The sequence below is a fragment of the Amblyomma mixtum genome, chromosome 2 (genome assembly GCF_055824585.1).
Source record: "Amblyomma mixtum isolate Tamu chromosome 2, ASM5582458v1, whole genome shotgun sequence".
NCBI classification, from domain to species: domain Eukaryota; kingdom Metazoa; phylum Arthropoda; class Arachnida; order Ixodida; family Ixodidae; genus Amblyomma; species Amblyomma mixtum.
Genome location: NC_143013.1, coordinates 237,417,674 through 237,539,569, shown reverse-complemented (window position 1 = coordinate 237,539,569; position 121,896 = coordinate 237,417,674). Strand labels below are relative to the sequence as shown.

The 121,896-nt window shown below is 47.9% G+C and overlaps 4 protein-coding genes across 9 annotated transcripts; 2 read left to right on the top strand and 2 right to left on the bottom strand.

The window, feature by feature from the left end:
* Nucleotides 1-14,804: 14,804 nt before the first annotated feature.
* LOC149363052 (TAR DNA-binding protein 43-like) lies at nucleotides 14,805-29,359 on the bottom strand. 4 transcript variants are annotated; one of them, XM_089573344.1, is made up of 4 exons: nucleotides 29,030-29,359; nucleotides 20,512-20,702; nucleotides 18,524-18,676; nucleotides 14,805-18,172 (listed from the first exon to the last, which is right to left on the bottom strand). In XM_089573344.1, exons 1-4 carry the CDS (start codon nucleotides 29,265-29,267, stop codon nucleotides 17,276-17,278), a joined length of 1,479 nt encoding a protein of 492 aa, XP_089429470.1. In that variant the 5' UTR covers nucleotides 29,268-29,359; the 3' UTR covers nucleotides 14,805-17,275. The 4 variants fall into 4 exon arrangements, with proteins under 4 accessions (XP_089429470.1, XP_089429472.1, XP_089429469.1 ...); XM_089573346.1 differs by having other exon boundaries at nucleotides 18,536-18,676; XM_089573343.1 differs by having other exon boundaries at nucleotides 14,805-18,181; nucleotides 29,030-29,358.
* A 155-nt stretch (nucleotides 29,360-29,514) lies between these two features.
* On the top strand, nucleotides 29,515-34,172 carry LOC149363051 (uncharacterized). Its single transcript, XM_089573342.1, has 2 exons — nucleotides 29,515-32,073; nucleotides 33,737-34,172. The coding sequence occupies exons 1-2, from the start codon at nucleotides 29,641-29,643 to the stop codon at nucleotides 34,151-34,153; spliced, it is 2,850 nt and encodes a 949-aa protein (XP_089429468.1). The 5' UTR covers nucleotides 29,515-29,640; the 3' UTR covers nucleotides 34,154-34,172.
* Nucleotides 34,173-45,028: 10,856 nt separating this feature from the next.
* Nucleotides 45,029-74,586, bottom strand: LOC149363050 (kelch-like protein 20). 2 transcript variants are annotated; one of them, XM_089573340.1, is made up of 11 exons: nucleotides 74,086-74,586; nucleotides 73,089-73,200; nucleotides 67,318-67,556; nucleotides 65,228-65,349; nucleotides 60,558-60,779; nucleotides 58,712-58,828; nucleotides 56,612-56,825; nucleotides 53,130-53,274; nucleotides 51,256-51,512; nucleotides 47,681-47,936; nucleotides 45,029-46,917 (listed from the first exon to the last, which is right to left on the bottom strand). In XM_089573340.1, the coding sequence occupies exons 2-11, from the start codon at nucleotides 73,196-73,198 to the stop codon at nucleotides 46,680-46,682; spliced, it is 1,920 nt and encodes a 639-aa protein (XP_089429466.1). In that variant the 5' UTR covers nucleotides 73,199-73,200; nucleotides 74,086-74,586; the 3' UTR covers nucleotides 45,029-46,679. The 2 variants fall into 2 exon arrangements, with proteins under 2 accessions (XP_089429466.1, XP_089429465.1); XM_089573339.1 differs by lacking the exon at nucleotides 74,086-74,586 and having other exon boundaries at nucleotides 73,089-74,015.
* A 736-nt stretch (nucleotides 74,587-75,322) lies between these two features.
* Nucleotides 75,323-86,637, top strand: mRpL47 (mitochondrial ribosomal protein L47). Of its 2 annotated transcripts, XM_089573338.1 has the most exons (7): nucleotides 75,323-75,346; nucleotides 76,214-76,324; nucleotides 76,470-76,579; nucleotides 78,801-78,861; nucleotides 80,053-80,149; nucleotides 81,332-81,462; nucleotides 86,282-86,637. In XM_089573338.1, exons 2-7 carry the CDS (start codon nucleotides 76,230-76,232, stop codon nucleotides 86,571-86,573), a joined length of 786 nt encoding a protein of 261 aa, XP_089429464.1. In that variant the 5' UTR covers nucleotides 75,323-75,346; nucleotides 76,214-76,229; the 3' UTR covers nucleotides 86,574-86,637. The 2 variants fall into 2 exon arrangements, with proteins under 2 accessions (XP_089429464.1, XP_089429463.1); XM_089573337.1 differs by lacking the exon at nucleotides 75,323-75,346 and having other exon boundaries at nucleotides 76,211-76,324.
* Nucleotides 86,638-121,896: the final 35,259 nt, after the last annotated feature.

Here is a 121,896-nt window from a genome sequence, read left to right as displayed (position 1 = left end):
CGAATGGCAGTTTACGAATATCCCTCAAGACAAAAGTATACAACAGCAGTGTCCTACGGGTACTCGCCTATGGGGCAGAAACGTGGTGGCTAACAAAGACGGTTGAGCTTAAGGACAACGCAGCGAGCTATGGGTGTCAAGTTAAGAGACCAGAAGCGGGTTAATGACATCCTAGTCGAAATCAAGAAGAAATTGGCTTGGTCAGGGCATATAATGCGAAGGCAAGATAACCGCTGTTCCTTAAGGGTAACGGAGTGGATTCGAAGAGAAGGCAAGCGTAGCAAGGGGCGGCAGAAAGTTAGGTGGGCGGATGAGATTAAGAAGTTTGCGGGGACACGGTGGCCGCAGCTGGCAAAGGTTAGGGTTAATTGGAGAGACATAGGAGAGGCCTTTGTCCAACAGTGAACGTAGCCAGGCTGATGATGATAATGATGTCTGTGGCGCCATCTCAGGAGAGCAATGCATACCGTATTGGTGCCGCCATCAGCGAGCAGACGACAGCACGCATAGGCTGCCGCCGTTGCTGTATGTTGCACTAAAGAGGAAACCAATACCTTTAATAGCATCACAGACAATCAGAAAAAGAACAAAAGGATCTATCCTCCTCCGGATAGATCTCTTAGCTCGGCTGAGGCCTATGACTGGAGAAGACTCCAAGCTAGAAACTTCGCATCCCCGCTCTGGAGGAGCTGGACAGGAGGTGACACGAGGGAGGATGCGGAGGTGTGCGAGTTCTGCGGGCATACCGCTACACTCGAACGCATACTACGGAGATGCCCCAGTGCCCCAGGATATGGCAGAATTAATAATGCAGAGGAATGGGAGACCATACTCAGAAGTGCCGACCTTAGCATACAACGATACGCTACCCGCCTGGCAGCAGAAGCTGCGCGACTATATCGTTGCTAGTCTTCCAGCTGCGACGCTGCCCCTCCCCGGACGCCTGCGTGCGGATCCGGAGGGGCACGGGCCTTCTTCTGGCGGAAATAAAGTTTCTTCATCATCTATGCGCCGTTGCTTCTCCGCTTGCCTTCTCGCGCTCTCTCCGCAATCGCAGTCTTTCGTCCTCCGCTGAACCCTGCGTTCACTCTCCTGCGCTCCGATGCACTCTTCCGCCCGGTTACGCCGAGGCACGCCGCTCAGCGCAGGAACGGGCGCCGAAGATCTGCGCTCTAAAATGCTACATACGCACATAAACAGCTCGGTGGTTAGTGTCAGTGGCGAGCTCGGAGCCACGGACAAGACGAAGCTATATAAGTTTTGAAACTAAAAGTAGGTCATTCTGTGAAACCCTGCACCGCTAGGAAAATGTGTGCCTTTCAGCCCAAAACCGAAACTGATCGCATGAAGCACGTAGAAAGTGCAGTTAGGGTGCAGTTAGGGAAAGTGCCAAACCAAATAGGTGCGCAGCTTCCGTAGAGTGAGGCACAACAGCTGAACAGGCTAACCGGAGATGCCTTGGCAGAACGTTCAAGCGTAATATGCTAAACCAGGCTTACAAAGTAAAACAGTAGGTGCACAGCTTCCGTTGTAGGCAAGAGCAACAGCTGGACAAGCTAATTGGAGGTGGTCTGGCCGAGCATTCAAGCGTAATAAATCAGCCCTGCCAAGCAAATAGGTGCACAGCTTCTGTAGAGGGAGGTGCAATAGCTGAACAAGCTAATCGGAGATGTTCTGGCAGAGCGTTCAAGCATAATATGCTAAACTAGGCCTGCCAATCAAAATAGTAGGCGTACAGCTTCCGTTGAAGGAGTCGCAACATCTGAACAAGGTAATCGGAGATGTTCTGGCGGAGCATTTAAGCGGTGTATACTAAACAAGGCCTGCCAAGCAAAATAGTGGGTGTGTAGCATCAGTTGAAGGAGCAAAAGCTAAACAAGCTGATTGGAGACGTTCTAGCGGAGCGTTCAACCATAGTATACTAAAACATCCCTGCCAAACCAAATAGGTGCACAGCTTCCGTTGAAGGAGTCGCAACAGCTGAACTAGCTAATCGGATATGTTCTAGCGGAGCGGTCAAATGCATTAAACTAAGGCCATAACCGGGACCACCTTCCAAGACCCTATCTCCAAGAGGTCCAACAAAGGTTACGTCAAAATGTTATGGCTAAGGGACTGGCTCAAAGGGCTCAATGTGAGCAGTATGATGTGTACCCAGTGACATTAGTGTACCGGAGGGCAATGCATAGCATGAAGTAGAGAGTTCATTGTGTGTGTGATTTCGACAGCTAGTTTAATAAACAGACGCATTATCGCATATCAGGTTAGATACTTGCTTACGTGAGAAAAAAAAATATCAGCCGAGCAATGGGATTGATGCGGAGATTTATTCATTAGGATTACGATTTCTGTTGTGTGACCAATTTGTGTTCAACTGGGGCCGAATTACGGGACGATCGTAATCTAAGAAATGGACGCAAAGCCCCGCTCCAGTTATTCGACACGCACTGGCAGACATCCGTTTGTGATTTATCGTCCCGTAATCCGGCCCCTCAATTCACTCACGGCTGTTGTGAAGGGGCTGCGAGAGATGTCGGGGCGGAGCCGTCGAGCGGCAACTAGTGCACTGCACGGGCTCGGGCCGGCCCGAAAGCCCGGGGCCGGCCCGGCCCGCGGGCTGGGCCGGGCCGGGATATGATTTGTTTTGCCGGGCCTGGGCCGGGCCTGAAGTTGCGGGCCCGGGCCGGGCTCGGGCTTTAAGCGGCGGACCCGAGTCGGGCTTGGGTTCGTACAGAAACGGCTGGTGTCCGTCTATTCATTCACTATTGTAGAGTGAAGTACACAACTGCGGCATTGGAGCAGCGACACGGATGAGCCATGGGTTATAGTACGCGCTGAGAAAAAAAAACTAAGCTTTACTACTTGACTTGTTTATTTCCTTATTTCCACGCCGCTGTGGCTTAGTGGTCAAGGCGCTTGATTAATGAGCCGGGGAACCAGGGTTTGCTCCTAGCCTCGGCGGCCGCCTTTCTCTCTAGGCGGCCAGCATGACAGCCACGCCCTTTGCAGTATCACTACTCGTTGAAAAAACCCATGTGGTCGAAATGATCGGGAGCTCTCTGCTTCGGTTTCTCTCACAGCCTGACTCCCGTTGGGCCCTTAAGCCCCCAAAACATAGCGTTTATGTTATAGCTATATTTTTATCGTGTGAGAAAATTCACAAAGTAAAGCGCGTTTGGTTTTCATTTTGATCAGCTGACCTGAACGTCTCGTAGATGAAATAGCCACAAAAGCTCGCGACAGTTTGTAAATCTCATCTCATAACCACATCTATCCCTCCTCGCTTCTTCAGCCTGGTTGTCATGACTAGTGTTTTGCCCTGTAAGTTATCACGTCGTTCACGTCGTTCGCGCGTTATCTTCTGCTCCACCAGTAAGAGTAAAATTCAGCCGGTCTTAATTACACAGTGATCGTTCGTCACCCCAAAACATACCTATACACTATTAGAAATGCATTCGGGAAGAACATATTAGTTTACGACGCTTATAGTCTTCAAAACACACACCGTGAAATACTCAAGCCTTTTAGCATTTCGTTTGTGCTGGAAGGCGACCAGTTCGGCTATGAGTTCAACCTGTGAGATCGCGTTCACTAAAATTGTCATCCCACTGCTTGCTAGGCAGCTTTAATGTTTATACTTCCGGGCGGAAAAATATAACTGATTAAAATCATGGGGGAATGCAAAGTAATCTGTTACGTGCGTATGCAGCCCTTATTATTTGGCTCTCGGAACTTCCTAGTTTATCTTAGCGCACCAACACGAGATCACTGTCCAAAAGACGGGCATGGCGAGCACTACTCTTAATCACTTCCTTCTGGGTTAAAAAGAACCAACTTTCTGCAACTTAAACTGTTTTCAGAACCTTTGTCGGCCAGTTTCTTATCGGTCTCGTAGCAGTCTACTTGCTCAGAGTGAGCAGTATATCTCAAGCGTAACTGTGAAACGGGCCGGGCCGGGCTTGCTAGAGCGACAATTTAGCGGGCCTGGGCCGGGCCCGGGCTTCTGGTCTCGGGCCCGGGCCGGGCCTCAGATTGAGGCCCGTGCAGTGCTCTAGCGGCAACAACGCCGCGTCAAACGGGGGACGGCGTTGCGTGGAGTGCAGGACAGCCGTTTATCAAACGCGCACCAGTAAGAGCTGGCTTTATGCAAAGCACTTGCCGATGGCTAGGCGTCGAACATGCGGCAAGAGATCACGCTATTCTCATGCGGTAATGCTACCGGTTACGAGTCATCGGCGACCTTCACGGAACCTATTCACCTGAATACTCTCACTCACTTGTCGGCGGAGTCACTGTCCTCTCTGCATTGCGTATTTCCCCTCCACCACCCCGCTCTGTGTGCACTTCCTCCTCACTACTGTTATTGACGTTGTCGGTGAGATTTTGCGAAGATGAAAGTAGTAATGCTAACGCATTGGTTGGTGACGACTTTATTGAACCCACTTCAGTGGATTAGGTGAGGGTGGATGAAGGGGGAGGGGTATGTAATTCGTGAAAGACATGAGAGCGCAAAACGGGGACACGGACGAGGAAGGGAACAGGACGAGCGCTGCACTTTCAACAATATGCACCAACAAGCCCAGCTTCAAGTACTCCTTAGGGGTATGTAAACCCACCCTTTGCTGCTCCAAGAAGTGTGCAGGGAGAGCGTGGTAGCCACAGCGGTATGACGCAGGTCGGAATCATTGGAGGTGTTGTGGAGACTCGGTCACTTGTGCAGGCGTTTACCGGCACACTTCTACGTCAATGGTGGTGGTGGAAAACACTTTATTTAGCAGCCCATAACAGGAAGCCAGTTAGGGTGGGGATAGTTATCAGAGAGAGGTGGGCCCCGCGGTCGCGCTATGGAGCCAGGAGCCCGTGGCCCCTGGCGACCTATGGGCTCCAAATCGCCACCTGAAGCTGAACCTCCTGCTGTGACATCCTTCTTAGGCATCGAGCAGTAGAACCTGTCCCAAAAGTTCGGCTCTCCCAAGCGGAGGTAATTCGCCGCCCGCATGTAGAGGCGGTAGGTCTTCGTCTAGCTTAGCAGCACGGCCTCCCACCCCTCCTGGTCGTCGAATCTCGGAAAAGGAGTTGATTAGGGCAAGCCCTGAGTATGCGATAGACGTCCGCCTTGGGTGTTGCCATAATTTACAGGCCGTATGACAGTGCCCCGGGCGCGTGAGGGAACACTGAAGGGTTCGGGAAAGTGCCTGTGTGAATCCGTCGCCAAACGACTTGCTTGGCCTCTAAGTGATTTATCGAGAGGGAAGTAAACTAGTCTGGAACCTCGGTAATGAAGCGTAAGTTCGTGGTGTGTCATTATGAATTCCGTGGCACTCCGGTACGAGTGGAGGCCGTCCACCGCCCGGCCGACGAGTCCTCGGGCGTGATTGTGTGCGGCCGTATTCCTCGGATGTCCGCAGGAACCTAGATGAGTGTAATGAGCCGATTCGGTGGTGCAGCACTGTTCAGAACACGATGTGCTGGTGTGTGAATCCGTTGTTGGGCGAAATTTCGAATGGCTGATTTAAAATCGATATGCATTCTGCATTGTTTGAGTATTGTCCAGAGCTATAGCTGCTGCTTCAGCTTCGACAGGATGTAAAGCTAAGGGGGATTATGAACTTGGTTGCACGCCATGGTGGCGTAGGTCGAGGGGGTAGAATCTTCCGAATCATCGGCGTGCGATTGCTGTATGACTAGCGTAGGGTTGGTTGAGCTGTTCGACGACCTTTTTTGCTCAGGGCGGGTGTTTTTGGCCAGAGGTGAAATACAGATTTTTTTGCAAGGTCTAGAGAAATGTTATGTTGATCCGAAATTGGGTTGTCGAAGACGATTTTGAGTCTCTTCAGGAGATTCTGTCCGATAGGTGTTTGCGATAGGCGACTGTACTGCCCCGTGAGGTGGGCTTAGTTTGGGGAACGTGCTGGTGGGGGTTGAATCCGGGAGGTGACCTGATCTTGGCAGACTCGAAACATTCTTCTGTGATGGGCATTTGATGTTGAAAATAAGCTATCGTTGGTTTTATGAGCTTTTTTTTTTTTTTGACACGTACGACACCAATTGGGCACGAACACCGCCGAATAGCTGCTGGATTAAATGTTTTAAATCGCGAACATCCGAAGGAAAGAAAGGAAGAGGTACGCGTAAGCCAAATATTAAGCACAGTGTTACCGTCTTAGTGTGCGGAAGCTTGCTGAAAATTCTCCGAAAGTTATGGAGTGTTGATTAGAGCACTGTACGGGTTCGGGACGAAAAATGCGCTGTTTCGGCGGGCCTGAGCCGGGTACAGGCTTGAAGTTGCGGGCCGGGCTCAGGCCCGTACATGGAGGACTTTTTAAGTTTTCGATTTATTATTGCATAGTTAAGTACTGAGAGGACATAGTAGTAGCGCTAAAAAAACAGGGGCAACAGGTTAGAACAAGACCCCACAGGCGCTAGTGAAGAAGACAACACTAGTGCCTGTGGTCTTCTATCTTGTCGTCCCTGTTTTAGCGCTACTACTATGTCCTCTCAATCTAAACACCAACTAGCCCAGCTTTCTTTCTGCCTTAAATAGTTAAGTACACTTGTGACATTGTGACAAAATGCCCGGTGAGTGATTCCTTTTTTCTGCGTATAAGAGGAATCACTCTAGATCACAACTTGCACTTGTTCCGAAGATTTGAGATGACTATACAAAAATATTTTTTTTTGTGTAGCATGCTAGAAATAGTTGGGCATTTAGCGACTGAATACTGAGTGGTAATTCTCAAACACCGTATGTACAGTTCTTGGCCGCCAAATCATCAACAGCCAAACGTTCGGGAACGCCAGTGGCAACACGCCCTTCAGAATGAACATGGAGAGTAAAAAAGAAACGACCAGAAATAGTTGGTGTCTCGGGTGAAGGCTCATCCGCAGACAACACAGCCCTGTGAAAATGAACAAAAGCGTAGATGTCGTTGGTGTTCCACGACGGGAAAAGTAGTGCGAACAAATTCAACAGCAAGCAAACAAGTGTGAACAAGTTCAAGAAGTGGTAAGAAGAAAGTAAGGAAACCCGTGTAGGTCAATGGGACATATACGTCCTATTTTCTTTATCACCATTTCGTGCCAGCGGGACAAACATATCCCACTTTTTTCCACTTACCTATTTGTACTAAGATTATGAAATTTGTTGAGAACCGTTTTTGTACACCTCATCTGCTAGTGGAATCAAAAGTTTTCATAAATTTGCAAATGAACACAGCTGTCCTTCGAAGGGTTACGGGTTAGACGGGATAGCATAATTGGTTAGTTCCCATACATGCAGAAGGTCATTCTCTACATTCCTTGATCCCTGGGGGTACTAATACCACCCCTGGCGCAGTGGTGCAGCGGTTAAGCGATGCGCCACTGCCATGAGATGGCAGGTGGGCCTTGTTTGTCGCAGGTTGCTTTTCCCGGACGACCAATCATTTATTTAATTGCCTGTTGACACGTTGAGCAGTTCGCTCACTACTCGGTGGCCAGGTTGCGATGACGTCGCAAGGTCACGTGACCTAGGTGGCCCATCTGCCTCCTAGGTTGCTCTCTAGGGACCACCGCCAGAGCCGTGCTCGTGATTTGCCGCTCCTAACGGGGCCTTTACGGCTATCACGTTAAAATCCATGCGGCCGGATTTTTTAAAGCGCTTTCACAATCAATGTGCTATATCATTATAATCATTATTAATATTGGCGATTTCAGAGATGTACCGACAATGCAGTATCGGATATCTGTATCGGAAGCTAATTTTGGTTCTTGAGTATCGGAAATACAATTATGGATAGCTTCGGGTATGGGTGTCGAGGATCCCTTTTGAAGTAACGTGCCCAGCTCTGAGTGTACAAGGCCTGGGCTGCAGGAAAAGGCATGCGGTGTCCTCTAAATGCCAACCACTGCGAAGATTCCCATTAAAAGTGATTTCTCTCAAGCTGTCGAGATTGGCGGTAGTGTGGAAACACATCCAGAATCTTCGCCCTTCCCCTGGGGTGTCCTGGGGCCTCTACTCTCCCTCCCGTTTTGGCTGGTGCACCGGGGCCGGGAGAGATGCGGCCACGTGGCACGTGCGCCATGGGCTTACACGCACCGCCAAGGACATACGGTTTTCGTGAGGCGCGCGAGACAGCCAAAATTTTTTGAGCCACAGCGCGAAGGGTAACGGAGTTTTCGAAATTCCAATAACTGATATGGCCGTCAGTTAGATTTCTTTGTGAAAGAAAAAGGATAGCGACAAACAGCACAGGCAGTTCGGACTGGGCGTTGTAGGGAGTGCAACAAGTCACCAAGAGGCGTTGTGTTTGCACTGCACTTTGAGTGCCTTGATGTCCGTATTGGCAGGGTTGGTTTAGCAAACTACTTGTGAATGCTCTGCCAGAACATCTCCAATTAGCTTGTTCAGCTGTTGCGCAGCCTTAAATGGAAGCTGTGCACCTACTGTTTTGCTTGGCAGGCCTGGTTTAGTATATCAGACTTGAATGTTCTGCCAGAACATCTCCGATTAGCCTGTTCATCTGTTGTGCCTCCCTCTACGGAAGCTTTGCATCTATTTGGCTTGGCAGGCCTGGTTTAGCATATTGCGCTTAAACGCTCCACTACATTTCCAATTACTTGTTCAGCTGTTGTGCCTTTCTCTACAGAAGCTAAGCAGTGTTGGTCAAATGTTTAGGGGAATCCCCCAAGGTGGAGTAGATTTGTAATAAGGGAGTAATTACTCATTGGCATCCACCCGAGCGCAGCGAGGTTAGCTCAGTTGGTAGAGCGACTGCTCCGGTGTAGCGGTGGTCCCGGGTTCGAACCCCGGACCAGGACGAATTTTTCTTTAACTACGAAGTTTCTGAGAAAGCTGTATAGCTTTGCTTTGTAGCCGTATGGCTGCGCTCGGGTGGATGCCAATGAGTAATTACTCCCTTATTACAAATCTACTCCACCTTGGGGGATTCCCCTAAACATTTGACCAACACTGTTCCCACTTCGAGTTATTGATCAATTCGCTCTCGCCCTACCATAAGCATGCCGTCCCGGTTAGCTCAATTGGTAGAGCGACTGCTCCGGTGTAGCGGTGGTCCCGGGTTCGCACCTCGGACCAGGACGAATTTTTCTTTAACTACGAAGTTTCTGAGAAAGCTGTATAGCTTTCCTTTGTAGCCGTATGGCTACGCTCAGGTGGATGCCAATGAGTAATTACTCCCTTATTAGAAGCTAAGCAGCTACTACTTTGCTTGGCAGAGCTGGTTTAGTATATTACGCTTAAACGCCCTGCCAGAACATCTCCGATTATCTTGTTCCTCTATGGACTATCTCCTTCCTCCAAGGAAGCTGTGACCTACTATTTGGCTTGGCAGTTCCATAATGTTCCCAGTGCATTTGTGACGTTTGGAGTCTACTTCCAAGTGTGTGGCAATGTTCACAAGATATCGTACGTTGGCTTATTTCTAAGTGGTCTACAACTACTCATTTGCTCTGTGCTGCTCTTCATTGCCCTTCATAGATTTACCGAAATCCAGGCTCCTTGTTCAATCAATTCGTTTTCTTTTTTAATCTGGCATTTGCAAGTTTGCATTACCATCAACGAACCACTTGAGAACTCGAGAAGCATTTTTCCTGTGTGGTCTGTGGTCCCCAAGCATGGCAGTGCCTCTCCCACTAGCAAGATCTCAGGCACTTACCTTGCTCCTTATTTTTGATATTTGTTCCTTAGTCGCATGTGCACCACCCTCAGCGCAACCAGAGTACAACCTACGCATTCCGTGAAGGATACGTGTTCAGCACAAGCCGTTTTCACCCTTTCCCACTGGGTTTTTGAACTTTCTTAAGGCATCTACACTTTCCACGTCTGCCAGTTTTAACGCAACATTGCTAAGGGTTCAGCAGCACCCCCGGCATTGGCGTGTCCAGAGAAGCAGGTGACCCACCTGCCACCTAGGTCATGTGACCGTGCTACATCCATCACAACCTGCCCACCACTAGCAGGTGATGGCAGTTCAATTGATGACCGGTTGTGAGAGGTTATCCGGGAAGAGCAGCCCGGATCTCACAAGAATTGCCAGTGGCTGTATTTGAAACAGCCACTTCCTGGGAGGTGGCGCATTGCATAACTGCTGCACCATAAGTGGTACGAGGATCCCCTGCGATCTATGACTGTAAAGCAGAGAATGACCTCTCCCGCATATATGGACACGTAGCCTTCCCGCTAAAATGGTCATGCAAGGGAGTACTTGCGCGGCAAGGCTCTCCCAATGCTATCGCATTGTACTTTTAACGGTAGGTCAAGCATAAAATGGTGAAAGAGAGACCAGAGCTCGTGTCTGCAAGGTTATACACAGAGGACCCCAGGTCGCTGAAGCAACCCATTAACGCTACTGCGTCACACCTTTGAGGCCAAGTTTCTGTCTCCTCAAGTTTTCATAGATCCTTGCCTCCCAAACTGTAGCGCCCATTTGTTGACGGCAACTTGATTTTCCCTCAAACGAGATGTTGTCAGTGTCTGGGCCCGAGGATTTTTCACGGCGGCCCAGCCACCGCCACTGCATCCATTATGGCAGGGTACCACGGACCGTGCTTGACCGATTGGCAACTGGCAAAATTGCCGGAAAGCTTTCAACCATTTTTAAACTCCTTCACAGGCTGCGTCAGCACCCGCTGCTCAGTGCACAAAAAGCTAGAGTGCGAGACACCCTCATTACATTCTTCGAAAAGGAGAGGCACCCATTTATCTGCGTGAACGGCAGTTACCACATTCTTCAGAGACCGCAAGTAAAGGGCAGCAGCCGAAAGGGTATAATGGCGCTATCCTCTCACCTGCATCTCTCTCTACCGTACCACCAATTAAAAAAAAAAAGCGCAAACAAGACAAGGGCTATTTTGCATGGGCTTCTAAGAGACTGAAATGGAAGGTGACTCACTCCTCGAGCTCACCCCCTTTTGTTTGTAGGGCAGGGTGGAAATGCAGTCTTTGAACTAGTTTTTATGGGAGGGGGGGGGGGGGGGGGGGGGGAATAAAATCTTACTGTAAGTTAGCTTTCCCACAGAACCACCAGAATGCGAAAAGTGCTGCAATGCTCCCTCAGTTGGTCCACCAGATTTAGGGGGCCACTTTTATGCGAGTGGTGTTATACTGCACTGCATATGCCACCAGGAACAATGACCAATGAGAGAGGACCAAATGATACAAAAATGAAAAGTTACCAAACAGCGCCCCAGTGTTTGGATGCTTCCAGCGTATGCCCTGACTCACCTTGGTACAAAGGTCTCGTACCACCACCACGTTGAGCTCACTCAGTGCCGTTTTCACGTAGGTATAAAAGTACCTAAAAGAGACCCTCCCACGACTGCTCAACAAGGGCCACTACTTTACGCACTTGTTTTTTTTTTTTTTTTTTTTCAGTACCCCTTGGAACCTCTTTTTGCGGTGCAACCGATTCCTCCACATGAGAAAACTCGCGAAAAAATTCACACAACAGACCAAACCACCGGTTTCGACACAATGTGCTAGTGTCGTAACGTCCCGCAACGCTTAGTACGTGGACACAACCAGCGGTTCGGTCCACCAAGGTAAACCACCACAGGTGCGGTGATGGGAGGAGGGCAGCTGTCACCTCGTTCTGAAGTCGGCCAAACGGCTTCAACAGAAACGTCCGCCGGGTGTTGCAATCCTTCACGAGAACACAAGATATGCAGCGTCTCACCTCAGCGTCACTAGCGCTTAGAGTGACCCTCACCCTAAGGCCACACCCTTCTCGCAGCGCTAACGACACATCCGCTCCGCACACCTCACGCACACAGCGCACACACACACATGCAAAACAGGGCTGTCCGATATAGAAACGGCTTTTATTCGTTTCCTGCTCGCCGCAACACACATCATACACAACATGCACCACGCACGCACTCCACCCACAGCAACGACCAACTAAATGTAATACACGTCTTATTTTTTTTTTTTCTTTTGTGAAGTGCACACTCACTTTACACCAAGACCACCAAGCAAGAAGAGGAAAAAAAAGAAAATAATACACGCGCACACTCTCTCTACTACGAAGAGAAAAAGGCTGCTCGCTGCTGCTCATTATTCCATGTTCTTTTGGGGCAAGTATGCGCACTGTGTACAGGCTGGTCCTGGATGTTGGGGCATCCGAGCACCACTAAGACGACACTAGGCCTTGTAGCGGAGAGCCATTAAAAAAACGAAAACCGAAAGAGCACCTGAGATGGGTGCGAACAACAAGCTCAAAAGTGAACCTGCATCAACCCTTGTTCAAGAGCGTGGTCAACATGCCATGTACAATTTCGCGGAGCCGTTCCAGAAAAAAAGAGACTGGCGTCCACAAAACAAGGTCCTGCTCCTCAGCCTACATTTCAAACAAAACCGATGGTGTCCAATTGTCTTTTGAATGTTTTTGACAAGTGTCAGGCTTCGGCTTGCAACATGGCAGGTACAAGGAAAAAAGCGTGTTCACAAAGAGTCCACACACACTTTCACACAACTAATCGGCAACAGAACTGCCATAGTTAACAAATCTAAGGAAGAAAAAGAAAGAAAAAAAAAACAGCAGAGAACAGCAAACATTCCTCCCTTCCTGGCCATGTGACTGGAAATCTCCCAAGCTTGCTCTTCACAACAAAGCGTCCAGTTTTACACTCATCTGCAGTTCTGAGACCACAAGTACCCAAAGTCCAGCATTTGGACCAAGCGATTAAATACTTCCCACTCATACTCCGAAAGCAATTTTCGTTGGACCAATATAACGCAAAAAAACAAAAGTTGCACAAACTGCAAGGGGTTTGACAGTACAGAAAGGCCAATTCTAAAGACTAATTAAAAAGAAAGTGATTTTGAATGAATCAAGCATCCCATCCCAATACACCAACTGCCTGCTGAATTTGTCCCTCCAAATAACAAACACGCACCGCTGGCATTCCAGCAACATTTCAGACTTGCATACACATCGGACACTTGTGTATCTTCAATCAATGTCAGCAAGACGCAGTAGCCTTGGGAAATTGCCAGTTTACATGCCAGCCTGCACAGCATCAAACTTGCCGCAAAGACATTTCGTACTAAAAGCGCCACAGCTCACAAAAAGTGTTAATCATCAAACAAATCATGCACACACACACACACAAGATGCTTAAAAGAACCCGAGAAAGAAGGATACAACAGTATAAACAGCGTTGTCACCTTTAAAGGGGTTTTCTCTGGCCACACAGCATACGCTCGAGTCTGGTGACTTCACTCTGCGAATAGCGCTACTATTTCATTGCGAGTGCCTGTGCACTGCCAGACAACTGGTGTCATGCACACCACAGCTCAGAGGTATGAGGATGACAAAAACGTTACAGTTGCCTCACTATGTACACATCCACAAATGGTACATCACTTGCGCAGGGGGAAAAAAAAAACGAGAGATAAAGCACACAATCAAGATGGAAAACCTCAACGAACATCAAACCCCGCTAAAATCAAAGAAGACCCCGAGTAACAATGATCAACTGAGGTGTGCACAAGACCGCACTGATGGTTGCTGGGCACAAGGCTTGCTTATGCCAGCCAAACTGCGTGCGGTCCAGTCCAACTGAAGCATATGTTTGGCCATTAAAGTCCGAATGCTGGCTTTGAAAAGTGTCTGCGCTCGCCTAACTGTCAGTGAAGATTTTAACCTCGAGGCAAAATGATGTCCGCGATGCTATTGTACCTCGGCTAGGCACATGGGTGGGCAACCCCAGGGTATGACATCACACCTCGCACAGGTCCTGATTCGTGGTGAAATCCGATGCTCTTATGTCCCCAGCCCCTTTGCTCCGGTTCATGCTGCCCTGACAAATTGCTACATGTCAAACTGTTCACACCAAACGCATTTTTTTTTTTTGCCAATAGGATTGCCTTGGTTGCCCCGCATGTGTAGAGCAGCTGGTACAAGCAACAAACTTAATCCCACCACACATGCCCCCCACTTTCTTGCATAAAAAGAATGGCATAATGGTAGCAGATGGCGGAGTCGGCGTCAGCAGCAGCAGCAGCAGTTTTCTCCCTTGCGCAAGCTAGGCTAGCTCCAGCTATCCCAAAGATATCGCCGACCACACACAGGTACCTCGTATGTACAAACACCACGTGCAGCAATGTCGACCAAAGAATGAGACGAGCCTGCCACCCAAACCACAGCAGTGTTGCCCACCGGAGGCAGCGATTTTTTCCACTCACTACCACACACCTAGCTCGCTGGTGACAGCACGCAAACCGCCCTGAGATGGCTCACTCTCTCTCTCTCTCTCTCGTGAGTGTGATGAGATGTCACATTATGTGTGTCAGCGTCACTTCCACAACATGATCATGACTTCTCAGAATGGGACTGAACCATACGTGACTTTCAGGCAAGACAATATTTGGCAAAAGGCCTAATGCTGAAAAAGCTGCCCACCACACTTTGACCACAAACCTGAGAGGAGCAACGACAATGCTAGAACACGAGGCCCTGAGCGTGCACCTCGGGAAAGAAAAACTCCGGGGGGGCGAACATCTCCGCACTGCAAACGAATGGTAACTGAACTGCTCCGGTCAAATAATTTTGTCCTGCACTACTCTCTCCTAGTATTCCTACGAAGCAAAAAGGAAGGGGGAGGGGGGGCTAATGATATAAGGCAGCTAACTTTGGCCTCACAATGAACACTGTCGCTATAACCACGAGAGTCTAGATGAAGAGAAGCACGCCTGGCACTACAGCTTTCGAAAATGGGAGAGTGCGCCCGTGCGAGGCTGACGTCGGCCTCCAGCAACCGAGACTGGCGACACGCTGGGGGATGGTGAAATTTCGGGGGGGTTTTCCCAAAGAGGCGGTGGACCGACCCGCAAATACCTCGGCTGCAGAACCACTGCGGAACATGTACAGGTACTTTGTATCCAAGGGGATGGTGCGATATAGTAATCATAACAGAAGGCCCGAGCACGCATCCGCCATCCCTTCCTCAGGTGCAAAACACTCGTGCCACACCAGGGAGCCGCAACATAGCCTCCTCCTCTCCCCCCAAGACGAGTACAAGGCCCGTGCAAGATCCAGCAAGCACGAACTCCTCACAACTGGGATGCAAACAAATGCTGGAGAAAGGGAGGGGGGCTATGCCGGGAGCAAAGTCTCTTTTCCGCACACCACAACCAATCAGTAGCACACAGTCATGAAGAACACCTGCCAACGAAAGGGATAAGCCAGACATTCGTTTCCCGCTTGGGGAAAATGTCTAAACTACCTACCATACAAAGCTGCACAAATTCACGCGCGCATGACTACTGCCCTAACCAGTGAAGGCATTTCATCTCCTGGCCAATGCAGCCAGATTACCAGCGGACCCTGAGAAGGGCGTGGCTAGAAAAAAAAAACAAGAGAAAAACAAAGAAGGCAGCGAAACCACTCGCTTCTCGTCCATGCAACAAAGATGCGCGGCAAATGGATTTACAATGAAGTGCGCCTGCCTTTCACCTGTATCGAAAGCACACATCCAGATACAAAATGCACTTGCAGCATCTCTCCATCTGCCTCTCTAATCGTGACCCAAAAACGGCAAAAAAAAAAAAACGCCTGCAGTAAGTTGGCAACAACAGCGCGCACCATTTTCCTCGTCTCAGCTTGCCAAAATTTCAGCAGTAAGTGCCAAGGTGTGAACTGAGGTACAAGCCAACGCAGTGAGAGCGTGAAGAGTGCAAGAGCAGTTGCGTCCAGATTAGTTTGAAGCAGCGCTCGCTTGCTGAGGTAAGTCCGACGGAGACGAGCATGAAGCCACAAATGCCGGTCTACTCCTTGATCTGGACTCCCGCCGACTGGCATTCGAAGGTGCGCGCCGCGACAACAAAGGACCGCAACCACAGCCGAGGCAGTTCCATCTCCAAACAGGAAGACGACAGCGGCTGGCTCAGAGAAGCAAGTCAGCAATGAGTTAAGACCAATCTCTTACAAATCCCACTCACCACCAGGAGTTAGCTAGCTAGTGCGCAGCAACTTGTCACATGCAGAAAGGCACGCCTGCTGCAACCCATGGGCAGGCGTGCAACGGAGGAAAACCCAGAGAAGGAAGCTGCCACGAACACTCACCACATGCACTAGACTCGCGCCAAACCACAGCTATGCCTCACTGCACGTCTTGGTTCAGCAGATGGCAACGCTTCACAAAAGAATGGGTAGCAGTGGTCACCTAGTGTCGCCGCGAGGCATTTCAAGTGCAGTATGCAACCAAGTCTTCCCACGAGCAACCTGTTGTCGCACTGTCCAAGGCCACCGCAATCACCCACGGCCATTCAGACATTTGTTAACCAGCACCAGCTATGGGGACGCACCTGACAGGCATGTTAAGTGGCTCAAGAATGCAATGCAATGATCATATACCTTCTGCACTAGTCAATGTTAGAAGCCCAATGCTCACGGTGCCTGCAGGCAAGGCAAGACACTACCCCAGAACTTCTGGCCAGAACACCAATCTGAGTGAACCGGCTTCGTTCCTCTCGTGAAATTGACATGGAAAACTTCAGTAAGGAGAGCACTAACAAACCTGATGAATCAATGCAGACACCGTGAGCATTGTCAAATCAAGATGGCCTTCGGAGACTAGCACAGACAGAGAGAGAGTCTCACCTCGCGTACGCTGAGAAGCAACTTGTGCCAGAAATGATACATGTTATATGTACAGCAGAAAAAGAGAGGGGGGGGGAAAGAAAGAAAGAGGAGCAGTGTGGCAAGAGAGAGAGACTCCTCCAGACACGCACCATGCACGCCTTAAATACACGTGACATTCGCACGGGCTTTGTCCTTGCAGGCCCCACACACCACCCAGGAGGAGGGAGGCCGGCAGAGGCCCACGCGAACCACCAGGCACACCCACACGCACAGGCCAGACACACCACACGACACCCGGACGGAGCTGCTGGCGGCCGCGCCACCTCCCTCCTCCCAACCCGCACCCAACCAGCCGATTCCCCCGCCAGTACGAGCCAGTGCATTCTCTCTGTCCACCTTCCTGGGGCGGCTGCACAGGTGCACTCGGGTGGCTGGGGAGAGACAACACGCAACGAGCCAGTCTTTGATCGCAACAATTACGCCGATGCATTCACTCAGCCCCGGGGTGCGGCTGACAAGGTCCGCCCACGGCCATGGACTGTCGCTCCAATTTTTTCCAACAAAGAGACTGCACCAGTGCCACACCAGTACCAACTGTGCTCTGCGGTGGCCTCCCGCGTCCACCCAGTGCACCAGTGCCACCAGAGAGCGGGCAGACCAAACGGCCCCCAGGAGCGTCGTGCCGCCGCTCAGGGGGAGACGGACATGCCGAAGCCCTGCTTGCCCTCGCGCTGGGGCCAGGGCCCGCCTTGGCCCGCCCCGCCGTCCCCGGAGCCGCCCGCCTGCCCGGCCCCTCCCTGGCCCATCCAGCCCAGGAAGGAACCCGACCCGCCGGCGCCCGAGTTGGGCGGCGGGGGCCCCCCCGGGCCCTGGTCCGCTGCGCCCCCCTGGAACGACCCCCCAAACAGACCGAAACCAGCCGCCTGCCCCAGTGCTGCCACCACGGCCGAGCTGAGTGGCAAGGTGGCCGCGCCCAGGTTCAGCGCGCCCATGCCCAGCGTGGGCGGAGTCGTGTTGACCCCCTGCGGGGGAGTGGCTTGTGCCTGCGCCGCGCCCAGGGGCCCCATGCCAAGGCTGCCGCCCAGGAGGTTGGGCAGGTCAGCCCCGCGGTGCGCTCCGCCGGCCGCCTGGTGGCCCCAGCCGCCGTGGGGCGCCAGGTGATGAGCACCCGGGTAGGGCCCCGGGGCTGCATACGCTGCCCCCTGGCCGGCAGGCCGGCCCACGTCGAGAGGGCCCCCCCGATGGGCGGGGCCGGCGCCCGGACCCCTACCCCCGGCACCGCCCCCCGCGCCTCCTCCTGCGCCGGCGAGCGGCCCCAGTGCATGGTGGTGGGCCGCGGGTGCCGCTTCGCTCTTGGGCACCGCGTTGCTGACATGAATGCTTGTGCCGCGAATTATGTGGTCCTCGCCACACAGCGACTGCGCCACGTCCGGGTCGACGAATGTGACAAAGGCGAACGCGCGGAATGGCTTGGGGATGAACACGTCCGTCACCTCGCCGAACTTGGAGAAGTAGTCACGCAGGTCGTCCGAGCTCAGGTCCTCTGTGCAGCGGCCCACAAACACCTTGCGGCTCAGCTCCGACGCCTGGCCATCCTGCGTGCCAACGCAGGACCTCATGCCTCCATTTGCCACAGGTCAACAACAGCACAGAGCACTGTCCACAAGGTTTGCGGAGGTGAACCCTACACAAATGCAAGGCCAAGGCAACCCACCCAGGTCCTCTCCACTGAAGGGCCATTCACTCATGCTGCCACGATGATATTACAGAAGATGAATTACAGAATTTCCCTTGGCAATGAACGCAGCGCTACATGTGTGGGAAGCCGGGCTCAGCCGAAGGTTCAGCCCCTTCTGGTGGCAACACATGGGGTGCCCCAGGTGCTGAGTGCACACGAACAAAGGAAGAGGAATAATGACAGCGAAGGGTGGCCTTACTTGAGCACTCACTTTGGAGTTGGGGATCTTGACGTCACACCAGCGGCCATCGATGAGATGCCGCTTTGACAGAGCCCTCACCTGGGACTCGTAGCTGGAGAAGCGGATGAAGCCAAAGCCCTTCGACTGGCCCGTCTTGGGGTCCTTCTTCACCTGGTCATGGGACAACCGAAGAAGGCAACAGTGGTGAGTGGGGCGCTACATCTGGGCATGCGCTCACATTTCAGACCCACTGCTGGCTTACTAACAACACACATTTCCATCATAAAGCAGACTCCGCTGCTGCGATGTCGGGGGTAGCCAGAAGTTGACACTTGAAGACTTCCAGACAGAAGGAGCTACTTCAGCAGCGACAATGCTCTACCCCCGCCATTGCTGCAGTGTTCACAGTGGTTCTGCCATACTCCCTTGAATGAGCGTGATGTGGCTCATTCTTAACTCGATGTGCTGTGTCAAACAATCTTCAAAGGCACCAGAGAGAAAGAAGCCATGGTTGATTCAAGAGTAGAGTTCAGTGAATGCAATTACTTGAAACCAATGGTGCTACTACTTTAGCCATTTTGCTCACGAGCAAAATGGCACAGAAAGGAAGAAAATTATTTTGCGTATAAAGGGTGCAAGCTGTTGGCAATATTTAAAAATAAGTTCTTGAGAGAAAAAAAGCCTTTTCCTCGGCACAGTACCATTAGTGTGGCAGACACCAGAAAAGAGCCAAGATGTATTAGTGTGCAAGCTGGTGAAGTAAACTCTAGAACTTCTTAGCAATCTGAGCCACACCCTTCTAAACCCAGATTCTTCCTCATCATCATCATCATCAGCCTGACTACGCCCACTGCAGGGCAAAGGCCTCTCCCATGTCTCTCCAATTAACCCTGTCTGTCCTTCGCCAGTTGCGGCCACCACATTCCCGCAAATTTCTTAATCTCATCTGCCCACCTAACTTTCTGCTGCCCCCTGCTACGCTTGCCTTCTCTTGAAATCCACTCCGTTACCCTCAAGGACCAGCGGTTATCTTGCCTTCGCATTACATGCCCTACCAAGCCCACTCCTTCCTCTTGATTTCAACTAGGATGTCATAACCCGCGTTAAGTTCCCTCACCCACTCCACCCGCTTCCGATCTCTTTAACGTTACACCTACCATTTTTCTTTCCATGGCTCGCTGCGTTGTCCTTAACTTAAGCTGAACCCTCTTTGTTAGCCTCCACGTTTCTGCCCCATAGGTGAGTAGCGGTAAGTTACAGCTGTTGTAGACTTTTCTCTAGAGGGATATTGGTAAAATGCCATTCATGATCTGAGAGAACCTGCCATATGTGCTCCACCCCATTCTTATTCTTCTAGTTATTTCCCTCTCATGATTCGGATCAGTGGTCACGACCTGCCCTAGGTAGACATATTCTCTTACTACTTCCAGCACCTCGCTACCGACTGCAAACTGCTGTTCCCTTGCTAGACTGTTGAACATTATCCTCCACTGACTCTTAACCCCAACTGTTCTCATTTCAGGCCTCGAAATCTGATGAAACCATCGAACGGCAAGTATGAGCACTCGCCTAGCGCCAGGAATCTGACTAATGAGGTGAACGTGCCACTAGACACTGTGGATGCTTCAACCACGATTAGTTATATGTCCCTAAAGCTGATTGTCGGCAGCAAGGGTCTCAGCGAGGAGAACAGCAAGGGTCTCAGCGAGGAGAACATGGCCACGCAAGAGAGCCTGGAAAAAGCAGCGGTAGGGTTAGCTTCGAACAAGTAGGCGCGCATAACATAGATTGTTGAGAAAGAAACGCCACTTTTGACGGGTGTAATATTTTTGGCTGCTATACGAAGAGTCCACTTACTACGAACTTCGAATATTACGAACGGAATCCGCAAGACTGCTTCGCTATAAGTGGGCTCGACAGTAATAGTGTGATGATTATCCAGTCAGAAAGCATTACCTGACAGTGTGAAGTTGCTCACGCATCAGAGACAACAGTGGATCCCTCACCTGGGCCATGAGGACCTCCCCGAAGGACTCGAAGTACTGGCGCAGGTCCTGCTCCGAGGTCTTCCAGGGCAGGCCCAGCACTATCAGGTCCGAGCACTTCTGCCGGTTCTCCAGCCGCTTGGTCTTGGCCGTGCTGTTCTCCAGCTGCTCGTCGCTCTTGCGCTTGTTCTCAGAGTTGTGCAGGCACGCATCTGCATTGCAAAAGGGGGGTGCTGTTACACTCTGTGTGCTTCGGAAATGGACCTCAGTTGGCGTACCGCATGTGCCAACGCAGTCTGCGCGTTGTATTTAGCTTTGCCACACCACGCCGACGCTCAGCGGACGTCTGTGTCGAGCAGCATTCCCACTAAAGTAGTTTCACAATCGCTCCCACTGGTTTTGTGTTATGTGCACACTCGCAGCATGTTGTGGCCAAAAGAGAGAGGGCCCCACCATGCTCTAGCTGCATCCTTATGGTAGCAGCCTTCAAAGATGGTATGGAAACAATTGTATACACAGCGCACTTACAGCCTTTTCTGGGTGTGCCGCGCATAGCATAGATCTCTCCGTTTCAGCATTAATGCAAAGCAACTAAACAAGTACGGTAATATAATACAAGTGGTGTTGTTATGTAATCTAATATTAAAGTTCACCAAGAATTGCTCTTTAAAACAGTCAACTCCGTATCACGTGCTTCATTACAACCGCAAGAGCCACTTTTGCCAGTTCATCCCAGACCCCTTGAACCTAAAGGAAAATAAACAAAAAAGTCAAGTGACTGTACAATCCCAACGCTGCCTGTCTGACAAATCCCGATTGGCCGAAACGAAGCTGAATTTTTATGCCACCACAACTTGTATCTGGTCACAAGTGAGCACAAAGTACCTTGGTGGAGCAAAATAACATGCTCCTTGTCATTCAGCACATCAGGTCACACAAAGCCAAGTGGAGCTGCATTTGTGAATGAAAACTGACATTTCAGCTGGAAAAAATTTTCACAGTGCATATTTTCGCAAGGACAGGACAAATAGCATGATGGGAAAGTACGCCAGCCAGCCAGCATTCAGACATTGCTGAATAAGACTGTGACACCGGAACCAGCTTTCGAGATGTGAATCAAGAAAAGCGAACAAAGCAAAGCTATTGGAGAAGACTCAGCTGTACGTATTGGCATGCGTAATTTTTCAGGGGAAAAAAAAAAAAAGCCCTTTTCTACGATTCCACTTACACAGCATTCAAGGAAGAATTAGAACCAACTGCAGCTAGATAGAACTCCTTAAAGATTGCTCAGACTTCTCAACGTGCCTCTCTGAGTATCTACATGTTTGCGTGCATGCTACCAAGGTTAAGAAGAAGTGCCACTGTTCAAAGCATGCTGCCCTGAACAAGCTTGCCAAACACAAAAACTTTTTCCCCCCCTAACACTCCGTAAGCTTCCAGTGTCGGTACGTTCGCGTGTGCCAGGCCCACGTAATTAAGAGAGAAATGCGATGAAGAATAAAAACCCAGACGAAAAATAAATTCTGCACCCCGCCAGACGCCCTTCATAAATGCAGCTGGCAACAACATCACAAACGACACTGCGGAATTCCACATCTGGCAGTGTCTCGTGTTTTTGCGCCGTCAATTTGACGGGCACTTTCCTTTTACTGCTGCTGCTGCAGCCTTGTCTGGCAGGGAACATGCACACTGCCGGCTTATTCATTGCTGTAACTTCCTAAAAGCAAGGGCTCATCAGGGTTTCTATATTGAGAGCTGTTAAACTGGGGGGCTGTCGTGCAGCCTCAGCGAGCGATGCAAGAGCGTTGCCACAAAGCAACCAGGCAGCGTCGAAGAGATGTGGACACGACAATCAAAGCACTTCTTTTTAGAATGCCTGCCTACACATCGACAAAAGGGAACAAGTCCCTGTACGACCGACTATTAAGTGGGAAAACAGATACGGTTAACGCACCTGCACTAAACTTTTCCACGGTGTTACCTTCAGCTGCACCGGAATCCAACACACTGAACAGATTTAGTTTGGTTTGGTTTATGGCGTTTAACGTCCCAAAGCGACTCAGGCTATGAGAGACGCCGGGCTCCGGAAATTTCGACCACCTGGTGTTCTTTAACGTGCACTGACATCGCGCAGTACACGGGCCTCTAGAATTTCGCCTCCATCGAAATTAGGCAGCCGCGGCCGGGATCGAACCCGCGTCTTTCGGGTCAGCAGCCGAGCACCATAACCACTGAGCCACCGCAGCGGCTCTGAACAGATTTGAATCAACTTGGAAAGCCCTGTCACTTGCGATTTTCTCGCAGACTTTGTGCCATGAGTGCTGAATGTGTCGGCCCACAGTAAGCAGCACACAAAAGTAGGGAGTGCAGTCACGTCCAATTCTCTTTCCAAGGCTGAAAGCTCAATGGAAACCAACCTACCGCAGAAGTTATCATCTGGTTAGTTGGCAAGAAAATTCCACCAACGAACATCATGCTCCAGGCTTCCGGGAAACATGCAGATTGCCCTCCTCTGTGTAATCCAGTTTGTAGATAAAGCACCCACACTTTGCACATTTAGCCACAACTAACCCAGAACCCCTATAACCAATGGAAAAAAAGGAAACTAAAAAACTATGAAAAAATGTGCATACCAAAAACAAAGCACGCTTTAATAGTTCGAGAGTGGTCTCAAAATGCTGAATTGGGTGGTGCCAAAGAGGCAAATTTTTTTGGACAAAGGGCACAGAGACACACAGGACGAGCAAAAAAAAGAAAGCATAAGCAGGCAAAAGAAGTGAAGCCTTTTCCGTGGCGACCACGCAAAAAGATCGATACGTGAGCAGCCCATCTACTGCATTCACCTGGAAGGAACTCTCCTTCCTCAAAACAAACAGCCAAGGAACCATCCCCATCAGTCCACCCAAGTCATTGTTGGAAAGAAATGTCGGTGTGTGTGTGCCCTCCCCCTTCTCCTACAAAGCACCTTTACCAGCTTGAAAAATAAACAACTGCAAGTAAACGCTAGACCTGTGTGGTTCTCTGTCCTTTGTCCAAAAAAAATTATGCTCTTTAGCACTGCCCCCCCTCCCCCCCCCCCCCCTCTCAAAAAGTGATCTTTAGCACTGTCCAATTCAACACGTCGTAACAACTCACCCCAATCGTCGGCATTTTCATCTCAAATGTTTGGTACTGAATAGAAAGACGCCCAGCATGCTGGGTTCCACTGACTAAGCACTGAGTAGCAAGCTTAGCTTAGCACCACTAACTAGCAGGTCACTATCATCTCACGCCATATTCATAACCTGTTATTCATAACCTTTTGCCATTTGTGTGCTACAAAGGTGCACCAGTTCGAGGAAAATGCGAAGAACTCGTCAATAATGTGATTAAATACTCTTGTGCAGCTCAATAAAGATGGACTTAATTAAGGCTCTAAACCTTGTACACTTGAAAGTGACACCAAAGCCAATTCGGAAAGAATACAAATCTATCCGTTGCGGATGCTGCTGTGGTGACAAAAGTCATCACCTCGGTCTGGTCACACAGGCTTATTAGTAGGAAACAGAACGAGCTGCCATCTAGTATGCATACTAAATCCAATGTGAGCAAAACTGACATGCAAGACGCTATTACATCACGTGCAGTAGTTTATGTGAGCTCTGGCATATCGCAGAGTTGCTGGTACCCTCCTCCATTTTTACTTTCACTCTGGTGAAGAACGTGTGATACTGTTCAGAGACTGCTTTGGCGTCCCCCCTTTAGCGACATTTCCCTCGGCCAGCGCAGCATGGCCTCTCGACAAACTAGTAAGGTTCACTGCAGCAAATCTGTGCACATGGCATTCATGAAATATGGCTGACCAACCACTCCCCGAGAAGTAGTCACATTTAACAACTTGCTACAGAGTGTGGCAGTCACAGTGGAAGCAACTGCAAAGTCACTATTAAGTAACAAAGGGAAGTCCACAATCAACAGTGCAAACTGAACACCGTTCTGAAACAATGAAGGCTGTTCGTTCCAAAAGAGCAGCGAGAAGTGGACACTGCAGTCACCTTGAAACTTCTTCAAGGGTTGAGCCACGTTTGTGAAATTTTGCAGCTCTCAATAACTGAGCAATGACCGAAGTAGCATTTTACCCTCAGAGCTGATGACTTATGAGAAGTGCTTCTACATACCCAGTGGCCTTAAAAGCAGTTTTGTACAGTTTGCTGTTGAGGTTGGGATACCAGTGACAAACCATGCCTACATGGCAAGATGGGCCATTCAAACATTGCTCACTAAGTGTCACACAACTAGCATGCCTTGCTTGAAGTATTATGGTAGGATAGAGTGACTTGCAACTAACCGGTACCTTCCAGTTCCACACACGTGCACGTACCTCTAACCTGCCAAGTGTCTGGACCTCACATACCTGTACTGCCAAACACTGCGTATGCGTCACACAGTATGGGGAAGAAGTACCACGATAACATGCAACCGTGCCACTATAGTGTGTTCATATCCTCATCCTCGGAGGAATCTCCTTTCTTTCCCATCCGCCAGCAGTGACATAAAAACAGTCGCTTACTGCACTATGCAAGTATGCAAGATGTTGCCGCCTTTACTCCCATAGTTCCTTGTTGCCTCCTGTTACAACAGTTACTGGTATTGTTTCTCAAGAGTTCCCAGGGCTCTCACCTGGGCCCTGCAATGCACACTTTGGCTGACCATGAGACACGGCCCACTCACAACAACTAACTTTTCGCGGCTTCAAACTCCCCTAAACTCACATCCATTCCCCTACACCGACATCCACTCACAGTAAGTGTGCTCTGCACGTTTTCGTCCTGCCAGTGTCCTTTTAGAGATTTTTTTGTATGTCTACTAAGCTTTGCTGACAGGAGAGAACACGAGAGGAGAGATTTTATGTCACGGCTGACTGCACTCACAAGTAAGGTAGCTTTTGAGCTGGATTCCCTTCCCTACTGTAGCCTTGTGTGTGCGCACATCGCGTGCAGATGTGGTAGTAAGCCAGTCGAGGCTGTGTCGGGCTCTTTGGGCAATTTTTACAGTACCATGGCTCCATGGAGGAAGAGATTTCTCAAGACTTCAGCCCATTCTGGTTTATGGTTTATGGGGTTTAACGTCCCAAAGCGACTCAGGCTATGAGAGACGTAGTGGAGGGCTCCGGAAATTTCGACCACCTGGGGTTCTTTAATGTGCACTGACATCGCACAGTACACGGGCCTCTAGAATTTCTCCTGCAAAGAAATTCTAGCCGCCGCGGCCGGGATCGAACCCGCGTCTTTCGGGTCAGGCACCGAGCACCATAACCACTGAGCCACCGCGGCGGCACTTCAGCCCATTCTACGAAAGCGTGCCCCATGCTTGTTATAGGTAATAGCGTGCCCATGTCTATAGGGAGCAGCGGGAGCTTTGGACACTCGGTTTTAAAGCTGATGCTTGTAGTGTTCTGTGCGAGACAGACTTGCAACCGCAGGAGATGGCGACTTACATGCCTACACTACATGCCTCAGGGACGAAGTGTCCATGGGTCTGCATGAACATGGTGGACACACGTGGAGACTAAATATTATGGTGTGCATCAGAAAGCACGTGTGTGTGTACGGTCGAGTGCATGTCACTATGGAAAAGGAAATGGCGGACTCCAAAAGTGGTGAGAAGAAATCATAGTTCCGGTAGGGAGGAAAGGTTTTACCAAGTTTCACGTCATTACCGACTGGCCGAATTCTAATCTGGAGGAGCTACTGGAACTGATGTTACTCGCTGCACTGAAGGAAGGGACATCGAGATTAAGACCCAAGTGGTTTTGGTGGGAACTAGGACTGATTTGTGTGCGAGTCAGAAACTTGTACATGGCTTTCACCTTACTTGTTTCTTTACCTGTTGCACATAAACAGTTACATGATTTAGCAGCTACAAATTTGCATGCCAAGCGTCACAGCCTTGTACCGTCAATATATGTTTCCTCAACATCATTTAGCAGAAAGCACTCTCACTCATATCCTCGCACACAGACCCGCTCTCTCATCTAGAGACGCGAGTATGAGTGAGAAAAAGGAAAAATTAATACCCTAGTGAGCGAGAGTGCCAGCCTATGAGTGCTGCTTATAAGGGGCACCCACAGAAGCCACAATGGCTACCATTTTGTCATACACGGAGCACAGTAAAAGGCCATGTGCGTCTAATTGGCTAGTCGTCACCTGCTCCGGTCTACACCAGTGAAGCCGCCTGCTGTACAACAAAATGGTGCCTATGGCATCGCCTGAACATCTCCACAGTTCACACCGACAACACATCAGCCACCACTTTTGGGTTCAAAAAGCACACTGAAAGCCTGGACGTTTCCCTAAGCTGCTTATTGGCTCCAGCGTAAACTGTAGAAGCCGGCCTGTTTGCCCAAAAATGGTGCCCGTAACGTTACGTGCTGTCTACCTACATAGCGTCCCCATTGGTCTAAGGATCCAGAGGATGAGAATGCCTCTTTTCATCCCTTCAGAGCTTTGTGCTGCCATAGGCGCCGCCAGACCTCTGCAACCTGGTCTGAAAAACCTGCCCGGGAGAAAACCCAATGGTCTGGAGACAAAAAAGGAGAGTACAGTGGTGAGCAGCCTTGTCTAGAGCACTCGGGCGGTGCACTTCCTTGCAAACAAATCCAGATTTTGTGGCAGCCGCTAGGGTCCAGCTGCAACGCTTGCACGGAAGTAGCGCCAGATAGCCTCGTAAACAAAGCAGGCACGAAAACTTTGCCCTGTAATGAGGGGCTGCTCTCTAATTTCGGTGTTTGTTACCAAGTGCGCACTGCTCAAGCGCTCTAGACAAGACTGCTCACCACTGTACGTCCAGCCAAAACTCCCCCCAACCTATACTACTTAAGTCTCTGCGGCGTCAAGAGCATGCATTCACAGTCATCTCATTCAGTATGAGAAAAAGGCGACGGCGCGCGGCAGTACGCGAGATCATCGGCGAAATCGAACGTATACACCGACCAATCAACCTACGGGAGACAGTGCAAACGGCCGATTAGCGTAATGAGCGGTCGCCGCGCCACCGTTCCGGCTCAGACAACGCGGGAAGGAGGGTTGAACGAACGCCAGTCCGAAACTGTGTCAAGAGGGAGGAAAGAGAATCGGGGAGAAAAGAAAAAGACCCGAGAGGAGGAGCGCGCAGCATCGGAGCGACAATTGTGTGCTCTGGCTGGGCCGCGCGAACTGGGCCTCCGAAGACTCTCGAACGCGGACAGCGCGGTGCCGAGCTCAGATAAGAGAAGGGCGCGAAGAGACGCGCGGTTAGGAGGGAAAACCGAGACATCTCGGACCATCCGAGCATGCTGTCGTAACCTCAGGTTACGTCGTAAGCAAGCAGAAACGCGAGGGTCGCGAGTTCCCGGAAGGCAATGAATGGCACGGCCAGGGAACGCGACGTTTCCACTGGAACAGTTCGATTATCGGGGGAAAAAAAAGGCCGCTTTGAGTAATGGCAGGTGCCCCGCAACGCACTCCGGTGCAATGATAGAACAAAATGGCATGTCGCGGAAATGGCCGAAGCGGGTTTCCGTGTAGTTCGCATCCAACCGCCCCTACTCTAACTACGCCTTCCAGACCACGACACGGTGCACCACACACGCAACGACATCTGAGAGACCGCCACAAGGCGTCTGTTTTGCAAGACCTTCTTAAAGCTCGGAGGCGTTCGCCAAGGAAGTGTGCTGGTGGCCGGCCGCCCCCCCCGTACGCGCGGCCCGCGCTTTGACTTTTTTTATTTTTCTTCGCCATCGAACACGCACAATCGGCTCTCCTCTCCCGTTCCTCGAGTCGCAATCGGCGCGGTGGCGACGACCGCCGGCGACCCGGCGGGAAGACTCGACGCTCGCGGAAGAGAATGCACGGCTTCCTGGCGCCTCGCTGGACGATCGCGCTGTGGCCACGAGCCGGCAGCGTTCGACGCGAGAGAGACGCGGAGGAGGAACTGCTCGCAGCGAGTACTCCGGGGGCAAGACGTTTTCTAAAGAGTGGTACGCGCGATGGCGGAACGAAACCGCGATGCGTACCCCGAGTAGCTACCCCCTCAGACCTTCGCGATACGTATCAACTGCCTAGGCGAGGGACTAGGTCGCGCGGGAATTAAAGGTGCGAACACACTTTCGGGCACGCCAGAAAACTGCTTTTGGACCGATTTAATGAGAGAACGGCGAGCGGATGCCGAAGCAGGGCACAGGCCACGCAACCTATCGTTACCTCCCTGAAACTAGACGCCGCGACACACACGCTGTGTAGCGACGTTTACAAACAAACTTGACGTCAGGCGCCAGTCGAAGCAGGGCGCGCAGCGCGTTCGCGGGCGACTCGTCGGCCCCCGGGCGAGCTAGACATCGGCGCCTCGGGGCGCGCTGGCGAAATCGGCCCGCGTCCCTGAGCAGCGCTGGCGAGGAAGCGCCGGACTGGCCGGGAGCGACTGCTCGGGGCATTAGGCCTAACGATCGCGCTTGTGTTCCTGGAACACTGAGTCCCGAAAGGGGCCTACCGTCGCAACCGACGGCGCTGGCACGTTGTCTCACCTTTAGGGAAAACACAGTAATACACAACATTGCCCCATCCGTTGTCTGGCGGGTGAAATCGGCCGTCGACCAAACGTACTCCACGCATCGTTCCAGACTCTGGGTTTCGATATTTGAGTCCGCATGTGGCCGGGAACTGAGCGGACAGCGTTGTCAGTAACAGTGTGCCATCGTCTTCACACGGAAGTTCAATGGGTTCTTCACTTTCATCCTCTGAAACTTGAATAAAACAGCTCATTCTGAAACTTTATATAAACAAACACACATACACTTACACCACAACACACATCAAACTTTGGATACTCTCGCACCACTGACGAGAGAACACGAGATTCGAAATGTTTTGGAAGTAAGTGACGTCTGGTGGCCACGTCTCCGAGCTGGCAAACAAGCCGAACTTGCGACTGGCGCCAAAGCAGCCAAAGCCAAAAATTTGACGAGCCGACGTAAGCCAAAGCGGTGACGCCGCGCGGGAATGAGATTTTGTTAACCGTTGATACGGTCTCGGTGATCTCGCTGATTGTGATTGTAAAGCTATGTTAAGTGTTGTTCAGTCATGTTAAATTCCTTGAAATTTTGCGAAATAGCCCCGCAACGTGTTTTATTGAGTCATGCCGAATACGCGACGAAGTCGAGCGCTGTTCGTGAAGGCGGATGGTGGCCCCATGCTGTTCTCCTTGGTGCCCTGTCCGGAGCGCAAGGAGATACGGGAGCTTATTGAGTACGGAGGTGGCGTTCTCGTACAGCCAGAAAAAGTTCCCGATGCCATACGACTGGTGCCGTCCAGCGTTACTCTAACAGACAGCACCGATGATGTATTCTCCGCTAATTATATTCGCGCTTGTTCCAAAAGCGATAAGCTACTTCGTCTCATCGACTACAAAATACCAACGTCACCAGCCGTGATGGACGCAAGCGACTCCAAGACACAAAGACTCCGTTCCGTTCGCTCAAGAAGGGAATACACGCTTGGCGAAGAAATTGCGATTGCAAAGTTCGTAGCAAAGAAGTCAGGCGTCCGTGTCCGTGGCAATGCGGTCTACAAAGAAATGGCCTCCGCTGGTGGCGTGCCCGGCAAGCATTCATGGCAGTCGCTGAAGGAACATTATCTAAAAAAAATATACCCCGTAAAGCACCTGTACGAGTCGCCTCATGAGGTGAAAGTTCTGTCCAGAGAACAGCGCCGTGAATCGGCGGGAGACCCAGACAACTCGCCCTTACTGCCACCGGCATCAGAGGTCCTCGTCGAGGACAGCAACAGTGAGCAAGACTCGCGCGAGCCCCAGAAACCTTCCGGTAGTGGTCTACAAGACGAGTGGGCATCAGCCGAAGTCGTTCCTGAAACGGAAAGTTCATCTCCCCTGCAGAGCTCTGAAACGCCTCCTGTCAGCGCACGTTTTCATAAGAAGGGCGAAAATGCCAGGAAACTCTTGTTATCTTCATCACTCTTTGGTAAGAGTCCCGAGAAAACGTCAAGAGAGAGTACTTATAAATGTGGAATGGAAAGTCCATTGCCAGAAAAGAATGACCGTGATCACAGTACCTCGACGTCAGACCAAGGCAGCACTGCAGTCAAACTACGAAAACGTACAACCGTGCCAACATCTCCAGAAGTACTACGGAAAAAACAGAAGGAGCCCTCCACCAGCGCATCGAGTGTTCATGTAGGACCTCGACGGAGCTTAAGGAAAGCGAGCGCAGACAGAGTGGATGCGCCAGACACTCCAGGACAGGAACCCATCCTGAATGAGCAACGAGGATTGCGGTCATCACTCGGGAGGAGGTGCAAAAACGTCACACCGCAGAAACAGCCCATTGCTCGTCGCAGCAGGAAGTCAGGCTCTCAAAGCCCCAGCGCTGTCCGCCCTGCTTGCACAACGGTCTCTGAAGGCCAACAAAAGCAACAACGAACTCCTGTGAAGTCGCCTCCCCAAACCGCCGTGAAACCTAACTGTGCAGCTCTGCAAGAATGCTCCAGTAGCCACTTAGGCAAGCAAGCACTTTCCCTAAGTAGTGGCAGCAGCATTTTGGGGGACATGGTTAAACACACACCACTTCCTAGCATGCCCTTGCGGACATCTCTGAGGAAACGACCTAATACTCCACCCCGAGAGCTCACTGACAGCCATTCAAACTCACAGTCATGTTCACAATCAAGTGGCAACATCAGTGTGACGCCAAACTTGAAAAGAAGTGCGCTCTCGCCAGGACGCTTTCATGTTGGTGACAGTGGCGCTGCGGCAGGTTTATTAGAGCGCACACCTCCTCTCAGAAGACAGCCTGTTACGCGATCATCTCCGAGGAAACGGCAGAGTGCAGAACCGCAAAAGGACTTCGGCAGCCATTCAAGTACACGGCGCTGTTGCGAATCAACCGATGATGTGATGCCAGAGACGGATTCAGAAGACCCACTACCACCATTCCGCGCTGGCAGAAGCCTGGTGCCGAGTGCTTCGCCAGCCAATAGCCGTAAGAAGAAAATCGTCCCACTGCGCAATGAGCAAGCACCAGACTCAGTGTCCAGTGGGGAACACAAACGTACAGAACCCATGAACAAAAATATCTCGCCTCGCAAGCAGCGCAAAACCAGGGAAAAAGTGCACGGCAGCATGTCTCACCAAAAAACAAGTCCCTCCTCATCCGTGCCCAGTCATGAGACAGCATCAAGTGGCATGACCACTAGTACCAGAACCAGCACTGGAAAATGCACTAGAAGCGTGCTGCAAAAGCCACCACTTGAGTTTGGTTTAAGGGCTCCAACAGCAAAAACTGCACATGGGAGGAAAAAGGCACCACGAGCTCCTTCACCCCCACAGTATAGCGAAGATGACCATTTGAGCAGCGCTTGCCAGGATGCAGGCACAGGAAATAAGCACAGCCCACCACTGGGCACTGACGCAGAACTGATGGACCTTGACAGTGCTGATGAAGACCTGCTACTACAGGCCTTGGTGGAAGAGGCTGCTTTCCGGAATCTCAGTCCCACACCAGATGTTGCTGAAGCCAATCCAGTCGTGGCTGCCAAAGAAGCGCGCAGGGTTGACGTGAGTCTGTTTTCACTTCTGATGCAAATATTCACATTTGCTGGAGATTCAGTGTTTGGATTTGAATTTGTAGTTACTAGTGCCACGATTGCTGTCGATTTGTATAGCTCCAGTCACTTGTGCACCTGCAGGCTGGTTATTGCGTGGAAACCATTTTGCAGGTTAGCCACCTTGCTTGGCTTGAAGATTCAGGTGGCAACTAAACTGCATCAATTTTATGGGATGTCCTTGCTCTCATGTTTAATTTAATGAAAAGAGTTTGTTGGTATTGTTGTCTGCAGTAGTCTTTACTAATTTTTATGCAAAGTTACTAAGTCGTTATTCTGTGAATTTGGCAATTATTTAAAGTGATGTACTTTTAAAGTATATGTTCACCTGACCATAGTAATCGGGGTGAGAAGCAGAAGCTTAAATGTTGCTTAGGCATTTGTACTACTACTATAAAAAATTCGTCCCAGTTTAGCGCTTGGGCCAGAAGTGGAGAACATCAGGGTTGTCAGTGCAGCTATGCCAGAGCTACTTTTGCGAGCTCCACCAGGGAAGTTGCAGAAGCGTAATGAGGTCAGGTTAGCTGATCATGTATTTTATTCTGTTGATGTCGTGTTTTACATTGTAAATGTCACAAATATAAGGGTCTCTCTTTTTAATGAGAGAAGAAAGCTGGGCAAGTTGATGCAGATTCTTGATATAACAAAAGCACGGTGAACAAACTCCGATGAAGGAGAGGCACAGATGCGACACTCGCCGACTTCACCTGATGGAATGAAGGGTAGACCTTTTTCCGTGCAGTGTTTGCTTTCTGATTGGGCTGCAACCTATACACGGTCCCATGTATGTCAGGCAATTGTGCTTGCATGTTAATAATCGTTTGGGGCCGCCGCGGTGGCTCAGTGATTACGGTGCTCGGCTGCTGACCTTAAAGACGTGGGTTCGATCCCAGCCATGGCGGTTGAATTTCTTTGGAGGAGAAATTCTAGAGACCCGTGTACTGTGCGATGTCAGTGCACGTTAAAGAACCCCAGGTGGTCGAAATTTCCGGAGCCCTCCACTACGGCGTCTCTCATAGCCTTAGTCGCTTTGGGACGTTAAACCCCATAAACCTAAACCAAAACCATACCTCTGCGACTGTTATAACCGTGCTGTAATAGTACCCTCACTTCCTTCGGTGGAATGGATACCTTTGGCTTATTTCACACCGGTTCAGATTATCAGTGACCTTGAACAGCCAATCTCGTCGTGAGTCGAGAAAATGAATTTTCAGAAGTGCTCGAGCCAGTTTTTGCTCTTTTTTTCACTACTTTACCAGGAACAGAAGAGGACGCGTGGTTGGTGCATGTCATTCATTTTCTTCTCAATATCCGATTGAGTAAAAATGGCCAAGCGTTTACGCTTTTCTGCGTAATGTGCCAAACTTGGCAAATGTTGCAGCGCTGCTACCCGTCCTTTGCTAGTGCCAAAGACCTGGACTAAAGCCTGCGACATGCAGGCTTTCTGGGAGCCTGAACTGTCACAGTGATCACATTGGGTGTACGGGCACGTGCCTGGTGACATGGTGACACATTGCCACAAATATGTGACTGTCACCATTTTGTCTTGTGACTGGATGTTGACAGTTATTGTACTTGCCTGTGCCCCTCCCCCTTTTTTTCGTTCCATTTTTCAGACGAGTGCGCCAGGCTCAACGGCAAGTACAGTTAGCATACCGAACACTGTCGTTATATCGGATTCCGGGCACTCGCCAGATGAAGACTCTTCCCCGGAGTCTGAGCAGGACGAAGTGTCCAAGGTTCGGAGGAAGTTGGCGAAGCTGCTGGGGATGCTGAGAGCAGGGAAGAAGACTGAGTCTCACGAGAGGTGCCCAGCACACTGCGGCTGCCCCCTTTCAACTCGGTACATTCGGACGGCCCGAGCAGCTGTTTCACTGAGTGCCTTCCTGGCCTACCATGGAGAGCCACTGCCAGGCGAGAGCCCAGGAATCAAGGAGCCCGAGATTGCCTTGCTCCTGGAAGTCCTACTGCGTCGTCTTGAAGGCGGCGATAAGAACGAGCAGGACGGGAGCGGTTCCACAGGAGGGCCATGAATGCTATTGTGGCCAGTGGTGTCCGTGGAGTGAGTGTTGGAGTGGAGTGACTCCAAGGTGTCCCCGTTAACATTGTGGTGTAATAGTGTTGTGGTACATTATGATGTGGCACTTGAGGCGTCAGTGTATTGCACGAACACATTGGATATGTGGATAAGGTATGGGCTAAGGTATGGATAAGGTATGGGGATAAGGTATGGGGATAAGGTATGGATAAGGTATGGGGCTAAGGTATGGATAAGGTATGGGGCTAAGGTATGGATAAGGTATGGGGAATGCTCTGGGATGTACAAGATGTTTCATTGTTTTGAACTGTCCCGAGAGTGAATATGTGTTGTTGGCCATTGCACAAGTGAACTTCAAAATGTCCACGTACAACTGCTGTGGTGGCATGTACAATTTTGCTAAATAAGACTATGCTGGTTGCATATTTTTTCATTGCTTAAAGAGAGCGTCAAATCTACAAGTCTTTGTTGCAGTGTAGTTATCTCCGATATAATCATCTTGCTGTAACGTCAGTAAGTTAGTGGAAGAAGCTGTGCATTGGTTTTGTGCAATGATATAAAAATCTTTTGCCATTCACTCCTTTTTTCTGCAAGTTCTTAAGCAGCACGGAAGCTGCCTTGTTAGTGGTGGGCCATTGGTTAGACTGGGTCGACTCAGTCAGGTCAAGCTCCAGGAGTCCTGTATCGAAAAGCTATTGCTGTGGTGTGACGAGGAGAAACGGCTTTGAGGAGAGGAGTATATTATGGTTTACTTTACATATTTACAGGAGTGCGTGAGAGTTGCAAGCAAAAATAAGTGAGTAGTATGCTGCTGGTACACAAACTATCCAGCTGCTTAAATACAGTCAGAGATCCCTAGCCAGGGTATCTCTGTACTTGACCAATGTCCAGTCAAGAGATCACTCAAGATGACTTTTGGAGCTGCCCACTGCATGAGGCAGTGCCGCTGTCCTCTCGCAATGGTTCCAGTGGCGAGCGACCGTTTTTCCGGTAGCTGTGTCGATACTGTCGTAGCCTCCCAACCCCTCCGGTAGTGATTGAGGTGAGGTTCAGCACCATGTGTAGCAGACCCTAGTTACATTGGTTGTTGATTAGGGTTAGCCAGAAGTACCGCATCCAGCAAGGTCAGTGATCTTCGAACCCCAGCGCTTCATGGAGATGGAAGGGGATTGCTGCCGTCGTTAGTAACTTCAGAGAAAAGGGAGGTTGGACCATCATGCCATCGGAAAGTTATGACATCATCCTTTTGCCACCACCGTTCCGAACAGGGGAGAAGGCCTCTTCCCCCAGCAACGTGATTAGCCTCGAGTGGCCATGCAATTCAGCGTCCACTTCACCTAAGCTGCTTGTTGGCAAATCCTCTCTCTCGCAAACAAAAGGAAGACCTTTCCGGTGTTGATGCTGCTCAGGATGTTGGCTCCATGTGGACGCCTTTATGAAGATGCGTCTGTTTATAGCTTATGGGAGGTTCCCGATGAAAATCCCTCTCAGATTGGAGGTCTCGATTCTTAACATACTTTAGTAGAATCAAATATGTGTTCATAATGTACTTTTTGAATTTCAGTTTAATTTTACAGCCTTGGATTTTTGATGAAACACTTGAACACACCCTTTGGTGTAGTTCAGTGCTAGCTGTTATAGGCAAAAGGTTATCAACCACTCATATTTGATATTCTGTAAATGGTTGGTTGGTTTGGTTTATGGGGTTTAACGTCCCAAAGCGACTGAGGCTATGAGAGACGCCGTAGTGGAGGGCTCCGGAAATTTCGACCACCTGGGGTTCTTTAACGTGCACTGACATCGCACAGTACACGGGCCTCGAATTTCTCCTCCAAAGAAATTCAACCGCCGTATTCTGTAAATGATAGTAACTGTAAATGATAGTAACTGTGTTTGCCCAACCGTGCCATGACATAGGAGCAACTTCCTCGTGGACATTCTTCGTGCACTGTTCATACAGAGTGTACAGTTTTATTTTCAGTTTGTCGAAAGTGCTGCAGGGGGGGGGGTACTGCAGGTTCTCCTGGCCTAGCACACAACCAAGAGCGCCTTTGAATGGTCTGGTCTGCATGGCCTGGCATGGCCAGCCACAGCCACTGTGGGAAGAACCGCTTTGGGGTCCGAGCATATGCAGCACTCTGAAAAGCCTGCGGGTTGCTCCACCTCACAAGACGCGATGCAAGGCATGCAGAAAGTTTCTAGGACATTGCATTTGTACAGAGAAATCTAGCTTTTTGGACATTGGACAAAAACACACCGATGATAGTTAGCGACTGGCAGCCTCCAGTGAACTCTGAACTCTGTACTCACTCAGCTTGTGCACTGTACCTACGTGGCTGACATAAAACTGCCTGCTGAAGTTTTTGGCTGGTATTATAGAAGACGCTTGTATTAACAGTTACTAAGCTAACATTCGCAGAACTCAAACTTTGAAGATCTTGCTGTCACGCCAGAGCTCAGAGGTGGTAATGCATCGTCCTGTTTGTAAGCACACATCTTTACGCTAAAAAAATAAAGGTGAGGTACTACAGTGCCTGCCATGCACTTCGCAAACAGCAGCAAATCCTTGTGCTCAAGCACTGGAAGCAGCAGAGCCTTCCTTACCTCAAAAATCCATACAGTAATGGAGGCAACAGTCTACTCGTTCAACACATGGTTTCATGGGGATATTTCCACTGCATGCCCATAAGCATGCATTTAGATCCTGCTGTTGAGCATTCTCACTGGATATTTCTAGGTTCGCTTTCTTCGAGTGTACTTCAAATATCTTAATTTCTTGAGCGAAATAAGTGTGAGGGTGCAGGGACGGAGTATCCAGGGTTTAGTAGTGCAGTATTCTCCATCTGTGGCACTGAGGACCTGACATGCTAGTTTGGTTTATTGGGGTTTAACGTCCCAAAGCGACTTAGGCTATGAGAGACGCCGTAGTGAAGGGCTCCGGAAATTTCGACCACCTGGGGTTCTTTAATGTGCACTGACATCGCACAGCACACGGGCCTCTAGAATTTCGCCTTCATCGAAATTCAGCCGCCGCAGCCGGGATCGAACCCGCGTCTTTCGGGTCAGCAGCCGAGCGCCGTAACCACTGAGCCACCGCGGCGGGGTCTGACATGCTAGTGTTAAGTAAAAAGACACTAGGTTTGGCCACATACCACAAGACCTATGACAACCATGCTAAAGTAAACACTATTGCGGTTAATGCATTAGTATAAATATAACCAGTGCACGCAATATGCAAGCATTGAGTATTTTCATCACCTCCACACAGCCTGTTTCGTGCTAGCCTTCGTAGTGAAATGACGTTAAGTAACAAAGAATGCACGCAAAGGTGTTGCATCACAATTAGGGCAAGTTTATTCATCCAAAGCAAGACAATTGGTGTCCGCTGCCGTAAAAAAACAGGGCAGTCATGTCTTTTTTATAAATACTGAAAAGAGCGCACACACACTTTCACTCCATGGTACAACGCAGACTGTACATCATGCACCGGGTGAAACAAACGCCGAAAGGTTGAGTGTCAACAATGCCACAAAACACTGGGTGCATGTGGCATGTTGGCATTGGGTCCCGCAAGGTCAATTAGAGCTGTGCATTTGAAAGGTTATTGGTCTTAAAACTGAACCACACGCATAACAGTGAGAGTGTACATCGCATTGCAATGATGCACCTCCTGACGCCACTGTGTGGTTGGAGCAGCCAACATTACCTCATCACAGACAACCAAGGGAACCTTCATGGAGACTTGCAGAACAGATGCTGAAGTCTGCACTCAAAATTCCAAGCTGCTTTGAACTGTCATAGCTGCATAGCCAACAACGAAAAGGATGCCCAAATATTTCTCTATTTGAAAGCTTTAAATCTGGCAAATCTGCAAGATTGCAGCATGCAAAAACTGTGTGGGTCTCCGTTATCCAAGAACACATCCTGTTCGCACATCTTCACTGCCCTTTGTCTCGTGTTCTAAGATAACAATTTCACTTCGGTACTGTCGCAAACTTCAAGATTATAAGGAACTATATCCATGACACAGTTTTTGTGAGACACTTTTGGTACAACGTGTTAAATCTGATCACTTGTGGAAAAGGGCAAATGAGCGAATACACAGTTTTCTTTACTGAGCTGTTCCCAGTGATGTGGAAAACGATGCACGCTTGTTTAAACTACCTTAGCATTAAAAAAAAGCCACAGGACTCTATTCAGTCCCTCCAAATTGTGGCATGACTTCATTTTAGCATTTGTTGGTGCTCTGCATAAGCATTGGGTTGAGCGATCAAGTAAATGCAAAGAAACTTGCAGCGAAAATCAGCAGCCGTTTGCAAGGTGACTGATCACAAGTTGCTCTGATTGCAGGCTCACATTTGAGCATAAACTGGAGGCTATGGTGTAATAAAGTGGGTACAGATCAAGCTTGTGGGCTAATTCAACACAGAGGCAATTTACATGTAGATGGCAGTGATATCATAGACTGCAGCCCTCACATTTTGATTTCATTACAAGAGGTAGGCTGCTTTCAGTTATAAAGTTGAAGCATATCAATAGCCCATTATGCCTGCTGACTAGAAACTAGAACAAGAAATGAGACCACCCATCACAAAACGAATTAAATGAAAAAAGAACTGGTTTTTGCATTCCACAGCTGAGACTGCTAGTTCTGCAAACAATGTGCCAATTTTTTACCTAACATATAAAACCTATTTAAGGAAAACGCAAGTGTAAAAAAAATTGTGATGCACTCCTCACCTATCACTTATTCTTATTAACATTCATGATGTAAAAATAGCGCACAGGGAACACAAGGGCCGTCCCTTGTGTTCCCTGTGCGCTATTTTTAGTAAACAACGCAGACAAGCGCTTGTCTGCGTCGTTTACTTTCCATCCCTTGTGTTCCTTGTGCGCTATTTTTACATCATGAACGTTATCCAACTTGCACAACTTTCCGCTTTTCTTATTAACAGCTTATGTTAGCTGCAAAGGTGGATAAGCTTGCACAGGGTGATGGAGAGAATCAGATCACTGACCAAAATTTTGACGTGTGGACTTGTCTTTGTTTGGGCCCAGAAGATGATTTCAATGCCCAAACGTTCTTCAGACAACTGAGGCTCTCCTCATACTCGTTCCTGTTTGAGCTGTTAGGTTCGCCTGTTCACTCTTGCGAGTTCAATATAGTGTACAGTCAGTCATAGTGGCTACAGATGTACGCAGCCTAGCAAATCCTGATGCAAAAAAACCAAAAATCGTCCATCATTACTGGCCTGCTTTTTCCTCATCACAGGATATACACACATGGCCTGACAAGAGACTCTGACATTCATTCATAATCCTTTATATATACCTCCACAAAAAGCACGCAGAGGTACAAAAACTGAATGGGGTGGTAACACTGTACAGTGGACATTTGCATACCACAGTGGCAGTAGTCGTAGCTGACCAGACTGGGCAAGGCAAAGGTCGAACAGCTTTACATTTGGTCCATTCAATTTCCACAAGCGCGATGTCCAGAATTTCAGCCAGAACTGCACTGTTGTGAGCCAACGTGGCAAGTGCAGCTGAAATGAAGCGACCTTTCTGTAAATCGTACAGGACATCTTTTGCTGACGCTGCTCTGTACAAGAAACACAACGTGCCATGACATGAGCAGGAGTCTTGTTGTTAAATCCTGTCACGAGCGGCGAGTACACAACCCTACACAAACGCACACATTGTACATGCAGTCTCCAGACACGGAGGGACAACGCCAGAAATACCATCACCGGGCTCAGTACAAAACGCGCAAAGTGCAACAAATGTCGACAAAGAGGGGCTCCATTGCTTCTACAAGCTACCTAATAAGCCTCTGTTTCCGTTCAGAATGTGTGAAAAAGAAGAAAAGCAGTATGCCTACTGAGCCAATTCACGACTCTCCTTTTCACTCTCTGACCGGCAACACATCCAAGCAAGCTATTTGACATCCTTCAACACACTGCGTGGAGGACATTTTTGTCCTTAAAACTGTCACACAACACAGACACGTGCGAGTTCTGCGCAAGCGTTTTCCTCAGAGTGCAGCACGAAGACGTGCACTCTTGAGTGAATGCAGCAAAGCGCGATAAGATTGCTTCTTTCCCAGCCATATTTCAAGGATACACACAAACACACACACAACAGCAGACATTAGGTGAACCTCTATCACAGCCACTGGATATAATGACACACACGAACAAAGCATCGAGCACAGTAATACTCGGTTTGGGACCAGCATGTAGTGTCTACAACACCTCTGGTGCCTTCAGGAGAGCACTGAACAAGCTTTCGCAATTTCCGGAAATACAGCAGGCCGAAATTTGCACATGTGAAGAAAGCGTGCTCATTGGAAGTTGGTGTGTGAAAGATGCAGCAAACACTGAACAAGTCTTGCACATTAATTTCACTCGGTCGACCAAACCAATAGAGTCAACATTCAGTTTGTCTTTCTGCAGAAAACAACCACTGCTTTCAAACATTCAATGCTTGTCTCGGGGTAGACAAAGAAACAGTTTGCAGCCATTAAACGGCTCCTGAATCGGCGCTCATTTTCTCAAGTTTTGACTTTTGGGGTCTTCCCTCTCCTCAGCATGGCCAGCATGCTGGAAACTCCGTGCAGTGCATACGTCCAGTGCAGTGCGTGCGCAGTAACCACTGTAGCACGTGCGTGTCGCGTGCCCCATTGCTGAACCAGTCATGCGGTGGAATGTTGCCTTTCAGAGCGCCTTCATATCAGTGCGTTTATGGTATGCTGGTATGCCCATAGAGAAAACTGACAAATTTTTGGGATTCTCTGTGACACAACACAGTTGTGTGTTCATAAGACGGAAATTTTAGACAAATGCACAAGGAAACTGCAAAAATGGGCATGGGGCCTTTACATAAAAGGAACAACAGTATGCATTTCAGCTATACACTTCTTAAGGAGTTAGACTACTAGAACTTACAGGTTGACATCAGTTACTTGCGTTGCAAACCTCAGACACTTGGCTTCTGTCACTCAACTAAACTAGACAACACTAAAACGTCTTGTGTGCATGTTTACAGAGCCTTAACAAGCTGACCTCGCAGCAATTGCGCTCACACTGCCTTTGAAACACGGCCATCAATGGCTTCAGTTGAAGTCTTCAACTATGAAGAAACCATGTCCCAAGCCAGAGACTCTGACTGGTACTTAAAGGTATTGGAGCGCATTAACGCAGCTGCAGCAGCATTGGATAGTATCAACATGGCTGCAGCAACGGCATCCAACAAACTTTCTATTTTTAAATGCCAGCAACCTCAACATTGAGAAACATGACTAGACACACTGTCCGCAATCAACACCAGCCACGTAAGATGTGCGACCCAAACCTTGCACAGACGGATTTCAGAAAAGAAACAAATGCAGACACCCCCCAATGGTCAAGTCATCTTCATATTGACCCTCATTCTTCATTAAACAAGTATAACTTACCATGCATCATAATTTACCATGTACACACATACCACAAAGGTAACACACATCATAGAAATGGGGTGCAAAACAATACCGACACGAAGCAGCTTTACAAAGGCCCCAAGAAGTTGAAAAAAGCATCACAACCTGTGGTTCCATGAAAGAACAGCCTTTGCTAACTGTACATCATAATAGTGCATCAGTGCTGCTGCATGCAATGAACTAGAAAAGACTAGATAAGAAAGTGGTCTCTACAGACAGATTGCTTGTAGGGGGCAGCACGTGCCCCTGAAAAAAGGTGGCTGAATTTGATTCGTTGGCCAAGCTAGGCAAGCGAATGAGCCTCTACTAGACATCAATATTTCCCGCTTTCAAGGCAAAGGCGGAGAGCTTATAAAAAGGGAAAAAGCACGCCGTTTGGCTTGCAGCCAGTCTAAAATGCTGAGAAATATGTAAGTCACATTATTACATCAGCAAGCATTTTGTCTCGAATCTGGAATGCTGGCAGTGAGAGTGAGCGCATTTGCATTTGCGTCAAGCACCGCATGTTGCAAGGACATGAAGACTGACTACCAAACAACTTTAAGCAAAGGGAAAACAAGTAACGGCACACAAGGAAAAACAAGGCAGTCTCAGCTGGATTTCGATGAGACACATTTAGATAAGACACACCTGTCTGACATTCAAAACCACGGTGACATAGAGTTGCATATTGTAGTCAAGGTAAGAAATGCGGCATCATCAGTCGAAAGTGTATTGTTATGTGAACCTTTGCTACTTCTACCATAATGATTACCTCGACTATCTAACAAATGAGATGTACAGCCGATGCGCAAACATCATTTCATCAACAGCGTTATCAAAACCTGAATGCACGGTTTTGCGAGAGAAGCTACACTGAGCCTTTCAGAAATGTACCTTTAAGTTCCAGAAAATTGCCACTACCTTAATGTTTCATCCTTGCACCAGATGCCACAACAGGAGCCAGAACAATCAACTGCATGTGTGAACCGACAGCCTGCGTCAAGTCACTTGAATGTCCTGAAAGGTCATGCTATTAAGCCGACATCATTTGCATGCAGCATCTCAAAGATATGCACGCATGCTTGTACATGAAAATCCGCAGCGAGAATGTCGAAGCAAGCTCACTCCCTGCTGCTCTTTTGCTGGCTGCTGGCATCCGGACTCGACACCTCCCAGATACAATTCACTACATGACCTCAGACAGAAAAATTGAAAGTTACAGCTGCTTTTACTGAGGCGAAATACATGCGTGCCCTAATATTGCACATTTTCATGCTGGTTTGATGAAAAAAGTGTTTGGTACACAACGAAATGGTGTCCTTTTTCTTTGTAGATGATGGACATGCGTTCATCCTCAGACGTCATTGCACAAGCCAGCCTTCAGTTTTCCTTACCCTAACTGTTCACAGTGTCTGAGGGTGGCGCTCTATTTCTGGTTAGCTACAAACTGAACTAAGGCCACTCATGTGCCATCCCACAGAAGCCAGAGTGACTTAACAGGTCATTCCGTATCCTTGCGTCAAGCAGCCGAGGTCTAGCAGCTTGCTCCCATGTTTCAAACCCATCGCTCCAGCCACACCACAAACAACAGCCCATCTCACTGCAAATGTTCAAATACACGCAACATTCAGTCCAAGGTGAAAGAGAAATGGTTCCACTGCATCCACGGTGTGTGTCGCACGGACACGAGGCAAGTCGTCACGAATGCGTCACAAACACACCACAAACACGTCACGGGGAATGCCAGTTTCACAATAGAGGACGTATCTATGCTCCTGGGACTGCACTTTCACTGCTCGCGTTAGTTTCAATGTTGGTTGTCGTCTTCTCCTCCTTGTGCACAGCAGGAGCAGTGGTGAGTCTACTGATCATAAGCACGCAGGTCACACTACGTCACACCCCAGGCACGCTACGAGAGTAGAGGCAACAACACACTGTACTGGTGACAGTGGCAGGCATCTGTGTCGTGCTCTGTGCAGTTTGCCAAGGTTCCATCCAGTTATTGCCGCATTACAGATTTTGATAACCTCTGAGTAAAGAAAAACTGAAATTCGATATTAGTGCACGCTAGTACACATGCGAGCTGTCCAAGATAGAAAATTTCTGGCAAAATTTTGCAGCAAGCAATATGCTAGCGGTAAGTCAAAAATGTTCATGGTGGTAGCCTCGCATCATGTGACATCAGGCAATTAGGCTTAGCTGCATCACAGCAGATATAATGAAGGTACCCTCATTACAACATGAACACCCGCATTCCTTTTTGGCTTAATTATCCAATGAAATGAATAGCAACCACGCAGGCCTCACTGTTCGCTCAAACCTTTAGGGCCATCACTAAAGTAGTCCTAATCCCTCCTCGAATGGACAAGTTTTAATTAGAGTTTGAGTACGACACACTTCAGTGCTCCTGAATTTGCTCCCCAAAATCTGCACAATGGCACTTGCATGCTGGAAAAACTGCATACATAGCAGTGTTTACACATGCAAAGGCTAAACAACTACTGCCCTTTGAGCAGAGTCTCCCCTTTTTATTCATCGCCCATTTTAATGCCAGTTACCTTCATGCGAACCACCGCATTGTCAACTTCGTGTTTTCTCATAGTGATGGGTGTTACGTCTGTTCTACATCCTGCTTTTACAAGTATTGATGTTTGCGGCCCCCACGGCATGCATTATAAGCAGTCTACATAGTGGATCACATGGATATATATATGGATCATATATGGAGGTTTTGACAAGAGCTTTTGACAAATCGGCAGCAGAAAAGCTATTTTAGAAATGCTATCTGCTAAACTGACATTCACAGGAAATTTAGGTACCAACTAGCCCGTTGAAAAGTCTTCACAAAAGCTAGAGTCCAGCACATGACGGCCAAACCACTTCAAAGGCTGCATTATGGATATTATCAAACATGGTATTAGAAAAGCAGCGTTGAGCTAATTCAAAGTAACCCACAGTAAATGCACATGGTTGAGTGCGATTTTAATTTAAATGAACCACAACCTGAACGGAGGGGGAAACTGCACTGAGCACGGCACAAACAGAAAAGAACAGATCGCAAGATTCTCACTAAAAACTTATCACGGTGCATCCCCTGTGAATCCATTAGCTTATATGGTGCTCAGGTACCAAGATGACTCTTCTGATTTTTTTCTCTAGTTAACACTTGTAAGTTAATGTGCTTTTCATCGGCATTGCTTACAAACTTAACCTTGCCATGACAGGACAAGTAACACAGAGATTACTTGAAACAACTGTGCTAAGAGGGCAGTATTGCAAAAAGATTTTCTGCCTCTGGAAATGTTAACACAAGCTAGCTTTCTTCATCACGAGGCTGGCGCAAACAAATTTCGTGAAATAAGAGCAAAAATCTGCACTTTGCTAGCTTCTAAATGTAGAGCAACTGTACTTGTCTAGGTTCCTTAGGACTGCAATCAACGCCATTTGATTACACGGCCAGCACAGTGAAAAAGCAAAAGCAATAGAAAGATTTCGAATAGGAAAGCTTTCCGGCCTCTCAAGCAAAGGAAGAGTGCCAACTTTAACGATGCATATGTCAAGTGAGTATGATAGAAAATATAGGAACGCTAGGTTGAACGACAATGTTCATGTGTGCCGTAACAGCAAGCATATGCCAGAATAATTGTAATCACATTATTCCGGGCCAGAAGAACAAAAAAAAAAGAAAATAGGTACAAATGGAATGTAAGGAATGTGTCAGCACACAATTACTCATGCAAAAAAAAAAAAAGTAAGTCCAGGCAATGCCCTAAACAGCGCCGAAGCAAAAAAAGGAAGAGGAACAGGGAGTAAAGAAAAGACAACAACAACAGTGCCACACACTGCTACAACAATACTGCATAAATTTGCTGTTGTCGCAACAAAAAATACTATGTGCACTATACTGCACACTTTCCTTTCGACTGAGATTTCTTTTTCCTCGGGTTTCTCACGAAACTCCACATGTGGATTAATAAATAATAAGAAAGGAGCAATTTTAATCACTGCCACTGAGAGCCCTAACAGGACTGTCACTTAGACACTGGAGACACTACAAAAGTGATTGGAAGGTGACACAAAAAGAAAAACTTTTTTTCTCCTTTCAGATGAACCAAGATTAGGTACAAGTCTAAAAAAAACTCTTTGCTGACACAGGTGGTCATGTATGAAGGCAGTCACTTACAGACTGCACAATATACAACACGTCCATCCCCAGAGCAGTGAGCAATCTCGATCTCAGAGTATGTACCTCACTCGAAGCTCACCCTCATTAACAGCCAGCAAAAGCACCCTGAACAACTTGCTGTTTAAATATCTGTTGGCTGTTTAAATATCTGTCAACCTGCTCACTCACCAGACACCTCCACTGCACCAGTCCTGATGAAAGGAAATGGGCATCGACTGCACCGTACACTCTGCCATGAGAAACGCATAGGTGCAGACTCGAAACACACACCAAGTGCAAGGTAACCACACCACACCAGTGCAAGAAAATGCATCTCAAGTGCCTCTAGGCAAAAAAAACTCAGAAGCAAGCATTCACGAAGCGTGTACAACATTACCGTGTCTTCTTCTCAATAACCGTGCGACCACTCTTGGACATTGCTAACGGCTATGCAATCACTGCGTACCAAAATGACTGACAAACCCTGCAAAGCACTTGCTTGCAGGTAAGCAGGATCCCTTGCAGGAGAAGTGCGTGACAGAATTTTGTAAAGTGAAAACACACAGAATGATCACATGTGACGATATACGAGACTGGAAAAAAAAAAAGTGACACATCAATGTTCTAAGCACCCTGGTTGAGAAGGCTCTCCGCACTCAAAGGAGCGCGCAGAGGGCAGTGTCACACCACCTCTACATTGCATCGCTGCTGCAGCTTGACTTGAAAAAGGCAGTGAACAGTATGCAATAACACTGACTCCAGGAAAATAATGAAAGAGCGGAGGCAGCACTCCCAAAGCACGACAGTACAGATGCTGCTGCGGCCTTGAACAAAAATGACGCAAAAGGCGCCGGAAGATACCGGTAACAGAGGTGAACAGACGGCACATGCGCCTCAGGGCTCAGAGGTGGCACCGATGACGGAGGCGAACGACGTTGAGTTGCCGCGCTCCAGCACGGGGCATTCCAGCACGGCAGCGCCTACGCTGCTCCGCCGGAGCATCATGGCAGTGACGAGCATCCACTTGTTGTGTCGCGGGTCGTAGCGCTCAACAGTGTTGAGGCTTGAGCTGCCGTCGTTGCCACCGACGGCGTACAGGAAGCCGTCGGCTTGGACCACCTCGTGAGTTGTCCTGCACGAAGCGGACACGAGGCCTTGGTTTAGGGGGGGGCCTAACACTAGTGCCTTGACAAGGCATGAAATTAAACTGAGCACATCGCAGCAACCTACGCAAAGGATAATGAATGCTGCAACGTTAAGAGACAGGATGGGAACAGAATAGGTAAGGGAAAAAAACGGACGTAAGCTAACTATACCCTATTCGAAATCAAGAAGAAATGGACATGGCCAGGGAATGCAGTGCGAAGGGAAGATAACCGGTAGATGCTTTTGGCAGAGTGGATCACCAAAGAAGGCAAACATAGAAGGTGGGTTTGGTTTGGTTTATCTGGGTTTAACGTCCCAAAGCAACTCAGGGTATGAGGGACGCGTAGTGAAGAGCTCCAGAAATTTCGGCCACCTGGGGTTCTTTAACGTGCACTGACATCGCACAGTACACGGGCCTCTGGAATTTCGCCTCCATAGAAATTCAACCGCTGCTGCCGGAATCAAACCCGCGTCTTTCCGGTCAGTGGCCGAGCGCCATAACCAGTGAACCACCGCGGCAGGGCAATAGAAGATGGGACAGAGTCAGGTGGATGGATGAGGTCAGGATGTTTTCAGGATAATGTGGCTGCAATTAGCACAGGGCATGGTGAACAGGAGACCAGTGCAAGAGGCTTTTGCCCCAGAGTATGCGGAGCTGGGCCAATTGATGATGATGGTAATGAAAGGGTTGGGAACAATGTGCATAAGGTCGCAGGAGTCAGTGCCCAAGGTGGCTGTCGGCACCGTACCTGCGAGAGTGCATGGAGCCCACGTGGTCCCACATGTTGGCGGCCAGGTCAAAGCGCTCGGCGCTGCTGAGGCAGAGGCTGCCGTCGTTGCCGCCCACCGCGTAGAGGGCCCGGTCAAGGACGGCCACCCCGCAGCTGTTGCGCCGGCTGTGCATCGACGGCAGCAGCCGCCAGCGGCCCTCCCGTGGGTCCAGTCGCTCCACCGACGACTGGTAGTTGGCGCCGTCATGGCCGCCCACCGCATAGATGCAGTCCTCTGCACACGTGATGGGGTACGCGTTGATTATGGTGTCCATGCTGAATGGGAGCAATGGCTACGGCAGCACAACATCTATGCAGCTCATAAATATGGGCATGCAGCTTTAAGGTGCATTCACACTTGCGAGTAGCGAAGCGCGTGCGAACGGCAGCGACTTTAGACCAAAGGAGCAGGTTGACAATGGCAATATGACCTGTGGGTTGCTTTCCCGAATTGTTTCGCCAACGAATGGGAAACTCGGAGTTGCGAGGTTGGAACATGCTGCTCGACTTTCCATGTGCATACAAAGGTGCATTTACATTTGTGAGTTTCAGAAGTTATGAGATTGTCTTTGTCGAAAACAGACAGCCACAGCCGCAGGATGGCCGCATGGTACTCAACTTTCCAACTTTGCGACCTCGAGTTGCAAACTCATAAAACCAATCACCGGTGCCTCAAGAAGTGATGCAAAGCTTACTCCACATCTGTCTTGTTGCCAGAAACAGCCAAGACCGACGAATTTTGTCTGAGTGAGTTTTGTCCGACTGGAAAGCGACACAGGTCATGCTAGAGTGTGAATGTCGGCACTGTCAATAGGCTCCTCAATCGCAAATCGCAGCTGGCACATATGCCATTCGCAACTTGCAAGAGTAAATGCATACTTATAGTGACAGCTGTGACAGAAAACTTTTCTGGTGTTTACATGCACCTTTGATCCGTTCTTGCAGTAGTACATCATAACTGTAAACTTGAGGATTCACATAATGGCGCAGAGTGCATGTGCCTACATGACTGTCAGCAGTATTTGCCAGTATCACTTTCATGTAACACAGGTAACAGCCACTGCTCTTAGAAATGAATGAAAAGAGGTTGTAACTAAAGTTGTGCAAATAGAAAATTTTTGGTTGCAAAGCGAATACGAATTAATACAAATTGGTTCTGAACTGCATATTTTCGAATAGCTTGGAATGTTTTGAAATAACTCCAAGCATCATACATGCACTTCAAATTAAACACAGCTATGAAAAGACACAGATAATGGAGACAAATTTTTGTTTTCACCCATCTTCTACATAAATTAACATACCTGTGAGGCCTATTGGTCTTTAATAAGAGAGGGGAACTCATCTTTATTTTATAGATTATAGTAGCTTGTTAAAGAGTTCTCTGGATGTCATAACTGTGTAGTGAAAAAAGTCTACCACAGTTTGACTTCATGTTCACATGACAAAGGAGCTTAATAAATGCTGTCACGAAGCATCAATGGTAAGGTGGCCAGATACTTCCTTACTGGAGTGACATTACTGGTGGTCAATAATTGGAGATCAATAATTGACAGTCATCACCAAAAAAAGTTAAGGTGCATTCACACTTGCGAGTAGTGAAGCGTGTGCGAACGGCAGCAACCTTAGACCAAGGACCAGGTTGACAATGGCAATGTGACCTGAGGGTTGCTTTCCCGAAGTGTGTCGCCAACGAATGGGAAACTTGGAGTTGCGAGGTAGGAACATGCTGCTCGACTTTCCATGTGCATACAAAGGTGCATTTACATTTGTGAGTTTCAGAAGTTATGAGATTGTCTTTGTCGAAAACAGACAGCCCCAGGATGGCCGCATGGTACTCAACTTTCCAACTTCGCGACCTCGAGTTGCAAACTCATAAAACCAATCATCGGTGCCTCAGAAGTGATGCAAAGCTTACTCCACATCTGTCTTGTTGCCAGAAACAGCTAAGACCGACGAATTTTGTCTGAGTGAGCTTTGTCCGACTGGAAAGCGACACAGGTCATGCTAGAGTGTGAATGTCGGCACTGTCAATAGGCTCCTCAATCGCAAATCGCAGCTGGCACATATGCCATTCGCAACTTGCAAGAGTAAATGCATACTTATAGTGACAGCTGTGACAGAAAGCTTTTCTGGTGTTTACATGCACCTTTGATCCGTTCTTGCAGTAGTACATCATAACTGTAAACTTGAGGATTCACATAATGGCGCAGAGTGCATGTGCCTACATGACTGTCAGCAGTATTTGCCAGTATCACTTTCATGTAACACAGGTAACAGCCACTGCTCTTAGAAATGAATGAAAAGAGGTTGTAACTAAAGTTGTGCAAATAGAAAATTTTTGGTTGCAAAGCGAATACGAATTAATACAAATTGGTTCTGAACTGCATATTTTCGAATAGCTTGGAATGTTTTGAAATAACTCCAAGCATCATACATGCACTTCAAATTAAACACAGCTATGAAAAGACACAGATAATGGAGACAAATTTTTGTTTTCACCCATCTTCTACATAAATTAACATACCTGTGAGGCCTATTGGTCTTTAATAAGGGAGGGGAACTCATCTTTATTTTATAGATTACAGTAACTTGTTAAAGAGTTCTCTGGATGTTATAACTGTGTAATGAAAAAAGTCTACCACAGTTTGACTTCATGTTCACATGACAAAGGAGCTTAATAAATGCTGTCACAAAGCATCAATAGTAAGGTGGCCAGATACTTCCTTACTGGAGTGACATTATTGGTGGTCAATAACTGGAGGTCAATAATTGGCAGTCATCACCAATAAAGTTAAGGGGGATGTGGAGATCAGATCGCAGAAATCACAAAAAAAGTTGATTTTTGAAAAGTACACTTTATGGCATCTCCAACACTGTTTCTATGTTCTACTGAAATATTTCACCCAAAAATAAACTTTAAGCACTCCAAATAAATATATTTGTTGGCATCTACACATAGACAGTGTGTGCTAGCTTAGAACTTTCAGGCTTGTTTTCTCGAAAGTTTGTTTTGAGCTTAATACCTTGATTGTGGAAAGCATAGCACAGCAATGGGTGCATGGATTTTTACCCCGTTTGTTTTGTTGTTATCACTAAAATGTGGTCTGTGTCAAGACAGTCTCAGATTTACCATTTAGGCTCGCATATGTATTTTTATTACTACATGGTAATTAGAGCATGATACATTCTAAACATAAAAGAAGGTGCATATTGTGTCCTTTATAAAAAAGAGCAGAGAAATTTAAGAAAGAAATTAAGAGAGTCTTGATTTACACCACACTTCTTAGTAAATATTTAAAGCATTTACAGACCTGTAGCTTGTTTTTTTGTCATGCTAGGCTTTCCACTAGCGAGCAACATGGGGACAACATATAAACAATGATAAAAGGGAACCTACTGAAGCTGTCATTGTGAAACTTCTATATCTGATTGATGCTGTTTTAAGCCAGTCTGCCAAATTTCATCGCTCTAAGTCGAAAAATAGAAAAGTTGCCTTCGATCCCCTCATCCCCCCTTAAAAGCGATCAGGCCTGCAGTGGCAGAGGACGCACCGAGGACGGTGAGGCGGCAGTAGCGGCGACGGTACTCCATGGCGGCCACGGAGGTCCAGGCTCCGACGAGCGGGTCGAACTGCTCGACACTGCTCAGGCAGGAGGCCCCGTCGTAGCCCCCGGCCACATAGATGAGGCCTCGCAGGGCGCCCACGCCCAGGCAGCTGCGCCGGCTGCCCAGCCCCGGCAGCAGCGACCACGCGTTGCGCACGGGGTCGTAGCACTCCACCGACGACAGATCTCGCGTCCCATCAAAGCTGTGCGTCAAGGAAGGGAAGAGGAGATTGATGCACTTCAACCTAAGCCAACTGCTGCATCTGTCTATTGGTTGCTAGCCCACCAGTGACCGCCGTACAAGTCGCCAATCCCATCCTGAACAAACAAACTGCTGAGGAGCCAGCCAAACAGTTGGCTAAGCAGCTCCATTTACATCAGCTGTTAAATTCATCAATCAGCTAACCGGACACATTACTGTCTAGATGTCCAGACAATGGGCCTAAATTTAACCTGTTCAACAGGCTCTCTGACCTTGAATTATTTCGGTCCACTAAACTGCTGCTTCAAAGGCCGATACAATTCCCCTTCCCAAGAGAGCTAGTTGTATTTCATTTTAAACCATTTACTAATAAACTTATGCTTCAACTTAACATGACCACCGATGCAATTTTCCTCCATTCTAATGTCTCTTCTCCACAAAAGACCACATAGTGTAATTTTGTTTTCTTTTTCTTTGTCTGCCGCAAAAAATTTTATGTGCAGTAGAACTCTGACAATAACAACTCGAAGGGACCCAAAAATGCATTCAAATCACAAGGAGTTCAAATTAACGGGAGCAAGATTAGGCACCTCTTGATCTAAGATAACTGCCAGGTAGGGCAAGAACATGTGACCGAAGCATTTATGCGCTGACGACCGATTTCAACAAAACTAATACCCCTGTCACACGGGCACTGTAAAGGTACTTTGAACTAAAGCTCCATTGCGCTACCAAAGGAGCACTACTTCAAGGGAGTTCGTCCGTGCTACACGGTCGCGGAACGAGCTTTGGAAAAAGTGTTTAGCGCCCTCATCGGTGAAAAACTGGATTAAAATTGCAGACTTCAGTGCACATGAGAATATATCAGCGTCACATATTTTCATAAAAAAAAAACTTGTTTTATATCAATATTGTGCTCAATCAACGCAATTTAAACTGCAATAATGACATGATCTGCCAAGCACAGAGCATAACATCACAGCGCTGGCCACACTGAGCTCAACTGGCTCCGCTTGGTTCTTCGGCTCTTCCCTTTGCTTCTTTTCCTCTGTTTTCTTTGGCCTTGCGATCGTTGCGATTCTGTTCGTTTTTCTCTGCGCCTTGTATTCGGCGATCTCCGTCAAGATGTATCACTAGCTGCTGCCCGCCACTGTCCGTACTTGCTGAAAACAACAAACAACATGGCCGACATGGTGTCGTAGTTAGCGTGGCGCTTGTAAATCCGGGACGAGAGTATGGCGTGGTGAAACCGCCACAAAACAAATAACCTTATATTTTAAAAGACCAATAATTTTACGAAGCAAATTTAAGAAAAGAATATTGATCGTTTCTTATCCCCATTTATTTTTGCTGTTAACTTACTGGGAGAGAGAGTACTCCCTTGCAGCCTCAAAGGACAAACTCGAGCTGCCTTAATTCGAAGTTCCTTCGAACTAGGTGTCCTTAGGGGCGTCCTTGTGGCAGCGCGCGTTCGCCCATGGAGTAATGGAACTTTAGTTCAAAGTACCTTTACAGTGCCCGTGTGACAGAGGTATAAGTGCTGCCCCATCCAGCCGTCATTATGCAGTGACACGCAGGTGAGGAAGGTGAGTGGTCGTGTAGTGACAAAGCCACTCACCCGCCAATGGCGTAGAGCATGCGGTTGAGTGCCGTGATGCCAGCCCGTGACCTCCGGTGGATGGTGGGAGCGAAGGAGCTCCACCGGTCCGTGCGGGGATTGTAGTACTCACACTCACTGTGGATGGCAAAGAGCGAGCCTCCACCTGAGGGGGAAAAAAAGGACACACAGGGACGGGCTCACGTGAGCTTGCATACGTGCGGCTTCTTAACGCTGTTCCCTTCCCACTGAAGTTCTTTTGCAGCTTAGCACTTCTAAACTTAAAAGAACCAAATGGCCTTTAAAGGGCAGCTGCAACACTTTTTTGAAAATTTCGCGATATTCAAGGATTCAAATCTATGTAAGCTGTAGGTAAAGCATGCCACATGTTTTTGCACTAGCGTTTAAAATAGTGACGTAATCGACGATTGAAATTTGCGCTTCTCCTCAATGCACTGGAGGAGTGCAGGAAAACTCAGCGTGACGTCACGGAAGGTATGATTTCAAATTACCGCTGTCGTCAGCCACATCCTGCCCTCACGCTTTAGACGCTGCCAAACAACTCTCGGCAGGGTTCGCCTTCGGTGACGTTGGTTTTTTCCTTCAAAGCAGGCATTTGTGCGTTGGAAATGTACCGATACCTTCGATGACGTCATCATGCGCCCCCCACTTGGCGTTGTGCGCTGCGGAGAAGCTTGAAGGGCGTCCAGATTTTAATTGGCGATTACCTCACTATTTCAAGTGCTAGCCCAAAAAGACTTCGCATGCTTTACCTCCAAGTTTCACACATTCGACCCTCTTAAGCTCGCTGATTTCTAAAACCTATGCAGTTTCCCTTTAAGGAGGGATGAGGGGATCGAAGGCAACTTTTCTATTTTCGACTTAAGAGTGATGAAATTTGGCTGACTGGCTTAAAAGAGCATCAAACAATCAGATATAAAGTTTCACGATGACAGCTTCAGTAGGTTCCCTTTTATCATTGTTTATATGTTGTCCCCATGTTGCTTGCTTGTGGAAAGCCTAGCATGACAAGAAAGCAGGCTACAGGTCTGTAAATGCTTTAAATATTTACTAAGAAGTGTGGTGTAAATCAAGACTCTCTTAATTCTTTTTTAAATTTCTCTGCTCTTTTTTTTAAAGGACACAATATGCACCTTCTTTTATGTTTAAAATGTATCATGCTCTGATTACCGTATTTACTCGCATAATAGGCGCACTTTTTTTCCAGAAAATCCGGCTTAAAGTTCGGGGTGCGCCTATTACGCGGGGTAAAATTTCCGGAAATTTTTCGACTCGCAAAATTGAACACACCGCGTAAACGCACTCGTGTACGGGCCGCACCCCGTTTTCGCGAAGAAAATGTTAAAAAAAAAAAAGATCCGTGTAAGGGCCGCACCCAAACTTTCCACGACCCACGCGGGAATAGCCTTTGGAATGCATGCGCCGAGGCCTCCGCGATCGGCTCCGGCTGAGCACAACGGGCGCTTGATCGCGGAGGCCACACACGTGCACAGGAGCTTCCAGACGCCGCCCACGGAGAGCGCCCAAGGTCAAGCTCATCATCATCATCGTCGTTTTCCTCCGCCGCGAGCTTTCGCTATCTATATCGCCATCAGCATCTCCAGCTCGTTTTTTTTGTTGTTGTTGTTGTTGCTGTCAAGTGGCAGGATTTGCGGTAGCGCGATAGTTATCGTGGTTTATGGCTTTGCCGCGGAGCGTTGCTGTTTTAGCTCGATAGGCAAGCACCTTAACAGCTACACAACTGGGAGTTTGCTCTCGAACACGGCAAGCGTGCGGCAGGTCGGAAAATACGACATGGCCGAGAAGTGCGGCAGTTGCGACTGCGGCGTCCCTAAATTTTCGTACGCGACTCCAAGCGCCGAGGTTTTCGTGGGCCTAAGTCGGGAACGTTTCCGGCTGGAGATGAAGCTTTCCAAACAGGCGTTTAAAGTGAGCATCCCTGAAAACTGTGTGCGGCTGTTCTACGCGATGTCGTTGTACGTGCTGTGGGTCCGCAGCAGCTGCGACGGCAGCAGCACTAGTAGGGACTAGCAGTCAGTTCAGCAAAAACTTTGTTAAAATAAAGATTGGGAAGCGGGGGGTGGCGAGGCGTCGGCTTGCAATCGTGTAAATACAGTATTGATCACAGTGCCAAGTTCGGGGTGCGCCTATTATGCGCGGAAATAAAAAATCTGATTTTTCGCGCCCTAACTAGGGGTGCGCCTATTATGCGAGTGTGCCTATTACGCGAGTAAATACGGTACCGTGTAATAAAAACACGTGAGGCTAAATGGTAAATCTGAGACAGTCTCGATGCAGACCACATTTCAGTGATCACAACAAAACAATCGGGGTAAAAATCCATGCACCCATTGCTGTGCTACGCTATCCACGAGCAAAGTATTAATCTCAAAACATACTTTCGAGAAAACAAGCCTGAAAGTACTAAGCTAGCGCACACTGTCTATGTGTAGGTGCCGACAAATATATTTATTTGGAGCGGTTAAAGGGACACTGAGGAGAAATTGAAGCTGGCTTGTATCGACAGAATACCAGCTCCTTATTACAAAAACGCCACTCATACTGACAACAAAGCTCTTGTAACGTAGAAAAGAGCAAGAACCAAAATACAGGTATCGCCGCCACAGGCCAAACTCGCAAGTTCAAGCGTGATGACGTCATAGGACAAAACAGTGTTGCTAGAACCAATGGTTCTAGAAACACTAGAACACGAGAAGGCACGAATCACTGAGGCGCAGCCAATGCATGTGCAAATCTACTTGACGTCGCCAGATGGCGCCACGTATCCGGCAGCTACGCGCACGCCTGCAGCATCGGGACCAATCAGCGCCTGCTCCCCGGCAGTAGGCGGGCTCCCGGTATTCCGCTAGCGGTAACAAGGTACGCGGTATGCTAAAGGTGTCTATTTGCTAGAACATCGTTGACAACTTCGAGAACGGGATCCATCGTAACGCTGGCAAAACGCCGGTGCAAACGTAAACGAAGCGACGGTAGCGACGGCCGCAATAGCCGATAGATAGATGCCTTCAACGTGCGGCCGGCGGTAACTTTGTTTTCGGCTGCTGCCAGGCCGCACTGCTGGCTGTCAGAAATCACGGAGTCTGCGTTACGTCATGTGCACGTCATGTTTCACGTCACTTAGTCCTGTGTCATCATAGGAGAATCCCAAGTTTGAATCAGAGCGGCGGGAAAAACTTTTTCAACTTCGAATCCAAATTTCTTGGAAATAAATGCATCTTTCGCTGCTGGCCAAGTGGCAACAAAGCCATGAAATGCCAAACTATCGGATTTTACCGTAAAAAAAATATTGATAGAGGTCTCCTCACTGTCCCTTTAAAGTTCATTTTTTGGGTGAAATATTTCAGTACAACGTAGAAACAGTGTTGGAGATGCCATAAAGTGTACTTTTTTTCGCGATTTTTGAGATCTGATCCCCACATTCCCCTTTAAAAAACTGCCCGTACTATGCCACAACAGCTCACCGACAGCAAACAGGTAGGAGCGGAGCCCCTCGGGCCTCCGGTGGGAGGTGCGTGGCCCCGCCATGGCGGCGCGTCGCTCGGGCATCAGGTGGTAGCGCATGGCTTCGATGAGCAGGTCCTTGCTCTCCTCGCTCGTGCGGACCAGCGGCTCCTCGCCCACTTTGGACAGCAGGAACTCCCGCCGCATCAGCGGCAGACGACAGTGTTGCAGCAGCTGGCACCACAGAAACGGCAGCGCCCATCATCAGCCTCTACTCCATTTACTCGCACATAAGTTGACCCCTCTTCTGACAACACCACTGTCCAAACAAACTCAAGGCTCGACCAACATGGCCAGGGCAAGGCATAAACCAGGTTACAAGTGCAGAAAAGATAGAATAAATACAAGTCTCACTACACTGGAAAGCCTGCCTTCTGGACGCCTTCGGAAAGTATGCGGCAGTTGTTACCAGCGCTACTGCACGTAGGTTTCACATACTTCCCCTGTTCAAGGCAGCAATGCAAAGGTTTGGTTTGGTTTGGTTTATGGGGTTTAACGTCCCAAAGCGACTAAGGCTATGACAGACGCCGTAGTGGAGGGCTCCGGAAATTTCGACCACCTGGGGTTCTTTAACGTGCACTGACATCACACAGTACATGGGCCTCTAGAATTTCTCCTCCAAAGAAACTCCAGCCGCCGCGGCCGGGATCGAACCCGTGTCTTCCGGGTCAGCAGCCAAGCACCATAACCACTGAGCCACCGCGGCGGGATTCTGAGATAATGGTTATGAGAGCAGAGCTATGAGAGCAGAGCTGACTGTGCGCGTTAGAAACAATGCTTACAGTGCCCTCTGCCCTGCACAAGGGCTATGCCTAAACCAAACACCGAAACAGACTCTATGATAAACGAAACTTCTCCGATAACTCAGCCGCGTAACAAGGCATGCCTCCCAAACACCGCTAACAATTCTTGGCATCGTTTAAATGAGTTCATCATAATCATCATCATCATCAGCCTGACCACACCCACTGCAGGGCAAAGGCCTCTCCCATGTCTCTCCAATTAACCTTATCCTTTGCCAGCTGAGGCCACTGTATCCCCGCAAAACTTCTTAATGTCACCTGCCAACATAACTTTCTGCAGCCCCCTGCTATGCTTGCCTTCTCTTGGAATCCACTCTGTTACCCTTAAGGACCAAAGGTTATCTTGCCTTCGCATTGCATGCCCTGCCCCAAGCCCATTTCTTCTTCTTGATTTGGACTAGGATGTCATTAACCCATGTTCGTTCCCGCACACACTCCGCCCGCTTCCGATCTCTTAGCGTTACACCTACCATTTTTCTTTCTATAGCTCGCTGCGTTGTCCTTAACTTAAGCTGAACAGCCGGCAAGCTTGATATTGAGAACAAGTTCATCACCGTCATTTCATTAATTTTTTTCCTTAAGGGCCCGAGGGCATCACATAAGGGGGAGGCGAATTAACGTGATGCACATTTCATGAACGTTGAAAAAGGTGAAGAGAAAGACATAAAATACAACGAAGGCAAGCAAAAACAAAAGCAAGAAAAAAAAGATACAGTAAAAATGCAGAAATACATCCAGGTGAAATAACAGCAAACAAGCAAGCGCAAGAGAAACAAAATTACACTAAGGCGCAGAAATGCAACTAAACTAAGCAACAAAAGAATACAAAGCGGACAGTCTATTCAGGATGGCTTAAGTTTTAGCCTATTACGGAATTGTTTTCTGTCTGTGCATTCGGCTATGTTTTCGAGTAAGGAATTCCATTAAGACTATTGCATGAGGGAAAAATGAGCTACTCATTGCAAGGATGCGGGTGGAAATTCGTGCTAAAGACAGGCTGTGGCTTAAACGGGTCATTAGCGATGTTAATACAATGAAATAACGACATTCACGTTTGCAACTTTTGTCACATGCTCTTTGGAATGAAGTGTTTCCCACTTGGTGCACAGATGCACAGTTTTCAGTGTTGACATGTCACAGCACTGTCACAGCTTTGACATGTGACGTGCTTGGTAACAAAGCAAAGCGTGACACAAAGCCAGAGGAAGAAAGGAGGCAGCCAAAGCTAAAGAAATTCTGCACTTGGGGTCATCTCACCTTGCCAACGTACTTCTCCCGTTCGGGCAGATTGTGCTTGATCCAGGCCACCATGGCCTCATAGACCAACTCTTCTGAGGAGACATTGAGCTCATCGCTCGAGATCAGGTCCTCCACCTGTGAGTTATATACGAACAAATTAGAAAAATCTTTCTGCAACACTGAGCTCACAATATTTTTTACAGAGTATATCTACACTGAGGTTTTCATTTTTCACAATGCGTTAAGCACTTTTTAGCCACAGGAAAGAAAAAAAAGCGCATGGAGAAGAAGGCTGGACTAGTAGGTCGTCAGTACCATGTTTCGTGCACCAGTGCAAACAAATAAAAACATACTGACAAATGAAACTCGTAGACTTCTAGCCCTCTCCCAGAAACAAAGAAGAAACAAACAAATATCACTGCACGCCGGACTGCAGTCACCACGTGACAATATGATGTGATGCGACAAATTAGTGGTTTGGTTTGGTTTATGGGGTTTAACGTCCCAAAGCGACTCAGGTTATGAGAGACGCCGTAGTGAAGGGCTCCGGAAATTTCGACCTCCTGGGGTTCTTTAACGTGCACTGACATCGCACAGTACACGGGCCTCTAGAATTTCTCCTCCAAAGAAATTCTAGCTGCCGCGGCCGGGATCGAATCCGCGTCTTTTGGGTCAGCAGCCGAGCACCATAACCGCTGAGCCACCGCGGCGGCGCGACAAATTAGTATTAGCAGTTTTAGTTTTACATTTTGTTTCTACAGCGGTTGCCTTCCATTGCATCTTTGAATTTGGTTTCGCACTCAATTTTTGTTCTGCTGTTGCTTGAGCTTCTGGTTAATGGGGTTGGCAAGTGGGTGAAGGCATGCACGCACACACACACACGCATGCCACAACTTTTTCTACGAAAGACTCCGCGTAGATGCTGCTGCGTCTGTGGAAGTGCTCGACACCGTTGTAGAGCCCTGGATAGAGACTGTTTCAAAAGGAAGACCTTTATGCCCTTCGGCAAGATTCGGCTCGCGCCTACACCACCTATGCTACCCCGGAGTGGCTTGCCGACAGCTTCCACGACCATGTCACCCCCACTTTTGACCTCGTAGTTCTCCAGACTTAAAATCACTTGACTACTACGCCTACAACATCACTGAGAGGGAGGCCAACAAATATCCACATAACATGAAAGCTTGCGCTCGTCCTGTCGTATCTTCTGCCTTCGTGTCGTCTTTTTTTGTGCATAACCTTTCATGGCATTACAAAAAGGTACCACTTGTTCAAAAATACCGACCCCTGTTAAGAAATCATTCAGTGGCTCTTTTATGCGAAGCATATTAACGTCGGTTTCGGGCCTTCGCGCGACGCCCGGCGGTGGCCACCATTGACCTTCAAGTGACCTTCAAGTAGGTCACGTGACATGACGTCACGTGATGACGTCACACCGGCTGCAGATGGGGCCTCATATCGCGCCGTCGGTCGCCTCCCAGCGGTGGCCACCATTGACCTTCAAGTGAGATCACATGATGTGACGTCACGTGATGACGTCACACCGGCTGCAGATGGTGCCTCATATCGCGCCGTCGGACGTTGCCCGGCGGAGGCCTCCACGCTTCGGTTCGCGCCGTCGCGCGCGACGCGGCGGCGGCGCCACCATCGCTGTATCACGCGATATGTGACCCATCCACATTGAGGCAGCTGCTTAACATGCTTCGCATCCACTGGGCTTAACCTTGATAAGCCTCCAATTTTTTTTCAATCTACGACAGCAGGTTCTCTTTGAAAGTGCTTTAAATAACTTTTCCCGTGTCGAGTGGTGGGGTAACGAATCATCAAGCACGGGTCAACGGCAAGCAAGGAGCGGAGACCAGACCTGTGAGAAGGGCAGCATGAGGAACTCGTCGGTGTGGGCCACCTCGCGGAAGTGGTGCAGCGCGTATCGGTGGCTCTTGCCCAGCAGGTCGCGGCAGGCGTGCGTGTCCGCAAAGCTGCGGATGCCCAGGCAGTTGGACGGGTGCAGCTGACCCAGGAGGAACGCACAGCACGCCTCACGCACACTGCCCACCTGCAGCAGGCTGGCCGCCGGAAGCAGGCTCTGCACAGTCCAGCGGGAGGAGGCGAGAATTCCCACGATGCTCCACCGAACATACATGTTCAGAGAAGTAGGCCATCGAACACAAGTGTATAGCGCTTTATTTTTTGCATGGCTGGCTCTCAGAACGAGACAGAAGAGCATACAACAGTAACAATGTATAGTCGCGGGTAAAAAAGATTAGCACACATGACGGAACACCAGAGCGCCGGAATGACAACGCGTGGCGCTGCGGGTGGCGAAGAGGCTGATAACGAGAGTGCCGGGCCGTTCCCATTCTACAGTATTAGGGGGATTCAGCGGACTGCCACGGACAGCAAAATTACTGGCTAAAAGCAGCGCTATCGTCTATTGTTCCTGCGAGTTCCTTTTGACAAACCATCGCGGACATAAAAAAAACAGTAATAAAAAGAGGCCATCTTTGCTCATGATAACAGAGCCAAAACAAATGCCGCAAGCACAGTTACGTAGGGTCGGCACTTCAACGCTCGGGCGGTGCACGCTTGATAAAGCTTACTTCATGCCGTCCCCCCCTACGCTGCAAAAATGGAAACGGCCCGTTAGGCAGGTCTGCGTACCGCCGCGCCGCGTGGTGAGATATACGAATTCTGATAGCCAGTGATCTGTGCTAATCTTTTTTACCCGCGACTGTACCAACTCTACTTCATGGTCATGACTCGTGTTTGTCACATTGTTTTCTATATTCTCAAGAGCTCACCACATGCCCAATAACGCCCTTTTGTTTTGAACCCAAGAAAGTTCAATGATGAAGCAGGTTATTCGGTGTGTTATGCAGAGTCCAATGTGAAACCTGAACACCGTAGAGGTCTGAGTGTATACCTTGTGACAATGAACTGTCCAGTACAAGTTCTGCTTTCTTTTTATGGCAGCCTTATCTTGACAAACAGATCTTAAATGGTGGTAGACTGTTCTTTTATTCTAACACAGACGGGAAGAGAGTCAGCAGTCCTCTCCGTGAATGAGAAAGCAGAAAAGCAGCTGACAAGCAGCCATCAAGGATCCGACAAGGATCCAACAGACCTTATGCAAAACTGCTGCCATCTAGAGGAAGAAAACCGAAACGAGCAAACGGCGCCATGTTGGGGGCTTGTGGTCACGGAGTCAACGTAGTTGCTTGGTGCGGACCGTGTGCGATCGCTTTATTATAAGTTTTTTTTATTTTATTTTAAGATTTTTTTACTTTAAGAACTTTTGGTGGCTTTCGTGTTTTCTTTGGTTTGGAGAATGCAAACACTGATGGTAAAGCTGTGTCAGTTAGCATCTTGCACCACTAGCAATGTTCCTCAGGAAGTCATTTTCTGTGAAATGCTTTGAGCAGATGCAGGCAGTCGCAATGTTGAACGGGGGATCTTTCTTTATGGCGATTAGTCATGCTTTGCGCATCTTCAGCTCATCTGGGATGCAGTGGAAAGACACCTGCAAAAGAAAAACGCACACTGAAATACGCTGCATACCTGGAAATATTTTTTTCTGCATTTGGCTCAATGCAGGCTTTGCTCAACATCTTGTTTACATTGAAACTAAGAAGAGATTTTGTAGTTATGTTCTTCTGAAAACTGCTGCTTAATGCACAATTGCAAGATAACTTAGTGTGCCATGCTGCAGTGAGGTTAGTTATCCGAAATAAGTCAGAAAAACAATCAGTCGAGCATTAGGGACGTTGTGAGCTGTTTTCAAATTTACATAAAGCCTAAAATGCCTGGCGATAATAGCCGCCTAATCAACACGATAATAAAGAAAAAAAAAAGCCTAATCAACACATTGCGGTGGCTCAGTGGCTAAGGCGTTGTGCTGCTGAGCCGAAGGACGTGAGTTCGATCCCGGCTGCAGCGGCCGTTTTTCTTATGGAGGCGAAAAACGAAAACGCCACTGTATCGAGGTTTCGGCGCACGTTACAGATCCCCAGGTAGTCAACATCAATCCGATGCCCTCCACTACTGCGCGCATCATAGCCCAGGTGTAGCTTCGGCGCTTTAAAATAAAATAAAAAAAAACGTCATGAACATCTGTGTTGCTCGCCTTTCTGCGCACCACGATTCATATTCGGCAAAGTGATGGACTGACCATGACTGCCGACGCTGCACTGTGGGTCGCACTAACGCTTTGATAATACGATCTTCACATAATACGCGGCGATCGAACAGCCGACCACGAACGGTAAATGACCGATTTACGCTGCCTACTGCCTACGCAAGTCACTGACACGGGCTATGCGAAGGTCCGTTGCGGATCCGTTCGCCTGTGACACTTCGCAAATTTAAGATTGCATAAGACTTGTATAAAAGCAAACCGAAGGTTCAGGATAAAAAAAAAATAACGGGCACATGAAGCCGAGCGGCAGACGCAAAACTAATCCCGCGTGAGAAACTACAAGCTGACCGACGCAGTGCGCCGTAACTGCTAGCAGGCAGGAGGGCTCCTCGGCAAATACAAGATAAGTCATGAGCAAACAGCCCACTTATTAGCCTTTTTAGTTCTGCAAATTTCATTTGTGTTGTGACTTCGTCTACGATCTAATTATTAAGTCTCGAAAAGCACTCGACACCCGCTAGAGGTTTACCGCTGCCTAGCATCGTGCTTCAGGCAAGAAATAAAAAAAAAGTGCATGAAGCTAGCACTTTTACCTTGTTTTCTTGGTTATCCTTGAGTCCTCTTTGTGTACAGCAAGGTACAGAGCACTATTTGATCATCTTGGACGACAATAAATGCCAACATGCACGTCGCTGTTCCCGTACTGCCATATACTGCGGCATCCGCAAGCCCCCAACATGGCGGAAACGCGCGCCGTCAACGCAAGGGGGCGCCAGTTTTTGCATAAGGTCTACAAGGATCAGACAAGCAGCCATCAAGGATCCGACAAGCAGCCATCAAGGATCCAAAAAGCAGCCAACAAGGATCCGACAAGCAGCCAACAAGGATCCAACAAGGATCCGACAAGCAGCCAACAAGGATCCAACAAGGATTTGACAAGCAGCCATCAAGGATCCGACAAGCAGCCATCAAGGATCCGAAAAGCAGCCATCAAGGATCCGAAAAGCAGCCAACAAGGATCCGACAAGCAGCCAACAAGGATCCGACAAGCAGCCAACAAGGATCCAACAAGCAGCCATCAAGGATCCGAAAAGCAGCCATCAAGGATCCGACAAGCAGTCATCAAGGATCCGACAAGCAGCCATCAAGGATCCGACAAGGATCCGACAAGCAGCCATCAAGGATCCGACAAGGATCCGACAAGCAGCCATCAAGGATCCGACAAGGATCCGACAAGCAGCCATCAAGGATCCGACAAGCAGCCATCAAGGATCCGACAAGCAGCCATCAAGGATCCGACAAGGATCCGACAAGCAGCCATCAAGGATCCGACAAGCAGCCATCAAGGATCCGACAAGCAGCCATCAAGGATCCGACAAGCAGCCATCAAGGATCCGACAAGCAGCCATCAAGGATCCGACAAGGAACAGATAAGCAAAAATCTCTCCACCACACCCAGTTGCAGCCCACAATTAAGGTTCGATCTGCGAACAGGAAAGGAGGGACAGCAACGAGGAAACGTGGCAGGCTCATCAAATGACGTGCCATCGGCCCAGGCTGCGGCGGATGACGGGCGTGTCGCAATGTGATGCGGGGACACACGTCGCTGAGCGCGGTTCCTGTGACGACTAGACAGCAATGCGAGAGCGCTGCACAAGGTCACCGGGGAGAGAGACAGCCGGCCGAAACCTTCCTGTCTGTTCTCTGCTGCCACTCGCTCTGCCAATGGAGACACATTTGACGAGTCCTTGCGCAGAAATGAAGGACAGATCCTGGGGGGGCAGAGCAGGTGTGCAGCGAAGGTTTCTTTTTTTTAATAAGTATTACTTGTAAAACTTTGAAATGAGGAGTGCAGAGCAGACAGCAACTAGAAACAAGTATGTGTATAGTGAGGAATGAGTTTGAGAGACCCTTTTGCAAGCTTTAAACAGAATCACGGTCCAAAATAACTCTGCAAAAGAGCCATGTGTAAAAATTGAAAACATTCACTATATTAGGAGCTGCACGTACCTTAGGTTTACTATCCCAAGGAGCGCTGAAATAGTTTTACAAAAGTTATAATTTTCTCTTAAGACTAATGAACAAGAAATGCTTGGAGCTGTTAGCTTTATGCTATCTGATATTCCTCAAACAAACTTAACCATTTTAATGCCAACAATATCAGCACACTCCACAAAATAATTTCTGCAGCTACACTTTTTCTAAGGCTCAACTGCCTAGCACAAGTCAAATGGCGTTCAGCAACGTGCCTTTTTATCAGAACATTAGCACAGCAGTGAAGCCCTAAAAACCTTGTTTGTTTCTCGGTTTTTATTAATTTCTATGATTACACCCTCCTCTGTAGTCCGTCTCCGAGAGCACACAGTGTCATCAAGCAAAAGCAAGATGTATGCACCTACCTGGACGTTGCTCTCCGTGATGACGATTTCCCCCGTGTAGGCAAACTCGACAAGCTGCTGCAGTGCACAGAATGCGATGTCATGGAGAACCACCTCAGCCTGGACCTTCTCGCACATGTCACCTGGGAACATGCACACACAAAGGAGAGGTATTGAAGTGTTCTTCACTTAACCCGTTTCGTGACACGACTGCCCCAGTGCTGTTCCTGGCTAGTCATGTACTACATTGATACAGGAATGCATTGCCAGAGCTTTTTGGTCATACAGGGTTTATATTCTTCAGTTTAAGGTTCACTCATATGGCCTTAAAACAAGATTGATGCACTGATTTGCTCACAGTTCAAAAGTATATGTACTGTGTCACGTGTAGATACTACAGGTAACTGCGAACAGTTGACACCAGACGGTCAACCTGATTCCTTGTTTGTTACTGTTGCTGCTCACAGGGCACAAAAATGGCATTTCCAAGAGGCTGTCACAGAACAAGGCTGCACTTGAAAGCAGATATTTTACAACTGGAAAGATTAATCACGAACTCTAAATGCATCTTTATTGCCCTATTCATGTTACTCATCAAATCTGTGCATATAATAGTAAAGATTAAAATAAGAATTAGAATCATGGAAAGCAGCAGTGCGAAGCAACAAGGACGGAAGAGAGACACGAGAACACAGGACAAGGGCTGAACTATCAACGAAATTTTTATTGAAAACAGGGCACATTATATACATTCCAATACATCACGTGCCCAGCGACACTAGCAACCATGAATATGCAACCAGTGCCAACGCAACACTCGAACTTTATCTCTGTGTTCTTGCGTCTCTCTTTCCCCCTTGTTGCTTCGCGCTACCGCTTTCCATGATGATTCGCCAACTAGTCCACACAAAGATATTAAGAATTAGAAGATGATGCCTAAAGGTCTCAAATACATCCATTCTTCAAATACATTAGATGCACAGAGAAACTTTTTTTTTTCGAAGTCAAGTGATCTATTAACATCAGTTGCGGCTATCTCCCACATAAGATAGGAGCCATTTGCTTGACAAAAAAAAATGATTAAATGCATGTGAATAGCTTTGCAGCTAGAAGTAGTGCACAAGCTCCTTGTGAGTTATGGCATAATGATTTGCCAGACATGATCGTAGCATAACACATTTTTTCAGAAATATACACTTCTCTGCCTGCCTCACTAAGTGTGACTGCACCGGCTGACATGACAACAAATCGTTTTGGTGCGAAGACAAAAACTTTCATCCATTTTAATTAACAAGCAATGAAAAATTCAGTACGTCGCACGCTTTCAAACTGCTTTATTTTTAACATTCATCCAAGCTGACCGACAACTGTTAAAACCAGTTAAGCCAGCCATGCTTTCAAATATGCCATGCAACCTACATTAGAAGTGACCTTTGTAATGCCATTATGTGGTTAATATGAAAAGCCCAGTGTCGCCACGCATACAGGCAAGCAAAAAGAAAGCAGACGCATCAACAACAGTAACATGCAATGAGAATGAAATGATCCTGAGAGGTCTATACAGGAAAGAAGACAAACTCAGATGCTGATCTCTGCATGGAAGGAGAGCCCATGGATGGCCAGCACCAGTGAACCCAATGGGGCAATGAAACTCCCTTGGATGTCATGCAGACGTTTACGACATTTGCAGGACATCTAGCAATGAAACTCCCTTGGACGTCGTGCAGACGTTTAGGACATTTGCAGGACATCTAGCAATGAAACTCTCTTGGACGTCGTGCAGACGTTTAGGACATTTGCAGGACATCTAGCAATGAAACTCCCTTGGACGTCGTGCAGACGTTTAGGACATTTGCAGGACATCTAGCAATGGAACTCCCTTGGACGTCGTGCAGACGTTTAGGACATTTGCAGGACATCTAGCAATGAAACTCTCTTGGACGTCGTGCAGACGTTTAGGACATTTGCAGGACATCTAGCAATGAAACTTTCTTAGACGTCGTGCAGACGTTTAGGACATTTGCAGGACATCTAGCAATGAAACTCCCTTGGATGTCCGCAGGCATGCCTTCAGTCAGAAGGGTGGTTGGTGTGAGGAGGTGAGACTCAACTGTTGAACATGGCGTGGAAGTAGGGGCTGGAGGCGGCCAGCACCAGGCGGTGGGCCAGCAGGCTCTGTCCACCGGCCACCAGGCGCACGTCGCACAGCTGTCCCTTGAGCTGCATGCAGTGCATGGCCTGGAAGGCCTCGCGCAGGTGGGCCTCGTGCACGTGCTGACGCTCGTAGCTGCCGTCCCCAACACTCAGCAGGCTGCCCCCACCACAGTCACTGCTGCTGTCTCCCAGCGACCTGCGGCACCAGAGGCCGGTGCACATGACAGGCCCACCCCTTTTTTTGACACCTCTGGCTGTCAATGCCACACCTCCCAAGTTCCTCTGGTCACTGCCCGCAGGAAATGATGTCGCCAAGTGGCAAGGACACATGACCTATCGTCATCACTTACATTGCTCCTGTCAGTTTGTTTGTTTATTGGGCTTTAACGTCCCAAAGCAACTCGGGCTATGAGGGACGCCGTAGTGAAGGGCTCCGGAAATTTAGACCAGCTGGGGTTCTTTAACGTGCACTGACATTGCACAGTACACGGGCCTCTAGAATTTCGCCTCCATCGAAATTCAGCCGCAGCAGCTGGGATTGAACCCGCATCTTTCGGGTCAGCAGCCAAGCGCTGTAACCACTGAGCCACCGCGGCGGGTCATGGCTCCTGTCCCAAGAGTTCCGGGTCATACGTGATTCATTAAATGCCTTACAGAAGATCATGACCTCATCACGCAACATGACTTACTGACAGCCTGTGACGCATGAACTACCCTTTAACTTTTCACTTTCACTTCCATCTCGCTTTATGACAGATGCCTCATTGGAGATCTCACAGGGAGACACGATGAATCTATGCCCACAGGAACCTGAAAGTGAAGTCTTTGTACACATAGATCCCCAGTGGCAGCTAGTCCACTTTGCATCGAAAGGCATTGCGCCCTGGTATCTGCTTCAAACAGCAGCATTTGGCATTAGGAGCAATGGAAGACAGTGGCTGTATCTGAACTTGGCCACAGAAAAGAAAGACAAGCCAGATTAAAGGAATGTTGAACAAGAACTCAAGTGGTTCCAGCTCAGGATGACATTGTTGCAGGATCAGCTTGTGTGCCGGCATTTGTTGCATTGGGTTCCTAACAAAGTAGCACTGTGAGCCAGTGAAATACATTATACTGCATGGATGAAATACTGATCAGAACAGAACACAAGAAGTGGTGTGCTTGCTACATCTGTTAGTCTCGGTTGTGTAAAAGAAGCTTCAGCAGTGCAGTTTAGCATGTTAAAGGTGCACTGAAGAGGATTCTGAACTTGTCTTTTTGCCACGGGAACTCGATCTACACGTTCCTAGCATTCTTAGAAACTGCGGCTTATTGCCCTATGTAGCCGATTTCCCTAATTAAATCGAATTAGCATCCAGCTCCCGCCTTTACTTTTTGAATTCTCCGTGTACGGTGGGTGGAGTCGACCAACGCATGAAGTGCCTTTTCGCCAGCTCTGTGGAGGCTTTGCTTTCGCTTTATTTTGTTTTTTAGGTTTCCATGAATAAATAGTTTCATTCGCAGATAATACAGCCGCAAAATAAGCCCGCAGAAATAAAAATACGCACGGACTATTTGCTACTACGGACTACTACGTATTACTCCGCCGATGGCAGAGCGGCAAGCCGCCACGGGACTGGGTGAAAGGCACTCCACGCGTTGGTCGACTCTGCCCACCGTACGGGGGAGAATTAAAAAAAAAAAGGCGGGAGCCGGACATTAATTCGATTTAATTAGAGAAATCGGCCACACAGGGCAATAAATCGAAGTTTCTAAGAAAGCTCGGAACGTGTAGATTGAGTTCCCACGGCAAAAAGACAAGTTCAGATTCCTCTTCAGTACACCTTTAAGTTTTACACTCTTTCCTATTTCCTGCACATTTCCTTGCCATGTTTTCACTGTTTGGTATAACTGTGCATTTTCTCTTTGCAAACAGCCACTGCCGATGGAAATATATCTTCAAGCTCAGGTGAATGCTTGGTGTATTCTTTTTATATCTTTACAATGCCAACAAGTAATTTATGTAATGTCTAAACTTGGAAGACGAATATTTTTAAAATAGAAAAAAAAACTGCTTTTTCTACCCCTTAACAACTTGTGAAGGCAGAATGGACACAGAATTTCTGGCAGATAGGAGAACAGATAAATGGCAGGCTGTATGCAGTGCTCACTGAAATTAGTGAGAGAAGAACCTATTGAAGTGATAATGGCACCGGATTAATCAGAAGCAGTGTTGTCAGTTGTCCAACTTTCCAGTTTTCAGGGATTCTCTGCTCCTCTATGACATACTTGTGAAATAGTGGAATAACAGACTCCATATGTCGCTCCATACAAATGCTGTTCTCAATTGCACCGCTGCCCGCATATGTTTCACGCAAGCATGACTGCGTCTTAGCATAGCACATTTCTTCATTTTAATTGGAGCCAAAGGGTGAATTTTCATTAACCATTCAGCACCAATTAAAAGAGCAAGTTCAGCAACAACCAACCTTTTGCAATGTTACCAAGCGCTCGTTTGTGAAGAGCCAGGGGAAAGAAGTTTAAGCAATATGAAAGTGTGCCCATCTATGACTTTTTTTTTTTGGCAACCAGGTTTTAAAAAAATCTGCTAATTCATATGCGAAGCACAGCATATGAGAAGCATATCCGTCCTGTCCTCATGTAGAGAGGGAATACAACTGAAGCATCTGTAAAACTGTACCCCATTTTTTTTTTTTTCGTTCTGAAGATGAAACTCACGTGGAGCCATTTGTGTCAAAATGAATAAAGACCCTAGTTAGGAAGGACTTAATTCCCCCAACGGGTGGCAACGGGGATGCCAATTATACTCTGAATCTATATGTTCCACATGGGCTTTCGATGCCTATATAATTGTTTGCGCAGTCTGGGTAGTCCAACTAATTTAGAGCCCACATGTCACGCTTCATCATTCGAGGGTGTCCATAACCTGCTCAACGAGGCGTGAAAATTCATTGCCGCCTGTCGTGGGCAGGGCGGGGTCTCTGGAGTTCCTCATTAGGGGGTACTACAGGCTTGCAACAATGTACGTGAATCTGTAGCTGCAAAACGAGTTTTCTTTTTCTTGTTATTCTGCCTTTCTCCCCCCTGTACATAAATAATTGGCCACGCTCCGAAGCTATGGCATCACTTGTGCTGCATGACTGGGGGAATTGCATAATGGCGCAAGTCTGCCTATTGTATTTATACGACGTAATTGTATGCGGCTGGCGGGCATGTCAGTACGGAATGCCACTGACATCAGCCTCATATAGAACACAATGGGGTGATTCAATGCAGTGGGTAACTTTAGCTCGCACAGCCGACACATAGGTGCATCCAAAATGACAGGGAATGCCCACTTAGTATGTTAATGACAATCACTGCCCAAGTACACGCTTGGCCATCCCTTTCTGGCATCCTGCTTAAGGACAAGTCTGATATATGGTAGTTTTCCAAGCTCAATGTAGTACCACAGTAGAGACAGCACAGGCTGCTAAATGCTGACTAGGTGTTTCTTGTGATAGTTTACAAAGCTGTGCTCATGAAAACCAGTACTTCTGGTTAATAAAATAATGAGGTCCACATTACTATGTGCTTTTTTTTCCCCCTCATGAATTGCAGTGACAACCTACTAAAAGTTTAAAGGATACTCTTTCAACAGACAAAAAATAAAATAAAACAGAACCTTCCTTGAATACTATACTGTAGTGCAATCTACTTCTAAGTGTGCTTCTTTTTGTGGGCATCAAACAACTCAGTGACTTTTGCTGCATAATCATTTATAATTAAATTAATATGAAATCAACAAGTGGAAACTACAAAGCGATATGCAGAGCAATGTGGTTTGCAGTTGTAGCCAGAAAATTATTAACCTCTCAGGACTTTTTTCATTGCAGAGTTCAGGCCCAGTTAGAGAAAACCACAACAATTAGATCTGCGTGCTTTCAAGGAACCAATAAATTTGACTTCGTCCTACAAGTTCTGTGCATCTGAAGATATCCGGTGGTGCCGCCGTGTGCAAGATTTACACCAAGGAGTAGACCGCAAAAAAATTGAACAATTAGCTAAGCATGAATAGTTGCTTTTGAGTTGCACTAAAACATTTCACAGGGATTGAAAAATAAATCATGTAGACATCATATCTGCCTGCTTGTATGACAATAAAAAAACTCATTTCTGATTGTCTTCTATTATGAAAATGATTAGTTAAAATATCCAGCTTATGGTTTGAGCATCAATGGTTGTTTGCTTAGTAAGAATGACAGCCATATGACTCACGCCTGCAGCAATAGGCATGCAAGGCAGTACAGTACTAACAGTCTAGATGTCCAAATCTCTTGCTGAATCTTAGTCTCTTCTCAGCAAGAACTTTCAAAATTTGAGTTATGTTGCCGAATATAAGAATTGCCTCAGGCAAATATAAAAATTATGTATATCTTTATTATCCACCATTTCAGGCCAGTCATTTACAATTTTGAAATAAGTTACAAATGCACACTGACCGGTTACAGGACCATCTATGTTTAACAATTCCAATTACACCGTGCAAAATACTATTAAGCTATGCACTTATAAGCAACAAATAAAACTGAACAAAACAAAGAAAAGGTTCATATTTGAAAAAAAAAAAAAAATGTCAAAACTACCCTCTCACAACAAGGTGTCTGCATGACACCAAGTGCAAGCTGTGTTTCTCCTACCCTGATAAATTGGCTACACCATACAACCGTCGCCCTTAGAGAAGCTTTCACTATAACAACTGCAGCAAGCCAAAGCCTGTGCATGTGTTTGGACTTTTCCTCAATTCAAGCATAAATGGAGAGTTACAGACCTGTCGTTTTTCATCCGGTCAACACATACGTGTGAATGTGTGTGTGCCGTTTTCACTCGTGAAAATTAACCCATGACCTGCAGGCAAAAGCATTGACGCAAATTATATCTGGCACTGGCGCAGATCCTCACTGCAATGTGCACTAGGGAAGCTCAGCTGGAAAGATGTGCTCTGATCGAGAGTGCACCAATAGCCTGTGACAGGTATCCTTCTCTAACACTGCAAGTGAGAAATATCGCACCATGCCCTTAATTGATACTGTGTCAAAACACATCCCATGAGCGCTTACCAAAGGAATTCATGGAGACAAAAGTTTCGCAGGTTCTAATCAACAGCGCCAAATGCGGAGTGTTACCTAGAATTGGACTCGCATGTGTTTGGGTGCCTTACTGTAATTATGAAGCCCAATAGATACAAGATATAAAAGAAAGACTAATATGCGACATATATGGCAAAGAAAAAGCTCAGTGGACCCTGGCATATATAGTTAGTTATACTGGGTTTTATGGTGCAAAAGCAACAAAGGCTATGATGCACCAATTGACATCCCTGGCATATTCCTTCTCAGCATAAGAGAAAGCAACTGCCTTATTTGCAGCATTAAAGTTTTCCGCATTCCAAATTTGCAGGATGCGGTTTCGCGGAAATTACTTCTTCATTCCTCACTAGTCAGTCAACTGATATTTTACATGTGAATGGAGCACGCATGTCGCCTCGTGATTCAACGATTAATTTATCCGCAATTTGCCCCAGCATACATAAACAATGATTTCCGCGAACCCGCATACTTTAGTATATGACTATACGTGCTGTCTACGAGGATCTGTACCTATAGATGCTGCAATAAACTCGGAGAAACATTTTGCCTACACAAGCCGACCCCTTAATTACTTGTGACGCTTGCAGCGTGGCACTCACCTGGGTCCTTCCTCCGACGAGTCCTTGAGGCTGCCTTGCCCCCTGGCCAGCTGGGATCCGCGCAGCATCCTTCCGTCGCCTTCAGGCATGCCGGGCGGTGTCAGGCGCATTCCTAGCCGGAGAGCAAGTTGCCAAAGGGAGCCCGCTAAGGACATCACCGAACCCGTTACCAGCGCTGGAGCGGCGCGCTCGCGCGCGTGCACTGTTTACGCCGGCGTCAGATTCCGCTTCATTGTTTCAGCGCTCGAGCTCGCCGCCGCCAACGCAGCAGCCATCCGATAAGGCAGGCCGCGATCGAACTTCAAACAGCGACGGATATACGCGGCTCGTATATCGCGCTCACGCGCGCTCCAGTCAGCGCACCTCCCCGAAGGACGCGCGCGGATCGAGGCAGCTGACGAGAGCGTAGTACACTCCGCTGGATCTAACGCGGAAGAGGCGACGAAAGATACGGAAACGTGCGGCGCGCCGCTCGGAGTGCAACGACTCCACGATATATGTTTGCACTAAAGATACACAACTCTCCAAATAAACAGCAGGGTCCGCTCGAGGACTCTGCCGAAGATGAGCAGCTAGGGGAACCGTGCACGATTCTCGAGCGGTGCTGTAGCATCCGAGCAGCTTTCCATCATTTCCCTGCGGACTCGAGCGCGGAGGCCGTGCGCAAAAGGATTAAAGCACACGCGGAGCAAAACGGTGCGTGCGTGGAGCGCACGTCGGTCCCCGAGCCGCGAACACCTGCTCCGCGTGCTACATATATATATATATATATTTGTATCACCCGCATCCATGCAGCGGGGTGCCGCCCTCACACACCCGAGGTGCGCGCGACCTGCGCGACGCGCGCCCGGTCATCAGAGGGGTCCAAGCGGTTCAATGAACTTACGCACGACGGCGCGCACAAAGGATATATGCAAAGCGTGCGTACGGTAAATGCAGGGAGTGCGCGCGCGTACTGCAAACGCGCGTATTGCAAACGCGCGTAAAGGGCTCTTACCACGGTACGTGCCGCCGCCGGCTTCGGCTACGCACGGGGCGCTCGAGGCTGCCGAGCTGGGTGCCGACCTGACTGCTGCCCGGTTGTCCCACTCCGGAAGCGCTGGTCACCCGTGCTTCGGTCGTTCGGCCGAACCGAGCTGGCTGCGCGAGTTGAATGTCCGACGATGGCGTTGGCAACACCTGTTCCCCGCTCTATGGGCAGCGCGGGGGTCTCCCTTCGGCAGACACCGCCCAGCGCCAGCAGCGGCGGATCGATCGCTCGCGCGCGCTGCTCGCTGCTGCGCCGGCACTCTGCTGCCGCTCACGCAAATGACTGGGGTGCACCGGCTGTCAAACGCCGCTGCTGCGGGCGGCGGCGGCGCACGCCGCTTTGTGGTGAGGAATGTCCCTCCTCCGCCGCCACCGCCCCGCTGCCTGTCGCCGGGGCAAGTTCATTGCACCGCGGATGCGGACCGCAGTTCCTTAGCGCTGCTTGCGTGCGTATACCGCACCTGACACCACCGTCAACTACCGTGCTCTGGTTCGCTGCCAGCAGCTTCTGCCGGCCGCCGTCGCGCGCCAACTCATGCAGCACGATAGCTCTCTCGCGCATCCGGCGAGCGCGACTAGCGTTGATCGTGCAGGAAGGCTCTAGTACGAAGCTCACAGTGCGAAGGGCACGGTGGGGGACGACTTCGGTTATTATCGTCAGCGCTTTCATTTTCCGCTACGCTTCGCTTGTTCTGGCAGCAATCAAGGTGATTGCCAGATCGGCCAGGCAGCGCGCTGTGCGATTTATGATCGACTACCTTCTGACCTTTGTTTGGCTTTATTTCTGTCGTTTCGGTTTCACACGCCTCTATATGTCATATGCTCATTGCTGTCTAATATCGGCGCTGGCCTACAACGTGCTGCGATCTTGCGCAACTTTAAGGCATTTGGTTGCATTGGTTGATCTTTAAGCGTTGGCAAACTCAAAATGAATAAGCAATTCAAGGAAATGCGAACACTTGGATGTATAGAGTTTTTAGGAATGGCAGTGATTCTGTACTTGTTGTAGCAGTTCGGCCTTCGTTCAGAATTTTTTTTTCTTTATTATTTTCGTCACTGTTGGTTTGTTGCCGAGTTTGGAATGCCCGCTGCCCTCCTCATAGTTCCGCAAATTCCCTTTCCATGTAGATGGCGCGCTGCACCTATAAATTCATCTCCACACACGACTTCAGTAGTATCTCCATATTTTATATAACCTCAGTGCATGGATTTTGTTATGTGGCGTGGGTCATGGAGGAAGGAAAGAACTAAGGAGAGGCCCTGACGTCACTTTTTGTGAAGCCGCCCCGCAACCGGAAGTTGGCTCGGCTCTCCTCACTATCTTCTTTCTCCACCGAGCTATGGGGCGGGGATCGCGCGCGGCTCGCAAGCGCTTCATAAAAGAAAGGTATCAGAAAAACCGCGCCGCTCGCCGCTACACTCCTACACCTCCCTCCCCGTAAACACGCACCTAGACACAGACCGGCGCACAGGTGCGGTGAACCTTTTCCGATGCCAGGCGAAGAAAGAAGACATTGCGCGCTCACCATCCTCCTCGGGCTACCGTACACCCGCCGTGTGGCCTTCGAAACGCAGCTCAGCATCGCCGAGAGCGGCTTCATGTTTCTGTGCTGTTTGGTGAGGTGCGAAAGTTAGCTGATCAAATCAATCAACGCTTCTTCGCGTGTCGAAGCGCGGTTCCGGAGTGCCACCTTTTCGCGAGATTCATTTCAATGCATCGATCGCTCCGCGTAACGACACCAAGTTTGACGAACAAAATATCAAATGAGCGGCTATTTGCCGCATTTAAAAGCAATCCTAGATGCGTGCGTAACGTCACGACGCCAGGCATGTAGACTTTAACACGCAAGGCCGAACACACCGTGCCGAAAGCCCGTCCACCGCCACCGAGAAACACTCGGGCCCCTAGCAACAACGACGCTAACGACGCCGTACGCCGTTGCTAGTGGCCCGAGTTTTCTTAGCAACAACGACAACGTTGCTAGTGGCCCGACTTTTTAAGCCTAAATTTTGACGTCACTTCCGCCACATTCTCGCCAATGCATTGGGAATACGAAGAGCCTCTCCTTAGTTTTCCTTCCTCCATGGGCGTGGGTGCACGATTCTAGTAAAATGAATAATTTAAGTAAGTGCACTGGTCTTTGCAGGTTACTTCTGAACAGCAGCTTCTCAAGATCATCGTTGAGTAAGGCTGTGAGCCTGAACAGGTAATCAGTTCACCTGTTCCTTTTGGCGACCGGTTTAGCAGAAAGCACATGGCATCGTACCCAAGTTTCGCTCTCAAGTCGCGTCTTCCCCGCTCATCTATGCCAAAATTTGGATGTGCAATCTCCTTTTTTTTTCTATTTGTAGGACCTCTCCAGTGGCATGCTATTCGCCGCTACACACATCATGCGTACGACATGGCCTCATGGAGTTTTTCGAGCCAAAGGACAAGTGGGGGGCCGACGAAGTTCGCTCAGGTTTGCATTCACGAGCGCATTTGGTCTCTTCCACTCCTCACTTTTCTCGTCTTTTACTCAGGAACGAAGTCGAACCTTTTGGTGGTCGTGCATTTCGTAAAGCTGGTCATTTCGACGATTAAAAAACATCATCAACACGATCAAAACGCGATGCTGTGCAACAGTTTCATGTGATATGCGTTGTGGCCCGTGTCCATCGCACGAACGACCGGACGTGCATCTGTATTCAGCATCAACTTGTATCGAATCTGAGAACAACAACAAAACGCGAATGCAGCATGAACCGAGAGTCGGGATTCGGTTCATGTCGTAATCGAACAAAAAGAAGACTGCGCTCAGTTTGCGGGATGGCTTGCTTGAATAAACGTTTGCCGATGCCTGTTTTACAGCAGCTTTATCTGACGCTATAATGTTAAACTTTCTTACCTCTTGCACACTTTCATTTTGTTTTCTTTCAAGCTACTTTGTCTATATTGTTACGTACTTGTTGACGATTGGTGCTTCAATACCAGGCAGGAAGGAAGGCAGGGCTAGGCAAGCTGAGGCAGCAATGGCGACCGATCTCTGACAGCGCGAGCCTTACTTCGTCGTCGTCAGCTGTGTGCCACCTGGCAATACTAGGTGGCATTATTCCCCCATTATGAAAAAGAAGAGCACTGTCCCTGTCGACCTAAGGGTCAAACAAAAATAAACAAAAATCGAGCAAAGTGTCTCAACTGAAGCGAGCGAAGATATCAACATGTTCGCGTCACCGTGCATAGCGCGTCGTAAGCTGCACAACGTGCACAATGTCAGAGCTGGGCTGTCGGCGTCGTGGTTGTGCAGCACTGTCCGGAACCACTTCATAGTTCACGTCAGTCACACGCCGTACCACTCTGTAAGGACCAAAATAGCGGCAGAGGAGTTTGTCTGACAAGCCTTGACGACGGACAGGAGTCCACACCCAAACTTGGTCACCGGGCTCGTAGTCAACCTGTTGGCGAAAGTTGCAACGGCACGCATCCATGCTCTGCTGTTGCTCGATGTGCGCGAGGGCCAGCTTACGGGCTTCTTCAGCATGTTGGGCAAATTGTTGGGCGTCTGGGGCGAGTTGGTCATCCTCTGGGCACGGGAGCATGGCATCAAGTATGCTCTGGACTTCACGTCCGTACACAAGGTGAAACGGTATGAAGCGCATAGTTTCCTGCAGGGCAGTGTTGTAGGCGAAGGGGGCATACGGCAGGACCTCATCCCAAGTTTTGTGTTGGACATCTACGTTCATGGGCAACATGTCCGCAAGGGTCCTGTTCAATCGTTCGTTCAAGTCATTGCTCTGCGGATGGTAGGCTGTGGTCTTGCAGTGCGTTGTGCAGCTCATCCGAAAGATGTGGTCGATTAGCTGCGCTGTAAACGCCTTTCCTCTGTCGGTAATCACGTGCGAAGGGATGCCATGTCGCAAGATGATGTTGTGCATGAAAAACTGCGCGTCTTCGGTAGCTGTGCTGCGAGGGATCGCTTTGGTCTCGGCGTAGCGAGTCAGATAGTCGGTACCAACTACGATCCACTTATTGCCACTCTGTGACAAAGGGAAAGGGCCAAGGAGGTCCATGCCGATTTGGTCGAACATAGCGCGAGGGGCAGTAACGGGCTTCAGAAACCCCGCCGGCTTAAGTGGTGGTGTCTTCCGGTGCTGGCAAGCTCAGCAGTTTTTAACACAGCGTTTGACAGCAGCAGAAAGTCCAGAAAGTCCACATGTTCTGCACTCGTGGCGAGCGTTCGTGAAAAGCCCAGGTGGCCAGACGTGGGCTCATCATGGCAGGCAAAAAGAATGTCAGCTCTGATATCGGCTGGAATTACCAGAAAGTAAGGTCTGTCGTGGCCTCTCGAGTTCTTCTTGTACAAGAGACCTTGCCGCAAACAGAAAGAGCCAAGACGTTGAGAGAAGTGGCGAGGTATAGCCGTCCACACATGCTGCCGGGTCCCACTGGCAGCATGTGGTTATTTTTTCTTCTGCTTTCTGATTAATTGTCTTTAAATAATTATTCTGTTAATTTCCAAATGATGAAGGCTACAAATTAAAAAGGACAAAGGAACATCCCCTATACTTCTTGGTTTCAGTGACTGTTAGCTTCCATCATGTATTGCATCTCATGTTTGTTTTTGTGCCATTTTCTGTGTCATTTGTCTGCAGAATATGGTGATGGATTTGAAAAGATTTTGTTTTTCTCTTACCCGCTTACAGGGAAGCCCTGGAGCAGAGATGAACTCCGAATCAAAAGTAACTCCGATCTTCACAAGCTTTGGTACGTGATGTATCGTAAGCATGTTGCAGTGATGTCGCAGTGTTCAGGTCTCTTGAACATTGCAAATCATGCAAGATTGTTGGTTTCTGAAATGGCATTGGGCAAACCAGTTGGATTCAGCTCTAAATAATTTTTGCACTAATCGGAGCAGCAGGTGCCTGAGAAACAAGGTACTACCACGTAAAGAAACGATTGCACCTATTAAAAAGGCAAGAAGTAAGTATATAAATACAGAATTGTCACAGCCACATAGCTTATGCAAAGAAAACCTTTCTTGAATTACAGTCTGCATTTCTCTGTTGGTGTTGTCATCAGGAATAGAAGGATGCCTGATGTGCCTACCTCAATTTCTATTGGCGATGGATGTACATGAAGCTTTGCGCCTTACCCCTTTCAATGGAAATACGGTGACCTCAATCTTCCGTTCTGCACTTTTCCACCTTATTCATACTGATCGTGCTACAGGCTTGTTTAATAATAAGTCTTCAACCTTCAGTAGTTCTCACTTGTTGCTGCAATCTCTCTCAAAAATAAATTTCTCGCCGCAAAACCGATGGCGGCTGGCTCGAGAGCATATAGTTGGTTGCCTTTCAAAGCTCCCGTAATCGAGAGCTCCATTCTTTGAAGATAGGTTTTTGCAACTTAGTACAGGTTTTAGATGCCAGGGGTGTGTTGTGGATTTCACAGCACAGCATCAGGCGAGGGCTGGTCTCTTGAGCGCTGCGCTTGCTACTCTTAGTGCAGACTGTACTGTCAGTGATGGCAGTGTTTGCGTGCACCTCATGCAGGCAAAATAAATTTCCTCTCCTTGCGTTCGCTCTGTGTGTGCTTAAAGGAATTGTATTTACTTGCACAGATCCTCTGGAAAATAATATCGGCATGATTAGCGATAGCTGCAGAACTGTTTTCCAACTTTTGTTCAAAATTGTCTTCTGTTATCAGTTTTATCCAGTATTAATGCTGGCTGCCAAGTTATGCTTTGTAATCAATACGGACGTTACTTCTGAAGTTGCATCTGTGTGTGACTCTTTATGTACATCACAGTAGGGCTGTAGTCAGCGGTTCAGTACCACCCCCTGTTGCATTTTGGGGTAAATTAGGATCCTGCTACCTTGTCTTGCGTTATTGTTTGAGACACTGATAACTCTTCTTGCTGCCATTTCATAGCCCTGCTGTTGTTTTCCCTTGAAGGTACGTCCTGCTCAAAGAGAAGAATATGTTGCTCACCATGGAGGCAGCAGCCAAGCGGGAGGCTGAGCTCTTTCCAAACCCAGAGCGCATTGACAAGGCAAGTTGCATAGCTTACGACTATGTGTACTGTTCTCTGGGCTACTTGGCGCAACACAAGGCATGTACCGCGTGTTCCGTATTTATCTGTCACTGTTACGAAAAATTCCACTGCGCAATCTGCTGAACTATATGGGCTCAAAACGCCGACTACAAGGTACCTTATGATGGTCTTCGTCTTTCGATGAGTAATATAGCATCTAAAATTGCCTGCATTTCCGGAAATCGGCGAAAAACTGCATTCAGCTGCGGCAGAACTTTTCATCCAGGCGAGCAATGAAGCCAGTGTGACAGACTGCGCCATCTGGCGAGGGGTGTTAATTTCAAGGAGCAGACGACACGCACATCCGAAGAAACCGCGCGAGGTGCGCATTCCCGCCCCAAACCGTGACATCAGTTGCCTCACCGCTCGCCAGATGGCGCAACCTGGATGAAAAGGTCTGCCGCATCCAAATGCAGTTTTTCGCCGATTCCTGAAAATGCCGCCAGGTTTATATGTTAAATTACATATCGAAAGACGAAGACCATCATAAGCTACCTTGTAGTCGGCGTTTGAGCCCACATAGTTCAGTAGTTTGCGCAGGAGAATTTTTTCTAACACGGACAGATAAATACGGAACAGGCGGTACGATGCGTGCATACTAAGGCAAACACATTGGTTCAGAAGAAAGACAAACCAGAGAACTCTTCTTTTCAGTGTTTTCTGGCTCTCTTGTGTTATCTGCATGTGCACAGTTTGTGTGCCTTGGTAAAGTGGCTAATTTTGCAATGGTAACATAATGGCACAACTTCGTATCATTGACTCGTTGCTATTGCATAAAAGTTGGCCACTCTCCGAAGTGGTGTATTGCTAATGAAAAGACTAGTGTGAAGGCATCTGCTGTAGTTAAAAGGCTGGATTGTTTGTTTGCAAATAAGCAGTTGTGCTATTGTCCGAAACCCTTCACTGAGGCTCACTGGCTTCACAGCTTCTTTACTGTCAGTTTTCTGCTGGAGCATTTTTTGTAAGTAAGCGTAATGTGAAGCAGAAGAACACACTAGGAGAATGAGGAAGTGTTTCCTGCAGAATGATGTTTGTACAGTGGTGCTTGTTCCTTTAGTCATCTTGCACATTTTTGTTTCACACAGTTTGCACTGCCTCCGTGACTTTGCTGTGCTGTGTGCGCTCTCTTTACTGCCCCAGGTGAAGGAGAGCATGGAAAACCTTGAGGCAGTGGTTCGCGAGCGCAACGAGGCCTACTTCTTGCTCGAAACTGGCGAGACGGGAGAGCAGCCTTCGGTTCTCAAGGAGAACCTCTACGGCTTCGTTCTCAAGTGAGCTGCCACTGCTGCTGCTTCATGCCACTTAGGGCAACGTTCATTTTAATCGCTGTAGTTGTGCGACCAGTTTCAAGCACTCACTGACAGCTGCAGCACCTGAAAGCAACCAGTTTTACGCTGTTTACTTACGGAGCAACCATTTTAATGTAACAGTGTTAAGGCTTCTGTTCTGCAGACAATTCGGCATCGGTGGCGCTGTGAGCAAACAATTCCCCGTGTTAAGGCAGACAATTCGGCATCGGTGGCAGTGGCATTGTGAGCAAAAAATTCCCCGAGATGCAACCCGGGCGAGCCACCTAGGTCACATGACCTTGTGGCATCATCACAGGGTTTATGGGGGTTTAACGTCCTAAAGCGACTCAGGCTATGAGGGACGCCGCAGTGGAGGGCTCCGGAAATTTCGACCACCTGGGGTTCTTTAACGTGCACTGACGACGCACAGTACACAGGCCTCTAGAATTTCTCCTCCATTGAAGATCATCACAACTTGCCCACCTGGGCTTTTAGCCTGGGGCAGGTGGCAGTTAAATTAAATGATCGGTTGTGAGAGGTTGCTGAGGAAGAGCAACCTGGGTCTCACAAGCTCCACCAATGGCAGCCCCTGCCATCACAGTGCAGTCACGCGTCGCATGACCACTGCACCACTGCGCCAGGAGTAGTATGAGGATTCATAGAGACCTATGAGTGTTAAGGTGTTAAGTAGAGAATGACCAATTCAGCGCATATGGGCATTAACCCATTACTGCTATACAAACAGCTTCCATTCATGAACAGTGGATTCGAACACCGGAACCAAAGTGAAAACCAAAGTGCTAGCACATCTAATTCACAATTGGCCTAACTGTGTAAATTGACTGTCAATGTTTTTCTAATTACATGATTAACTGCACTTCCTTACTGATGATGGTAACCTCCTGTGAGCCAAATAACCTTTCTTTGCTTGTGGGTGTGAAGAAATAAACGAGAGACAAGGATGAAAGAAATTGCTAGCTGATGTTTGAAAACATTTGACGCGAGATTGGAGTGGCAGGCAGCGAGTGTATGCTTTGGAAAGAACTTAAATTATGTGAAGGTTGATAAAAACTTGTGCAGTGGGCAGAACTCAAATTTAGAACCATTGTGCATTTAGCCATGAGGTAAGCAAAGCCTGGTGGTTGTTGGGTTACTTGAGCAGAAAACAAGCAAGATAAGAATTTTTCCAGTCACATTCACTCTAGGCTTAACTGATAAGGGTGTGTCCTTTGGTATTTATTTGTACCTGTGGTTAAGAACCACTTGTGGCTCTGAATGTCAGTATAGGTCAGTAATCGTGTGTACAGGGTGGACGGCAAGAGGAACACGGTTGCATTTTTCCACACTGTTTTCCTGGGTCATGTGTGCTTGTGGACTCAGCCTGTTGGTAGGCTGAGCAAGGGAAGCATGTGATGAACGTAAGGCCACTGTGGTAAAATTCTTTCCATTCAATTTTGTACGATTGCTACCATCTGCCTTTCTGGGGAACAGTGTCAGTTCCACTGTGCTGTGGGTCACCAGTGGATGACGTCATTTATTCATGCTCTGTGGCCACAAATACTGGGTCACATAATGAAGCTGTGGGCCAGATTTTATAGCGAGACCTGAGAAAGAGGAGCTCACGATAAAATCTGTCCCGCAGCTTCACTGTCTGAGCCGGTATTCATGGCCAGACAGCATGAAGAACTCACGAAACCCACTGGCGACCCACGACGCAGTGAACGTGTTAAGTTAGTTGCGGACTTCGCCAAGTGTGCCACGATGCACTTTGCCACCGCCATTTATACCACCTTGCACGGCAACCTGTCTTCTGCTAATCTGTCAACTGATAAGTCCACCTATAGCCCTGTCTGTCTAGTAGATACCTAGATGTTGCTGCCAGTAACCTAAAACGAATTCCAAAACCTATGTGAAGCGGCTGTGTGCTGCAGCTTATTCTGCAGTTTTAAAGCGAAAGCCTTTAATGCCTCATTGTCGTCGAAAGAAGGTTGTCAGCAGAGGTGTCACGCTTTTCTAGTCAGACCAGAAAAAAAATCTTTGTGCACGATGGGATTCGAACCACCATCCTTCCGTTCCGCAGCCGAGCGTGCTAATGGCTACGCTACTCCCTGCCAACGCATATGTAGTTCTCCTTGTCTAGGACGCTGGAGAGTGTTTGCAGAAAGGCGTCGAATCAGACGGATGCCTCCTAGACGCCCTCCAGTGTCTCCAGCATTTGAGATTCACAAACAATTGTGTACTTAATTAATATCTTAACCACACATCAGTGACACAAGCAGCAACACCGCACTTTAGGTCAACAAAGTACCCCCCTGAATTTTTTTGCACTGCTGTAGTGTGTAGGGTTGAATGAGCAGGAATGCATGCATTTGTGTTAATGTGTTTAGGAGGTCTGAAGTTAAATGAGCCAAGGGCCGAAAACAGCTGCTTCATTTTGTGGGGGTGGCATTGAGCTGTTGCTCACGGTTGCCTGGGATGTCTTGTATCATGCTGGCCCTATTTATTAGTTAAAATTAATTATTCCAGGGTCCTGAACATATGCAAAAAGTTTGCATTAAAGGTTGCAGTGTCTCAAAAGAAATTTCAGATGGCACAATTTCTGGGAAGATAGTCTTTTTCTAAATGTTCTTAAGGAAGTACAATTCTTTAGGGTAGAAAAAGATGCCATCCCCCCACCCACGCTGATAGTGGCTACAGCTGTAAATACGGGGTCTCCCCATGTCAGCAGGCAGTGGGGAACACTAGCAGGCTTGGAATGGCAAAAACATTTGCTCCTGCTGTGAAAATTTTGAACTTAATATCCCTTGTCAAGTGTGAAAAGTAGTTTTAGTAAGGCCATGATTTTGTTTTATTTTCAGCTCTGCTGCAGTTGAGGCCTTTCATGTGTCTTCATGGTTTGCTTACTATATTGAAGTAATATTGCTGGTTAAAATGCTTATTTCATTTCTTTAAACAAACAAACAGGTAAATGAGAGGAAGAAAGACTGCTGGGTGTAAGCCTGTGTGGTTATGCTTTATTTAACATGCCCTATTCGGGCTTTTCTTGAGGGGCTCTAGCACCAAGTTATGGGTTGATTTAGTACTAATCAGAGGTATCCCTGCATGTTGCACATAACTGCTGACAATACTTTCGGTTTCATGCCCGTAACTGGCTCACATTGTGTCAGACACCCTGCCACCATGGCTGACCTTGTGGGATGGCGCCGAATGTTTGATAATGCTTCCTTGTTACCCACAAGAACGCTTCTGTGCTCAGCATCATGTCAACTCTTGTTGAAGAAGTACATTGTTGGTTTTCCATTGCTTTTTGCAGAAGCATCCTTAAGATCATGATGCTGCAGAGAATTAGCACAACCTTTTCCCCGCAATTTGCCCCCCCCCCCCCCCTCCCCCCCCCTGCCAGCTGTAGAGAAGCACCAGTTTGAACGCAAATCCCATACATCAAAACACATTTTCAAGACAGCATAAATGCTAATACAGTATGACAAATAAATTTCAGTAAGAAAAATCATGATGCATTGAACAACAGCTAGGTTATGTGCGACAATGTCCGCTCACATGCAGCTACAGAATGTCTCTTTGCATCGATTTAGTGATTTTCAGTGTCATATTTAAATCAGGAATAATTTGTAACAGCCAGCAACTGTGCATGGTTCTTTTGGTATAAAGCATGTATCTTCTCAGTTCCATCATAATCTCTTAGCATGGAGTATTTGTTCAGGGATTGGTTCCTGTATAAACTGGTAAAGGTCACCAACTGAACTGACACCACAATATTCGTGGCAGGGTGGCGAGCGAAAGAGCGGGCCGAGAACGAGTCAGAGTGTGAACAGGCAGGACGCCTTTGTGGCATTGGTTCTCAGAAAGATAGACAAATAAAACGAACAGAATACATGCAGCAGTGCGAGCTCCGCTCGCTTATCGGTGACGTGATCTAATATACGGGCTGAATTATAATGCCCTCCTTGTGAGGGTCTGAAGGAAGCACTCAAAACATTTTTTTGAGAGGAAACACGTGACCCTTCACCTCTGCTCGGGGCTGTCGCTGGTTAGCAACAGTCCACCCGAGGCTTTGAGTTTATAATTGTCCATCAGCTGATGCTAGAAAGGGGTCATTTGAATAACAAAGCCCTTCATAACTTGCTTCGAAGAAGTTCAAAATGAGCCTGAAAATGGTTGGTATTCATGGCGTCCTGACGGTGTGAAATTACGACTTCTACCATGCAAGAAGCCGGGACGAATGCTAGGGATCCAGCTCACATCTCAGTGCTGGTAGGCTTTCTCTGTTGTTGAATACAGACAAAGTTCTTGCTTTACTACTACTATTTCTTTTTAGTACAATAGCATTAGAAGCCTTATGGGGGAAAATGAGAGGTGTCATATAATCCCAGGTGGCAGATAGCACACCTGCCAACCATGGGAGGTGGCCGGCAGGTGGCCAGTAGTGTACGGGAAGAGCAACCTGGGTCTTGCAAGCCACATTAAAAGCCTCATAAGGAATAAAAATCGGCGTCACATAATTCCCGGGTGGCAGAAAGTGTGCGGGATGAGCTCGGGAAGAGCAACCTAGGTTTCACAAGCCCCGCCGATCACGTCTGGCAAAGTCATCAACAGCTCCGAATGCTGCCGCATTGGCAACAGGTGGTGTAATTAGGTGCTCATGAGAATTTTTTATCTGAACCAACTTTATTAAAGCGAAGATTAATGACGGTTGTCCAACACCACTGGGACACCTCGAGCTTTTAAACCTCTAATGAAGATGGTGGCTAACTGAGCCCGTTTGTTGTCCTCCGCTTTGCAGCTTCGCCCTGAAGGAGCGCCTGATGCCTCGCAAGAGCAACCCGAAGGGCTACTTCCGGCTGTGGCGGGATAAAGACCTGGACGAGTTCACGCGCCTCTACGGCGAGAAGATGCAGAAGCGCAAGGAGTTCAACCGCACCATGGCCTACCGTCGCGCCATTCAGATCCTCAAGCGATTCCCTAACACGGACCGTGCACTGCTGCGCGAGAAGTTCCCAGACGTGGACATCGACAAGGTCGAGAAGATCGTCAAGGAGAGGGTGTATGTCGCCTACGAGCAACAGACCACGTGATGCTGTAGTTGAAGAATGCGGGCATTGCGATGCTAATAAAGAAGTATGATTGTAGACTGTAAAAGGCGTTAGCTTTGTTCATTGGTGTAGCGAAAGTACTGTTGTTCTTGTGTGTAGTCTTGTAATGGCAGCAAGCCGAACACTCGAGGGATCAGTGTAGTCAGGCTGCGCTACTCAAGTACATAACTGATTTATCCGCAGCTGTGACATCATGGGATCTGATTCTTGCTACCATTACAGTGAGATGCTTTACTGGCTCATTCTGCATGGAAAGACGGAAACTTCGAAATCCCACTTTTCCCCATTTTTCTTGAAGTAGTACGAAAATTTTTAAATCACTGAATCTAATACGTATGGTTACCGAACTCAATTCCAATTTTTGTTAAGCTAGTGCCGCTCCATAATAGGGTACGCGTGTGGCTGTGGAACCGATGGCGTGGTAATCACGTGGTCGCAGATACAAGTTCATTTCTCATTGCATGATGCCTCGGACACTTAAGTCTCACAGATAAGTCAACTCCGACTTGAAGTTGTATTTTTTGGAGTGCGTTCTGAGGAGACAGAGGCTGCTAAAGCATCTTGGAATAGGCACGATCATCAGTATGTTGTTTTATGTCATGCTGTGAGTTCCATTGCAGTGGATTCGACATTGGAGGACACCAAAAGAACCTCTCTGGAGCTCCAAGCGGGCATTACTTCCATAGCACAGATCTAGCCTTTCCAGGGGCCTAAATAGCCGTGTCAGGGTTAGAGTCGGGGTGTCCTGGACATCCATATCGCCAGCCCATCCTGCTCGTGTCCCTTCTTCCCAGTTCCCGCCGCAGAAGCCACGCTAAACAACTTCTTCAGGTCTAGCCACGGCTGTGAAAGCTATAAACTTCCGTTGGGCACGTATTGCAGATGCGAGCGCTAATTTCTCCTTAATGGCGTATTAATCTCCATGACAATAGACGACTAAAGCACGCGGTCGCGGGGGTTGTTCACATGGCATCTGCTTCACGTGCAGACAGGTCCAAAATCAGACCCCCTAAGGGAGTGGGCGGATGTATCATTGTCTGCGTGCTCAGCACGCGGCCGCATGCCGCTGTTTACTTCGGTTTTCATTCACCATTTCTTTGCTGTTGTGGTATATGTTAAAATGGGTTGCTCTGCTGGCCAACACTGGTAGCCGCAGTGCGGGGTCAATGTAGGGATGAACAGAGAACATACTAAGGCGAAAGCCTTCAAATGTCTCATCGTTGTAAGCAGCAGTTGTCGACATAAATGTCACGCTTTTCAATTGGTCGAAACGGTCGTGACGTCACAGTGTGCGAATTTCAAACGGGGCCAATTGCACTTTGGCTAGTAACCATACAACCAATTGAAGCGATCGTGTAGTGATGCTCCAAGTAAGTGGGACTGAGCTTAGTTAATTGCTTAATTACCCAATTAGCCTAATTAGCTTTACTAGTCAGGCCATATAAATAAATAAAAGCGATTAACAAATTGGTCGAGCTCAGGAATCGAACCCCGGTCTTCGGCGTGAGAGACGAGCACGCTATCCACTCCGCCATGGCAGCTCGATGGTTTGGAATGAACAAAGGCGCATCTAGTGAATACGGTGTCTTCACTCACTCTCATCCTCCTCCATTCCCTTCCGGCGAGGTTTAGGTGTCCACCGACAAATGAGAGACAGATACATTTCCTTTCCTCAAAAACCAATTTACCGACGAGCGAGGCGTAGAACCGAATGGGCGATGGCGTTCTATGGACTCCTTGGCAGCGTTGCAAGACGCTGTCGCGTTCCACTCTTAGGGGCGAAGCTTAACATCTTAACCACACATCAGTGACCACACTTTAGGTCAAAAAAGTGCCCCCTGAATTTTGACGGGTGTCCACCGAGATATGTGAGACCGTTACTACGTAATTTCCTTTCCTCTCAAATACAATTTTCACTTTCTTCATTACAGCCCATCTTTATCTATCTTCTTTCACTCCCACCTCCCTTACTCTACGGTGCGGTTCAGGTGTCCACCGAGGTGGCAGAGAATTACTGCGCCATTTCCTTTCCTCAAAAAGCGTTGCGTTCAAAGGGAAACGCATCGCACCCCGAACGGGTGGTGGCGTTCCAGTTCCGTGGACTCCCTGGCAGCTCTACAACACGCTGTCGCGTTCCACTCCGAAAGGCGAAGCTTATTAAGCGTCATTAATTAGCAGTTAATTAGTATTCAGGCATTAACAAGTAATTAACCATTAATTTGTGATTTGTCATCACTTAGTAATTAGTGCTCAATTACATGTGACGCCACCAGTGCCACAGAAGCAGTCAAAGTGGTGCAGAAAACGCTTTCGCCTCTACGCACTTTAGACAGTGAAAGTGCCCCCTGAATTTTTATGCGAAGCATACTACTTTAGCTACCACTTCAGCCCTTCACCGTGGTTATGCGCCTCCAAATCACGTGATACATGACGTCACACCACGTGACACGATGACGTCACGACAGTGGAGAAACGGGGGCCCACCTCGCGCCGTCGCTGTGGTTGTGCGCCTCCAAATCACGTGATACATGACGTCACACCACGTGACACGATGACGTCACGACAGTGGAGAAACGGGGGCCCACCTCGCGCCGTCGCTGTGGTTGTGAGCCTCCAAATCACGTGATACATGACGTCACACCACGTGACACGATGACGTCACGACAGTGGAGAAACGGGGGCCCACCTCGCGCCGTCGCTGTGGTTGTGCGCCTCCAAATCACGTGATACATGACGTCACACCACGTGACTTGATGACGTCACGACAGTGCAGAAACGGGGGCCCACCTCGCGCCGTCGCTGTGGTTGTGCGCCTCCAAATTACGCGACACGATGATGCTTCGCATTCTCCAGGCTTAAAGGGGTGGAGACACCAAATTTGTGGTTCGGGCGTTCTTAGTTTCAAACGTTTCTTATGGCTCCAGGAAGCATGATACACACTCAGAGATTCATATATTCACAGTGAATAATTTATTATCGCATTCTTAGGTGAACGATTTTCGGTTTCGGTTTCGGAACGCCGAGTTGGACAGTGACGTCACAGAGGGGGAAGATCAACTACTTCGCTTGGTCACGTGGGTCCACAAAAGTTGTGACGCACCTACTGCTGCATCGTCTGCTTTCTCACACACGTGCTGACCAGCGCATGAAAAAAAAACAACAGCATGTCTAGTACCAGCAGCTCGGATTCTGACGGATCTGAATCCAATGAGTGAGGACATCAACTTTTTTTTTTATCGCACGCTAATATCGCCTTCGCGGGTTCGCGTGAGGATGCGAAGCACTTTGGAAAATGCCAGTAAGCATCACTGCGCTGCGCCCACAACCGGTGTCACACTTCGCCGCCGTGCAGCAGTACCTGAGCGCTGCTTGGGTTGGTGTACAAATATCACAAGAAAAGACAAAATCGCCTTGTTATCAGAACTGCCAGCTATACTCGAGCAGCGACAAAGCATGCCTGCTTATGTTGGGAGCTTTCGGCAACGGCACCGCTCGCGGGCGCTCCGGGCGACGAGCTCTGCTGCTGCCTGGCTGGCTGCCGTGGTCGTCGCTAGGCCTATAGCCTGTTTCGCAAGCGGCCGGCGCTTCGGTAGTCGCCTGCGCTATAATAAAAGGAATACTTTTCACAAATAGCTTTAGTGTCAACAGCATCATCTCACAATAAAATAGTATGGTCAATCTCCTCGACGCTTTCGGCAGCGGAGCTAGCGGGCGCCAGGCGAGCCGGACCCCAACGTCGGGCCAGCGGCAGCTGCGAGGCGGTTCTGGCAAGAAAATTGCTCATATCACCGTTGTTACCTCTACCAGCAGCTCAGTATTGGTCAGCGATCCTCAAAAATGACACTTTTTTCACATTTCTTGTACCATGGTTTATTATTTACGTCAAGAACACTCCTTAGCTCGCTTTTATGACGTCGGCAGACGGTATCCAGGCTGGACCGACTGGCAGGCACGGCGTACTTCACGTCCGCACAAAACAGCCATGCTACAAGTAAGGATGCTTCCTAGATTCGAGATACGACAGCATGACTGTACTGAAAGTGGATCTTTCGGCAACGACACTGCCTGCGGCAACGCCGGGCGACGACCTGCGCGCTGGTCCCAGACTGCCCTAGTCGTCGCTAGGCCTGAGCTGGTTTCACGACCGACTCCGCAGCTGAGGGCGCTTCGGGACTGGCCAGCGCTCAGAAACGTGCTCCGCTCGGCACCCCTTTACTGTGAACTCGTCCCACAATAAAAGATATGTTCGATTTCCACGACGTCTTCAGCAACAGAGCTAGCAGACGGCAGGCGAACCGCACCAGGTAGCAGCAGCACAAAACCGATATGGGATGAAATTTGCTTGCATCGCAGTCATCACTTCTATCAGGAACTCGGTATTTGCCAACGATCGTCAGAAACGATGCATTTTTGATATTCATATATCCCAGGGTTTGCTATGAACGTGAACAAACAATACTGTCGAGTTCTTCGGATGCCGGTGGTCGGCACAAAGACTGGCGCAGGCCGCCCGGCTCCAAGGAGTGCGCCCTATTTCATCATGACGCTGCCGCTCTCCGGGCTCGCATTGGTTGCCGCTTCCCGTCGTTGCGTTTGTCGCGAGCGGCTCGCCGTTGACATCTAGCAGGCCGGACGCAGGCGACGAGCTGCAATCGGACGCTGCGACGCTGTTCGCAACGGCGCGCCGCAAACCGAGCGAGTGGCGGTTAGCAGCAAATGCGGCTCGCTGGTGCGTCGACTGCGCTCACGCGCCTGTGCCCCGCTCATCATACGTCACTGTATTTTGGTATGACGTCACTAAAACTTTAATTTGTTTACCCCCTTGTGACGTCAGCGTTGATGGCGCTAGCGATGGGGTCTAGATCGTGAGAGTGAGCATTTAGGTAATCTTTGGAACCGAATTAAAATATTTTTGAAACGTTTGTTGCGTCCAACACCTGGCTGTGAGTGCCCTTGCATACATAGGAATCCCATAGCAGGCTTTTTATAGCTTCAAAATTTGGTGTCTCCACCCCTTTAACCAAGTTAAGCCTCAGCCCTTTTTTCCATGGTTTTATTGACACATATTTCAATTTCAGTCTTAAACGTATTCCTTAAAATACCCTATATGCCTATGTTTCAGCATTTTGTAAAGACAGATTGTGTGTGTCAACGCATGAGAGGTGGCGAGTTTATCTCAAACGACACAGATGATGACGATGCACGAAATTGCAGGTGCACGATTTCGTGCATCGATCGATCACTCGCGCAATACATGCATGTGCGATCAGAAGGATCGTTCTGTGCACAGTGAGTGCTCGCAGTTTAATGCATGTACGATGTACCTTACAATTAGAGGTTGAACTTTTCGGTGTTTATTTTTTGAAAATTCGGTGCCGATGGGCTTGTGTTCGTTACCAGTCGTGTGAAACAAGACAGCTCCCACACCGTATGGAGACGCGTCACATTCAAGTTCCTTCGAAGGGTCGAAATGAACGAGAACATTGGCTCTTTTAATGTTTTGCTTGGCCCGATCAAATGCGAGATCTTGAGGCTGTTTACATTGCCAACGTGGATTCTTTTCAGGCAGTTGATACAATGGACCAAGTGTGGTTGACATGTTTGGCAGAAACCTCGCGTAAAAAGTAACCATACCCAAAAACGAACGTAGCTCGCCGACATTACAGGGGCTCGATCGGTACCTGCATGATAGCATCAAGGTTTTTCTCTGTCGGATGAAGCCAATCACGATCGATGCGATGCCCTGGATAATTAAGTTACTTCTGGGCTGCGCAACTTGCACTTATCGAACCTAGCTTTACACCACGCTCTCGGAAGCACTCTAAGACGTTTTTCAGCCTCCACCGCTGTCACTAGCTCTTTCGGAAATGAGCACATCGTCAAGACAAGCCTGTGCACCTGGAAGGTCAACCAAAACCTCTCCATTTTTCTTTGGAATGTCGCGTGCGCAGAGGCTATTCCGAAAGGAAGCCTGTTGTAGCAAAGTAACCCTTTTGGCGTATTAAATACGCGAACTTTCTTCGCGTTATCGTCCAGCGCCACTTGACTATGCATCCCGTAAATCCAGAGTGCTGAATTCGTCTCCATCTTGTAGCTGGGCAAACATATCCTCAATGACTGGCAATGGGTATTGCTCAGTTGCACACGCTGGATTTACATGGCCTTGAAATCGCCGCAGATTCTTACTGCGCCGTCTTTTGTAAGCACTATGACTATGGGCGTTGCTCATTAAGGGTGTGCCACCAGCGACAGTACGCCCAGAGAAACTAAACGGTCTAGTTCAAGTGACACTCGCTCGCGTAGCGGTATGGAATTGGTCTGGCCTTACAGAATTTGGGTATGGCGCATTCCTTCATGTGCCGGCTGGCTGGAGGACCCTTGATTAGCCCCAGTTCCTCGGAGAACACGTCGTGGAATATGCTGTTCACGCTGGATTCACTTGCCTCTTTTGTTGACGCTGAGTCCTCGGCAAAACGAACTACCGGAACACCTGCGCTGTTGGATTAAATCGCGACCGCAGAGGATTGGTCCCGCACCGTCCAACGGTCAGCGCACACATTACTGTCGCCCCTTCAGACAAACATTGAGTTTAAGCTCCCCAAATACTGGAAGGCGTCCTGTGTAGGAGGATAAATTCAGACTGGACGGCTTCAATTTCGGCCATTGCTCGCGATGCTTATCGTACAGTTGGCGCGGAATGACACAAACGGGCGACCCGGTGTCGACTTCCATGCTCAGCTGCACACCTCACCAAGCAGATGTTCGGCTGTTCCAGACAGTTTTTGAAGCGAAAACATCACCATGCTTGTCAACACCGCGCTTCGCGTGAGCCGGCGTATGTCGGAGCACGAGTCACGTCACGCACGCGGCGCATGCGCATGTGCGCCGCCGCTTCTCCTCCTCGCCACCGTTTGACCTTTCGCCGCAGCCGTGCGCATTCCGTAGAACAGGCGCACGCTGCCGCGCGCTATGCGTCACCGTTTGACGTTCGCCGCAAGCGCGTGTTTATCGCGGATCACCGCAGCTTTTCGCTTCGAGATATCCAGGCTTAAAGGGACAGTGAGGAGAGCTCTATTAATATTTTTTTATAGCACAATTCGATAGTTCGGCATTTCATGGCTTTGTTGCCACTTGGCCGGCAGCGAAAGATGCATTTATTTCTAAGAAATTTGGATTCGAAGTTGAAAAAGTTTTTCCCGCCGCTCTGATTCAAACTTGGGATTCTCTTATGACGACACAGGACTAAGTGACGGGAAACATGACGTGCACATGACGTAACGCAGACTCCGTGATTTCTGGCGGGCAGTAGTGCGGCCTAGCAGCAGCCGAAAAAAAAAGCTACCGCCGGCCGCACGTTGAAGGCATCTATCGGCTATTGCGGCCGTCGCTACCGTCGCTTCGTTTATGCTTTCACCGGTGTTTTGCCAGCGTTACAATGGATCCCGTTCTCGAAGTCGTCAACGAAGTTCTCGCAAATGGATACCTTTAGCATACCGTGTACCTTGTTACCGTTAGCGGAATACCGGGAGCCCGCCTATCGCCGGTGAGCAGGCGCTGATTGGTCCCGATGCTGCAGGCGCACGCGTAGCTGCCGGGCACGTGGCGCCATCTGGCGACGTCAAGGAGATTTGCGCATGCATTGGCTGCGCCTGAGAGATTCGTGGCTTCTCGTGTCCTAGCGTTTCTAGCAACACTGTTTTGTCCTATGACGTCATCACGCTTGTACTTGCGAGTTTGGCCTGTGGCGGCGATACCTGTATTTTGGTTCTTGCTCTTTGTTGTCAGAGCTTTGTTGTCAGCATGAGTGGCGTTTTTGTAATCAGGAGCTGGTATTCTGTCGATACAAGCCTACTTCAATTTCTCCTCAGTGTCCCTTTAACCTTAGCTAAGCCCCAGCCAATTTTTCGTTGTGATACCAAAGCCCAAATGTGGGCGGCTGCGCACGTGTTCCTCGTCTGCTGATGTTTCCGTCCCCAAAAGGGCGTTAGTTGGCGCCGTCCTTGCAGTGCCTTGTTCTAGAGCCCCGCGGCTCTAGAACGTCGTCCACAGCGGCAACAACGAGCGTTAGACCAGGGGCAACATGCATCGTTATAATTTGTACTACCGCACCTTGCGCATCCCTGATGTGCAGCAGCCTTCCTCTCATCCAGCAGAGTTTCCTTCTGATACGCCTGTACTTTTAATGTGGGTGTCGTTGCCGGTCCGATCATGCGTTTTACGTCACTATCCGCAGCCTCAGATGCAAGGGCCATCGTCTCAGCGTCTTGTAGCGTTAATTCGTGCTTTTCCAGTAGCTGCTTCTGCAGGGCCCCTGACCGCGTATACCACACACAATGCGATCTGATAGCATGCGATCCAAAGCGCTGTCAAAATTGCAATTGTGAGCTACTCGGCGAATGTCTACCACGAATTCATTAATCGGCTCGCCCTCCGCTTGACAACGACTGAAGAACTTGTAGCTTTCGGCGGTTTCGTGTCTCTTCGGACTGTAAAGCTCACTCAAAACTTTGACGACTTCTTCATACGTCAACGCCTTTGGCTTGCGTGGAGCCACCTTTCCTGCCAGCACTTGGATCGTATGCGTATTTAACGCGGCAACCAGCAACACTCTTTTCTTAGTGGAGTCTTCAATCGCATTCGCTTCGAAGTGTGCTTCTACTTTATGTTGTTGTACCTTTAATAAGGTACGGCTGCCACTCATCTTTGCCTTCTTCGAAATCCGGAAGGTGGTGAGCCATGATGGCCTTGGTTTCTCGGTTCTGCGTGGGTCCCTGTTCAGTGTCTACTTCCACTGCATAGGCGATGTCCATCCTCGTCGCCACTGTAGCGTAGCCATGACGTGCCCGCAGTAACGTCAGACTAAGGAAGCAGCAGCGTAGTCAGTATAGAACCAAAAAATGAACCTTTATTCACAGGTGTAGAGCGATTTATAAGTAGCCGGGTGGCAGGAAGATAGGAAGGAGTACGTGTTAGTAGCGATAGTCCGAAGCCCTGAAGGATCGCCAGATAAGGCGATTAAAGGTGCGCACACTTCGAAAACAAACGTGAAGTTGCAACACGAGCACTCTGTTCTCCCGATAGCACATGTTTAACAAGCAGTGGATCTATCGATGGTCTGGCATGACCAAGGGGGCAGTTATTCTAGTTGCTCCCTCTCCCAAAATTATGCTGCGGCCATATGGCGATGAAGTTCGTTCTGACCGCAAAGCCGACGCTTGTCACGCTGGCAAGCACGCCAGACATGGGCTACTGATGCGGCTGATATCCGATGGTTCCGCTAAGCAGATGAAGTGACCACGGGCACGTGAGGTGCGCAAGGCCTAGCCACGTGCTCTTGCTGAAACAACACCGCTGCATCGCCAGCACTCCGTACCAGCGCAGACGCTCAACTAGCAAAAGAACCACTAACAGCCTGGCCCCGCACGACCACCGCTCTGAGCCGCAAGAAGACGAAGCGGCCAGGGCTTCGAGGCGAGCGCTCGTGTTCATGAGGCTATTGAGGGTGCAGTCACGTGACCACCCCACTACATGCGCCTCGATTGCGCTACCTTCGTCGTCTTCGGTTGCGGCGCGCTCTCACTTGTGGCTTCGGGGACGGATCACTGAAGGTCACGAAGACTAACCTATTCGCGCAGTTTCATACTGTGGGCAGCTAGGTGCCGACCATCTGCCCATAATTTTTGGACCGCCGTCTCCTCCGGCGATTTGCAAGCGTCGGTAGCATGGCATGTCGCCGATACTGTACCGCAGACTGGCTTCATGCTTGGTAGGAGAGGAGGTGACAATCCAGGGAGTTCTTCTACGACGTTCACTTAATTGGCCGCCTTGCACTTCAGGGCTATAGAAGGAGAGGAATTGTAGTAGAAAAGTTGGGAACATAGCAACTATAGCCAGTATAGGTATACTGGCTTACAAAAAGGAATCCCCAACATATCCACAGGCGGCCGCTCCAGCCCATAGACTTCCAAATCGAAGATGGCAGATTCTAAAGGCTAGTTCTCACTGGAGTGTCTCTGTGGACAGTGTGTACGCTATAACTATCCGAGGTAGCACCGAAACGTTACAACAATAACTTTTTGTTTGGGTTAATTACACGTTAACTCGATTTTCTTAATGTCTTGTTTTCTAACGTTTATGTAATGTTACTCAGAAGCTTCCAAAAACCTTTTCGCTAACTATTATTAAAAATTAACACAAATGCAAAATTCTCGAAAATAGTAAAGCAACCCTATACAAGTACGCAGGCCCTCCATTTGTGAAGGTACACAACGTTTTTCAAGTACCAACAAGGAGGGCGACACTTAGCTCCACAATACAGCAGCACATGCAACTATACACTCACCTCCGAACGGATACCACGGAGTCAAGCTCACATAGCCAATACAGAGTAGTGTCCCATGAGTGATCGTGATGAATGGGTAATGAGCAAATGTTTCTAAAATTATGAGGCTGTGCATGAAATTTATGGCAGGCATGATCTGAAATATTCAGTTAAAGTACTCATAGATGAAAGACATCTTTACTCAAATAACAGTAGGAAAAGTTGTGGGACTAAAGTAATTTAAATATATTTGCAATATTGTTTTATAGTAATGATTTAAACATTATTATAACGTTCAGAAGAATGTGTAAAACAATCTTACTTGGAACGCTAAACTAATACGTGATTAAACATATGACACTATTTGTTAATTTTAGTCTCATAATAAAATTTAAAAGTCACCATTAGAATAACTTGTACTTTGAATACTGAACTAATGTTTTCTGTACACCATACAGCGCCATTTGTTAAATTTTAACGACAAGCCTCTCGAACAACACAACAAAACACTTTTTTGTCGTCACAACAGATTTTGTGTAACGTCTCTGCCCATGAACTTGTAGTACCGACAGAAATGTTTGCAGTAAAAGCAGATTTTTGTGTATTTACTATGGAGAAGTACTATATAAATACCAGTGTTGTTGGTAACGTGTTACAAGTAACGGCGTTACCGGTAACGCATTACTTTTTTCGGTAACTTAGTAACGTACTCGTTACCATTTCGAAACTGTGACGGGTAACGTACTTACGTTAACATTTTTCGGTAACGTGAGGTGTCACGTTACTAGTTACTTTTTATTTCAATTGCCCCCCTCCGCCTCTTTTTCAAAAAAGAAAAACGCCGAAAATGATGTTGTAAATAAACAAAATCTACCGGTGTTCTCGATAACCCTTGTTGCGGCTCGCATGCCTGCCAAAAAAAAAAAAATTGGCAGAGGCTCAGCTTGGTTAAGCCCGGAAATTGCGAAAGCAACTTCATCCGTTTCTTCAGCCCGCATCCGCCGTGTCTACCGCCGCTCTGCGCCGACGGCATGTTGTTGCGACACGATGGATGTCCAACATCCATGTCCAACTACCAGCAGAACCAAGCGCAGCCAGGTGTTATTGCTTTCGCAATCAGCAGGGCTTAACCAAGCTAAGCTTTCAGCCAATTTAGCAAGCCGCTCTTCTTTCTGTTCCGGCGTTTCTTCCGCACGGCGTTTTCTTCTCTTGTGATTATATCACTCCGCACTACTCATAGATTCTTCTTCGGCATTAAGAGCGTCCATGAAACTACCCTCGTTTAAACTTGACTCTGAACTTGTAGATGCACCCGCAGCAAGCCGCCGTGCTCGCCATTCTGCAGCATACGCACGTTGCTTCGCCAACCGTTGTTCCCTTTCTTCGTCTGTTTCTTGGGCACGGCGCCGTCGCTTGGCCGCGGCACGCCGTTCCAGCCTCGCCTTGTACGCATCCTCCGACACAGCACAGCACTGCGATGAGCACAGCCGCAGACCCGTTTTATCCCAGTCTAGCGAGCGCCCTCACTCGGCAGCTGCGCCGGAGCGAAGGATGAGCCTCCATCGATGGCAGAAAAGTGCAAGCAGTATTGCTTTCGCAATAAAACGCCTGCCCTCGACGACGTCCTCAACTAAAAAAAAGCACGAACACGCAGTCACGCACTTGTCTTCACCCCTAAACCACTCACACACACAACTCTCTAAAGAGTGGACGCATGCCGAGCCACCAGTGGACCATATGCAGAAATCTGTAAGTCAGCCTCTCCGTAAGCTTGTTTTCCAACCAAAAGGTCTCGTTCCCAGGCGACACTCTCACATTCTTTGTGGAAGCAGTTCCCTCTTCTGAGCAAACTCAGGAATGTCGCCAGTTTACTTCAAGATGGCCCCAAGAGAGCCGTCGAAAGAGTACAATGGTACTGCACAGAAAAGGGAATTGCAGTCAACCGGCTGTTTCTATCTACAACTGCGGTTACGTTTCTGTTTATTGAGTTCCTAAGCGAGAGAAGCTGACCTTGAACGCCTTGCCGTACACACTCGCATTTTTGGGATAATTATGCAGGTCCAAGTAAAAAAAAATGTTTATGTGCGGAAATATATTTTTCCCGGAACTATGACATTTAAGCATTTTTTTATTGCTACACAATTTCCGCGTAATTTCGTAAGCAGAAGCACACCAGAATTACTGTAAATTTTTTGAGTTCAGCTATATTTTCTTTGTGAAGTTGGAATTATATGAAGTATGAGCTTTATAAAATTGCTATCTTGAGTTCTTACAGCGAAGACGCACTGGTTAAAATTTATGGCCATGGAGTAACGGCAAAGTAACGTGCGATACTTTTTTTTCGGTAACGGTAACGATAACGCGTTACCTTTTTTTGTAGGTAACGTAGGGCGGTAACGCGTTCTTTTTCTTTTAGTGTAACGAGTAACGTATTTAGTTACTTTTTTTCGGTAACGCCTACAACACTGATAAATACAGACTACACACATGTACTGCAGAAAAAAACTACAGTACTACAGAAAAATACTATGAAACAATTGAAAAAGTTGCTGTCACGACAAGACATCTTGTATTTTTGACACGGCTCTGCCATTTTTTCGACTGCATCATATAATGCATCATATAATGGCACTACAACTCGCTTAACATTTTTATGCCATTTTTCAAAAGTTCGGTGGTATGCCTTGGATAGGGGTGAAAGTGCACGTATAATATACAATAAACCCTCGCTTAGTTGAAATCGCTCATCTCGAAATAGAGTTCGATCGAAAGTTTCTTTACGTCACACCCTGAACTACAATAGGTGCCATGCGTTAGCAACATGTAATTTCTAAAAGTTTTCGCTACAGTAAACTCGGGTGTCTCCGAATCTACCCTGTAAAAGCAAGAGAACAAGATGAGACCATCAACCAGCGGTTTATGCAGCCACGCCACGAACCAACTTTGCGCAGTCCCACCGCAGACGTGAGACTCCTGCGCTTCTAGTTTCGAAGGAAGGACAATTCATGAAAACCGGAGAGGCGGCGACAGGGCACATGTGGGAAAGGGCTGCACCAGCAACCCCCCCCCCCCCCCCCCCTCCCCACGCGTAAGGGAGTCGTGGCGGGGATGACGGCGCTGTTGCCGTTGAGAGAGAAAGGAAAGAAGATAAACTTTGCAGATTCCATTGGATTAGCTGCTACACGACGGAGCCTGCAGTCCATGATTCCAAGGGTGGTGGCCATCAGGAGCGGCCTCCAGACCTAGGGCCGCCTTCGACTTACCGACGCGATCGCATGCTCTGGTTAGTCAGCCGTTCTTGCTGAGATATCGTGCCCGATACACGGGACTCCTTTTGTTTTAAGTGCTTGGTTGGCAGGGCGCATTTCGCGGTACACAATAAGGCAAATGACGGCGGGATTATATTCTCACAGTGCACGCTCAGTGCACTAAAGATTTCGGTACTTCGCCTAATTGAAAGCTGCTTTATCTCCGACTTCGATTCAAGAAGGGTTTACTGTATTTCACTTCACTCCTCCCGCCTGTTAACATCATATCCGTCGAGCACTTAGCACTTGTGTCGAGCATGAGAGCGAAGTCGAAGTTTACGTTGAGTGCATTCGCACTTCATTCGAAAAAATTCACTGTCAACATCAGGTGGTCACGACAAAGATAACAAAAAGCTGCTGAATAATACTGCCCTGCAGTCAAGCCGAGTTACTCACCCCCTCGAAGACATGGGTATAAAGTGACCGACGATTTGAAGAAAATTGTGAATAGAGCCTGTTTTCAAATCACATATCTGACCTGCTCTGCCAAATATCACATGGTATTTCTCGAAATAACTTATTTAAAGGTACTTGCGCATCATCATCATCGTCATCCTGACTACGGCCACTGCAGACAAAGGCCTCTCCCATATCTCTCTACTTAACCATGTCCTGTGCTACTTGCGGCGCCACCGCATCTCCACAAAAACTAGTGCATAACATATCCACTTAACCTCATGACTCATGCCTTGATTAATGAATACCGTGTTGTTAGCTCTCCACTGTTTTCTTTAGACTTTTCTAGTGCTTCCAGTCACACAAGTAAAACAAATGTAGAGTCGAGGACAAAAGTCTGAGGACCGACGAAGCCGACATTTCTGCCATTAAACGCCGGCTGGAGACCACTCTTGTGGAGGTCTATCCGCGGTTGTACAACCTTCTTGAGGCAAAAGCATATCCTGTTAAGCTGGAATGTGCATACCTTGAAAGGTATGCACATTGCAGTTCGTGTTTGCTTACAACCATATATTTGTTCTCTCTTCCACATAGTATTGGGTGTTCCGCATCCTACCCGGTTATTCTCGTTATGTGCCATTGCCACTGACTCATATCAGTGAGTTGCCAACTCTGCTGCTGAATGGTGAATACAACGCTTTTCGGCAGGACACTGTCACAGGTTGGTGCGATCGAGGCATGGTTTATATCATTGTTTCTCACTTTGTATGAAATAATGACGTTTTTGTGCCTTTACATTATGGATGATTCCTCGAAGGGCTATGACAATGCCGGCTACCCCACCTCAATCACTATTACCACATTAAAGTATTACCACATTACATTACAGTACAGTACATGACATTGGTGACGCTCTGAAGCATTATGCTCACCTGCTTACTGGCAACATTGCCTAGGTTACTCATCTTCAGGCAATAAAAAAGTTGGAACACTTGGCGTTTATGTGACCATGATTTGAATACGAGTAATCTATCTGGCATTCATCTCAAGCCAGGCACGTATCCAAGCGAGGGAACGGGGTGGGGGGGGGGGGGGCGAGGTGGCCTGAGCCCCTCCCCAGAAATAAAGTTCAACCCTTCCCCACCCGCCGGCTAGAAGGAATTACCTTGAGGCTTTCTTGGAAAAAAAAAATCCTGGCTACGTACCTGTCTCGAGCATACCTCACCGGCAACTATCGGAAGCCATTATAAACTGTGCAGCCTTATATATTACGTCGAAGTGCTTAAAGTAAGATAGAGTTGCTTTAATAAGAAAGAACTTTTGGACCACCATCATCTTATATGTGCCGTCTCCACTCGACCCATTATAAGCCTATTCCAAGCACGAACTTCTAAATTGTCCCCAAAGAACACTTTCTTATTCAAATCACGGTCAGCTGTTCACGCGCATTTTAAGCGCGCCTCTTCACAGTTTTTTCGCCACGTAATAGCCACATAGAATTCCCATTTAGATAGCATAATCGCACCCTGAGATCGAAAGACATTGCGCTAAGAACCCGTCGCTTTGCATAACGACTTCGCATACCAACGCACCTTACATAGAAACGAACTGATTGATACCTTGACCTGTCTTTTTTGTGTTGAAAGTTTGGAACGTGCTAACTTTATTCAATATCATTATTCTCTGATTGTTTCTTAATGTACTGCTATACTTGTGTTGGTTACTGTTCAGTTGCACTTGTTTGCTTAGAGTCTTTTGAATAAGCGGAACAGGTGCCTCAAGAGGATGGGCATTGAGTGACTGGTTACCTTTAATTTTTGAAGACAGCAGTGCAGATCTACACGCGTGCACAGAGGAACGGAAACACGCAGGACTACGCTTTCTTGCGACTGTTTCTTTGCCAGAAAGGGACGCATATATATAAGGTGCTTCACGTAAATTGAACTAAGGATAAAAAAAAGTGGCGCACAGGCGATGCGTCAAATCAAGACATATTGTTTTCCGTGGAGTGGTGCTCCGCAGAGTATTTTTAATTTCGGCTTAGTTAGTTAATTAGCTAAGATATTATACGCAAATTTTCTAATATTCACTGAGGGCCGCTTGAGTATCAGTAACTTGAAGAGGGAGTTAAAAAAGAAGCGATCCAATTTTTTGTAGCAACGTACCTCCTACCAGACATGTCATCAATTAAATTACAGTAACTAAATTACTTTTGCTCGGTAATTTATAATTAATTACTTTTCTGGGTTAGTAATTTAGTAATGTAATGCATTACTTTAAAGCAGTAATTTCAGGCAAAATTAATCAATTATCAGTGAAATTACTTTCGCTTCATAATGCATCCATGCTGCTCCTTGTATCGGCCATGCTTTGGCCTTGCATTTGCGAGATAGAGCACCTAGATAGCAAGAGAAACGGGAATCAGCACCGCCTTGATGAAGAATCTATAGGTGTGTACGCATTTTCCAGCACTGCGTACGGTCGTACACACAGACGCGCCGCAGGGTCACCAGGAGACCTCCATGACCGTGGTATGCCGTATTGCACCTACGCACAGACGTACTGCGAGTGCTTGGGCGAGGGCTTCTCTCTAGACTGCTTCATATATAATTCTCATGTTGCCCGACTGACCTGAAGTCTCAAATGACATCTAAGAAACCTGCTGGTTGCGAGTTTTCTGGAAAACTACCTTCTGTCGCCGGATCTCCGTAGCAGATTTGACTGCTTGTCTGTGCCCCTGTGCACTTCCGGGACGATGCGCGGGAATACAAACATTCGATGCTCTCCCGATGTTTACGCGGACGACACATTGTTTAGAATTAAGAGGGTGGGACCATACTACGCACCCAACGATGAACTTGTGATTGAAGAGTAATTCAACTACTGCAGCAAAGCGGCTGTTCAGTGGACTAGGGCTACCTTTCATCAAAGAAGGGCAAGATTTCCGAAGCCCATTTTGAAGGTTAGTGGCGTTGCAAAGAAATGTGAAAATTTTGTAGGAAGTGCGAACAATGCGACCAAACTAAAAATAATTTAAAATTAATTGTCATTACTTTTGGGAACTGACTGCAATGTAACGCCATTACTTTGTGACAGCAGTAATTTGTAATGTAATTTAATTACTTTTCAGAGATTTCTAGAAAAGTAATTAGTAATATAATTTAATTGCTTTACAAAAGTAATAGCTTGCCATGCATGCCTCCTACATGGACATTTTTTCGGCCATTTAAAGAAAGCCTGCGGAATATTAAAAAAGCCATATCATCGAGAGTAATTGCATTTTCCAAATTCTAAAAACTGATAAGGATATCACATGCGGAAATCTACGAATCTGTTTGCAGCCAGGTGCCTAACTGAATTGTTAAAAAGTTAACGATAAGAATCCAGCTAACTTATTTACCAATTGACACGATTCACCTGTCCGCTAGCACTGGCCTTTCCGCGTAAGCCATCTTTGTAATTAAAAAAAAAGTTATCTAAAAACTGGAGGCTGGCTTCCCGGAAATATCCGGCATAGACTTGTGGAACTATCCCGTGAAACGAACGAAATCGATACGCCAGCGGTAAACAAAGAAAACAAGGACAATACAAGGTATCAGTTATGTTAGGGTATACGGGGTTTACTGTTCTGAAGCGCCACATGGGATATGAGGGATGCTGTAGTAGCAGGCTCCGGATTAATTTGGATCATCTGGAATTCTTTAATATGTGCTTGGAAATCACAGCGGACGCGCATTAACGCGATAGCATTAATCAAATCAAATCAAATCAAAGTTTATTTCCCATCTAACACTACAGATGGAGGAATCGTAGAAAAAAGCTGCCCTTGGGCAGCTTGACGAGTCTACAATCCTAATTATTGACAGGGAGGCAACACAAGAGTTTATGCAATTTTTAAAAACAAGCACATCAAGGAAGCACCCGAGAATACACGAAACAGCAATATGTATATATAATGAAACTTAAACCATGTTATTCAAAAACAAATTATGTAGTTCACGACGTGAAAAAGAAAACAAATCGAGGTTAATGTGGATATACCTATTTAGAAGAGATGGAAGTGTGTACTGAAGGCATTCCGTACCTAGATTTAGTCGAGGTGTTGGCACTGTCCATTCTTCGCCACGTCTTGTTGGATAGACTGATTCTTTTTTCCTTAGTTCTGCTAAATTTTTAAGATTTGTTACATTCTTCTTGATTTCTGTTTTAAAAGTAACACTGAGGCGATATTTATAAAGATTATGTGCTTTAATAACTCTGGAATGACAAAAGAAAGCTGCACTTGGATGTCGAAACGGTAAATTATATGCATTTCGGACATATCTCGATACAATACGATAGCGAGAGAATATAGCGCAGAGTAGGACAGGACACAAGAAGAAACGAACAACACGAGTGCTCGTGTTCGTTTCTTCTTGTGTCCTGTCCTACTCTGCGCTATATTCTCTCGCTATGATCATGCACCAACAAGCCCAAAAAGCCACGCATTTGAGCAAAAAAAGTACGGGCATGGCTGTGGCAGGTGGTCCCCAGAGAGCAGCAACCTAGGATGAAGGTGGGCCACCTAGGCCTCATTACCCTGCGACGTCATCACAACCTTGTTATTGGATGGTGAAGTAACTGCCCGCCGTGGTAGGTGGTAGTCAAATTGATGATTGGTCGCTCAGGGAGAGAAACTCGGGCCGCACAAAGCCCACCTTTGGGAGTACCTGCCATCGCAGGGCAGTGACACATCGCTTAACCGCTGCACAACTGCGCCAGGAAAGCTATGAAGATTCACAGCGATTTATAAATCTTAAGTAGAGAATGACGTTCTGCATGTATGGGCGCTAACTCATTATGCTATCGCGTCATACTCTTAAGGCGGTGCTGAAGTGCCCTTCCAAATTTCTTGCTGTCACTTTCCATCGAAATGCGGCCGGCCACGGCTGACACTAGGGCTGCTGTCAGACTTCGGTCGTTGATAGTAGCCAGGAGGTATACCAAAAGGTGCATGAACATATAATCACTTTCGAGTAAACATCCGAAGAAGTATCTTCGCGTATACACAGTTGAGCCTCCATTTAAGTGCTACCAGCAATTTAGGACAGCTGTCTAGTTCACATATTGAGCCACCAAGTGGCGCATGACAAGGAACTAACGGCTCTAGCTTTTTGTAAAAAGAAAAAAAAAAACTGCGCTAGCAAATATTCGATCTGACAACCTAGGTATAGGTGTGCGGTTTAGCGTTAGCCTACTCGGCTACAGCGCTTTTATTTCTGTGCTGCACTTGGCTGCAACGTGATGTACACACGGGCGTGGACGCATTGGCTTATAGCCCTGCAATGTAAGATGGGGTAACTCTTTTGTAAAAGTGTGAATTTCGGACAATTTGTCTACTTGTTTCAAGAAACACGGCATTCAGTAGCGCAAAGTTTGGTCGCTGTCCTATTTGAAGCCGCTAGATAAAAATCGATCCGAGCTGTGGACTCAAAAAATGTGTTTTTGTCACACCAACTGAACATGTCAGCCTTGCGAAAGCGCGCACGTTTATTCTCGCGGTGCCTTGAACGGTACTTGAACGGCACCAGATATGCGGCAAGGTTGACCCAAGCCCTAATTTAAAAACCGGCACTTTCTTGTACGTGCTAATGTGTTCGAGCCGAGCAACCCGACTTTCCTCCGTTCTTGACCTTGCCTCCACGGTGCTTGACTCTGTTATCGGACTGTTCTGTAGCGCTCGTCGCAGATTCGGCGATTTTTGTTCTTCCATCCATCCCCGCCATCCTGAGCTTGGAATCGTCCTTCGCCAACTCTCTCTCCCTCCTCTTTCCGCCAACCCCGCTCCTCATGGTGTTCCTTTCAACGACATGCTCACTGCTGGTACAAACACACATACACATATCTTCATTTGTCGCAATTACGCACGAAAATACGCGTGCCCGCGGGAACGCGGAGAAGATTGCTTGTATGCAGGCTACGGCAACCATTAGAAATGCAAACTCAGCAGCAACAAAATAACATGGTGTGTAACATATGGGGACATGGAAATTATATAAAATACAAAGCTCAGCATAATAAAACACAAATAAACATGCTTCAGTAAGAACAGCAATCTCACTCTGAAAAATCAAAGTTGTTTAATACGCAGGTTCAAAGGACACAGCTAAAAACAATCAAGCTTCACAAGACATGCCAAACAAACTTTTATAACGTTTTTCAGCATTCGTTTCAATGCAGCACCTACGGCGGTTTAGACGTAATTAGCCAGGTTTTACTTTAGATTTGACCTCGTTAAGTGACTGCGATCGCAGTATTTCAGTGCGAAGGTGACTATAATGGAGGAGGACATATAGCTTTCGTCACCTCTTTGTGTAGTTTGTATATATATATTAGAAAGTTTAAACCCCTTTTTTTCTTAGTATACTCTAGGTTTGCTTTCATGACGCTTAAATTTATTTGAGAAGTAGTTTCTGGTAATTATTCCGCGCACTTAAACAGCTCTTCACCCTCAAAGTCAAAATTTTGGCTGCACTCTTCAGGTTTCTCGAACTCTGCTTCGGCCACCATAGGTAGAAAGCGCAACATAGCGGAACTACTAAAACATGAACGTCTTCTCCGCTCTTTCCACATCGGTACTTGGTTGAGCAGTCCTGTCGCGGACGCCAGTTATGTCACGGATCTCCACCCATTCTGTGGGCAGAGACGTCAACCTCTTTTTTGGTTGCTCGCCATCCCTGCAACGTGAGTTATGAACACAATTAAAGTTGGGGCGATCAACCCTTGGTGCACATGGGTAGATATGTGGTTAAAGAAGATGTTCACGGAAGGCGGTCTTACACCAAAACAGCCGAATACATATAAGAACTAATAGCGTATTACAAGAACACTAGAATACAACAAACCAAGGTCGTGGAGCAAGGCAACTGATTAACAAGGCAGGATCACGCCATATGAACAAATATAACTGTGAAAAGAACTACTAGGTATTATAAAACTTGGTGATTACAAGCAGCAAGTTGCGCCCTACAATGCATGTTAGCGTAATTGAAAACAGATAAGGCAGAAGGGCATCGGTTGTAAAGGGCGAAAATTGTAAAGGGTTGTAAAGGGACGGCATCGGCGCCATCAGCTAGCTCGGGAAACATTGGGGACACTGGATCCTCGCGAAGTGCACGGAGAAAGCTGTCCAGGACTGTTGCCTTTTTTTACTCTTCCTTAGCGTTGCGGCATCGTTATTCATGGCCTTTCAGTAAACATTGGCAGAGAGTTTGCCGCGCGTATAGTGACGCCCTAATGTAATTACGATGCCTTGGCAGGCAGCTTGTGACAATCGGACTGAAGCAGCTTGACGTATTCCGCACTTCCACGCTGGCTTGCACCTCATGCTTGGTCTGGGTTACAAATCTTGATGAATCGCATTAAACGATAGCTAATCATAGCCTTGCGCTTTGGCCTGCACTGACTTATACATCGACGTACAGGATACGGAATAAACCTTAGTTGTACGTACATTCTTGACTTCCTTAGTGCACTACTGTAGTTACGAAGCAAAATCACAGGACTATTACGGTATTTGGTAATACGAAATTAGAACGCAGTCATAGGCGGTCGGAGAAGGAACATGCACTTCTTAACTGCGGCGGAGCTTGGCCTCCGCTTCAGCCAAGTGCGAGATCTACGACTTGACGCTGCCGCCCCTCTGAACGGCCGACGTTTTTCACAGCGGCAGCCGCCGACCCCCAGACGAAGCGCGCCTACACCATCGTAACCTCCTCTACCACTTTCATCCTCATTCTTTCGCCACTCCCTACACCTCTTTCCTTCTCATGTTTCTCTCGTGCACTCCTCCTTTGCTTTCCTTCTCGCGCTTTCTTAGCGCAGTAGCGGTCTTTCATCCGCCGCATCGCTTCTCTTCGCCATGACGGTTACGAGGTCGACGCCGCCGCTCAAGCCAGAAACGGGCGCTTAAAGGTGCACTGAAGAGGAATCTGAACTCGTCTTTTTGCCGCGGGAACTCGATGTACACGTTCCTAGCATTCTTAGAAACTGCGACTTATTGCCCTGTGTGGCCGATTTCCCTAATTAAATCGAATTAACGTCCGGCTCCCGCCTTTTTTTAAAATTCTCCCTCGTACGGTGGGCGGAGTCGACCAACGCGTGGAGTGCCCTTCAGCCAGCTCCGTGGAGGCTTTGCTTTTGCTTCATTTGTTTTTTTTAGGTTTCCGTGAATAAATAGTTTCATTTGCAGATAATATAACCGCAAAATAAGCCAGCAGAAATAAAAATACGCGCGGACTATTTGCTTCTACGGACTACTACGTATTACTACGCCGATGGCAGAGCGGCAAGCCGCCACGGGACTGGGTGAAACGCACTCCCCGCGTTGGTCCACTCCGCCCACCGTACGAGGGAGAATTAAAAAAAAAGGCGGGAGCCGGACGTTAATTCGATTTAATTAGGGAAATCGGCCACACAGGGCAATAAATCGCTGTTTCTAAGAATGCTCGGAACGTGTAGATGGAGTTCCCGCGTCAAAAAGACAAGTTGAGATTCCTCTTCAGTGCACCTTTAAGAGCTGCGCTCTAAAAACACGCAAAAGATGGAGCGCCCTTTTAACGAGACAGCGTTAAGGCTTCTCGTTGTGCAGAAAATCCGGCGTTGACGGCGGTATGGGCGAAAAATCCCCGGAAAAGCAACCCAGGTGGGTCACCTAGGTCGCGTGGCATTGTGGCTTCATCACATCCTGCCCACCGGATTGTGAGCAGACAGACCACCGTGACAGGTGGCAGTTAAATTAATGATTGGTGCCTCGGGAAGAGCAACATGAGTCTCACAAAACCCCTCCAGTAGCAGCACCTATACCATCGCGGGGCAGTGGCGCATCTTTTAACCGCTGCACCACTGTGTCAGGAGTGTTATGAGGAATGCCAGCGATCTGTGAACGCAAAGTAGAAAATGATATGGGCAGTAACCAATTAACGCTGTCAGAAGTGTCCCCTCCAATTTTTTCGTCCCTTTTTGCTTCTTAAGCAACGTAGTGCACTGAGAAAGTCGAGCTTGAGAAAAAGAAATCTAGCTGCATTCTCAGCGTTTCCTAACAGCACTTTTTGTACTTTTACAATGATATTTTTTGGCTTTCGTACCAAAGAATAAGGCACAGATAAATAAGACAAGTATTCGGCATTTTTGGCTAGGAAGTCGAAACGTGTGCTTTTCCGCCTTAACACGGATTATTTTGGTCGCCGATTGTATCTACTGCAGGCCAGAAGGTACGGCTGTCACGGAGGGAATAGTTTCATCTATGGTTGAAGAGGCTACACGTCCATACCGTGTCGGGAAAGTTGATTTGCGACATTTCTTTCCACCAAATAATTTTTTATCATTTCATTAATGTTAATCAAGGAGACTATTTTATCCGAGCATTGAGTTCGTATTGGTGTCAACCAAATTTTTATCTCCTCACTGATATTTTCCTGTTTACATGTCTATGGCGCATATGTTAAATAATTAAACGAGTCCTACATACGTAACATCAGCGAGGTCTGCTGAAGACATAAAACACTGTGGTTTTGCAAGGGTATACAGCAGGCCTGCTAGCCTCCGCATATGAGTTTCTAAGACACTGACCTTTCGCATCTAAAGTAGGCCGTTATACTCCAACCTATCCCTCCTTAATTTCGGGCAACCAAATATACTTTGCTAGCTCGCATGGGATTCAAGTATGCTCTCATCAAAGCACGTCCGGGTTTCGAATAAGGTGGAGGCTAGAGCAAACGCCATGTAGTTACTAAGTAAAACTTCTATAATGTGTTTTTCCCGAACAAGTATGGCAGTTTTCTTCTCCTCTAAGTAGTGCACTGCACGGGCTCGGGTCGGCCCGAAAGCCCGGGCCCGGCCCGGCCCGCGGGCCGGGCCGGGCCGGGCCGGGACATGATTTGTTTTGCCGTGCCTGGGCCAGGCCCGGGCCTGAAGTTGCGGGCCTGGCCCGGGCCCGGGCCTGAAGTTGCGGGCCTGGGCCGGGCCCGGGCCTGAAGTTGTGGGCCCGGTCCGGGCTCGGGCTTAAATCTGCGGACCCGAGTCGGGCTTAGGTTCGTACAGAAACGGCTGGCATCCGATTATTCGTTTACCATTGCAGAGTGAAGTACACAACTGCGGCATTGGAGCAGCGACACGGATGAGCTATGGGTTATAGTACGCGCTGAGAACAAAACTATGCTTTAGTCATTGACTTATTTATTTCCTTATTTCCACGCCGCGGTGGCTTAGTGGCTTAGTGGAGGTGGCTTGATTACTGTGCCGGGGAAACCCGGATTTGCTCCTAGCCTCGGCCGCGGCATTCCTATTTAGGCGGAAAGCATGACAGCCATGTACTTTGTAGTATCATTGCTCGTTGAAGAAACCCTTGTGGTGGAAATGATCCGGAGCCCTCTGCTTCGGTGTCTCTCACAGCCTGACTCCCCTTATGCCCTTAAGCCCGAAAAACATAGCTTTTATTTCATATCTATATTTTTCTCATGTGATAAAATTCACAAACTAAACCGTGTTTGGGTTCTTTTTGATCAGCTGACCGGAATGTCTCGTAAATGAAATAGCCACAAAATCTCGCGAGAGTTTGCAAATCTCGTCTCATAACCACATCTATCCCTCCTCGCTTCTTCAGCTTGGTTATCATGACAAGCGTTTTGCCCTGTGAGTTATCACGTACGGTTCGCGCGTTATCTTCTGCTCCACCAGTAAGAGTAAAATTCAACCAGTCTTAATTGGCCATTGATCGTTCGTCATCCCTAAACATATCCATACACTATTAGAAATGCATTCGGGAAGAACATATTAGTTTAGGACGCTTATAGTCTTCAAAGCACACAGTGACCGTCAAATACTCAAGCCTTTTAGCTTTTCGTTTCTGCTGAATGGCGACCAGTTCGGCTATGAGTTCAACCTGTAAGATCGCGTTCACTAAACAAATGCCATCACACTGCTTGCTAGGCAGCTTTAATGTTTATACTTCCGGGCGGAAAAATATAACTGATTGAAATCATGGGGGAATGAAAAGTAGTCTATTACGCGCGTATGCAGCCCTTTTTCTTTGGCTCTCGGAACTTCAGTTTATCTTTGCGCACCTACACGAGATCACTGTGTAAAAGACGGGCCTGGCGAGCACCACTCTTAATCACTTCCTTCTGGGTTAAAAAGAACCAACTTTCTGCAAGCCAAATTGTGGTCTTCAGAACAGAATAGGCTTGGGCAGGTTGGTAATTCATTGTAACAGCGTAATCATAGCGTGGGAAACAACACAGGACAAAGACAAGGCGGGACAAGCGCTTGTCCCGTCTCGTCTTTGTCCTGTGTTGTTTCCCGCGCTATGATTACGCTGTTGCAAATTGTGGTTTCAGAACCTTTGTCGGCCAGTTTCTTATCGGTTTTGCTCAGTGAGCAGTATACCTCAAGCGTTACTGTAAAACGGGCCGGGCCGGGCTCGCTAGAGCGATAATTTAGCGGGCCTGGGCCGGGCCCGGGCTTGAAGCCGCGGGCCGGGCCCGGGCTCCAGGTGTCGGGCCCGGGCCGGGCTTGGGCCTCAGATTGAGGCCCGTGCAGTGCTCTACCTCCAAGGTACCCTCTTCTACTAAACCTTCAACGTTAGCTGTTTTCAAATCTTCAGCACCGCAGTCGCTGTAGGGATTCATTTACTCGAAGATGAAAGGGACTTGCACTTTATATAAATAATTGACGTTTATGAGCTTTGCTCACAGCAACCGTAAATATTGGCGCTGTCGCCAAATCTTTGCCGGTCAGTGGTGTTTCTTTCTCAAGGACAAGCCCTAACTTTGGAAAGGGCTACGAGCTAACCTTCTAAGCTGAAGGGCTACGAGCTAACCTTCTAATTTTTATCCTACCCATCGTATAGGTTTCGAAATGTTTGTTTATCTTGCTGTTGTTTTTGCCACTGAATGCAATTAACGGTTTTCGTATTCTGAACGTTTCCTCTGGACGAGCAGCTCCAGCTCGCTTCGCGCGTAGCTGATACTCATCAAAAGCGTGCATTGATGACAGATGCGGCCTTTTCTTATTTTCTCCCCTTTTTTATTCCTCGTAGAATCCCTGAGCTCACTTAGCCGAAATCTTTTCATCGCCCTCATCATTTCTCATTAGCGTTTGGCATCGTGAAGTTTCCAAGTTCGGTCGCGACGTCATTGCTACTGCAACGCAGCGAGAAGGTGACCCTGTCACAGCACTTTTCGTTTTGTGGTGCAGGCGCCGTTGGAAGGGTTATATCGGGAAACAAGCACTCGTGATGTCGGCCCTGTTTGGTACAGAGAACACCGTGCCTACTAGTGCGGTTTTTGACAAACATTTAACAATCAACCCTATAGTCGGATACAACTAAAAAAGATGCCCAGGCTTAGCTTGGTTAAGCCAAGAATGCGCTGCATATTGCGCGTTTTTGCGCGAGGTATTGCTTGGCGGCACTCGATTTTCTCAGCAGCTTTTCCTCCGTGACGTATGGATGGATGGATGGATAGGAGCGCCCCCTTTGAAACGGCGTGGTGGCAACCGCCACCATGCTCAACTTTTTCTTTTTTTTTAAAAAAGTGGTTTGGTGGCTGCCCGGCCGCGCCCAAGGGCTGAACTGAGTGATTGCAATATGCTACGCATAAAAAGTTTTCAGGGTTTTAACTTTGTTAAACCTATTGCAGTGCGAAAGCATTGGTTTTTGGCTTTACTTGATTTTGGAAATGAGCCCGGCCAATTTTGGGGGTAACCGTCGTGATGCACACGGTCAATTATTGCTGGACATCGATCTTGGTCCAAATTGACCAAGGTCAAATTTTGGGGCGTGGGCGGGTCCAAATTTTCGAAATGACCCATGCGAAATTTGGAGGTACCACCAGCGAGCTGAGCGAGGTCGAATTCGGGGGCGGTCGTATGTGTTTCATGCTTTTTTTAAAACTTGACATGACGTCACTGTTGTTAGGTGTCGGCACAAACAAGATCAGACAAGATTCTTGGTGAGCGTATGAGTGCTTTCTCACCTAAATAAAGCGGGCAATGCCCCTCTGAGGAGGTCGTCAAGCCAATGGCGTCGATTGAATGCCATGACATCGCGGTTTATCACTTGGCCTACTAATGTGCGGCTGGCAGGTGCAAAGGTATTAAGCGCGACGTCACGGCGATCGGTCGGAGCTATTGGCTGGAGGTCCTCCGCCAAAGTGAATTCGCTGCCTCGTTCATGAGTTGTACCCGACTTCAGCCGTCACTAGAGAAAGAAGCAAAAGACCAAGAGCGAGGAGCTCATTTTATTTATTTATTTTATTCAAAACATCCCCAAAGGCACTTATTTGAGGGTATTACATAGGGGGAGTATGTACAAAGCATTGGTACAAGGTTAAAATATTGCACTAAAATAAAATAGAAATCACAAAATAGTAATCAAAAATAGGCATCCACAAAAAGTCGCAACAATGCACATAGTAGCAAAATTTGAGAAATAAATAAAAGCACCGCAAGAAAAACACGACACCGCAAAAAGTGCGCTGAAATACAAATCAAAAATATAAAATAAGAAGAAGACAAGGCGGAAGAAAGAACGCTGAAAAAAAAAACAACCTTTTTAGTTGTTGAAACATGAGCGAATAAGGTGTTGGAAATTATTTAGGTCAGATTCTGTGGCAATGTCTGATGGTAAAGCGTTTATTCGGATATTGTGCGCGGTAAAAAAGAATAAGCATAATGGGATGACTGGCAATTAATGCGTTTAACTTTGTAAGGATGATCGCGACGTGGAAATATAACTGGAGGTGGCTGAAAGAATTCACCATTAAATTGATATCCAAAGGTACACTAGAATGAGCGCGAGCAGTCAGACATATCCTCTGGTGGTTACTATGGGAACGGCGCGAACCGTGTGGCCCTTTGCACCAAAATACGGTGCTCAAGCGAAGCAGGTGACATCATGGAAATACTCCGAAAGATGTCCATTTGCAGGGCAGTTAAAGCATTCAAAGAACTTTCTGTTGTGTTGTCTAACACTGTATGAACCAGCATTCAAATGTTAAACCAGTTTTATTGCGACAGCAATACTATTTGCACTTTCACGCCTTTGCCGTGCCGCGGCGGTGACCACCATTCACCTTCATTTGCGAAAGCAATACTACTTGCACTTTCACGCCTTTGCCGTGCCGCGGCGGTGACCACCATTGACCTTCATTTGACCTTGATTGCATTAGATTGGATTGGATTGGACTGGATTGGACTGGACTGGATTGGATTAGTTTAGATTATATTACATTAGATTAGATTACACTGGATTGGATTGAATTGGATTGGAATGGATTTGATTAGATTGGATTGGACTGGTTTGGATTGGATTGCATTGTATAACCGGTGCATCCCCACAAGTCTAACCACAAGCACCACCACCAGCTACACTACCAGCTGTACCATGGCGTAGGTACGGATATTGCTTTCGCAATTACCGGGCTTAACCAAGCTAAGCCACAGCGAATTTTTTTTTCTTTTCTTTCAATGCAGAGTTCAACCTGAACAGCTAAGCTCGTGCGTGTGCAAACCTCGGCGTCAACCGTGTCATGAAATTTAGCATTCGGCTTTAATTTTAACGGAAAACTTGACGTGCACGAGAGAATTTTATGCCTAAAAGCACTGCCCCAGTATTGGAGTGTTGTGATATAACAAAGGCCGAAGAGCCATGTGATGTTGTGCAGCACCCTTCGTCGCGAAATCGACATGCCGTTCTGAATCAGAATCAGTTTTTATTCGGTTATTGCAGAGTGGTTACAGAAAATGTTGTGCAGAAGGAGGTCCCGTAGGCGATGACTTTATCGGGACCTCCTATTATTGTCGTAATTATATGAATAAAATTGTCCAAAGGGATTGAAGAAGAGAGAGACATGAGGACAGGACAGAGAGGACTGTCCTGTCCTTACGTCTCTTTCGTTTTCTTCTTCAGTTCCTTTGCGCAATTTTATTCCTTCAATTGATGTCATGAACCAACTCGCCCAGACGAAAGCGCTTATTGTCGAAAGAAACTAAACACATTCAAGCAGCGGCACACAATCAATAAAAGATAGGAACAAAAACATAAGCAATCGACTAATAACAAGTCAATCTAGCTCAGCGAAGTAGCTCTAAAACCACACGGCCATTCACTCACCGCATGCGCAAAAGTAAAAAAGAAAACAAATATAACAAATGGAAAAAGTACATGGTCTGTTCTGAAAGTAGTAGGACTCATTTTTTTAAACAAAATTTATTCACGAGAATAGTACAAACGATTACAATTTTTCCGCACCTACACGCTGCTGCCAATGAGTTTTACAGTTTTCGTACGCCTCCAGGAACGCCTGGACCGGAATGCTGTTTAGCTCCCTCGTCACGGCCTGTTGAACCACCTCTACCGATCCGTGATGTTTCCCCTTGAGCTTCGATTTTATTCTCGGGAATAGAAAAAAGTCTGGCGGGGCTAAGTCGGGACTGTAGGGGGGCTGAGGCAGCGTTGCCGCCTTGTGCTGGGCAAAAAATCGGGGTCCTCATTCACATGATGAAGAGGATCCTACCGGTTGGCCTTTTCTTCCTTTGACAACACTCCCGGCACCAACTCTGCGCACGCTTTCCTCATGGATAAGTTTTCTGTCACGACCTCAAAAACTTGGGTTTGAGGAATGCTCAAGTCATCAGCAATCATTCTGATACTCATTCTACGATCACTGTTAAGTAAATGTTTCACTCGCTAAACATTTTCGTTGGTCTGGCTGGTCGAAGGGCGTCTGGAGCGGTCGTCTTCCTCCACTCTTTCCTTACCTTCTCGGAACAGCTTGTGCCACTCAAAAAACACCTGATCTACCCATGGAAGCGTCACCGTAGGCCTCCTTAATCATGTTGTGAGTCTCTTAGCCCGTTTTACCAAGATTTACTCAAAATTTTATCGCGTATCGCTGATCCAGTAAACGCTCGATGATTCTGCGTGACGAGACGTTTCGACAGGGGTTCACAGTACAAGCGACCTCCTCTCTTCAACGGCCGAGAGTCGACTGCCGATTTTCCCCAGCATTCCCAATATCCCCCTTCAACGATCCTGCACGCGCAGACCACCTCTCGTCCGCCCGTTCACCCAGGAAAAAACCAGTCCTACTACTTTCAGAACAGACCCTGTATGTGAACTTGGCGAGTGTACCGCACCAACAAAAATAAAAAAAATCCCCAGGAAGGCAAAGATCTTAGGAGTCAGTTTTATCAACTAAGAAATGCTCGAGTTTTTTTCCTAAATGTTCTTGCCAGAGCCTGGCCTTATGCCGTCACTGGCCTGACTTTGCACCAGGCCATGCCATTGCATTTGGCAGTCACCCCTTGCCTCGGCTGGGTCACTTGCACGCTTGAAACCAGGACGTGTTATTCACCCTCGGCTTCCTTTTCCTTTTCACTGCACTGAGTAAGATCTCGGCAGAGATCTAAAACCGGAACAACCGACTCTTGGGAGCACAGACCGTGTGATTACCAGAAGCCCAAGATGAAAGACCAAAGAATTAAGCGAAGCACAAACAGGAGAATAAAGAAAAACCATGAAAGAGGCATGGATTCTCCTGGTGGCCATTTGTTTGGCTGCACGTCATGACGCCTCCGAAGCGGCACTAGTGGTACGTCAGAGTTCGATGAGCATATGTGCAGTAGTCCTGAGGGCAGGGACTGGAGGGCAGGGGGGGGGGGCTGAGGATTTGCTGACCGCCCGTGCTAGACAGACCAACAAGCCCGAGAACCCTCCCAAGTTTTTCTGTTTGTTTATTTGCTTTCAGTACCTGAAACACCCTTGCAAAATGCTTTTACATGAATGTTTGGCGTTTTGTAATGGTTTCGCTCTAAAAGGCAACAGTGAAGCACGCACTCTCCGTACTCTGAAGTGCTCTCTCTTACACGACGTTCAGTTAGACATGTATTTGGGAGGAATATTCGGTGCATAGTTCGTGCATGGTTGCTACGCAAAGGCACATAGTGGTTTGAGCATAAGCCTCGCTTGTGAGAGTTGCGGGGTTCCATCCTCAGTGCTGCCGGTTACTTATCGGTGATACAATGTGTACAAGCATAGTCCTTCAATGAAAAAACATTGAAGGACTATGGTACAAGCTTTCCCTTGGCCTGGTGCTCGGCTCCTTCGAGGTGAAATGCTCGGAAAATAGGTCTTTGACCCCACCTTGTGTAGACGCAAAACATCCTGTGCTAAGGCGCTGTTCAGCCAAAGCTGCCCTTACCCCATAAAAAGACGTCGTCATCATCGTACATGCTTTCTCTTTAAGAAAGCGCCATCTAAATATGTCTATACACACTTCGAATCGGGGACAGCGCTGCTCACAAACGTTTCAGTACAATTCCGAGCGATCACAGATATACAGATTTTTCGAAGCGCATGCGTCCCCTCCGGTACAAGGCGAAAAGAGAGAAAAAAAGAAACAGCATCAGAAAAGCAGCGAAAAAATTATACTGATAAGGTTATGCCCAAGTCGCATATACTCCTCAAGATGACTCTTGTGTACTGAAAATAAGGAAACGGGCCTCAATGTCACGCTCTTCACCTTCGCGCCCCGTCCTACTCTCCATCGTTTGTCGCTTATCTCGCCTTTTCCAAGAGAGGGTTGCATTTGAAGCAGGTGCGCCCAGAAATCTGTGTATTCAATCGCCTAGCATTATAATAATTAAGGTGTGAGTAGCGCTTGTCCCCGGCTTTCTTTTTACGACGTGCAGAGTGTCTAAATTTCTCGCCCTCTTCAATCGATGGCGAATGCACACGGTCTGGACTGCGTCGAAAACAAAAACGAACGAAAAAAAAGGTACCCAGCCCGCCAGAGTTCCATCGTGCCCAGTGCTGTTGTCGAATCTCGCTTCATCTCGATAGCAATTGACAGGGCATATTAATATTCCCCCTTAGTCCTATACACACCACTTCTTCCTAGCGCGAAGTCTCGCAAATTCGTTGATCGCCTCAAGAAGGAAAAAAATGTGAAAAAAGAAGCTACAGCAGCGGGGTTAAAGTCGGTGTAAGAACTGAGCCGGTTTTCTCCGCTGCCATGTCTGTCGTCTCAGCGCCCAGCAACCATAGCAACAGCACCGACGCTACATACCTCAGTGGCATCACCGTGCAATCGCTTTGTGACCACGTAAGAGTTTAGCTATTTTTTCGTAAGCTTCCATCGACACTGGAAACCTGCTGCACTTTCTTCGGCCAGGGTACCGCTTTCGGCATCAGCGAAGCGAATAGTTATTCGACTGGCGCAGAGAAATACACGGGCGATCCAAAGTTCCGAATAACAAAGAGAAAGTCAGAAGTGGTTAAGAGTACTTTGCCCCCGCGGCCACACGCGCGGTCGTGTTGGTGACCTTGAGGGGTGAATCAAGCTCGGGCACTGTGTCTGGGCACATGCGCTGTTGCGCATCACAACACGTACGCGCTGCTGGCTAGGCGATGAAATAAGGCAAGTGCGCTCGCGTCACACGCGTGCGCGCTCGCCGGTAAATCTTGTCGAGTGCAGAGCAAGCAGAGCTCTCTCTCGGCGTTCGCTACAAGTCGCGGTAGTGGTGTTGGTTCAAACGCCGCTCGTATCACTACGCCGGTCGCGGACGGCATCGAAGCCATTTTACTATCCTCGCATGTCGTCGCGGCTTACTTATCTCGCATCGCGGAGCATTCGGCAAGTTCACCAGCCGTTTTGCATATCCCACCCCCAGCAACTGGAGCAGTGTTTTACACGGACTCGGGTACTGCGTTTAGCCCCCTCTCTCGGCGGAAGGGCGTACATTGTGCGGCGCCTTTGAACCCTCCCTTCCCGCACGGGGGCTTTACAGCTCCCTCGGTCGCGGTCGGCCGCAGCGCCCCCTAGGGCTGCCGGGAAATTAGCAGGAATGAAGAATAGAAAGCATAAACGTGTTTTTAAACCGGCGGAGTATCCACGGTTTCCCTGCTGCAACCATGTATCGCTCTCCGTCATCGCAGAGCTGCCGGCCGCTTATAAGCGGGGCGCGCACGGTCGGCTCGTGCGAGAAACCCCCTGGACGTCCGTACGAGACAGACGCTTCCCGGACGCTGCCGAGACTGACATCGCGCCGAACCAGCGACGTCCTGAGAAGCACACCCCTCGGTGAGTTTGCTGTTATCCACACCCGACACACGTGCCTGTTGTGTTTACGCCGGTGTATAGCTTGTGATTAAAGTTAGGTACGGCGACTGCTATATACTTTGGTGGTACTGTCAGGTTTGATGCCGCACCGGCACCAGTTTCTTTCTTAACTTGTGAATAATTACACAAATCAGTACTCATTATTTTATTTTGAGCGATATTGCTGCGTTCAGGTTTGTGGTTAATCTTCATGCACTTCACCATCCTTCTTCACTTTGGGGGATTTTCAATAAATAAACTTTCGAATTCATAGCGGAGTGCAATGTGGAGCAAAATATCACGAATAAGAAAGAATAAAATCAATCAAAAAGGAGAACCTACCTATTGCGCGAAGACACGGGAAGTGAAATGAAACTTGAATTCAACGAGATCAAACAAGACGCAGTATCGAGGCGACGGTATTGTGCGAGTGCTGAGGCTTCTGGCATCATTTATAGAGGTGGAACTAAAGCAGTGTTCTTTGTGGTCACCTAGAGCAAGCAATGAAAAATTGTTTTTTAATTCAAGGAAACTGCAGACATTTCTTGTAATAAGTTTACTATTATACCACTTGGTACAAAAACTTTTCAATTGGAACAATATAGGGCACGAAGACAAACCACAAATGGTGCAATTTTGGTTGTGACTTGCTGGGGTTAAATTATCGCGCTGCGAAGAAACGGCAGAAAATGTGAAATATTCAGGGAAACAGCGCGCCCTGAATAACGCTTGCCTGGAGGGGCTACTTTTGTAGGTAACTAAGCTGTATCAACACTCAGCGTAGCATTTTAAAATCAAGGAACCACCCTATAAGCATAACTAAAAGGAAATTTCAAGAAATCTAGAAATAATGAATACATTTTAGCATGTCAAGTAGGAGATAATGCAAACAGTTCGTCTGCCGGGACTCATTTATAGCTGCGTGGAAAAATATTCAGAGCACGGGAACCACGGAGAAGATTCATTGCTTGGCAGTCTAGATACGCTGGCAGGAATCGAAGGATGCGCTCCGCGCTTCCATGGACGCGACCTGCTCACCGTAACCTTCGATGTCAGGCCCTGTGTGCACGCTGAGAGATGATTCATCTTCTTTCGTTTCTTCTGCGTTCCAAAAGTTACTGTGGTCATCTGTATAGATGATATGGTTGTATTAGCGGAAATCGGAAAGACATTCAGGATTTGGCAGGAGATGATTTTAGGATCGGCGTTTGAAAACTTGGCTTTATGGTTTATAATTCTGAGCAGAGAACGATTACACGGTAGAAATAGAAGCTATCTGCTGCTAACTGCATGCATATACATAAGTGTTGGATAAATTCTGTGGGGGACAGCATAATATGAAGTGAACAAATAGGCGGGTGCTATAATTTACTTTTACCGGAATGCTTAGCTTCGCAACACAGACGAGGAAAAAGGGATGGGACGAGCGCTTAGCCTCTATTCCCTCGTCGAGAGTTTCCGCGCTGAGCATTTGTGTAGAATGCATTACTAACTAGCCCGAAACTCCACTTTGCTGGGGTACTAATAGCAAGCGGTTTCTTGGGCACAATAATACGGAGTAATGAGCCAAATGTGCAAATGAGCTATGCTTTCACGGCTGAAGTTCGTAAACGCATGTATGTCTGGGACCTAGCTCATGCAATGCCGACAGGCTAATTTTAGGCGCACATAACATTGCAGCTAAGCAGCGCTTATCCAGCATATCAGGACAAAGACATTTTTCAGCGGCAAATAGTTTATGAACGCAATTTTTTCATATATAGTTAGATTTCACTTTAAAAATAAATATCTCCGCATATCTCTCTTCAGCAGGCTTGCATTTTTTGCTATTAACGCTTCTGATATCCTCAAAAACGTTCCGTAGAGGAAGAAGTGGGCTTGGGCAGGGCATGTAATACGAAGGAAAGATAACCGCTGGTCCTTAAGGGTAACGGAGTGGATTCCAAGAGAAAGCAAACGTAGCAGGGGGCGGCAGAAAGTTAGGTGGGCGGATGAGACCAAGAAGTTTGCGGGAATACGGTGGCCGCAAAGGACAGGGTTAATTGGAGAGACATAGGAGAGGCCTTTGCCCTTCAGTGGGCGTAGTCAGGCGGCTGCTGCTGATGATGATGATTGGTTTTCTATGGCAGTCATAAGTACTC

Coding starts and splice junctions, on each gene's coding strand:
- LOC149363052 (XM_089573343.1), bottom strand. CDS start 29,267: ATGAGCTGTTTTATTCAAGTTTCAGAGGATGAAAGTGAAGAACCCATT. Junction 20,703..29,029: donor TTACTGTGTTTTCCCTAAAG/GTGAGACAACGT, acceptor TTTGCAATGCAG/ATGCGTGCCTGCACAACTCT. Junction 18,182..18,523: donor ACTCCAAAGTGAGTGCTCAA/GTAAGGCCACCC, acceptor GTTGGCACGCAG/GATGGCCAGGCGTCGGAGCT.
- LOC149363051 (XM_089573342.1), top strand. CDS start 29,641: ATGCCGAATACGCGACGAAGTCGAGCGCTGTTCGTGAAGGCGGATGGT. Junction 32,074..33,736: donor AAGAAGCGCGCAGGGTTGAC/GTGAGTCTGTTT, acceptor TCCATTTTTCAG/ACGAGTGCGCCAGGCTCAAC.
- LOC149363050 (XM_089573339.1), bottom strand. CDS start 73,243: ATGTCCTTAGCGGGCTCCCTTTGGCAACTTGCTCTCCGGCTAGGAATG. Junction 67,557..73,088: donor TCGTCGGAGGAAGGACCCAG/GTGAGTGCCACG, acceptor CTGGTGCCGCAG/GTCGCTGGGAGACAGCAGCA. Junction 65,350..67,317: donor CTTCCACGCCATGTTCAACA/GTTGAGTCTCAC, acceptor GCATGTTCCCAG/GTGACATGTGCGAGAAGGTC.
- mRpL47 (XM_089573338.1), top strand. CDS start 76,230: ATGAATAATTTAAGTAAGTGCACTGGTCTTTGCAGGTTACTTCTGAAC. Junction 76,325..76,469: donor AAGGCTGTGAGCCTGAACAG/GTAATCAGTTCA, acceptor TTCTATTTGTAG/GACCTCTCCAGTGGCATGCT. Junction 76,580..78,800: donor GGCCGACGAAGTTCGCTCAG/GTTTGCATTCAC, acceptor ACCCGCTTACAG/GGAAGCCCTGGAGCAGAGAT.